This window comes from Mesocricetus auratus, unplaced genomic scaffold (genome assembly GCF_017639785.1).
Source record: "Mesocricetus auratus isolate SY011 unplaced genomic scaffold, BCM_Maur_2.0 Super-Scaffold_100010, whole genome shotgun sequence".
In the NCBI taxonomy this organism is placed as follows: domain Eukaryota; kingdom Metazoa; phylum Chordata; class Mammalia; order Rodentia; family Cricetidae; genus Mesocricetus; species Mesocricetus auratus.
In genome coordinates this window covers 46,853,663-46,997,841 of record NW_024429194.1, presented here as the reverse complement: position 1 = coordinate 46,997,841, position 144,179 = coordinate 46,853,663, and the positions used below count along the sequence as shown (strand labels likewise).

General features: G+C 40.7%; 1 protein-coding gene and 1 pseudogene across 1 annotated transcript; both read left to right on the top strand.

Annotated features, from left to right (window-relative positions):
• Window positions 1-45,429: 45,429 nt before the first annotated feature.
• Window positions 45,430-74,595, top strand: Cd28 (CD28 molecule). Its single transcript, XM_013113684.3, has 4 exons — window positions 45,430-45,570; window positions 63,712-64,068; window positions 66,093-66,208; window positions 70,959-74,595. The coding sequence occupies exons 1-4, from the start codon at window positions 45,504-45,506 to the stop codon at window positions 71,085-71,087; spliced, it is 669 nt and encodes a 222-aa protein (XP_012969138.2). The 5' UTR covers window positions 45,430-45,503; the 3' UTR covers window positions 71,088-74,595.
• A 12,249-nt stretch (window positions 74,596-86,844) lies between these two features.
• LOC101841883 lies at window positions 86,845-87,815 on the top strand (annotated as a pseudogene).
• Window positions 87,816-144,179: the final 56,364 nt, after the last annotated feature.

Sequence of the window (144,179 nt, the reverse complement as noted above, 5' to 3'; positions counted from 1 at the left end):
TTTGTATATGTGCATATATATGTATATAATTTAAAATTTTAAATTATTTTTTACTGTTTTAATTTTTTATTTCTTTTTATGGTGTTCTGTCTGCATGTATATCTGTGTGATGGTGTCAGATCCTCTGGAGCTGGAGTCACAGACAGTTGTGAGCTGCCATGTGGGTGCTGGGAATTGAACCTGGGTCCTTTGGGAAAGTAGCAGTGCTCTTAACCACTGAGCCATCTCTCCAGCTCCTTGTGTATGTAATTTTAGTGCAGATAGTGTCATACTTTCTTTTTTGTAATATTGCCTTTTCACTCAGCAATGGAAACTTTCTTTAGTAGGTATCAAGTTCTATTTAACAATTACAGAGCAGCCCACTGGGTACATACAAAATAGGGATTTAATTAATCTTCACCTAGTAGATATTACATTGTTTTTAGTTTGGTACTTTAAAAGCAAGGCTTGACTTAACATTCTTGTAGGTTTCTTTTTTCCTCAGGAGCTCATCAATAAAGTGGACAAATTGTAGAGGTCTGATTCATGTCCCTGGTTTCCTTTCAAAAACCAGAACAAAGCAAAAGAAACGCATCAGTTTTCACCGCTCCTGATGTGTGAGGGTATACAAGCAGATTTTTCAGCACGCTGACTGGAAAGTCTTCACATATCCAGAATCAGTGTAATAGTACCTTAATTTTGGCAAACACATGTGGGTGCTGGGAATTAAACCTGCGTTCTCTGGAAGAGCAGTCAGTGCTGCTCTTGACTGCTGGCCCTGGACTTCCCTTCTTAGATGTCTTTTCAACTAGACTATTAGCTTCCTGAGGGCAAGAACTGTACAGCAATCTTGAAGGATCTCCTGGAGTGTTTGGCCTTTAATAACCTGCGGGATTTCCCATTTGCTTTGCTCCTAGCAGCTCCCACCTCCCTTTCTCCTTAGCCTTTGAAACATAAGCATAATATTTGCCCAGGGCAAACAAACTTGGAGTTTGGGAGGAGCGCTGTGAAATGAATGTTAAGTTATCCCGATTTAACTATGGTTTCTCTAGGACCCAGGACAAACCCTTTACTTCTTCTGAGTCCTAACTCCCTCCACTATCAGGTGGAGAAAATGGATTCTACTTCAGAAAGTGTTGTTGAGATCGAAGGAGCCATCAGCATGATACCCACACTAAGGCTTGATACGTGATAGTTACAAGCTAACAGTTTTTCAAAGGTACTAGATATCTGTATTTATATATGCATATGTCACTGGTCATTTCTTACTTTCTGCTCTAGTGAGCATAATAACTTCTATATTAAAAGCAGCAAGAACTAAAAGGCAATAGAGATTAAGAGCTGAGACTCTCAATAAAATCAATTTGAAACACAGGTTGATGGATGGAAATTAGGTTTTTATGTTTTCAAACCTGAAAGAGGTATCTGGAGTATTGAAATGGGGAAAACAGGATTGGATTAGGTAATTGGAGCCTTAAGAGCATTTTATTAGGGTAGAAAAATAGCTCCAGGTAGTCTGTAGTATAAATCATCTCTTTATGCAATTCCAAGGAATAAAAACAAAAGCTAAAAGTGTAAAAGGTGAATGACAGTAACCTTTGCTCTTTTGCAAGTAACAACCAACCCTTCAGAATGACAGCCTGAGTGAGGCTTTTGTACCAGGCTTCACTTTGTGGGGCCAGCTAATGTGCCTGAGTTATTTTCCACCCTTAAAGACACAGGAGTGCCTTGTGGTCCTGGTCTCTAAGTTTGGATGAGGTTCCTGCATTAATTTGCTACTGGGGATGGTACAAGTAAACATATTGTTACCCTTGGAGTTTACTTCCAATGTTCACTTCCCTCTACCTGAGTTTCTGCAATAGCAAGCCCCTTATACACAGGGAGTGCCCTTCTGAAAACTAGTAGAACAAAAGACAGCCTCACAGAGTAAGAACTTTCAATTTCTAGTCAAAGATAATTTCCTTTGAAAGGCAGAATTTAAAAAAATAGATGGGAAAATGTATGCTCTGTGGGACCAAGGAAATCTCATTCAAGAAAGCAAACTCCAACTCATCCCTCGCCTGCAAGGAAGCCAGATCCTGACTTATTTTTTATAGACGACTCAGCAGAAACACAATGCTCCATTTCATAGAGGCTTATTACCACACAATAACAGCACTATAATTTCCGTCTCCAAGAAGGGCTTCCCTTGGCTGTAGGCCGGCTGACCTCACTGTCCGCTAGTAAGTCTGCTGCTTCAGACTCGGGCAAATACCTCCATCTTCATGCATTCTGTGTTCTTTTAACGAGCATTTTATAAGTGGGTTAGCAGCTGTTATTAGCTTCGGGGGTTGGAGTTTGTATGTAATCAGATTTCTTATGCTTGATGGGGACATTCAGGTAGACAGTCCATAAGCCACCATGAGGGAAGAAGGTACCACTCACTTCTGAGGCCAAGGCTGTTGTAAACTCCGTTTAGTGCTGCACAGAGGGCCATTGGGTTCCTTTGTCCCAGGAAACCTATAATTGTCAAATTCCTTCTTGATGTTATCATTCTCACGGACCATTCACACAGACCTAAAGGATGTTTTCCTCTCTCTCTCTCTCTCTCTCTCTCTCTCTCTCTCTCTCTCTCTCTCTCTCTCTCTCTCTGTGTGTGTATGTGTAGAACTTGGCCATTCATGATGTTTGCAAGTTATAGTCAGTTAAGTAAATGTTTTCTGGAAATGGCTATGAGCTAAAACTAGGAATACTGCTTATTTTTGTCTATTTTAAAAAGGTTTTCCCCCCAGGAGTCTTTGGGCTCCTCCACCCCCACCCCTCCATGGCTATCTCTCGTTATCACCAGGGACCTTTGCTCCATATAAATGCTTTGCAATCCTTGCTTCCTGAAGGGCAACAACCTGAACGCTCACACGTCATCCTCCCCTCCCATGTGGACAGGCTTGGCTGCAGTGTACTGGGGTATTGTGGTCCCGAAGGGATGTGCTAGAAGGAGAGATGGGATGACTCTCCGTGCTAGCCAGAGCTGGCAACTGCCTTCTAACCAACTACAGAGTCAGGTCTAGCAGCCAGTCCTCTCGTTCTCCCTTGGAAGTCTGATCTGAGAAACATGTAGCCACTGCTTCCAAATACTTTCCTCTTTTTTCCTGGGAACTGGGAGACTGAGGGACAGACAAGTGTCTTTGTACTGACTATAAGTACAAACATTCAGAGAGTGCCTTCTGTGGACCAGAGATGGTAGAAACCTCCTTAGTATCATCTTTCTTTATTCTTACACTATTTCTCAAGAAGATGAGTTTCCATCTCTATCTAAAATCAGGTCTTTAGGGAGGTTTGGAAACTTGCCTTGGATTGCATTCTAGCAAAAGGCAAAGATGGGACCCTGCTGTCATGCCAAACCTGCACTTATTTTTTTATTAATTCTTTGAAGATTCATCCAGTATATTTTGAACATATTCATTCACCTCCTCTATCTCCTCTCAGGTCCACCCCTAACTCCCTATGCACCTAACTTTGCATTCTCTCTTTTTTAAAAATCCATCAAATCCAATTTGTGTTGTTCAAAAATTCTTGGGTGTTGGGCCAGCCCTAGATCTAGTTGATCAATCAGTGGTTACACGCTTGAAGAAAACTTCCTCCTTCCAGTCACAATCAAAGGCTAATAGCTCAATGGGACTCCAAGTCTGCACATTAACCACTGTGCTATACTGCCTCCCTGTGTTAATGCATCTTTTATCTTTATCCCCAGCACTGTGAAATAGAAGAAACTGCGGATGTGGGCAGATAATATGTTATATAGTAGTATCATCCATGCCTGCCATTTTAGTTATCATATATAGTTATACTAATTACTGTGTTACAAATAAAATAACCGGGAAACCTAACTAGGCTCAAGCAAATTCAAGCATCTTGATCTCTAAACTACAGTTATAACTACCTCTTCCTGCTGGCTTCTCTAAGTCTGTTCCTGGTTTTCTTAAGTGATCTTTTGTTTTGTATGAACAATTGTTAGGGAGAAATATCAGCTGCAGGAGACAATTCCAAACAGTACCTTCTTCCCCACAACCTCCGGTCCTGGCAAGAGCTGTTATTTTGAATGAATTTGATTGAAAGAGACAGGAAACCCACATTTATTTCTTTTAAATTCATGAAGCAAAATATCTTTAAGGAACCTTGGCATTATTTTTTGGTTCTGACAGAAACCTTCAGAGGCAAGAGAATAGTGCTGCCATAGCTGAAAGAGTAGAGGGCTCAGGGACACTTAGAAATCCCAAGCATTGATGCCATTGTCTTCTGTATGGGGCATTGTAAGGGATCCAACACACCAACCAAGGGGGATTTCCAAGGTTATATAGTTCTCTAACGGAGATGTTTGGGTTAGGAGTGTTCTAAGTTTTTTTGATTACTCATCTTTGAAAATTGCCTCTGGGATGCAGGACCCAACCTTAGGCTAAGTTTTCCTGTTACATCCTCTGCATGAAGACTTCTCTGTACCCTCAGACATTTCTATTTACTCCCCAGGTCTTCCATTAGAGCACACAGCTTCCTGTTGGGGGCTGTCAATCATCTCTGTTCACAGCACTCTCTTTAGTTCTATAATGACTGGTGACACAAATAAAGGGCTTAAAGAAAGCAAAATGACACCATCATCTATGTTGTGGTGAATCATCTCATGGTATTGGCAGAAGTAATTCCAGTAAGGAGGTAGCATGTTCCTGTCTTTCAGAGCCAAGTCTGATGTCTAATATATTCATGGAATGAAGTGTTCACATGTTCCAGATAATATGTAGTAGTTCTTTGTTGTTGACTTGCTGTTTTGTTTGTTGCAAGGTGAATCGATAGTCTTTCTTGTAACAGTATATAGACTCATTTTATTTTGTTAACAAATGCCATGACATACTGTTTAGGGTGTAGTAACATACTGTTTGAAAACCATTGACTCATATATGAATATAAACCACAATAAAAAGAAGAGCAGAATGGTTTAAATACATCTAAACATGCTTGTCCAACCTAAGGACTTATAGTGGCATTTGGAAGATAATTTTGCCCTTCTTGTTGTGGGGTGATAATGCTAGGTTGCTCTACTAGTGAGTGACGCCCAGACTTGGCCAAGAGCTCCAGTTGATCCTTGTAGTTTGATGACTTAGAAGATATGCAGAAAACAGTGTTAGATACATATGCTTACAAGCTGGTACCTGTTTGGTGTTGAGAGATCAGATGGTGTGTGCTTCCTTATACTTAGAGAAGTATGTGGCATTATCACTAGACACTTAGACATATGCAAATGAATCCAGTGAGGATAGGCAAATTCATCTTTTCCTCATGCACATTAATTCAGGAACCAGGCTGGAAATGTTCTTGCTTTTAATCTTTAACAGCAAATATCTAAAACTGATCTCTTTACAATACTACTGAATCCACCCTCACTCCACAAGATGCTTAATATCATAGGCAGATGTAAATCCCAAGTAGCTTTGAGGAATGAACTAGAGAGAAAAGGAATGAATAAAACCCACATGTTTTATCAAGTGAGCCTGTGCTAATGCTTCCATGCAAGTATGACTAGGCCATAGCTACCTGATTCAAGTGTTAACTGTATATTGTTGTGTAACGAGTAAGTCTATTCTAGCCTCTGAGAATAAAACCGCAAGACAGATAAATTCCTGTTGTCATCCACTTAGAATTCAGTAGGAGGGACAGGTGATAAGTTCACAAGTTAATATATAAGATATCAGAGAGGAAGGAAACATAGTGATGAGATAGGGAAATAGTGTTAGTTCATAATGAGTAGAGGACTTCTGATGAGATGTCATTTGACCAGAAATCTCTCTCTCTTCTCTCTCTCTCTCTCTCTCTCTCTCTCTCTCTCTCTCTCTCTCTCTCTCTCTCTCTCTCTCGTGTGTGTGTGTGTGAGAGAGAGAGAGAGAGAGAGAGAGAGAGGGAGAGAGAGGGAGAGAAAGAGAGAGAGAGAGAGAGAGAGAGAGAGAGAGAGAGAGAGAGAGAGAGAGAGAGAGAGAGAAGTATATTCTAGTCAGAAGGGCATCAAAGGTAAGGAACCAAGGGGGCAGCACAATGTTCAAGAGCAATGAGAGGATCATTGTGTCCGCATCAAAGGGAACCGGGAAGGTGCTAGTAGGTGATGGTTATGGGGTGGGTTGTGTTGGTCCTTGTAGTACTCTAAGAACTTGGCTTCTGACATGAGCAAGAGGAATCCACTGGGGAATCTGAGCAGGTTTCTGATAGTTAGGTTTGTATGTGGGCTACAGTGGAGAAGACACGATGGAGGAGAGTGTGTAGGAAGCGACTCTCATAGTGCAAGTGCAAGACAATGCCGGTCTGGAGTAGGGCGCTAACAGCGGCAAGGGGGAGAAACGTTCGGGTTCTAGTGGGTTTTGGTATGAAATTGACATGAATTGCTGCTGGAAAAAACGTGGGTAAAAAGGGGACTCCTTTTCTAGACAGACCACCTCCCTGCGTGGGTTTCTAGGTGAGAAGCCTGTGTGGAATGAGAGCGCGAGGAGAAAGGATACATGCAGAATGGAGATTCAGGCGGTGTGGTTCACAGTGTGCAGTGACAAGATGTCTTGGTGCCTGGGTCTGTCATGACGTTTAGGACGCTTTAACCCAGACCAAAGCATTTTCCCTGAGATCCCAAGGTCAGCTCTGATTGCTCCTCCTCAGGTGAGGAGTGTACAGAGGAGAGGATAGACAAGACATCAGACATATTTGAAATCCCCATTCAGGGAGAAACAAGGGCCAGTTTGAAATGTGTAAAATTTTGTGGGAGAAAATTATTTTTCTATATTCCTTTGAACATGAGAATTAACTTGGCGGACTCAAAGAAGGGGCGTTTAGGCAGTGAGTAAGAAATACTATTTGCACAGCAGATACTAAACGTGTAGAAATGTATGTTTAGAAATATATAGAAATACATCTGTTTTCTACTGCACAAAATAATATTTCTTACACTTAAACATAATAAATAATATTTATTATGCTTAGGATCTGCTGTGCAAAATATATTTCTGTATGTTTAGCATATGAGCATACTTGGAAAGGATTTAGAAAATGCAGAGTTTCTGTACATATAGTGAATTATTGTATACTGTATAATATACATATCATTTATAAATGAGGGATTTAGAGATATGTTATAAAATTTGCTAGTGTCTATTTTTTGGCTAATGGCTGTAGGGGATATATATGGTAGTAATAAAATACAATTACTCTGCTCTAAAGTTTATAATCAGTAACAGTGGCAGCACGTGGCCAGGCGTGATAGTTGGTGCATGCATATAATTCCAGAACCTGGGGGGGGGGTGCATCCAAGAGGATCAAGAATTCAAGGCCAGTTCCAACTACACAGCAAGTTTGAGTATAGACTATGTCTCAGGGATCTGATTTTCATTTTCAGTCTTCTAAGGCCAACAACAACAGTAATAAAAAAAGGATGATGATGTGTGTAAATACAAAAATTCAAGCATCCTTTAGAATATTATGCAGCCGATTGTATTAGTGATCTTCCTTTGTTGCTATGGCCTCTGGGCCGCACCTCCTGTGCAGACTCAGCTCATTTCTTCCACACACAGTTCAAGCATGATGCAGGCAGGGGCTTGAAAAGCACATGTATTTCCTTAGCCCACTTGCTTAACTGATTGAGTCCTTTTTTGTTTTGTCTTTCATTTATTTCTTGTCATGAAACATGCTGCGGTTAACTTTCTGCAGATGTGTGGCAGACATGTAGAGAAGATCCAAGGCCATATTAAATCCCGGACAGTCGGCTGACCTCTGAACATGTGAGAAGCACACAAAGCCAACATCAGCAGCAGTGACACCAGGAAGAACAGTGTTCTCAGGGGTCACTTTGGAAACATGACTCATGGTTTGCTGGAGGTCAGGAAGGAAGGAGACAGACTGTGAAATATCATTACTTGACTTTTTGGAAGATGTTATACTGGGAATGTACAAGAACATATAGGGCACTTTACACATTGCAGGAGTTGGGGAAGAGGAGGTAACTGAAGATGAATTCTGGATTTTTTCTCCTGGTGTCCAGGATGATAAGCCCACTGGTAGACCAAGGCATAGTATCTTAGCTATTAGGACAAGAAAGGGAAACGGAACCTTCAAGAAGGACCATGAGAAAAGGGGACACCAGAGTCAGATAGGAGGCAGGAAACGGTACAAAGAAAGAACCCCAGAATAAGATGAGGTTCGAGACAGGAAGGCAGGATGCTGGGATTGAGTACTAGAAGAGCCTGTTGAGTCTGATTGTTCAGATGTTAGTGTCTTTGAGAAAACAATGTTTTAGTCTGTATACAGTTATAGAGTTTGAAGCCTAATTTTAAGGTCTAAATTATGTGGTGATATTTTGTTTATGATCTAACAAATAAAACTTGCCTGAAGATCTGAGGCCACGTGGTAGTGGTACACACCTTTAATACCAGCACTCAGGAAACAGAGGTGAATGGATCTCTGTGAGTTCAAGGCCATCCTGGGCTGCATGAGAGTGAATCAGTCTAAGAAAGAGAAACAGAGCTCACACAAGGGTGATCTCAGCACTTGGGATCTCATGCCTTTAATACCAGCACTAGAAAAGAATATAAGGCAGAGGAGACAGAGATCAGTGCAATCTGAGTGAGACTGAGGAGTAGTGCAGTCAGGAGCTCAGTGCAGTCTGAGGTTCAGTGGATCTCTCCTTTTAGTCTGAGCATTGGTAGAGGTGAGAACTCTCTAGTAGCTGGCTGCTTTGCTTCACTGGTCTCCAGCTTTAACTCCAATAAATGTCTCTGGGATTTTATTATTTGTGCTACAAAACTGTGATTAATGAAGTAGAGGGAGAGGTGGTAGACTCCCAAGAGATTCCAAAGAAAAGAAAGAGATGAACAGCTTATAGCTAAGAGAAAACATTTATGTGATTTGAGCATCTGTGTAGACTATGGGTAAGGGTGGAATAAGAAATGTTCCCAGGAGAGGATGGAGAATGTGAAATTGAGAGTATATAACATAGGGCTTGTTCTGGGGTTGGGAGGAGATGCAAAGCTTCTGATATGGGAGGTAGAGGATCCTGAACCATGAACCTGAACCATGATGGGACACATCCAGGTCTCCTCTGTGCCTACAGAAGTGATTTTTGTGTTGTTCTAGGTTTTCTGTGGGGGCATGTGTCTCTGTGTGTATATGTATTTCTCACACTTTTTGTTTGTTTATTTGCCTGTCTGTTTGAGAGAGGGAGAGAGAGAGAGAGAGAGAGAGAGAGAGAGAGAGAGAGAGAGAGAGAGAGAGAGAAGGCATAGAGCTGGATGAACAAGGGAGGTAAGGAGGATCTGGGAGGAGATAAGTGTAGGGAAATCATAAAGGAATATATTGTATAGAAATCAATTTTCAATAGAAAATAATTAAAACATGCTAACTAAGAAATAATTTTCAATTTTTTAATAAAGGATTTTCAATTTCTCAGTTTTTGTTTTTAAGAAGGTAGTGCCAGTCTGCACTGTCACTGACAGAGAGTCTGGGAAACAGGAAAGAACCTAAGAGAGATATGCATGGTACCCCAGAGAAGAGGAATGAGGCAAGATCTCCTGAACAGATTGGGAACACAGCAAGAGGTGGGAGGGGGAGTGGGATATGGGAAGAAGAGATGGGGAGAAGAAGAAGAGAGAGCAGGTCATGGGGGAACAGGAAGGTTGAGTGGGGAGTAGAATAGGGGGAGAACAGGATGAGAAATACCATAATAGAGGCAATCATAGGTTAGAAGAGAGATCTGGCACCAGTGAGACCTCTAATGATATAAAGGGATGACACCAACTGGCAAGCTAAGCATTAGTGGAGAGACCACCTTAAATGCCTATTCCTGATAATGAACTTGACGTCTACCCTATATACCATCCTAGAACCTTCATCCAGTGACTGATAGAATCAGAGACAAACACCCACAGTTAAACACTGAACTGAGCCCATGGAACCCAGTGACAGAGAGAGGAGCAATGAGCAAATTGGCAAAGAATGGGCTGGTGAAACCAGTAGAGACAGCTGATCTGAACAAGGGGGAGCTCTTGGACCCCAGACCAACAGCTGGGAGGCCAGCATGGGACTGATCCAGACCCCTTGAGTGTGAGAGTCAGTGAGGAGGCCTGGGCAACCTATGGGGCCCTGGGCAGTAGATCAGTGTTTATCCCTGGCATACACAAAGAGGGATAGCTTTGTGCTATGTGTTCATAGCACAAAGAGGGATGCTTTCTTAGCCTGGACTTTTAGGGGAGTGCCTGGACCCTGCCCTGAGTGAAATAACAGACTCTGGATATCCCCTATATGGAAGGAAGTGAGGATAGGGTGGGAGGCTGGGGGGGATGATGGGGTGTGCAGGAGGAGGGGAGGGAGAGGGAAGTGGGATTGATATGTGAAGCAAGCTATTTAAAATTAAAATAAAAAAAGTTTAATAAAAGAACCATTGAGGGAAAAAAAAGGTAGGTTTCTAATTCCTCTGTGGATTTTGTTAAAGGTAGTTCCAACACTCTTGAGTTTGCTTTTGAAAAATGCTTTACCAAAACATCTAAGTAATATATTATTATTTTGTGATTGGAGATGCTAAATGCAGATGAAAAGCCTCAGGACAAACAGGCTCTTGAACATTCTTGAGTTGCTTTCATGTCTCCTTGGCAGGAAGTGAGTGGCCACCCCCAACCCTGCCCACTCCTGGCCTCTTTTCCCTCTGCCCTGGCACAGAAAGCTGTTGTTTGGAAGGACAGACTGAGGAATTGAGGGCCCTGAAGGAGGGCAGCTTTGATCTTCACTCAACTGACCGGTGACCCCAGCCATTTGGGTCACATCCCGTGCAGGATCCTCAGTCCAAGATGGCATCCAGACAGGGAAGAAATGCTGGTCTCTGGACTTCCAACCAAGGGATGCAGGTTCCATTCCACTTAGAGATTCTAGACCATCTTATTGATAAAGAAGACCTCCGCGTCTGAACTGGGTTCAGAGTGAAATCAGTTTTCTTTGGAACCTTTTGATCTTTTCAAAATACTTGAAGAAAAACACCTTTAATATGGGGATCCTGATAAGGACTTAAGAGCTCTGGGGGGGATGGTTGAAAGGGTTCACTTGACAAGAGTGTTTGCCAAGCAAGAGTGCCTGCCTTTGAGCCCCAGAACACATTTTGAAAAAAAAATCTGAGTGTGGTCTCTTGTAATCCCAGCAGAGGAGGGGGAGACCAGTGGATTCCTCGGGCTTGCTGACCAGTGGATCCCTAGCCTACAAGGCAAGTTTCAGGTGAGAGACCCTCCCTCAAAAACAAACAGATAGATGATACTTGAGGAACAACACCAGAAGCTGTCTTCCACTTGCATACTTACTCAAGTGTGTGTGCACATGAACACACACACATACACACACACACACACACACACACACACACACAAACAAATAAACACAAGAAGTTGATGAAACAACTTCATGATTTAAAGACATGACACAGCTGAGTGTTGGTGCACGCCTTTAATCTCATCACTGGGAGGCAAGAGCAGGCAGATCTCCGTGAGTTCAAGACCAGGCTGGTCTACAGAGCAAGTACCAGGACAGGCTCTAAAAGCTACACAGAGAAACCCTGTCTCGAAAACCAAAACAAAACAAGAAAGAGATGATACAGGTAACTAATTCTGTCTTCCTAAACACCGTCACTTCATCATTTATTTACTAAATTCTAGATTTTTTTGAGAAGCAAAATACAGGCCACAGGGACAGAAAGGACAAATTGAATCTACCTTTTGTGTATGTAGATGTGGAAGATGTTCTGGGAAATTTATAATTATTCATAAAAATTCCAAGGAAATCTCCAGCTCTCACCGGCATACATGAAGCTAATGGGAGAAGGAATTCCTTACTTCCATACTTTATGAGGAATTCTTAATATTAGACATGGGGGGGTCACCTACGTGTCAGAAAGACAATCTGTGTCATTTGAATTTAGCCCTTCCACCCCTATTTTCTATGACTTTTTGAAGAGTTGGTTCTGAAGCTGAGGGAGGATCTTGAATGAAGGTTCTCCATGTCTTCTGGCTCTTTTGAGTTCCCTTGCCATTGGCGAGGCAGCTATTATCAGTTCTGTGTCTCCATTCCCTATGAAAGGGACGAAAGACCTCAGTTACAGCCCAGCCCTGGGAATACTCACCAGGATGTACTTGAAAGATATCCAGATCTGAATGGTTTGTATTTGAAGCCCTGATGCTTTGGGGACTAGTCTCAATTTCTTCATTATTTGTATATATCCGTTACACATGCTCATACATACCCACTTGAGTCTGTGGCCCTCCGTTGGATACTCTAGTGAATATTCATCCTCACATGATGTCCTTGTTCTTCAGGATGTCTAGAACCATCTTTTTCTTTTGATGGGTTTAGCTCAGTGTTCATATGCAAAGGGAACATCTGAGTATGTAAGCAGACTTTTTATTTCTGCTCCCGTATAACTGAGCATATTATAGTAAAATCATTCACTTACTCATTGGTTCAGAAAACAGTTGTGGCATACCTCTGTTTATTAACCTTGCACCTAAGCTTCAACAGGGCAGAACTGTCATAAAATAGAACTCTATAAATGGTTTTTCACCTAAAACATATGCATATGTTACTCTTAGGGAAAGGCTTAATTGGCTACTATGAATGAATTGTTGTTAGAGAGGCTGTATTATGTGGGGGGAAATTGCTGTAATCACAATCAGAATTACTTGTTGTAGATAGATGGTGGCTAAGAGTCTGCATTTCAGATTTAAACCGAGTCCATTGCTGGCTTTCCTGTTGGCTGACTTTGTGACATTTTGTCAACTGACTACCTTCCTTGTGTCTTATGGGTAAGATGGACTTTACTACCAGATTTGACCTACAAAGTTATTGAGAGGATTAAATAAGGAAGTGTGGCAAAGCTCAGTTGGTAAAGTGCCTGAGAGCAAACATGAAGACATGATTTCAGATCCCCAGTACCCATGTAAAAGCCAGGTGTGTTACCATGTGTCTATAACTCTAATACTGTGGGAGTAGAAACAGGCGGATACCTAGAAATCATTGGCCCTCTAGCCAGTCAGTGAGTTATGAGCTCTGGGTTCAGTGAGAAACCCTGCTTCAAAACAAAATGAAAACCAACCAAACAAAAAATGTAGATAGCCATTGAGGAAGACAACAGACAGTTGACATTGACCTCTGACCTCCATATACATGTACATACAAATACACATAGATACATAGGTGTACACACACACACACACACACACACACACACACACTAAGGAAGGCACAAGAGAGTGCTATATTAGTTTAATTATTCAGATTTACTTCCTCTATTTCATCCTTGAGGGTATTTTCTAAATGTTAATGTTTGTACAGATCACCCAGGGATTGCTACAGTGGAGTTTCTGGTTCCAGAGTTCTGGGCTAGAGCCTGAAAATTCGCTAAGATCCTGGGGGATTTGAATGCCCTGGTTCACAGACCACACCTAGCTGTGATTGTCAAACCTTAAATTCGTTAGAATTCCTGGGAGGGCTTGTTCCAACAGGCTTTCTGGGCCCTGCACCTGGAACTCCTGCTTCAGCAGGTGGAGGGTGTGGCACATAATCTACATTTCTAAGTAGCTCCTAGGTAATAATGGGGCTTCTGGGTTAGCAACCTCATATTTGAAGAACCACTGATTTAGAAAAACAGATGATTATTTTAAGTTGAGAATAAATTACTTTGCTCTGCTACAGAAAACAGAGGTTGGGAACTCGCTAGAGTCCAGCTTTGAGATTTTCCTTCAGGTATCTAAACACATTTAGCATTACCTTTAAGGACAAGCTCTAGCATGTCCCTGTAGGCTTTGCACTGGCTAAAGCATGCCATACCTGAAGTAAGGATCTGACCTTCACTGGGGCTTTTGGGCAGGATTTCTCAGACCAGTGAAATCATGGTTCAAATGAAGGTGAAAATTGTCATAGGTTCTCATGAGGCACAGTGAATGTTGATTCATGATTTGGCAGATATTTTTGTGTGCATATATGGATGGTGTATTTCTGTGCATGCACATATGAATGCAAGATGTGCTTTCTGTGCCTGTGACTGTGAGGGTCAGATGCCAATGCTGGAGTTTCTCACTGAACCTGGGCTCCCTGTTTCCACTAGACTGGCTGACCAGAAAGCTCCCTGGATCCCCCTGGGTCTGTCCACCCCACCCGTGACTGGGGTTCTAGGTGTGCTGCTATACCTGCCTTCTTATGTAGACTCTGGGGATCTGAAGCCAAGTTCTCACGCTTGTGTAGCAAGTACTTTACCATCTGAGCCATCTCCCCAGCGTCCATAGGGTTTTTATTGCTGCGATTAAACACTGTGACCAAAAAGCAAGCTGGGGAGGAAAGGGTTTATCTGGCTTACACTTCTACATCGCTGTTCATCATCAAAGGAAGTCAGGACAGGAACTCAAGCAGGGCAGGAGCCTGAAGGCAGGAGCTGGTGCAGAGGCCATGGAGGGGCGCTGCTTACTGATTTGCTACCCCTGACTTGCTTAGCCTGCTTTCTTATAGAACTCAGGATCATCAGCCCAAGGAAGCCACCACCCACAATGGGCTGGGCCTTCCCCCATCAATCTCTAGTTAAGAAAATGTCTTATAGCTGAATGTTATAGAGGCATTTATCTCAAATTTGAGGTTCCCTCCTTTCAGATAACTCTGGTTTGTGTGTCAAGATGGCGCAGACTAGTCAACACACCAGACCTACTTCGATAATTCTTTTCAAGGACTTAATGTTGATAAATGTATGGGTTGATCTACAAATACTTGGAGGATAACATGGGTTACATGACTCCTTAAGGGTTTAACTCACAGCAACTTACATTAAAAGTTGTGTATGTGTGTGTATGTCTGCCTGTCTGTCTTTAATTTATCTGTAAGTAAAGAAAATGTTAGAAGAGGCAATATCAAAATATATGCAAGGACATCTTCTTAGGTTTATGAGTAGTAAGTTGTAAGTAGTATGTTCTGGAAGATGTGTTGTCCTCTTTTGTCAGTACAGTCAAGCAGTCTCTCCAGTCTAGAGGAGAAATGTAAGTACCCACGCAACCAGGACTGGCTTATCCTGGAAATGGACCTACATTTGCCATTTATTACTGTGGTGATTTGAATGAGAATGGTCCTCATAGGCTCAAATACTTGAATTCTTAGTTCCCAGTTGGTTGAACCATTTGGGACAGGGTTAGGAGGCATGGCCTTGTTGGAGGAAGTGTGCCACTGTGGGTAGCTTTGAAGTTGACTTGAGACATTTCCACCGTGCTCTTTGCTTCCTGCTTGATGATCCAGGCGTGAGCTCTCACCTGCTGTCACCGCTTTGCTCTGCCATCATGGAATCTGGCCCTCTGAAACCACAAGTCCAAATTGAACACTTTCTTTTAAATTTGCCTCAGTCATGGTGTCTTATTACAGTAACAGAAAAGTAACTGATCCATTTATGCCCTTTTGTAAACAGGACAACATGCAGTGTCCTGGGAGTGAGTTCAAGAATAACCCTTAGTCTGACAATGTTTATAATTTTAAGAAAGAAAAGGGTTTATGTGGGGGAAGTAGCTTTTGCTCAGCTACATGCTCTCCACTCTGATGTGTTTCATTGTGGGTCCAGAAGTGATGGAGTCAAATGACCACGGACTAAAACCACTGAAGTCATGAGTCAAAATGAACTTTTCCTTCTTCAAATTTATTTTCTCAGATTTTTTTTTGCCACAGCAACAGGAAACTGACACACACACCCATCAAAGTATTTAGAGCCATATATTTATTGTCCTGAACCTAGAATTAAGTTTCCATTTAATGTGCTTTCTGAACATTTTAAGGATTGTCTTCCCTCAAAACAACTGTGGGTAATTCCGAACAATGGAAGTGAAGCTTATCAAAGAAACGTGTGTTCTGCCTGGTGTCGTGAAAGGTCAATGGTATTGTATTAGATTCTTTTCCTATTGATGTGACAAGGAAGGAGTTACTTTGGCTCACGGTCTGAAGGTGAGAGATCCAGCTGGCAGGAGTGTGAGACAGCTACTGCACTGTCTGTAATAAGGACGTAGAGGGTGAATCAATGGATCTCAACTCACTTTGTCTTTTTATCTGCCCATAGAGTGATGCTGCCCACATTTGGGGGAGTCTTTCCACCTCATTAGCCCATATTAGAATTCCCTCTGAGACATGTCCACAGGTGTTTCCTAGGAGAGTCTAGATAAGCTAATAGCCAATATCAACCACCAGATACTAAGTTGTGTTTCAGATTTCTCTGCCTGGTTTCACCCAAGAGCCAAAACAATTGTTTGGTTTTGACTGGATGGCTACCTTTACTACTGAATCCATCTGCACATTTCTAAGGTAGAATTCAAGACTCACTATAGTTTGGCTTGAAACTTCCAAAGGCTTCAACTCTATAGATACCACTGTGAATTATTTCTCTATAGCTTGTAGAAACCTATAGATTACTTACAGTAAAGAATGTTGATTCAGATCGTCATTAACAAAGAGAATTCAGACTTCAATCTTATTCCTTTTCTTAGTTTATTTTCTCATATATCTTCTGTTGTGACATCATTCAAATGTCTAGATTCAAGTACATTGTTTTATAAAGTACAAAATTTATGCTTCTGAATATTATCACCATATTTGAAATGTCAGGAGATGTATTTTTGGCATTTCTTCTTTTCTGTTTGGTTTACTGTTAACCCTTGTGAAAAAAAAAACAACACACAATTAAGCTGCTGAATTTTCTAGGCTTATGACCTCCAGAGAGCTTAGATAGCTGCAGGGAGGAGGCTGCTGGGTGATGTGTTTAGGCAGACACTTGGCCTGGTGCTACCCAAGTTGTTTTCAAGCTGCAGTTTGTGTATTAGTCACTTCTTAAATTGCTTTGAAAAAACACCATGGTCATGGTCAAAGAGTTTATTTTGGCATATAGTCTACAGGGTTAGAGTCCATACTAGTAGAATGGGGGCAGCTAGTAGCAGGCATGGCAGCAGAAACAGGAAGTTGAGGGCTCAGATCTTGGACTGCAAGCATGAAGCTGAGTGAACTGCAAGTAATATTAGTCTTTAAATTCTCAAAGCCATCCACAGTGATATACTTCATCCAAAAAATCCATACCACCTATGTCTCCTCAACCAGTGCTGTCACTTATAGGTATCCTATGGGAGACATTATCATTGGAACCACTAAAGGTGGGATATTGGTAGAAAGAGGAATCTTTGGAGCTGGGAAGGGATGACTCAGTTGGTAAAGTGGGAATCACACAAGCATGAAGACTTAGAATCCCAGCACTGGGAGGTAGAGTGGGCCAAGAGAGGGGAGAAATAGTAAGACAGAAAGATTTCTGCGGCTTGCTGCCCAGTCCTATGCTACCCAATCAGTGAGCTCCAGGTTTAGTGAAAGACTCTGTCTAAGAAAGGTGGAGAAGCAACTGAGGGAAACTCTGCACTGCTGTCAATCTCTGACCTGCACACCCCTGCACCAACAGACATGTACACATACAGGAACATGGACACGGACACACACACACACATACACACACACACACCACAAGAATCTTAGCAATTTTAATTTGATCTCTAATCAGCAAATAAAATTGCACATATTTGAAGTACAAAACTGATGATTTGGTAAATCTATTGTACATCGCAGACATAGCTATATCAGTTTTCTGTTTTGTAGGGCTTGTTTTTTTCCAAGTGAACAGAATGTGTCAGAGCTGATGTTAAAATCTGGGTCATTTAGAAACATCCAACTGCTGCTGTCAGCTCAAGAACTAGCATTTCTCCCTTAAACTTGAAATATTTCAATGTAAAGAAACTAAGATGTTTTTGTGTGGCATCTCCTAGGCAGTTAGTCACATCAAGATGAAGCTGAGTGTTTCTCTCCTAGCCACCAGCTGTCAGAGGCTCATGGAGATGGACAATGAATGCAAACTCTGTGCTTTCTATGAAAAGCACATGACAACAGCAGCAGCTGATGATGCTCTCAGTGAGGAGTGGATGGGTTGTGTGGCCTGAATCAGTGGTGGGAATGACAAACAAGGTTTCCCCAGGAAGCAAGGTGTCGACCCCTGGCAGAGTGTGCCTGCTGTTAAGTAAGGGGCATTTATTTTAATATACCAAGGAGAACTGGAGAGACGAAGAACAAGTCTGCTCAAGGATGCCTTGTAGATGCCAATCTGAGTGTTCTCAATTTGGTTATTATAAAAAAGAAAGAAAAAAAGAGAGAGAAGGATGTTCCTGAACTGACAGAATATGACTGGTTGTGCCTCAGAGCTTAGACCCAGAAGAGCTTGCAGAATCTGAAAGCTTTCCAGTCTCTCTGAAGAAGATGATGCCCACCAATATGTTGTCAGAAAAGCTCTTAAATAAGAAGGTAAGAAGCCCAGGACCAAAGCAGCCAAGATCCAGGGTCTTCTTACTCCATGTGTCCTGCAACACACATGCTGGTTGCTCTGAAGAAACAGTGCATTAAGAAAACCAAGGGGGAGGTCGCAGAATGTGCTAAACTTGTGGCCAAGAGAATGAAAGAAGCCAAAGCCAAACGTCAGGAACAGATTGTGAAGAGATGCGGGCTGTCCTCATGGAGAGCTTTTGTTTCTAAGCTGAGTCCAGTTGAAAATAAGCCTTAAGAGGAACAAAGAAATGGCCGGACCCTGGAAAAAAGAAAGAAATTAAGAGTAATTCTTATTGTAAGTTGGAATAAGAATTGACATGAAAGTTTAGGCTATCCCAGTTCCATTAGTTGTTATAATTGGTATAATACTATAGCATTTTATATATTGTAACTGTAATAGAAAATGGATATCTAATACTTAAGAAAAATCACTATACTTTCTTTTGTAGTCATTTTACTCATGCCTCCCCCCAAATAGGGTCTTACTGTGTAGCCCAGGCTCTCCTTAAAGACATTATACTGTCCAGGCTGTCCTCAGAGTCACAGCAATCCTCCCTCCTCAGTCCCCTGAGTGTCAGGATTACAAACATTTGCCACCCCATCTACTCATTCTGTGTGTTAAACATTAAGCTAGTAAGAGAAACTTGAAACTCTTCTTCTAATTCTTTGTCTACTTTAGCTAATACATGTAATAACCAACATCATTCTTCCTCAGTAACTATTTTCTTGTTTCCTTCAAGGGTCATGTGAAAGACTGTGTATAATTCAAAACAAGTTATTTCTACAGTGAAAAAAAACTTCACATTTAAATCAATCCAAGTCTTTTCCTGACATCTAGGCCAAATGTAGGACACATCTGGACAGCTGGAAACATCCAAGTTTGATTGACTTTTCCAGTGTCTAGAACATTTAGTACATAAAAGACTAAATCACTTGTCCTAATCACTATGATTTTATGGAGTCAACAGCGTTTCTGTGTGGCTGGCGAGCCCATAGCACAGTCCTTGTTTCCTGCCCCCTGTCCCTGTCAGACATGCCCCATGCTGGCGGGCAAGGTTAACTTTCAAAGGGTGTGGTTTCTGAGGTTGCCACATGCCTTGCCATGACTTAAAATAACCCTCTCTGAATGCCAGACGGCCCAAGGAGGCACAAAACTCAGGATCCACTGGCTGTAGAGACTTCTGGGTGCCTAGGACTAGACCTCTTAAAGGGGTCCTTCCTATGTTTCTATTTTTAAGCATCTGAACCACTTTAAGCCTCAAGTCAGGACATTATTCTCACCCCCCTCCACCCTGTGCTAGTGAAAGCAGGGGTGGGTGAGAATGAATTTTGGGTACAGAAAGGGAATGTTGCCATTCCCCTGAGACCGTTGCTTTAACTACTCTCCAAAAGAAACTCTTGCTTTTTCAGCTTAAATTCTTTGGATTCTGTGTATATAGGAGGCAAGAGAAACCCCATGGGGGAACAATTCTAGGAGCCTACAAATAGAGCTGCTTCTTGTGGCCACCTGGCAAGAGTAGAGGAGGCAGCCGTAGACATACTCCTCAGGGTCAATTCTTCCCTGGGTATGGGCACACAAAGCACAATTCATTCCCAGTTATTGAATGACACTGCCTGGGGCAATTAGAGAAAAAAATCTTGAAAGAAAAGGCAAATCATATTATAAAGAGAGAGAAATAATTTTCTATTAATTTGAATGGAAGAATGAGATAAATGGGTTTAAAAAGAGAAAAATAAATATACTGTAAGGGACTTTTTCATCAAATATTTCCTGTGCACTTGCTATGCATGAAAAACAGTTTCAAGCTCTGGAAATATAATTATCAAGAGACTAGGGGCATTCTTTGGCCTCATGGGCTTCCTAGTCTCATGGAAGGGCTCCGCTAGTGCTCTCTCTCTCTCTCTCTCTCTCTCTCTCTCTCTCTCTCTCTCTCTCTCTCTCTCTGTGTGTGTGTGTGTGTGTGTATCTGTGTGTCTGTGTGTCTGTGTGTGAGTACAATAGAATCAGTGGGGATACTTCTGAGTGTTGCTTGAGTCAAGACCTTAAAGGAATTAGATGAACAAAGCTGGAGTTGTTCGGCTTTGTTTTTGTTAGGGTTACTATTGCTATGATGAAACACCATGACTAAAAGACAGACGGGGAAGAAATGGTTTATTTGACTTAAAATTCTACCCTGTAATCCATCATTGAAAAAAGCCAGGACAGGAACTCAAGCTGGAACCTGGAGGCAGGAGCTGGTACAGAGACCATGGAGGGGTGCAGCTTACTGGCTTGCTCCTCAAGGCTTGCTCAGCCTACTTTCCTATAGAACCCAGGACCCTCAGATGAGGGATGGCACCACCCACATGGGTTGCGTCTTTCCTCATTAATCACTAGTTAAGAAAATGCCCCACAGACTTGCCTATAGTCCTATGTTATGGAGGTATTTCTCTAATTGAGGCTCCCTCCTCTCACATGACTTCAGTTTGTGTTAAGTTGGCATAAAACTATACAGCCCTGGCTTCATTTTCAGTGAAATGATTAAAAAATGAAAATTCAATTCTGCAAATATATTTCCTCTCATCCTTAGAAGCTTGCGTGCCAAAGCACAATTCAAATTTCTGCAGGACACAGTTGGATTGCTGCCCCTTTCCCTTTACATAGACATGTTTCTCACATGCCGCTGTATGGCGATTCCTTGGTTTGAGTTTGTCTCCTCCAGCAGTAAGTCACACAGGTTGGGGACCATGCCTTGGTAAACTCCACTGAGCACAACGTAGCTCTGGGATGAGGTTAAAGACAAATCAAGATAGATGAGGAAAAATTAAAAGATATTTTCACAGTATCTCTGCATTGGGAAAAGCATTATGTCAAAACATCTTTGCTTCCACCGGATTTATTGAATTCTCCTAGGTAAGTACCTTGGGCATCTAATATGTACGGGTCCTGTGTTTGCCTTGGGTTATGGTGATGAAAGGATTCCACAAGGTTCTGCTTTTTATGGAGTATACAGTACCAAACAGGAAGATAATTTTGTATATTAACTTATAAGTACACAAATTCCAATTCTACCTGAAGAAGAAGTGTAGGTACAGATACCAAAATAAAAGGTTTTAGATGAGAATGGCTGGGGAAGCAAAGGTTTTGCTGCATATTTTGAATGCCTGTAAGAACTGCATTTTGTATTGCTATCAATATTCCCTCTTATTCTCCTACAATAGTTTATGTTTTATACTCAACATGCAGACTTTCTATTGGGGAAGGGACATGAGACAATTACTTATTTTAGATATTTTAGCTTCCTGGCCCAGCTCAATTTCTAATAGCAAGACCCACTTTTTGGGTAAATAAATACCAGTTAATCATAATCGGTATTCAGATTCCCTCTAGAACTGTTTCCCAGCTGTCCTGATATTATCTAGTGTCCAGTTGTCCCAATATTATTTAGTGCATCAAGCCGTTCTTTTCATGGATATTTTGGAGCTCTGATACTGCTAACACTTGTGCAGGGGTAGTGTGTTATTCCTGCACACTGAGGACTGAGAAGGACAAGGCAAAGTAGAAAAAATGAGCATCAGGAATTCTCTCTGCGCTCCAACATAGATTACTGCTGGACGCTTACTAGGTATACACAGAATACCATTTTTTTCTGGCTATATATCCAAGAAAATAACTTGAAATAGCTTCTCAGTATTAGATACGAACACTAGAGGAGCAAGCTGACCTTTCTAATACAAAAGAACAATATTCTACTATGACATTGGCATTTCATGGTGCCCCTTGGAATTTTGGGATATAAGACAGAAGCTGTGTCTCCTCATCTCCCCCTTCCTCCCTTTCTTTGTTTCTTCTTTCCTTTCTTTGTTCCTGCATTTCATATTTCTCCTGAATGGTGTCATTTGGACATCTGAATCACAGTGTTAATGTTAATAGCACATATGCTATCCACAGTAAAATAGGATGGAGGCAAGATGGTGCAAGAAAATGGTACAACAATCCTAGATAATACTATTCAGAGGTACTTTCATTTCTCAGGTTAAAGAAACTGTTTATTAGAAAAATGAAAGATTGCTTGCTATAATGGTTTAATATCACACTTTACAATTCAAAACCATGATCTCTTTGGTCCTAGTCTGGTATTGGGGCACACACCATTTAAATGAAAAAACGTGAACTCGGTTGTTACAGATAAAGATAGCAAGGCAAGAAAGACATAGTAAAAGAAATGAAATGAAGTCTCAAGAGAAGAGATTGACTAAGTAAAGCAGATGATTCCCCGAAGGAGTGCCCCATCTGCGCCTACCTCATCAGCCACAGCCAGTAGCCATCTGCAGGATGTATCACCTCCAATGCTCTTTCTAAATCATGCTTCTCAACAGAGGAGAAATCACCCCCAAGGGTGAAAGCTGATGGTGTGCGTAAATTACTTTTAATACATAAAGCATGGATGTATGTACAATGGATTATCAAGTATATAGCATAACTATGGTATTAAAAGCCCAGAGGGCGTCAATTAGGAAAATAAAGTCTAAAAAGATTTTTTTACTGGGAGAGTAATGATCAAAACAAGCCGTTGAGAAATGCTGTCTTAGTGGTAAGCTCATGCTGTGTAGAGAAGATAACTCAATTCTGGAGAAGCTATTTAATCTTAAGGAACTTGATATTTATACAACAACATCAACTAGGAAATGACATTATGGGACAAGCCAAAATGGTAGAGTGACTAAAGAATGGGGCTTATGGCAAATAGATAGGTTCATCAACAGACTTACTACAAACTCAAGAAATGTAGGCTAGACTTGGAGAATTGGAAACAGAAGCAGTAGGAGGTAGAGCCCCTTGTACCTTCACAGAATCTACAGCTTCTTTGTGTACATGACCAGCAGATGTTCTCTCAGCTTCCCTTATTTAACTGTCTGACTAAGTCAACAGAGGTTATTTATACCTGTGGTATACCTAGTCTGGGGCACATGGCACTTTGAACACTCTGTTGGTGGGTGACTCATGCTACACGCTACATTTCTGATCTCTTCAGTTGACCTATTTGTTCACCAAGAGTCAATGTATTTGTCCCTGAGCTGTATATATCATTTTCATTTACTGGGATACTACTTATTTTTTAATGAGACAACAGATCAACCAGTAAACAGAAAAAGAAATAGGATTGTAGTTTCTATAAAAGCAAGTTGAAAGCTTTATAGTCAGTATAGAGACAGTCAAGTACGCTTGTTCTTAGCCATATTCAAACACAGGCTTGGAACAGTTTGATTATATTTAGATATGCTTGGAGTCTTATCAGAGGATTATAAAAGAAGCAGAGAAAATACAGGGAATTAAAGATACCATACACATATATGGTAGCGAGTATAGGGATGGTTATTGGACCTTAAATAAAAAGGAAACTATGAAGGATGTAAGAAACTGAAAATATTGGCTTAGTTAACCAAAGGCACTGGGGGGTAACACAGTCATCTGAGATATTGGAGGTTGTGACTGCAGAATGGAATGCTTGAAATTAAGATTATGAAGGGGGACACTTAACGAGTTGCTTGTTGCTCTGGAGAGGCCAACTCAAGAGGGTTGACTAAAGGAACACAAGATATCAGACTATTGAAAGTATATTAAAGTCACCAAGAACTGTCCCAGCGAAAGTGTGCTGGCTAGTTTTATGTCAACGTCCCACTAGCTAGTGTCACCTGAGAGGAGAGAACAAGCCTGTATGGCATTTTCTTAATTAGTGACTGACAGGGGAGGGTCCAGCCAATTGTGAGTGGTACTTCCCCTGAGATGGTAGTCCTAGGTTCTGTAAGAGAGCAGGCTGGGCAAGCCATTAGAGCAAGGCAGTAAGCAGCATCCTCCATGGCCTCAGCATCATCTGCTGCCTGCAGGTTCCTGCCCTGTTTGAATTTCTGCCCTGGCTGTTTTCCATGAGGATGAACTATGATTTGGAAGAGTAAGCAAAACAAACCCTTTCCTTCCCAACTTGCTTTTAGTCATGGTGTTTCGTCACAGCAGTAGAAGCGCTAAGACAAAAAGGTTGGAGGATGACAGCAGAATGGTTCAAAAAATTCAATTTACTGAGTGACAAGGCAGCGAGTGACACCAGTGCTCAGAGACACAATGCTCATTACATAATGCCATGATTCAAAAGTGTTGTGGTGGCTTCTTCTACTTCAATAAAATGCCAAATGGCAGATGATGTTGGTGCAGCCAAAGGGTTGAGAGGCCTGGGGGACCAGGATTAGGAGACCTTGGTGGCTTTCACCAAGGATTCAGTAGCGGTCTTAGGGGCTGCGCTCATGGTAGAGGTCATGACTGTGGTCGAGGCTGCGGGTCACGGAGGTAAAGCCAAAAATTAAAATGAGTGAATCCCTGTGTTACCAAGCTGGGCCACCTGGTTAAGGACATAGGGATCAAGTCCCTGGAGGAGATGTGCCTGTTCTCCCTGAGATTGAGTTTTTCCTGGTGACATCACTTAAGGATGAAGTTTAAAGATCACACCAGTGCAGAAGCAGACTCTGGCTAGCCAGTGGACCAGGTTCAAGGCTTTTGTCGCTATTGGGGACTACAATGGTCATATTGGTCTTGGTTAAATGCTCCAAGGAGGTAGCCACTGCCATCCAAGGGGCCATCATCTTGGCCAAGCTTTCTATTGTCCCTGTGCAGAGAGGCTACTGGGGGAACAAGATTGGCAAGCCCCACACTGTTCTGTGCAAAGTGACGGGCCGCTGTCGCTGTGTTGGTCGGTCTCATCCCTGCCCCCAGAGGCACTGGCATCATCTCTGCTCCTGTGCTCAAGAAGCTGCTGCTGCTGGTGGGTATTGATGACTGCTGCACATCAGCCAGGGGCCGCACTGCCACCCTGGACAACTTTGCCAAGGCCACCTTTGTTGCCATCTCTAAGACCCATTGCTATCTGACCCCTGACCTCTGGAAAGAGACTGTGTTCACCAAGTGTCCTTATCAGGAATTCACTGACCATCTTGCGAAAACCCACACCAGTGTCTCTGTTCAAAGGACCCAGACTCCAGCTGTGGTCACCACATAAGGGTTTTTATACAAGAAAAACAAAGTGAATTAAGTCTGTTTAAAAAGAAAAGAGACGTGTTGAGGGAGCTGCACCTGAGAGTGTGGGTTACAAAAAAAGCGAGTCTGTCTGTGTTCCCTTAGAGACGAGAGTCTCAGAAGCTTGCTTGCATCCTGCAAACTTCAGATGTTATCTTTGTGTGTCGACCTGAGTGCTTGTGACATTAGAATGTCACTTCTTCAAATCTGTGATCTCCTCCCCATTGAACTAAAAGTAAACAGTTAATTCTGTCATTTCTACTTCCTTTTGACTTTCCACTTACTATTATGCATTGAATTGAGGAGAGATATAGAACTGACACAAGGAACTGAGTGTCAGGTGGTTTGATGAGAGTCCATCTCTTTAAGCAGAACAATGCTGTAAGTCAAGCCATGAGAAAAGTGCTGGAGCAAGGTGTAGTGAGGCTAAGGATCATTCTGTTTTGCATGAAACACCAGACTGGGAAGGGGCAATGTTTCCCTCTCCAGTAGTCTTCTTGTCGTATTTGGTCACTTATTTCAGTGAGGGCTCTGGTAGTCAATAGAGGAGTTTTCCATGAAAAGACTTTATTTTTAACTTCACATTTTTTCCTTTTCTGTGACTTGATAGAGATATATAACCCTGGCTGGCTTGAAACTTATTATATAGATCAGGTTGACCTTAAATTTACAGTGATCCTCCTGCCTCCTGTTTGTGTACCATTAGTATTGGCTTGAGCCACCATGTTCAACGTCCTTAAAAAGATTTTAACAAAGGGACATTTTTCCAGAAGTGTGGAAAGGGTTAATAGGAACAAAAAGGGTATCAGAGGACCAGGGAGACCAGCAAGGTTGGGAAGCTATAACTGTTCTTAGATTTGAGGGACCAAGAGAGTGAACGGAGAGAACTCAGCAAGAGCTGTTTCTATATAGAGGGTCATGCAACCAGAATGAGGGCTATGAAGAGGGTTGCCAAAATCTCCAAACCTAGTCAGTCAGGGAAAGAGTAGACAGGACAAATGCTTAGATCTCTCTGTTCCTACCCACAGAGTCTCATGTAATTGATGGAATCCAGGTGGAAGCCAGAAGTTCAAGAGGCCAGGTCATAGCATCCAAAGTGGTCAGAGCAAGTCAAACCTCATCCCTTCAACTCTTCAGTCCTTCACAAGTCTGCCTTTCAGTTACTCCCAAGAAGAACATTTCATTAAATTCTGAAAGTTTTGAAATATGAATTTAATTTTTCAAGACCCGGGTCTTGATACGCAGTTTAGGTAGGCTTCAAACTTGTGGTGCTCTTGCCTCAGCACCCCCTACTGCTGGGATTACAGGTTGTGCTACCCTCTGGATGCAAAACTTCTTGTTTTTAAGAGCCACAGTTTGAGTTTTAGAGAAGGTTCAGTGAATAGAATGCATTGGAAAATGACACACTGAATGAGAGCTGCAAGCCAAACTATACTGCTTATGATTGATCAGTTCAGGTTTCAGGGAAGGGCTTAGCATGAGGGTCTGTGAATCTGTAAGCAAGACCCAGAATTTCCTATCTTTCCCACCTGGACCTGGAGATAGCATGAAAGCACATGGGGAAGTCAGCTCCTGATGCAAAATAGAGAATGTTTGTTTTCTGTTGGAGAGGAAATATGTGGGTCTGCCGGATAGGACAAAGCTGCGAGTGTAGAGTTTGAGATGTACCCTGTAAGGGCATCTCTTGTCTAGGAGGAAAATTCCTGGAGCTGGGCCATGTGTGCTTAGGTGTTCTTCTTGAAAGGACTCAGCAAAGAAGTCCTAGGAGTACATTGTAGCAGACAAGTAGGGCATTGAAGACATTTGTCCTACAAGTACACTGTAGCAGACAAGCGAGGACATTGAAGATATCTGTCCTTTCCCCCACTTTCTCATGCTTTCAGGAGCTAGGCACACCATGGATGAGATGCACAAAGAGTGGTTTCTCCCTACGTGAGAACACGAACCATCACTGGAGATCTTCTTTAAGGAATGGAGTGTTTTCATCCATTTGTCATGAGATTTTTTCATAGCTGACAGTCTAATGACCCTTTATTAACTTGGCTTTGCTGATAGTAAAACAGAAGCTTGGCAAAGTTAAAGGGACTTGCTCAGGGTCATGGAAACTAGTTAATGGCAGAGCTAGGATTCAAATTCAAACAGTTTGGCTCCTAAGCTAGTGTTCTCAACTCCTTCCCATGTCACAGGCCTTCACAGGAGACAGGCCTGTGAACAAATAATTACATGTAATGAATGAGGTAAGTGCTAATGGAGGGCTGTATGGAACAGGGGAAGGAGTGACTAAACAGATCTGAGAGTCAGCCATTCGTACAAATTCCCTTGCCCACTGCCAAAAATGAGCACAGCAGAGTCTTTTTAGGATGTGATATTATTACTTTAAGAATAGCTTCAGATATGGAGGTCAACTCGTGTTGCCCTGCTACCCCTCTCATACATAACAACACTTAAAATAATTTCTTCCTCACACCCTGGATCCCCTCCAAGAGTTTTGTTCCAGCTTTTGGACAAGGCAGAAACAGGAAAAGGATGTGCTAATGTTTCCTGACTAGAGACCTAAGTTGGAACTTGGAATAGTTTTGTAATTAAAATATCGTTAAGGTTCTATGGCATGTATATACATTATCCGTATTTATATGTCATAATGAATGTGCTGTATAAAATCACAAACATCAGGCGTATGACTGGTTAAACCTTCACATTTCTGTGGTTTATAGGTCTAGGTTGAGCAAATGTTGTTTATCAATATTTCTTACCTCAAATACTTTCTCTCTCTCTCTCTCTCTCTCTCTCTCTCTCTCTCTCTCTCTCTCTCTCTCTCTCTCTCTCTCTCTGCCACAACAGTAATAATTTAGTAGCAGTATCACATGATTTCTGCTAACAGCACAAAATAAATTGACTTCTCTGTCTCATTCCTCTAGGAAGAACTTGTTTCATTGTGGTTCCAATTACTGGTTTGTCTCTCAGTCTATCTTTGAAATATAGAGTATGCTTGTATTTGGTTCTTATATTACTTGATATAAGAGTGTCATTAAATTTATTTGGCCAGAGTGGACACTGTAAGCAGGTGCTGTTCAATGCCGCCAAGTGATGGCCTATTCATGCCAGGATATTAAACACATCCTGTAGTTTGGTGTAAACACCAGGTGGGATTGTAATCCACTCAGCACAGAGCCTTCTTTCATTCCTCCTTCGTGAATGAAAATCTGTAGGAAGTCACTATGAGGAATTCTCTAACCCTTTAGAGGTCAGCCAGTTTCACTCCAAGACAACACAAGCAGAGAACTGACCCAGGCACTCCCAAGCCTCCTCTCTACATAAACTCTTTCTTGGACCTGACCCAGAAGCTCTCAGAGAAGTCCCGAGTGGAACACGTAGGTCCTTTCTTGTACTAATTTACCTTCTTTGGGGGCTTGGAGACATTCTCTTTCCTTTCCAAAGTTGAAATTGTCTGGGAGTCAAGTCCCAGACTCATTATTATGGATAGGGGAAGACAAAATGAAACCAGGTGACCCTCACAAGCATGGGAGCAATAACTGGGTTGTAGCGCTCAAGGTAGAGTCTTTGTTCTACAGGGTCAGAGGTGGGAGGGAGAACCTGCTTACACATCTGGCCAGCTGTTATCACACAATTATTCACAGGGGCTGCAGCTATGTTCTTTCACTCCTTAGCATGCCAGTGCAGCAAACTAGCACTGAGCGTCTGATGTGTAGAGTAGTTTGGGAGGCATGGGCACCACAATAGCCTTGTACGACAAGAGGTTGCATCTTCTGACAACTCACCCGCCATGAAATGAAGGCATCTGACAAGTATGGCAGACTCCTGTCTGTCTCCTATATTGATTTTGTCTTTGCTCACAGTCACAGAATTCTGAGTATGCAAATAGGAACCACTGTGAAGCTATGCTGGCCATGTGACTAATATTTGGTCGATGGGAAATAGGCAGAAATGCTGCAATTTATGGGGCGTGGCCTGAAAGAGAAGGGTGTAGCTACTTGATGAAAGGTAACAGAGTTCTGACACTTTGAGCCCTGAGCTGCTCAGTTGCAGACTGTTGAACAAGGTAGGAAAACACATTCATTGTCTTTAGCTCCTTTCAGGTTGGGTGTCTTGTCAGGTTGTCCTGACAGGCTTTTATCTAAAGGTAGTAACTTGTGAGTTCAGTATAATGGTGTCGACTACAGTTGGGAACATGGCCTTATGGTTCCAACTCTTGTGTAGCCTGACTTCTCTCACAGACTTGTTGCTTGGACTCTTCATGACTTCCCTTTAGATTGCTGCCTCCTGGGGATCCTGCAGTAAAAGGAAGGGCCATGATAGCTGGCCCCCATAGAATGGGGAGCTTGACTTTTCACTTAGACTCAAAAACTCTACTCCAAACGGTCACTCTTTTAAACGTTGCTGCATTTCTGTGACACGCCCTAGGATGGATGTCTGCAAGAGCAGTGCTGATTTCTCAGCCTTGACTACAGTGTTTGAATTTGTTGCTAGGACATCTGTTGAATTTCCAAATTCTATCTTAGGAAAGAAATATAATTTTTCTTTGATGCTACATTCTTCTTTAGGCAGAAATACAAGGAAACCACTGTCTGTGGTAGCATTTTGGCAGAACTCTCAAGTGCAGCATGAGTTTGGGAACCCACAATCCAAGAATAAGGAACCATTTACGTACAAAATTGTTGGATTTGGAAGGATACTAGGTTTGGTATGCCCATGAAGCCACTGACTTACAGGGTCAAAGAGCTTATTTTTCAAGCAAGTATATTTCACTGTTTATGGGAGACTACCAAAATAATTATTTCCTGTGTGGGTCAGCAGGAATGAGGTAATCTCAAGGAAAATGTTCCATTGTGCTTATTGGACTGGGCGGGGCAGTGACTCCAGACATCCCTTAAAGGAACAGTCATTGTATTAAATGATGAAGTCTGCTTTGCATATCTGTGGGAGAGAGGTTCGTTTTTCTTTTTTATACTTTATGATCTCATGAGAGACAACAAATATGGCTGAACACATGAATTTGCACAGTCTCATTCATTCTCCAGTGTGTGCACTTGTAAAGTGGGTCATTTACATAGTGTGTGGATGTTTTAGAAAGATAATTCTATATGAGCCAGAATACAACATGTTCTGTTTCCCTTAATTTTGAGAAATTTGTCTTGAAATTGTCTGCCTTGAGCCACTTGAGATGCTTTATTTGGCTTTATCTGCCCAGCTATACTAAAGGGCCTATAGTAATCTTAATGACCACTTTTACATGAATGAATGGCTTGTTGAAGAAGTAAATTCCAGGGGGGATATTTCTACCTCCATTCTGACCTGTCCTGGTACTGTAACTCTGACTGAAAGTTTACCTTGCTAGCCAGGACTAGAATTTGCCTCAGGCAACAAACTTCATCATTCCAGAGATTAAGTAACTCAATGCTTCATATAGCCATCCTTCTAAGAATCAAAGAAGTAGTCATAGGATAACTCACACATTGTCAGATATTGGCACAGCATGTTGAGTGACTATGACAGTTGGATTGACAGGTGACAGACCATCAAACCAAATCAGGTAGGATTCCACTTCTAGTCCTTATACTAGAGGACTTTGGTATACGCTGACTGATAAACTTCATTCTGCTCAACTTTCTCAACTGCTTTGCTACAGGAGCTTAGAATATGCATTACAGCTCACAGAAATTCATATTATAATATGGAATGTTCAGTAATTTCCTATTTTTTTTTTGTTGAGTGCCTGTTAGATGCAGACATGTGTTGGTGCTGGAACACAGAAGTAAACAAATCAGGCATGGTTCCTGACTATAAGAAATTTGCCCTTTAGCAGAGGAAATAAGCAGAAACAAAAATATACATGAAATAATTATAAATTGTATTCATTTATGGAAAACAAACTACATGTTGAGATAGGGAATAGGTGGAAATTCATTATATGGTTAAAAATGACTGTCAGGGCAAGATCTGCCCACTGGTGCCATAGTGGCATGAATGTCATAGTAATAACTAGCTGTTTTCTAGTTGGATTTGAGGCTTATTCCACAGGAGGGAATGAATGCCTTGTGCTGTAAACTTGTTTAAAAGCCCATGGATGGGAGGAGGCCTAGGGGTAACCTACAGCTATTAAATGGATGATGGTGTTGAATTGCCTCTAAATATCTGTGTTTATACCTATAGATTGGTACTGTTTTCAGCCTTGGTCACAGAAGCTTCTCTTTTCAGTGAGCAATGATTAATGCGGAGACTCAAAATTGGTTCCTGCATAGACAGAAAGTGGCTTTTGAGTGCTTGTCTCTAAATGGGATGTCTAGATCACTCTCTCCAAGGATAAAAGAACATTGCAGCAGTCGACAGAGGTTGGGGAAGCTAGAAAGAATGATATGCTGTCTGGTTCACATCACATGGCCACCATACTCACAAACTGGCTACTTGGCACAAGACCTGAACAAGATGAAGGCTCATTGTATTATATCATGAAGCTACCGCCCCTTCCTGAGGAGTTATTGGCAGTCAGTGGTCGTCAGGAGAGGGCTATTCATAGTCTTCAGGGGTGTAGCTACTGTTCAGTTAGTAAAACTCCAGAAAATATACCTGCCCTGTGCTCATGAAAGCAATCCTAATTAGACTCAGTGAGTCACACCCCTACCTCTAACAAACAAGGAAAATACACGAAAACAAGGGGACCTACCGAGAAGACAACATCCAGCAGAAATGGGCAGGAGGCAAGAGAGGGTGTCATGGGTGAATGGGAATGCCCTGGCTTGCTTTCAATTGCTGTAATACGCACCACAACCCAAAGCAGCTTTTGGAAGAAAGGGTTCCTTTCATCTTGTAGCTTATAGTCATCATGAAGGAGGTCAGAGCAGGACCTCAAGACAGGGACCAGGGACAGAATCTGCAGCAGAACCATAGTGGAATGCTGTTTACTGGCTTGTTGCTCATGGCTTGTTCAGCCTGTTTTTCTACAGAACTTTGATCACTTGCCTAGGGGTGACACCACCCACAGGGACCTGGGCTCTCCCACATCCATTATTAATGAAGAAAATACCCCGTAAACTTTCTTTCCTACAGGCAATCCAACAGAAGCATTTTTGCAAGTGAGGGTGTCTTTCCCCAGAAAGACCCTAGCTAGTGTCAAATCGACAGAAAAACTAACTGGCACAATGAAGGGGAACAAAGGCATTGTATGCATGTATGAAATTGTCAAAGATAATACATAAGCGAAGGAAGACAAATTAAAAGAAGAAAAAAATAAGAACCCCAAAACAAACAAGGAAAAAATCCAACAACAACAGCGAAACTGCCAGGAGAAGACACAAGCCTGGTGGAGAGTGAAAGGAGAAGAACATAACACAGAGCAGAAGGAGCTCATGTTTTTTTCTTCCTTTTTTAAAATTTAAGTTAGAAACAAGCTTGTTTCACATGTCAATCCCAGCTCCCTCTCCCTCTCCTCCTTCCCTGCCCTCCCCACCAAGCTGCCCAGTCCCCCACCCAATCTCCACTCTGATCCCCAGGAGCTCATATTAATATCCCAACGGCTAAAAAGAATTGTTTTAGAGGACAAAACAAAAGGAGACACAATGTCAGGGGTCTCCTCTGGTGTGAGGGGGCTGTGTGTCCTACCTGGCAGATGTCCTCCAAGGATGTTAGATCCACAGGACGCAATATGCAAAGGTATGTGCTGAATGTGTGCAAGAAGTTGGGGGCTTTGTTTCAACATCTAGAACAAGAATTCTTAGGGATGGAGAGATGGTTCAGTGTAATGTGTTGTCTTCCTGCCAGCTGCTTGGGCCCTGCCACAGTTAGCTGCTTGGGTCCCGCTGCTGTCTCAGCCCCCAAATAGCACACAGGACACTATATGAATTATAAACTGTTGGCTGTTTGCTTGGTTTCTTACTGGCTAGCCCTGACTTAAGCATTTAACCCGTAATTGCTAATCTGAGTATTTCCATGCGGCCTTGTCTTACCTGGAGGAAGGGTCCTGGCATGTTACTTCTCCTGCATCCTACATCGTGACTCCTGTGCCTCTGTTTCCCAGAATCCTCCTAGACTCCTAGTCCCACCTATTTTGCTTCTGTATTGGCTAACAGTGCTTTATTCAACAACCAATAAGATAAGCACATATACACAGAAGGACTTCCCCCATCAGTTCTGTGCTTAAGAGTACTTACCATTCTTATGGAGGATCTGAATTTGATTTAAGTACCCACATTGGGGGCCTCATAGGTGCCTGTAAGCCTAGTCCTAGGTGATCCAACACTCTCTTCTGGCCTCCATGGACACTTCCCACATACATGGTGTACACACATACACATATAAAAATAAAAAATAATCAGAGATGAACAACAATAAAAAAATCTTGAGTGAGGTCCATGGATTTAAGTTCTCACTTCAGCTGAGTAACAGTGGTCAGAAGAGAAAGTTGCACTTTATCTAAAATGCAAGAAAAAACAAGTCCTAGACAAGGAACTGGTGGAGCTTGAGATTCTTCCCCAGGCACCAAGACCATGGTGGGAGCTGCCATCCACACTCAGCCAGCATTTGGAAATGGAGGATTATCAGTCTACTGAGGCTGAAGTGCATAACATTATTTACATTGTCTGTTTTGTGATCTTTTGCTATAAAACCCATCTGGGAAACATCAGCACTCAAGGATGTCGTTAGGATGCCTGCAGATTCCAGTTCTCCAATGATACAGTGCTTGGTGTGTGTGAGTTGAGTGTGTGCTTTTTATCCATATGTAGGTAGATGACATGCTGATGGCTGTCAGATGTTCTGATTACCCAGGGCTTAGCTCAGGGTCTATATAAACTTGGTTGGGAGGAAAATGACATCTTCATTTTCACTATCCTCTCTAGCTGAAATTTAACACTGCAATGATATATTTAGGCAAGGAACCACAGTAATTTTAGCTTAACTTGTGACTTTGTCATCAGTAGAAATCGCAGATATTTTCTTTCCACAGTACTTTGGTGCAAAATGTTCCTTTGAAAAAAAAATTGAAGACAGGTGTTGGGGTGCACACCTTTAGTCCCAGATCTTAGGGCCTGAGACAGGATCCAATCTGGACTGAGATATACAGTGAAACCCTGTATCAGAAAACTAAAAGGGGGTCTGGACTTATAGCTCAATGTTAAAGTACTTTCTCATGCTCAAGACCTGAAGTTTGATCTCCAGAAATACACCCACTCACACCCACCCACCCACATGCCACACCCACACCCATTCACACCCACCCACCCACCCACCCACCCACATACCCACCAAACCAACCTCATACATTGACCCTTCCCTCATATATTTGAAATTTGTTTTTGTTTGTTTGCTTTTTTTTTTCCAAGATAGGGTTTCTCTGTGTAGCCCTGGCTGTCCTGAAGCTCACTTTGTAGAACAGGTTGGCCTCAAGCTCAGAGATCTGTCTGTCTCTGCCTTCCTAGTGCTGGGACTAAAGGCATGTGTTACCATTCAAAGTTGCTGATAACTTGTGTTCTTAATAATTTAGGTGGGTGTTTGATTTCACAGCCATGTGTGTTTTATTTTATACATTTTAGAAAACATTGAGATAAGGCTTTCAGACGAGTACAGGGGCCCTGGGCACAAAGGTTAAGAACAGTCAGGCTTAATTGCCAGGATGTAATAGGAGTGTTGCATTTTCATATCCACTTCCATATGATATATTACTTCAGTTTGGGCAGCAAAAAAAGGACCAGTCCAGAAGGACTTGTGAGTCCCTCGTCTGCACGGATCCTTCATACACATTTGTCAGGCTTGTAGACCAGGTCAGACACTGGATTCCCAAGAATTAGAAAAAGCAATAGATTTAGAGCTTAGACAGAGTCGAGAAACTGAGCCCATAATCTTGGGTACAAATTGTACATTTCCACAACTGTTCTTTAAATAGTGATCTGACAAAAGAATAGGCTTTTTCTTTAATCTACGACCTCCAGGACCTGGACACAGTCCAGCAGCCAGCCAGAGCCCTACTAGTCCCCTTGGGCTGTAGTCTCAGATTCCTCAGGGACCACACCTGAAGGCATAGTGCAAATTGTTATTCAGTCTACCACTTCCCACTGCTCAGCCACCTTATAGACGCTATTTTTAGGAAGTCTGACTCTCTCATCAGAGACAGCAGCAATAACAAGCCTGAGAGCTTAGCCGAATATCTGAGGTGGCACCCCGAATTAATCACTGTATTCTTATTCTCTCCGATGAAACAAAAAATGCTTCTATAGCTGCATTTTGGAGGGAGGGATAAGGGAGAGAAGAAATGTTTGATCGTGCCTCCAAAGACTTTAAAAACTGAATGTAAAAATTAACAGACTATTCACCCATCATTCACCAGAGTATGTGCTAGCCAACTTCCTTCCTTCCCTCCCTCCTTCCCTCCCCCTTCCCTCCCCTCCCTCCCTCCCTCCCTCCCTCCCTCCCTCTCTCCCCTCCCCTCCCCTCCCCTCTTCTCCCCTCTCTCCCTTTCTTCTTACTACCAGATCTCAAGCACCCCAGGCTGACTTTGATCCACCGGAGTATAGGGATTCTAAATGTGTGCCCCATCATCTGACACCCAGGTGTTGGTTTGAGATGCTGTTTCTCCTGTCAATTCACACAGTCTATTGCAAGCTTATTATGGAGCTGTGATTTAATGACAAAGAGTAAGAAGTCCAGGCATTCACCAACTTTGCCTAGATCGCAGTTTCAGAACCGGGAGCAGTGTGCCTGAGTTCTTAGTGGTAGTTTCCTAGGTCTTCTCATCAATAAAATGGACTAAAAGCTCCCACACTGGAACTGGAAAAGTGCCTGATCAGTGTTTTGTCAATCTGTAGTTTCTGTTTTCCTAGACAGCGAATACTAAGAAATTGACTTACGTTCTGGGTCACTTCCTTTCCTCTTTGTTCCCTCACCCCCACCTGAGACCATCTCCTTCTCAGGCCTCCAGTTTTTCTCTCCCTGATGTATCTTTTGTTGATTTGAAATCTTGCTGCTTTCTCTCTCAATGTAAACAATCCCCCTGGCTCTCCTGTATCTCATCTCCACTGTTGGCATCAACTTTTCTCTGCTTAGCGGTAAGGACTCTCTCCCTGGAGGCAGTGCCTGCAGTTTCCCGAAATGCCAATGGCAGACAGAGAGATGTGTTGAATTCTGGGATGTGTGTGGTGACCACAGGTCTTAGCTGCGGTCTCCAGTAGTTTTTCTTGGTGATAGTTTTCTACCTAGTAACCTGGCTCCTTTGCCTTTTTTGGTCTTTCTTACTTGATTTGAAACTGAATTAACAAGTGGAAGGCAGTAATTTATTATCCTTTCCAAACCCCCCTTCCCCAGTCAAAAATTGCCAAGATTTAAGGGACAGGTGGGGAGGAACAGTTTGCAATCTGACTCCTTGCTGTGGTCCTGAACTGGGAGTCACAGCCTAAGGCCTGCCTTCCATTTCCTGTGCTAGGGGCACTCAGAAATCAGGTTGGACACAGAGCTTAAGGCAGTTGGTATCAATCTTAAGAAGCTGATGTTCAAGACTGGCTCTACGGCGCCGATGCCGTCTAAGTCCGTGACAGAGAAGCAGGTGTGTGTACTGTGCTCCAGGCTTCTTCACGGAGCTCAGTTCAGAGAGCCGACTCTCTATGTGACTCGCCTCCCACAGCTTAGGCCTTCCTTGGTGTCTTTTCATTGCTGTCCCACTGAACTCTTTGTGGGTTTACAAGCTGACCAAGCAGATTTGGGCTTTTATTGATACTGAAAAGCAGGCTCACCTCTGACAGTGGTCTGGATAGTTCTGCTTATTCACTACATCATGATGACCCCGCCCACACAAGCCTGTTCTGGTAGTTTAGGGCTTTCTTCCTCGATGTTTTTTCAAGGCTTAAATTCTTCGGGGATAAGGGGATTCCCTTTATCCTGTATGCCCTCTGAACCAGTCTGTTGGACGAATGAATGTGTTTTCAAAGAGACTTGTGTAATATATAGATGTTTCTAGTCTTATTTTTCTGTTCAGAAGTCAGCTACACGACTGTGGTTTTCTCAGAAGAGACCTGTAACAATTCTCTGCAGCGAACATGAGTAAATGTCACATTATGAGAAATACCAGGAGAAATCAACACAGAGTCAACTCCCAAGGGGATGAGATGTCCCCATATTTCTAGTCTCCATCCTGTGTCTGCAATGAGCAGAGTGATGAGCCAGGCTCTCCAGATCTGAGCAGCCTGAGCCGTAGGGGCATCTGCATTCTGTGAGCACAAAAGTCGTCTGGAGTTGTTCTCCTGGCAACGTGTAGAATACACCATATCTACTGACTGTTATGGATGCTTCTAGACAAACTAGATTCACCCAGACCTTGCCTTGGTTCTTAATAGTGTTCTCCTATTCTTCCTTGGGCCTCCTTTAAGAGACAGGTCTCATCATGTAGCTCAGGCTGGCCGTAAACATTGTATAGACCAGGCTGGTACTCAAGCTCTTGATCTACCTGCCTTTGCTTCCCGATGGCTTCTTCATTCTCTCATGTCACTGTTCAGTTCCTTCTCTCCTTCCCAAGTACCTCCTTCCTATTTCCAGAAGGAAGCACTTAATTTCAATTTCATGATGTGTGCCTGTGGGAAATTAGTAAAGACCCCCCTCTCTCTGTCTCTGTCTCTGTGTGTATGTGTCTCTCTCTCTCATGTGCACACGTGCATGCATGCGTGTGTGCGTGTGTGTGTGTGTGTGTGTGTGTGTGTGTAAAGTTAATTAAGCATGGTCACTTAGGAAGAAAAGAATACTGCATCTAGCTTTGTCGTACATCGGACACATAGCAAATGCTTAGTAAACTTTAGCTGTAAATATAATAATTAATTATTAGCAATAAGATTCAGTTCTTGAAAGCAGGTTGCATTTATGCCACAACCAAAGCACTGGGGAGTGTAGCATGCTGGCCCTACATTCCCCTAGGAAGTAGAGGTTGTATATACTAGCTGGAGTTCATCCAAGCTGCCTTTGAGACAAACAGGATAATGTGTTCGGAACAGAGGTCAACAGCTGTTACTCTTCTGTGACATTCTGGAAAGTGGACAGATGTGTTCCGATTGACCCTCCTTATTCAGTGAGTGTGGGAACTTGTGGGAAAGGGTAGGAGACGAGGAGCCATGGCGAGGGGAGGAAGAACAGATTCCCATGGGGGTTAGTAACATGAGCAGTCACAGAGATTGAAGTTAGCAGCTTTATTTCCTGGGGGTGCTGCTTTAAGAGGATGAAGGGCCGTAAAAATTGTAGCAGTAGAGGAGGAAGCCAAGCATGACAGCTTTCCCAAGAATAGGACAGGGTTGCAGTTCCTGAAGAGGTCAGAGGTGGCCTGCTTACCCTCCCACTGATTGCACGGTCAGGAAGAGAGGAGGGTCAAGTCAGGTTCAACACAAGAAGCAGAGTGAAATACGTTCCTTACCTTTTTTCTCCCACTGCCAGTCATGTTTAATTACCACTCTGGGCTTCAGAAAATATCCAAATATCCCAATAGTTGTTGTTGTTTGTTTTGTTTTGTTTTAAATGGCAAATCAGCTAGACACAGGATGCCTGCTGCCTGTCATGCCAGCCTGGAGGTAGGCGGTTATCTTTAGAGGGACCTCAGTGCCATCAGTGTTGGCATTTCGTTCGGATCCGGATGGGTCAGGTATTCTGGCACTAGGGAGTCACAGAATACTGAGTGTTAACACAGCTCAGGTGGAAAGGTATCCTGGAACTCGGGAGCCACAGAATACTGAGTGTTAACACAGCTCAGATGGAAAGGTATCCTGGAGCTCAGGAGCCAAGGACCACCACAGCCTTGCCTTAGGGAAAGGCTTCCCCAGTGTATTGGCTCAGCTCCGACAGGGTCTTCCAGCTGGGGATGTTTGCCCTGTGTAGCAGTTTTGCTGGCAGGAGGTTTCTTCAGCGGGCAAAGTTGCTACAGTTCAGCTCTGCTCCCAAGCGGAGAGCCGGGAGTGGGGAAGGTTTCCCCAGCAAAAGTGTTACAGCCCAGCTTTCTCTGCTCTGCCCAGGGTCGCCTCTGCTCCGTTGCTGCAGCTGCAAAAGATCTTCACCCAAAGCTCATTGAAGGGGTTTATTGGAAGGAAAGAATCCAGGAGAGTAGCTGCCCTCTGCCAGAGTGGCAGGGGACAGCCTGGTAGCGTGAATAGAGACAAGCTGAACAGACACAGGGTTTATATAGGGCTTCCAGAGTGGGGATTGGTCAGATTTTAGTGCTGAGCTCACATTGGCTAGAGCTCTGCTCGAGGTTGGTTAGTTTTCTGCACAGCATTAGGGTCAGATTTGGCTCTGGTTTCAGGGCCAATGTGTGTTTCTTTCTCTGGTCCTTTTTAGCCTTTTGACTCCAATTTTAGGGCCAGGGTGCATTTCTTTCACTGACTCTGATTCCAGGGACAAAGTGTGTTCTTTTGGCTCTGCTCAGGGTGTGTTTCTTTGACTGGTCCCTTTTCCCTACAATCAGAGTTTCAGAAATACAGAATTTTGGGACTAGTCGGCCACTTCACTGATAACCACCTTCTTAGCAAACAATGTCAGATATTTAAGTCTATCTAGTGAGAGTCCGGGGCCAGCACACTTTCTCCACGCTCATGATGCCACGCCCCCTTTGCTTTCCTCAGACTGACAAGAGCATGTTGCCTGGGCTCATGATATATCCGAGTTGCTGACAGCATGTGAATTCTTTGTCTGGTCAGGACAACTTCCTTTAAGATATTATCGAGACTGTATGGGCTTTGCTTCCTCAGTTGATGGGGTCCGCATGAACAGAAGGTCTGCATGGAAGTGCTGAAAACCACACCTTCCTGACTGAAGATTTTAGAGCAGCAAGAGCAGCGGTTCTCAGCCTGTGAATCGAGACCCTTTGGGCATCGCACATCAGATATCCTGCACGCCAGATATTTACATGACGATTCATAACAGTAGCGAAATTACAGCTATGAGGTAGCAACGAAATAATTTTATGGTTGGGGGGTCAACACCACGTGAGGAATTGTATGAAAGGGTTGCAGCATTTGGAAGGCTGAGAACCACTGCTGTAGTCAACATTTAGCAGAATGAAATAAACTAAGACAGCTGCTTAGAGTTGCATTGTGGGCACATTACTTAACCACCCAGAGCTTTTGTTTCCTTAACCACATAATGGAGATAATGATGGTTCCGACCTCCTGGGGTTGTAGAGAGGATTAAGCAGATGAAGCATGCATCTTGCTTAGCATCTTGCTTAGCACGATGGAGCTGGAAGCCTCTAATACATTTCAGCTACAGCTTTTATGGGAGTGATAAGCCTACCTCGCTAAGTGGTCAAAGTTTAGATAAGAATTTTTTTCCAACATTGTTTCATGTAATTCTTGATAAAAGCCTCATAAGTTGTTCTCGCAAAGGTTTTTCAATGCTAGCTCACTCATGGGATCAGACGATCAGTGGAGCAGCATTTTCCTGCTTTTCATTTCTTCTGAGTTTAGCAGGCTCTCTTTGTGAGACTTTGGTTCTGCTGGTTTGTGATAATGCCCACACCGTTCTTAACTTCGCCATTGTCTGTCATTTCCAATAAGTTCTTTAAAAAAATACCAGTAGCTGGTGCAATAGTATAAAGCAGAGTCTCCGACTTCCTTATTTTCATACAATCACCACAGGAGCATTTGCTCTGCAAGGAGGAGCTGTGGGGAGAATTAGAAAGGAAAAGTGTCCAGCTGGAATCTGGATCTGGCTTGGCTTGTTCCCTGTGCCAGTAGCTAGCTACAGGTCCTCCTCCTCTGCCTCTGTCTCCTCTTCTTCTTCTTTTAGTTTTTTGAGAAAGGGTTACTCTGAGTAACTGCCGTGGGTGTCCTGGAACTCACTCTGTAGACCAGGCTGTCCTCGAACTCATGGAGATCCGCCTGCCTCTGCAACTTGACAACTGTAACTCTTGGAAGTTTTCAAAGCTACTTTGTAGTTTATACCTATTTGTGATAAAACTGCATGAGTGTCCAAGGAGAAACACAATGCTAATTTCCAAAGCAGAGTTCTGGAGGAATCCACCCTGTGTGGTAGAGTAGATTCATCTAAACAGATCATACATACACTCAGTGAACTGTTCTGATTGATCCAACTAACATTTATTCAGCTTGTACAAGCAGTATGATATGGAGACTAAATCTATCTTTATCTTGAGGGTGGAGGAAATTCACATACTACGTGGACTATGAGCAACATATTGAGTGAGATATTTTTATCTCTATTTTATATAAGAGAGACTGAGGTTGTAGCATATAGCCCCTAATTCTGTGCAGTTTCAAATTCTGTGCTTTTGGTTAATAGAATCCTCAAGCTCACCATCTTTCCCTTTCTATATCCAAATTGGCAAAGTCTTGAGTGTGTGTCCTGTATAGGAAACATCCAATTTCCCCCAAATTACCAGGTAACCACAGAGGGTCCCAGAGAGAGGAGAGAGGGATGCTGAGTGGCTAGAGGTAACTCTGGCTTTGACTGCAAGACGAATGACTTATGAGATCAGTGTTCTCTTCTGCAAATGGGCATGGTAGTTAGTTACATCTTCCTGTTGACTACCAAATGGCAGCAGGAATGTAAATTGGTGCATAGATGTTGGTGTTGTTCTAGTGCTCAGCTATTTGCAGACATATAGCAGGGTAGCTTTGTGCATTGACAGGGTTATAATTCCTTATTTCATTTCTGTCAGTTCTACTTCTTAGGATTACACGAGTGCTATTGAATCTCAAGAGCAAATGTGAATTGACAAATAAAATACCTTGCTTTAAAAAAAAAGAGGAGAGCCCATGAGTTCAGGGTGATATGGCCATAGAGTGTTTTTCAGTGTTATACATAGTTTTGAAAGGGGAAGGAACAAATGTCAGCTTGTGTCTCTTTTTATTCTAAAGAAAGAAAGCAAAAATCTATCAGTCCATTGATCACAGCTGGTGCACAGAGGGCTGGGGAAATGGTTCAGCAATGAAGAGCTCTTGCTTCTCTTTCAAAGGACGGGAATTTAATGTCATCACCTAGGTCAGGAAGCTCATGACTGCCTGGAACTCCAGTTCCAGGAGAGTATGACACCCTCTCTTGGCCTCTCAGGGTACCTGCACACATGGGGCATACACATGCTTATACTCGCATACATAAATAAATCAAATCAAATCTTTTTTAAAGAATAGAATACACACCAGACAGTGGTGGTGCATACCTTTAATCCCAGGACTGGGGAGGCAGAGGTAGGTAAATCTCTGTGAGTTCCAGGCCAGCCTGGTCTATAGGGTGAGTTGTCTGACAGGCTCCAAAGCTACACAGAGAAATCCTGTCTTGAAAAACAAAACAAAATAAAATAAAACAACAACAACAAAAAGAATTGAGTACACTTATTGCTGTTTTATTTTAATCTGTGTAGGTCACTTTACCCAGAGATTCATCTTATCTCCCTGTCCAATAAAGGAACCAAGCCTTGTCAATCGCACCATTTCATTTCTATGTAAGCTTGAGTCATTTAAGCATCACCATATGTGTAAGATGAACTAGATGTTATTTCACTGTCTTTAATATGCTTGAGAACAACATTTACCTTTTTGTTATAAACCACAAAGAACTGAGGAATATATATATTTGTTATAAACTGTAGAGAACTGTGGAACATACACTGGCTTTAACATTCTAAAATATAAAACAAAGAACTACAGGGGACAGAATTAAAATGATGGATCAATTAAAATGTTGTTTATAAAGAATAAGCTTCAGGACATTGGGGCATTGGAGAAGGCTTCAAAAGCATAAAAACAAAAGCAAAAACAGGTGAATGTCACTATATTAAACTTAAAAGTCACTAAAAATAACAAAGCGAAGAAGTGATCTATCAAATGCAAGAAAACATTAGCAAAATATGTATCTGATAAAGGATTGGTATCTAGAATATATAAAGAACTCCAAAAATTGATGGAGAAAAATGTAAATAGCTCAATTAAGAATGAGTTTTTAATTTTGATAGACATTTCTCAAAAGAAGACATCATAAAGGGACAGCAAACATAAGAAAGATGTTCAACATCATTAATTATCACACAAATCAAAGCCACAGAGAGGTACCTCCTCAGTACAGTCAGAATAGCTATTGCTGAAAAGAAGAATGGCAAATGTTGGTAAGGATGTACGGGTAAAGGGACCACCATGTGATTTTGTCATCCTACTAATAGGTGTGTATCCAAGGAAACTAAATCAGTAGTAGAAGAAATAAGGACACATCAAAGTACACTGTACCACTATTCGCTATAGACAAGATGTGGGAATAACCTAAATGTCTCTTAATGAATGGTGAAGAGCATGTGGTTCATATAGACCCAGCAATGAAAAAGAATGGAATGCTGTTGTGTGGGCAGCAATAGAGATCACTACTACATTAAGAGAAGTTAAGGGGTGGGAGAGATGGTTCAGTGGTTAAGAACACTTGCTTCTTTGGCAGAGAACCTGAGTTCAATTCCCAGCACTCACAATTTACAACTCCAGCTCCAAAGGATCTGACATTCTCTTCTCAATTCTTTGGGCATTTGCACTCACACCAGTGCTGTGTGGTGGGAGTCGATACAGGTGGATTCTGGGTTCAGTGAGTGACTCTGTCTCAACAAACAAGGTGGAGGGTGACTTTAGAAGACACCTAACGTCAGCCTCTGATCTCCATACACAAAAGCACAACCACCTGTATGCACACACACACACACACGTGCGCACGCACGCACACACACTCACACACATACAGAGAGAGACAGAGAGAGAGAGAGGCAGAGAAAGAAGAAATACTTGAAGAGATAATGCTTAACCCAACATTTAAAAATGTGTACTTGTATTAAAACATCATATGGTACTCCATTAATATGTTTAATGTTTTATGTACTAGCTAAAATTAATAAAAATACCCATATCACATAGAGATGCATTTGAGATTAACAAGTAATAACATGCATTTGTTGAAATTAATACATAAAACTACATGAAAAATAATGGCTCAGAATATTATGTACTTTTTATTATTGTGATAAGAATATAGGTAAACCTTGGTTTAATGTTTATATTTTTTTTCCAAAATTTCTATATGCAACATAACTCATACTTTCATAGACAGAATAAAAATAACTCTTACAAATACACACAAAATCACAAATGAGGCTGGTTACATAAAGTCAGATTATCAGGAAAGCAAAAAAACTAATTATCAGGAACGTTTTGAAAAAGCTAATGAGAATAAAATACGCAAACTAGGGTGCTTATAAAAGGCCAGACTATCAGGAAAGCTATTGACATGGATGCTGGTCAGGGGCATGAAGAGGAATACGGAGTTAGCCGTGCTGGTGCACTAGCCCTGTCTAAGAAGGCAGGATCTGGTGTGAGGTGTAGGGAAGCTACCGAGGCCCTGGAATACTTCTGTGGAGCATCTTTCCATGGTCTTCTTTTAGAATGGTTCTTTGAAGGACACAGAGAGCATGACATCAAGGGTTTTAAGGTTTCCATCCCGCTTCCCTAAGAAACTGTGGCATTTTATGACTTCCTCTTTGCTTTGGAAACTTCTGTGGACACTCAGATGCCTGGGTGCATTTTGCAAAATTCATAGAAGTGAGTCATACATACATTCCATAGTAGTACCTTATGACTATCACAAACATCGGTTCTGTAACATTTACGTGGAATTTGAACACTTAGGTAGAAATCTCCCAGCTCCCCAAACAACCTTGTAGTTTGGATAAACTGTCACTCCTGTGAGAACGTCTCTTCTGTGAGGTCCTCTCTCTCCTTTAGAATGCCTTGCTTATCTGCTCTTGTCATTGCTGGACCCTAAGCACCCACCTTTCACAGCACTGATACTCATCAGCGGATAACACTTCTGAGCACATTATCCTGTGATTGACACTCTTCAGTGACAAAAAAAGACTTGTCACTAAAAGAAGTAAAAGTCTAGTCATCAAAAACAATGTGATATCCTGTGTGAAAGTCACGAAGCCTTGTGGTTGGAGTCCCTTGATCATGTGCCCGGTAAAGCGGCCTTGGATGACAGAGACTCAAAGGTGTTGGCAGGTACCACTTCAGTTCACATCATCCTCTGCCCTGCTCAAGGAGGAGGGGCTGCAGCCCTGACCCTCATGAGGACAATGTCACTCATGCTGCTGTTCTTGGCTCTCAACTTCTTCTCCTCAGTTCACGTAACAGGTAAACAATTTTGACTTCATTTCTTTTGTAAGTTTTTTATTTGCGTCCTTGTGATCAGCCTGGTTCATTTTAAAACTGCAGTGACCTGTGGAATTTGAACACATTTAAAGTGTTTTGTTCTAATATGACAAACTACTATTGAGAAACTGACTAATTCTCACAATACAGTATATAGTACTTTATCAAAAGTCTTTTGGAAAGAGATAGCATTTGATTTAACAACTAGTTGATAATGTTCCAAGAACTTTTATGTTATATTCGGAATTTATTTTTTAAATCCTAGGAGACTTCAATAAGTAGGGAAGTTCTGAAGGCTTTAGATTAGTTTGCTTTGGTTCGTAACTCAGAGTCAAGTCTCCCTAGCTGAGTTTGAGCAAGTTTTCAAACTATCCACATCTCTGTAAAATAGGGCCCTTTAGTAACTATCACCTCTATTCCACTGTGGGATAAAATGAAATGATCAATGGGAAATGCTTAGGTACTTAGTGTTTGGATAGTGAGCCTGGGGTTCATTTAAATACTGCCTGAATTTAGTGAGTGCCAAGAAGGTTCCAGTAGTAAATGCAGACACAGGTACAAATGCTAGTAAGTTTCATTTTACTGTTGGTTGAAACATGTTTATTTAGGTTAAAATGCTTCACACTTCCAATAGCAATGGCGAGGAGGCTCTCACTCTGAACAGCATTCAATTCCCACAACTATGAGGTGCTTATTGTCATAGATGAAAAGACCATCTGATGGAAGCCATCCATTGAAGAGATTGTTTAATAATTTCCTCAGAGGATGCAGGTCCCAGCTGTTGGCTGCGGATTTCAAGCCACTTTAGTCTGACTTGAGAGCCTGTGCTCTCCACCATAACGCTCTTCCAGCTAGCAAGATAAGATTGCTATTTTTATAGCCTCAGATAAATTCAGGGCTACATTATCTCTAGAAATCATAGTCTCTAACAGAAAGAGATGGATAGATATGTTAGTTGCTGGAATAGAACAGGGTACCACATAGTCTGAAACTGGAATGCAAGGAGCCCATGGATGTACTTAGATAGGGACATTTCTCTGGGAAAAATTAATCATGAAGCCAATGTCTTCAGTTTTATTACACATTTTGGCAGTGCAGACTGCATTGTTGGTAGCTGGTATTCTTAAGTACCATGAATGTTCTCTCTGAGGAGTATCGCTTCTAAATTTGCAGAAACACAAAGTTCCCCGTAGATGTGCACCTACTTTTGTTGTTTTATGTGTCAGTGACTGAGAATTGTATGTAGTTAGAAAAAGTGCTGCTAGAATGAAAAACATGACCTGGTGAAGTACTAGGTCATGTCGTGTCTGACCACACACTTTTAGAGCTAAAGAATCTTTAGAGCCTATTTTGAAAAAAGTTTCTGAGTCTCATGTTTAAGAGATCTTAAGTTTCTTTTAAAGGAATAGCTATGACATCTTAATTTATAAAATAGTAAAGCCTTACCCTGTTTGAAAGCTATTCAATATTGGTACTAGGACTCAAAATGCTTTTTGAATGGTCTCTGTGGACAACCATCTGTCACAAACTCATTGATTTTCTTTGAAAACTCTTTTGGTTAGACTCAAAGCTTTGTATGTTTTCCTTTAGAAACTTTATTAGGGAATAGCTAAAAGAGAGGTTGGGATTCTCACACCTGCAGACCATTGGTTTTATATACCTTAAGATATGCTTACTTCTTAGACACCAATTCATTTCCTCCTAACTCTTAGGATTTGATGCTGAGTGGTCATTAATGAAGTAGAACAAGGTAGAGGGAGCATTTTTGAAATTCCTTTTCCAGTAAGGAAGCTTAAGAGAAGGAAGATAAGAGAAAAGGAAGATAGTTGCAACATGCAAAAAAGGAATGACCCATGCAAAATGGTGCAAAGCCTTTGTGTGCGTTTTATTTCTCTCTTCATGTTCACTTCACCCCCTCCCACAAAGAAGTTATACATAAGGAACTTCTCTGGTCAAATGTTATTGTCCCAGCCAGGCGAGGGATGTAGCACAGTTGTCAGAGTGCTTGTCTAGCATACACGAAACCTGAGTTTGATCCCAGCACAGCATAAACCAGGTGTGGTACCACATTCCTGTAATCTAGTGGAGGCAGAAGGATCAGAATGAACAAGGCTATGTAACAAATCAGAGCTACATAAAACTCTGTCCTTTTTAAACAAAAAACAAAAAACACTTGTCCTTGACCTTCCTAGAAGTCTAAGAAACTGCTATGATATCTTCATTAAAGTGTGCATATGTGTGTGCATGTGCATACACGTGCACACACACATGTGTGTGTGGGGGGGGGACAAGTCTTTATTTTCATTAATTTAATAATTTTGATTCATTGGCTTACTTACTTGATGATAGTTAAGCCAAGCCTGATTCTTACATTTTGGGTGTTGCTGCAGAGAGATCTCTAAGGCTCAACTGAAGAAGCAGGATACGGGAAGAGTTAGGAAAGGGTACCTTAGACACTTTCTCTGATAAAGTTATGTGTTTTGTATGAATATTGAATAATGGTGCTACTGAGATATGAAGACAGGATTTTGTTGAACTTCAGAGTGTGAGTCTAGCTTATAGCTTCAGGCTCCTGAGAACAAGGTCATATGTGTTCCACGGTGGGAGTTCCATGGTGGGAGTGTGTAGATAATATACAGCATTGGAGATATATATTCTAACCAATATTTGTTATTTTTTTCAGTACACTGACCACATAGTATGGAGACTAAAATCAGGAAACACGTTTGTTTCTCTGTGAGAGCATTTCTTTTCACTTTTCTCCGAATCTTAGCTGATAAACTATGTCAGAGTGGCCAGTTGGAACAGAATGATTTCTCCATTGATGATTGATGTAGTCTGATCATCACTTCTTTCCTTGAAGGACACAGAAAATGATTGGCATTTGATAAAAAGCCATTACCTACAAAGCAAAGTAATTAAAAGCTTTATCTTTGCTCAGTCTTTGACAAACAATTTCCTCTATGGTAGAGGCACCAAGAAGTCATTGACTCTCACTGTTAAGTGTTGCTCTGAGATTGGGCTTGGGAAAGTAAGACAAAAAAGAATAGCAGTGAAGACTGCAATGTAACCAGCAGACTTCTGCAGTCACACAATTTCTAATGTATTGTAGCCAGATTTTCTGACTGTTAAAAACTGACCATGTGTTTTGTCACTTGCAGTAAATATGACAGCTATTTCCAAAATGTGGAGTTTGCGAAGAATTTGGTTCACTACCATGCCCTTCATTAATTCACAATGTTTTTAGTTCTCTTCCCCCTTTTAAAGGCAACCCATCTAGCAAAGTCTTTAATAGCAAGGACTGTTAAAATTAATATCGATTTATCAGTTCCCAGAAGTAGAATGAGTCATCGCCACAGACAGATCAGAAGAAATGAATCTGTGATTATAACTGTGAAAAGCACACATGCAAAGTTTTGCTATGGGGGAAGGGATCTCACTGTCTCCCTTCCTTAGACAGAGACCCTTATTTTCAATGACTTTTTTTTTCTGTCTTTGCCAATGAAGAAATTCCCTGTGATTACCATTTGAAGTTTGTCATGTGTGGATATCTTCCTTCAAATATTTCCTGTACAAAGTGCGCTGACCTTTACAAAGTGAAAAAAAATTATGCTTCCTGTATCCCAGAAGAAAATTTCATCTGTGGGTTATCATCTAAAGCCATAGTTCTTTTTGTTCACTAGCACAGATGGTGGTGGGGGCACGGGGTTCACTTGTCTAGAGATTAGAAGGCTGGTGGCCCCTGTAAAGGACTATTATTTCACAGAAGGCAGTTGCCAGGGACAAATCTCTTTCTTCTTTCATCTCAGTTAAATTGTAGTTTGTCTTTTTCTTTAAGAAATTTATTCACAGAGGTGGGGACTTTTCTGTTGAGAGCTTACTCAAACTTGGGCACGTTTGACACCTGGGCGCTTTTGTGATTCACTGGAGGGGTCTCCGGCTTTCTAAGTCATGTGAGGCTTTCTTTGGACCTTTTGGTCAGTAATGTGGTCACCATCCCCCACCCACCCAATCATTCAATCAAGCAACCAAAACAGAGGACCAAAATAACACAAGCGCAAACATACCCAGCATTTTTAGCAGGAGTCTTGGTGAGTGGCAATCAGACCCTGACATTGGGACTAGGAGTGAAGGACATTCAAGTCTCAGGAGAAAAAAAAATCACAAAGTGGTTTTCATGTTTTTGCTTGTGACTCTCAGTTTGATGACCCTGAATTCTAGAAGAGAGGTTTGCTGGGTGGGATCAAGAAGTTCCCAGTTTCTCGGCAGAGACTTGTGAAACCAGTGTTCTTTGGCCTAAGTGATTCAGTACTAATGTCATAGGTACCATAGTTTTGTCTTTGTATCATTATGCAAATTGTATTTGTGTTCTTCATGCGTAGGAGACAGCCCACAGTGGTGGAGATTTTTTTTTTTTGCTTAAATTTGAGCTCCTTTATCTCCATATCCATCATGATTACCGTCATCTCTTTGTCACCATCTTCATTATCTTGGGGATGCTGGTTGACAAGGCAACCAGGTTAATGGTGTTATTCAGAATTACTTACAGTTCACATTAGTCTTTTATCTAATCATGAGATCATTTCCACAGCTTCTGAATCACTTTGTTGGGTCATAATCTACCACACAATGTATAATCACAACATTTAGGTCTTCTCAGCATTCTCTAATTCATTTAGACATTTGAATTAGTAGACATGTCCTTCATAGGTTTTCCAATTGAGAACTTTGGTGGGTGTTTGAACTTTTACCTTTGGTGTTAGTGCTTTGTTGTGTGTATGTTTGTGTATTTATAGGTGTGTGTGCACACATGTGCATGTGTGTGGAAGTCAGAGAGCAGCCTCAGATTGCATTTCTCAGGTGCTGACCACCATTCTTTTTGTTTTTGATGCAGGAGTTTCTCACTGGCCCAAATTTGCCAAGTAGGCTTCCCTGTCAGGCCAGTAAGAACTAGGGATATGCCTGTCTCTGTCTCCCTAGCCCTGGGATTGCAAGTGTATGGTCCATCATACCTAGTTTTTTTAAATGTGAGTTCTGGTCATTGAACTTGGGTCCCCATGCTTGTAAGGCAAATACTTTACCATCTGAGATATGTCTCCAGACTCAAAACTTTAATTTTGAAATCAGCAATCAACTAGAAGATTATGATTTTCATTGCTTGGGGTGAAGGGTTAGAACATACACTTAGCTATATTTGCAACCTGATGACTGTCTTTGATAGTGAGTATTACTAATATATAATTTGAGATCAGCAAAGATCTACCTGAAACACACAGATTCTATCTTTGTATAGCATGGGTGTGAAAGGCTGCATAGGAAGAGAATGTTTTCTTCTACTGTGACACTCCTGGGACCCCAAAACAGGGAGCTAGTAAGTTTCTCTTCTTTAAGCGACTGCTCCTTTGTGTGCTTTGGCAAGACAGGTTCTCATTCACGCATTCCTCCTACCAGTATTTATTTAATGTCTTCTGTATGCATGACACTTTCCTGTGAAAGATTTTTAAACAGGAATACTTTAAGATGTGATAAAGTAAAATGAGAATTATAACATTCTTGTTTTTTTCTTTTAGTCTTAGGTCAATTATAAATAGTATTCTATCCACACTAATTTAATACTGTGGGAAAAATTATAAACCACAGATGTTTAGAGGTGGGAGAAAACAGATATTTCTCAATTTGCGGAGACGAAACCTGTGTAGATGGTCCCTAGAAGATGTTAGAGAAAGATTACATAGTCAAGTTTCTTGGCAGTTTTGGATGCCTTTAGGGGCTCTTGTCTTACTTTATCCAAGCTAATTTCTTTTGTGCCCTAATAAAAGGCTCTTACCGCCAACATCCTTCGCTGTGTCACACACCTGCACGCCCCTTTAGGAGCTCACTGAGGCTGTACTCCTTGGGATTCCTCCTTCCAAGTTCTGCTGTTCCAAATCTAGTGTCAGTCACACTAGTTTTTGGTGCAAGATTCACCTCCTTGAGGAAACTTCTGCCTTTACTGTGGGTCTGTAAGAGACGGCCCAGTGGCAGTGTAGCTCAGCTTAACACATGTTTATTAGACCTCTTGTATTTCAATTCCTTGTGGCTTCTGAGGAAACAGGAGGGAAGGACAAATAGTCCAAAGGCAGAGCACACAGGATCTGCTCGTATCATTAGTTCTCTCTGTTTTCATGGGCTCAGCAATATAGCTGAGAAACTGTATGATAGGTTACACCATCTGGAAACAGATGGATGATGACATTTGGGATTCCTCTACTTTACCTCATGGCGATATATGATGCTTGTTGCATGTACTGTCCTCATTGTCTGGAATACCCCTTCTATCTGTCACCTGGAGGGTTTCTTTTCTTTTCTTTTTTGTCTTTTGTTTGTTTCTTTGTGTAGCTTTGTAGACCAGGCTGACCTCGAGCTCACAGAGATCCACCTGTCCCTACCTCCCAAGTGCTGGGATTAAAGGCATGTGCCATCACTGCCTGGCCACTTGGAGGTTTTCTTTGAGAGACCAATATAAAAATAAGTGACTTCTTTTCTCTTTAGAGTTCCTAAAATTGTTATTGTGGATTGATTACATCTCTTTTGCTTACCATACTGTAAGCTCCTGGGCAACAGGCTCTTTGTCTCATTCACTCATGTACCTTGTACAATACTGGAAGCATGTAGGAACTAATCAAGTCTTTGTTGAGCTTGCAAGTATAAAAAGGGAGAAGCATGCAGCACTCTGTCAAGTTTAAGGTAGGAGCTGGGAGTGGTAGTTCATGCCTGTAGTCCCAAATCCCAGTACTCAGGAATCTGAGGCAGGAGGATTACCATGAGTTTTGGGCTAGTATGGGTTACACCTTGTTTTAACCCCACCCCCAACAACAAATTAATGTAGTATGGTAAGTCCTTACGAAAAGTTGGGAATCGATGCTGTTGGCAGGTAGGGTTTTAATGGATGATGCTATTGATGAATATTGCTAGCTAACATTTAGTTTGCACTTAGGTTTGTAGATATTGTTCTGCTTGGTTTTCCATTATTTAAGTCCTTCAATCTCCACCCAAATCCTATGAACTAATTATCATAATTACTGAAATGCCAAGTAGCTTGCCATCACACAGCTAGGAAATAAGTAAAAATCCCAGGGCATTGTTTCAGGGTTTATGTTTTTACCAAGGTTATGATGCCTGAGAAAGAAGGACTATTAATAAGGAAACAAAAATCAGGAATATGATTCCATGTTCTTGTAATTCAGCCCTGAAGGTGTAGGGACGTAGGGTACAACCAGGTTAAACAAAGGGCTGTTTAAATTACTGATAAAAATGTAGAAACTTGACTTTTAAGATATTTTGAAGCAGTTGAAGTGAGTCAGAAGAAAACAGTTAGAAATGCTTGACTGTGGAACCAAGCAGAAGGCACAGGCATGGCAGGCTATTTAAAAGGGGCAGGAAAAGTGGATTGCATAGACTGCAGGAATCCCATTGGTTAAGAGGCAGCTAGAGTTATCACTGGAGACAGAGCACTGGCTTCAGAGGGAGGAGGGGAGGCAGCTAAGGGAGCATCATTGAAATCAAAGGGAAGGGGGCTCCAGAACAGCCTGGAGGATGGAGGAGGAATGAATAATGCTGAGGAGGGAGGCCAGCCAGACTTCTGAGTTTAGGCAGAGCTTTGGGGAAAGGAGATAACACTTCACAAGAGTAAGAGAAAGCTGAGCGGGACAAAGCAGCTAGCAAAGAGAAGAGGGAATTGGTAGACAAGGCAAGACAGTCAGGAACTTAGATCACCTCATGTATTTTGTACATAGCAGCAGTGTGATAAGTGGTGCAATTCAGTGACTTAATTGTGTTTGATATGTGATGGGAGCCAAGAGCTGGACTTAAGTATGTATGACTGTGAGGATATGTGTGTGGTTCTGCAGGGCTAGAGGGGAGAAAATACTGTTAGGAAAGAAAGGAGGAGGGAAAAGAGAAAAAGAGAGACAGGAAAACTAGAGGGGCAAATCTCTAAGTGCACAGTGTAGCTGAGAACAGAGTCACAAGGTTCAAACCAACATCATGGGTTGACTTCCAGGTTCCAGTTTAGGGATGTTAATCTTAGCATCTTTCTGTCTTTTTTTTAACTTTCTATTCCAACTCAAAATGTAAAGTAAGGATTCTCAAGGTAGGGAGATGTGATCAGAAGTTTTATTTCGTCACATCATGATATACTTTATCTAGGTACCAGTTTCCTCATTGATACATGAAGGGATTGGATTAGTGAAAACATACACACACACACACACACACACACACACACACACACATATCTCTGAACTCTCTTAGATGTGTTATTTAGGATCTTAAGTGCTAATGTGCTTAGACATGACTGCAAGGTTTGGGGGAGCAATATTGCCTTTCTGACTCCAATTTTCCACTGTCAAGTTAAAGACTAAAACAGTAATTATTTCCAAACTTCCAGGCTATGCCACCTACCCAGAAGAGTCTGTGTATGCCACAGCAGCCCTGAGCAGAGTCTTTAGAGGTGTGATATTTACAGAGAACAGAACAGATAAGACAAATGTTCTGCTGTCTTCTTTACACAGTTGTTTTGAATGAGAACTAAGAATGGTGATGGCTCAGGACTCCCAAGATCTGGCCATTAGATCAAAGTACACATGCAGAAAACAATATATGAAGGTAGTCAAATTAAGTTAGTCAATCTAACTTTATCCGTGTAATCTCATTTGTGAACTTACATGATAAAGTGGCTAAAAATATTATATTGATGTAAGTAATCCCTTTATATCTGTTTTTTCTTTGATTCAAAAACTGAATTATTGTTAAAATGTTTGTATTGAAAGTGAATAAAGGTTATATTTGAGTCCTAGGATACTACAGTTTGACTTTTGTGAATGATTCAGTGATATTTGGTCATGATACCACTTCCATTTAATTAAATTGCTTTGCTATGATGTCCTTCTTGCTCCAGGGAATGAGAGGACAATGGTTGACTTCTGAATGGCAGGTGGCATTGTTCTCAGGTTTATGAGTTTGTGTGTTTAGTAGTTTCAGTTCTATGGTGGTAGCCCTGAGAGGAGGTGATGGATTACTCAGGACCAGGCAATGCCTTTCTAGACATCTTAAAATGACCATTCACTCCATACAGGTGACCTAAGTACATTTCAGTCCCTGACCAGCTTCCTTAAACTCTAGTCCTATCCTTTTTCCTTCCTGATCTTCCTTCCATGAGGTTTTATCCACCCTTTAAGTCTAGCATTTCTGAAACAATCCATCGGTTTCTTTTCTCTAAATAGATTTCATTCATTCACTTACCCATGTTAATGGTGCCACTATTCTTTTTCTTAGTTGGTACTTGAACTCATGTCAGTTTCCACTATCTGTTGAGTCCAGCACCAATGCTTCGCTCATCCCTTTCATCCCAGCTTCCACTTTGTAACTCAGGCCCTGCCAGCTCTCACCTATGTTAGGACAACAGTCTCTCACTGGTCTCTGAATTGTCCTTAACCTAACTGAACCAAAGCCTCCCTGACTGCTAGGGTAACTCTCCCCAGGAGGTTCCCTTCTCACCTTAGATGTGGAGAATCTCTGTTTTCCTTCCTGGTAAAATCCATGTGCCTATTCTTGTCATCAAAGACTACTCATGATTGGTGTAGACATCTCACCTACTTCTTCCTTAAATAATTAAAATTCTTTGCTACTTCTTAACAAACACTTACAGGAGATCATTTTCTTAGTCTTACCCTATCTAAATTTGCTGTAGACTTCATGGTCCAGATGAAGGCTGTTCTGTATAGAAGCCTCCAGAGTCATTCCATCTTTGACCAAAGCTTTTTTCTTATGACTGTCAATGACTACAGGGTTCATGCACCATCCATGTATTTGGAGTATTACTGTGTACCTAACAGGATTTCTTCTACATCTTTCCATTTCCAAAGAACCAAACACATTACTGCCCATTACTTACGATTTTGTTATGTAAGAATTCAGATATCTGACCAATCAAAATTTGTTTCAGAGCGTATACATTAGTTAGTCTGCTGTTGTTTCATGTTTCAGGACTCAGATGGGACTTTTTAGTACCAAACTATTTGACCCCGAGTTACTTTCTGATAATTGCTTATAGGACAACAGTATTTTAAAGACAAATGTCCCCTATATTATTGTGTTTGCCTGTATAAGAACATAGGTCAGAGTTAAGGGTATGGCTTAAACCAGTGATGGTCTAAAGTAACTCACTTAGTAAATGTATTCATCAGTCTTCTGTTTTTATTTTCACTGTCACTTATAATCATTTGTTATTGTTTGAGTTGAGTGATATTTACATTTTGCTTAAAAATATTACGTTCTATTGACCAGAATTAGGTTGCTTCATAGAGTTGATAGGTGTGCCATACACAGTCTTGGACATGGATAGTTGGTTGGCTTGTTTATATCAACAGAACTACACTTCTGTTTCCTTCTGGCTCTGGTAAACCCTCTCTTCAGATCTAAGAGTGGTTATAGCCACACGGCTACACGCCATAAGTGTTCCTTGTTCCCATTGGCTTCTGCTTTCTCACAACTTGAATGCTGCAGCTTTTATAAACAAGTCCACCTACTGGTGCCCATGACTGAGTAGACCACTGTTTCCTGCTGGAATCCTGAGGGAGATAATATACACACCTGTATATCATACTGTTCAAATTCTTTTTTTTTTTTTTGGTTTGGGGATACTTTACTTATATCATGATATTTCTTATTTTAAAAAATGAAGAAAATTTCAAGAAAATAATCAATGGAAAATGAGAGAAAGTGACTACAGTTATTTTGAAATTTAAAAAGTTTTAAAGATGAATTTCAGAGTCGTGGGTCATCCAAAGCTCTGGAGGTAATTAGCAGCTTTCTTTTACCATAGATCAAGGAGTATGACGAAAGGTTTTATAGTCTCGTGGCCATTTGTGCTTCCTTTCTTGATATTTGAATAAAGTTAAGCTTCGAGTTTGAGTTATCTGAGCCACAGACTGTTGAGTCCGAATTGATTTACAGATTCCAGAGCAAGCTCTGGATTGCTCATCAGAGACCCTGTGCCATACAGAGTCTGAAAGGAAGCATGTGGTCAGGGGGTTAGAAGTTGAAGGACAGCCTAGTCTCAAACAGAAAATAATCTCGGAGAAAAGTTACAGTAACTTAATTGGCTCTGTGGTCAGGACAGAGTTCCTTGCTAGGACAGTCAATGATACCGTCACAAATGGCTCATAAACTCTAGAGTGCAATATGGTTCAATGTAGGAAACCTTTTTTAGTCCCTGTATAGCACGTTGTTAACACATTATACTCTGCTCAATTAGAATCTTTTTTAAAAATCATAACAAGGAAGCTGTAACTTCATTTTTCAAATGTAATAGCAATGTTGTGGTGGGAATAAGTGGAATCCCTTAAAATTCCTGGAAGAAAAGTCAGTTTCTAACTGTGTGCACTATATCTTTCTAATATCTTCTTTAGCTTCCCAGGTGCATCCTTCAATCTTGAGTCCACCAGCCTATTATTTCACTATGATGCTTATGATATAAAAAGGAAAGATAGAACATTATTAAATTAAACATGATTAAAACTGTAATTTTTAGTTAGGAATTTACCCATTAAAATATGGACCGAGAAGTGACTTTATGAGCTAACTGACATCCCTTTTGTACAAGGAGTCAGACTGAAATAGAAGAGCTACAATGGACATCCACTACTTGTGAAATGGAAATTACTTATGAGAGACATTTTGTGTTATAATATTGTCTGTAGGTCTCATCTGGGATTCACCTATGACCTTTGGGCAGTCTCTCAAATTGTGAGCAAACCCTTTGTGTGTAGTTACCCTCATTATCCATGGAGAACTTGTTCCAAGACCATCAGTAGACACCTGAAACCACAGATAGCACAAACTCTGTAAATGAATCTTTCCGATCTTCACCAAGCCTGCCAGGTACTGTGACTGCAACTTCTGCTGTTGGATGTATAGCAGCAAACTAGCATGGCTTTCCCTCAGCATATATCCTCAGTACCTCAGCATTCGATTTTTTTCTTTCTTTATTAAGTATAGAAGTTTCGCCAGAATCACTATTTTTACACTGGAAGTCATTATTAAATAAAACGATGGTTGATTAAACAAAAGTAGCGAGTTACCTCCATCGCTGATATGATAATGACTGCATGACTAGCTGGTGGGGGTGGTAGCACAGGAACTAAAGAGTCACCGAGTAAAGGGATAACCACCCTACTCAGAACGATGCAAATTCAACATTATAAATGGCTTATATCTGAACTTTCCCATTTAATATTTTGGGTTTGTAGTTGATGGTGGGTAACTGAGACTACAGAAAATAAAGCCATAGAGAAGTAAGAACTAGTTGGAAACATACTTCCTTGGAATATGAACACAAAATCAATTCAGTCTTGTTGAATGAACAAAGTTGTCTTTTTTCCTGTTCATTCATGATTGAATACACCAATCTTTATAACTATGCAAGTAAAGTTACACATCAGTTTTAAAGTCATTTATTGCCTTTGTTTACAGTAGCTTCTTCTATATAAAATAAGGGGTTGGCTTTAGATAATCTTCAAGTTCTTTCCAGCTGAGTACTTTTTATGTATAGTACTGGAATGGTGGAGAAAATGAAATTTGTTTTGGTCCTGGCCTCTTCCCATTCAATTTAGTCTTTTGGCTCTCACTTAAAACTCCAATATACTGACTTCTGCATCAAGTCTAGCTTCGAGAGGATGTTAGACCCAAGCACTGAAATTGTGTTAGAATTTGATGCAGTGTGGCAGAGGGAAAAGAACAAAATATCAAGATCTGTTGGAAGGCTTGAGCTCAAGTCTGAGAGCTTACTTATTTATCCTGAACCTTGGACTCTTTGAAATCCTTTTGCAGCCTCATGAATTCTAAGTCAATATGTTCCCTACATTGTAATTTATGCTTCATATTCTTGTAAAAACAAGAGTGAGCTTAGCCGGAAGGTAGGTAGGTAGGTAGGTGTGTGTGTGTGTGTGTGTGTGTGTGTGTGTGTGTGTGTGTGTGTGCTCACAACCTTTTAAGGCCTGGGTTCTTTGAAGTTAGGAGCTACACCTTAGAGATTGTTCTCTACAGCACCTGTACAGAGAGGTTAGCTTGCTTCCTAAATACAGTAATTGACCCACTTAGAACTGATGAGAAGGAAAGACGTTGCTTCTGTAAGCACCCCATTCTCTTGGAAACACAAACAATTTTCAACCTTCCAGAAGCCAGTTCTACCACAAATTTCACAGACTATCAGTGGGAAATCTGGCTCTCACAGCTTTGCCCATGGGCTGCAGATAAGTGCCTTCTCATCTCTGATCTTACTCTTCATGTCGCCTGTTGTTGAGCAGGAGTTGCGAGGGAAAGAGTTTTGAGGTTACTGCTTCCTGTCTCCACACCTTAAGCTCGTTTAGCTGCTAGGTAGGCTTTGAAAAGCAAAGCACTAAATTCATCATCAAAACAACCTGCCGATTTTCAGAAACACACCAGCCAAGGCAATCTTATTTTTTTTCTTTTAGGCATCTTTTACTTCATTAGGTAAATGCAGTTGGGAGGCTATTAGTGTTTCTAGTAGGTGTACCCTAGGTAAACTACTCACAAGAAGGAAAATAGAATCAAGTATTTGCAGTGGGAAAGAAAGGTCATTCCTAGCATGATCTGGAAAACAGAAAAACTTCAAACAGAAGCCAGTATAGGAAAGCTGAATGCATCTCTTAGTTTCTTCTAAGTCAGTGGTCCTCAATCTTCCTAAGGCTGTGACTCTTCAATGCAGTTCCTCAGGTTCTCGGGATCCCCACCATAAAATTATTTTCATTGCTATTTCATGATGTAATTCTGCTGCGTTTATGAATTGTAATGTAAATATCTGATATGCAGGATATCTGGTATTCAATCCCAAATGGGTCTTGACCCAAAGATTGAGAACTGCTGTTCTAAGCCTAGGAATGTCCTTGAATTTTATAGTATTCCTTTAAATTATTTGAAATACCACAGATTCCCTGACAAATAAACAAACAACAACAACAACAAACAAACAAAATACCAAAGTACATAGCCAAGTTGACCACTGTCACTTGGTTTGATTTATCTGTATATTTGTACTCTGCTGCCATAGAGTGAGGGTTGTATCTTCTCACATGTGCTCAGTTTTAAGGGACATTTAAAGAAGATACAAGTATCATATGTTCTAGAAACCACAATGATCACACATTTAGAATAACTGTATATCAATATCATTTAAGATAACTTTAATCTTTCTCTAATACCAGACATAAACTTATCTCATTTAGTGTGTTTCCTGAGCAGATGTAGCTTTTGAAGTCCTGTCAGACAGCGCTTCTTAGTGGACTTTTTTGAATCCTTGGAATAAATTAAAGTGGGAACAAATCCTAGAAAGGGTATTAACATTTATAAAAAAGAGGTTTTATCAGCTTGAATTTTAAGCTAGGAAGCTGTTAGCCACATATTTGTACAAAATAAGAAACTACCTCAAATATAGCATCTCTCTTTAATCATCAGCTAATTTAAAAATTATCTGTTGACACAGAAGAGTAAACATCTACAGATAAATTGTCCATCTTTTCATAGTTGTTTTCAAACTCTTTCCCAAAAATATTCTGGTACAGTCAGAAAATGAAGAATTTTCCCTTTCTTTGCTCAGTGGCAGCTGTGTCACCAGAACGGTGACATGTGACAGTCTTACATAGGGCCGTTGAGTTTTTGGTGAGAACATTCTCAGTCTGTAACCTGAGGTCAAATGGGCTCAGAATAAATCGGACAAAGCCAACCATGCTGAGGCTTGAACTCAGAGGCCCCGTGATGGGAAGAAGAAAGAGCTACCGTCTAGTTTTTATATTACTGCTTGTGAAGACAAACCGTTTCAGAGTATGACTGCTGCCTCTTCCTTCTGAAAGTTTCCATCCTGTGTCTTGACTCCCACCACCACCCCCAGGCTGCAAACCTGTCTTGTTTGTAGCCCAGATGTTCGAACTTGACTTTGGCTTTGGATCTGTCTATTCTGGTAATGCAGTGGAGTAGAAATGAGTGAAGAGAGGTGTGGGCAAACAGAAAACTAGCTACTTGTTCCTTGGTCTGCGTGGCTGAGGAAGTCACTTGAAACTCTTCCTTTTCTCTTCAACCACACCTCAATCACTGTCAAGTTGGGTAAGCGCTGGCCTATAAACATTGCTCACTTCACCTCTGGCCCAGCAGGCCGCTGAATCTTGCCTACTCTCCACGCCTTCACTGTGGTACACTCCAAAGTACCACTTCCGCTTTTGCTAAAGTGACCTACATAAATGAAAAAGTTGTGCACATCTACTTCTCTGCTTAAAGCCCTCACTAGTTCTCCATCACTGGCAGGCGAGGGGCCAAGGTCTCTTACATGGTGAGCAGTGCTTGCTTCTCCAATCTTGTCTTTCCTAGCCCTTGGTCAGAAAGAATGGAGGTAGCTGTAATTCCCTCCAGAGTGTCACACTCACTCTCAATTCCTGTTTCCTTGGCTGTTTTTTCTTTTCTCCTCCCCATGTCACCAACTTACTTTTAGTATCAATATGCACACACTTACCTCATCCCCCCAACTTAAGGACACGTCTTAGCTGGGCTAACTTTTTCACCTGATAAACATTTGTCAAGCAGTGAGGGATCATTTTTTACCTCTCAGACCAGCAGTATTCATGTGTAGGGAATCTGATTGGTTCTTCAATTGATCCCAGAACCTGCAGGTTACTATCTACTATCTTAAAATTAGCTGCTTGTTTATACATTTTTTTATTCCCTACTAGACTGTGACCTGCCCAATGAATTCATGTTAGGAAATCCGTTTCCTCTGATGTGTTAGTCTTGGGAGGATGTCTCCTGCTGAATCAGACAGGAATCACCAAATGAACATCGGAGTCTGGATGCTGCAGCCTCTCCTTTCCCTTTTAGCTCCTCCCTCTCAACTGCTATACAGATGTTCATAGCAGCATTGTTGAGTGGAAAAACAAAATGTACTATACTTACACAATAGAATATTATCTAACCATAGAACAAAACTTTATTGGAACATGGAAGAAACTTGAAAATTGTGATATGAAAGAAGCCAGATACTAAATAATACACACACACTATGTTTCCATTCATGTGAAATGTCTTGAATGGGCAAATAGAGACAAGAAGTAGGTAAGTGGTTGCCAGAGGCTGGAGAGAGAATGATGGGAAGTGACAGCTAGTAAGCATGGAGTTTCCTTTTCATGTAATGAAAATATTTTACAAACAGATAGTATGGAATACTCGCAACTTCCAGAGTATTACTCTTTAAAAGGAGAACCTTATGGTGTGTGAATTACACTTCAGTAAGATTATTTCAAACCCCAGTATCAATACTAACTCCATCTTAACTTATACCAAATATATCACAATTTCTGGAAGAGGTGTGGATGTGGGTTTTCTTTTATATTGATAACTATATAAAAGACAAAACAGATTTAATTATGTGTAGCTACCTTCTACCCCAAAACAACAAATAATCAAATAACAAAAAACACAAAACAACAACAAAAGAACCCACCTGTGTCTATGAATTCAATCCCAAATTAAATGACAAATCTTTTTTAACAACTTCAGATTCTAGCTGGCTTTGGGGTACAAATAACTTTTTAAAAATTATAAATGGGGTTGAAGAGATTGCTCGGCTGTTAAGGCTAGGCTCACAATCAAAAAATCATAAATAGGTAATTATTAGCATGCCCCCCAGCAAAAATTATTTTATTTGTATTAAATGTCCTTCACAGACAAACAGCAATTTGTTTACTTCTAAAATATTGAGGTTATGTTTCAAAAAAAGGTGTAGGGTCTTTGATCTGTGAGGTTGATTCTCCATGCTTAAGCGGTCAGATATTTATATGGTGTGGCATTTGGTTTCAGTTCTGATTTTATTCATCATTTCTTCAATGACTGTAGATTAACCATTCATGTTTCTAGACCTCATTCAGTCATCCCCCACACCCCAGGATATATAGACATGGTGGCCCACACTGTTAATTACAATTCTCAGGAGGCAGAGTTAGATGAGTCTGTGATTTCTAGGCCAGTCTGGTCTATATAGGAGTTCTAAGTCAGCCAAGGCTATAAAGTAAGACCAAGTTTTTTTGGTTTTTGTTTTGTTGTTGGTTTGCTTGCTTCTTTAGAAAAAGAATATAGATCTAAAGACAAGGTAGGCACTTGTTGCCATACCTGCTCCCTGGGTAGATGAGAGAACCAACTCCTGCAAGTTACCTTCTGATCTCCACTTGTGTACTGTGGTACATACACACACACACACACACACACACACACACTTAAACTGTAATAGATTTTTAAAAAAGGAATATAGTTTTGTATTCTGGGGACTATATTTTGTGAAATTGGAACACACACAGTGGAAAATATCAGAGTGGTCTCCTCCCTAATGGAGTTAATAATGTGGTTTCACTTTGTTCGATTTTGAAGTGAGAAATTGAATTAGACCATATCCAGATCTTTGATTGTTTATTGCATAAAGATAGAACTCTTGTTGACTTAAGAGAACAAACATGCAAGTTTCTTGGGAGACCATTCTCTGAATCTGCTATGGAAGAGAAATTAAAGCCAACACTTGCACTACAGGTTTCCTCACTTCTTTATCCTACTCTTGGTTTGGTCAATAAGCAAAGTCAAATGTTCTGAAACTTTTAAATCCTTTTTATAGAAACCTGTCACACAGTCGAAAACAAACTCATCTGGGTACCATGTTGGGCTTTTGGGCTGTTTCCAAGTATATCACTTAATCAGGAAATCAACCCAATGCCTGATTAACATCTTAGGAATCTCAGATTGATTCAAAAATTCCTAGTGCGTAGCTGTGGTGCTCAGTGCTGACAAAAGGTCACATTTTGCCTTCCAGGTGGAAACACGCTCCATTTTCCCATTCAAAAGAGGATGCCAACATTACTGAAATATAAACTTTAAAACTTTTGATATAGTTATCCCTCCAAGAAGAGCTATTATATCTTTATCTGCCAAGAGACTAACTTTGTTGGAGATCTGTTCAATTGGATAATTAATTTATTTTGATTTCAGGACAACAGAATTATTATTCTTATATCCTAACTAAAATTTTCCCCTCAGAAAACAAGATTTTGGTGAAGCAGTCACCCATGCTTGTGGTGGATAACAATGACGTCACCCTCAGCTGCAGGTATTCTCACAACCTCCTTTCAAAGGAGTTCCGGGCATCCCTGTACAAGGGAGTGAACAGTGATGTGGAAGTCTGTGTTGTGAATGGGAATTTCTCCTATCAGCTTCAGTTTCACTCAAATGTGGGCTTCAACTGTGACGGGAATCTGGACAATGAAACGGTGACATTCTACCTCCGGAATCTGCACGTTAATCAAACAGACATTTACTTCTGCAGAATTGAGGTCATGTATCCTCCTCCTTACCTAGACAATGAGAAGAGCAATGGAACTATTATTCACGTGAAAGGTAACATGTGACTGTACTTGTGTTTGGCAATGGTGAAGTTGAGGTTGGGGTAGGTGGGGAGGCTGGAACACTCACCAATGATCTGAGACTTAAAGGCACATCATGCTTAAACGTGTTTTCATTTTACTTTAGAAATGAGGCCAGCTTATATTTTTGAATGCCTATACCTTTCCTCACTGACATGTGGAAGAGTGAGGGAAGAAGTTACAGGCCATGGGAATAGACCCTATAAGATTACTCTTGATTCAAGTAGGTCATGTCGCCATTAAAATGCAAGTTGATTGTTTTTTATTTTTATGCCTTTTGGCTACGATCAGGTATAAAATTGAGCATAGAATCCTCTAAGATGAAGCATAACCTGGTGGATCAGGACTCAGGAAGAATGGGTTGGACATCAAATTAATTCTCTTTTTCAGGGATCCATGTTATTCCTCCATTAATTTTCTTTCCATTTTCCAAAACATAGAAAGGATGCTGAAATAGAAAGTTAGGGAACATGAAATTTGTGACCTTGGGTAAGTTACCCAACTTTTAATAGTCCCAAACTCAATATGATTAAGCAGTAGTCATGAATCAGTAACAATAAGTGTACTGTGTTTATGTTGAAATTATGTTCTGTCTAAACATTGGGAAGAAAAATAATAGGATTCTCAAACTCAGGATTTTGCTGTTGGCATTAACATATAAAACTGAGAGAGACCAGGTAGATTTTTGTGTTTATGCCAATATTATAGCTTTTCCTTCCCACAGAGTGATAAATAAGAAAACATATGCTCCATTTTATATTCAGTTCTAGCACAATTGCAATGAATGCATTTTCTTTTTATGCCAAAACAAAGCTGTCCTTGAGAAAAATCAAATACTAAACAAGGAAATAATTATTATCTTAATATGGCAGAGTAGCTTTTGTATTCTGGCAAAGAGAGAGGCAATTTATGTGAGAATTCAGATTTCTAATATCAATAATGCTCAGACAAAAATATTTTGATTAGATTAAGACAAAGGATAAAAAAGATGCTATTTTGGAAGCCAAGAACAAACCATTTCTTCCATATGAATGATATATTATTTAGGCTAGTATTATATGTGTATGTATACACATATGTACATTTGGGAGAACTAGAAAAGACACCCATGATTCTGTACTCAACAGCTTTCAACTTCTGCTATTTCTGTATATTATAAACCTAAGCAGGTAAACCAAAAAATGCTTGCCCTCAACTTTGAGCTTCTGACTTAATCAATGTAGCTTGAGAAAGGAGAACTAGATATTGCTTTCAGATCTTGTCAGAAAATTCTAATGTGAAGCCTGGATTAAAACTTCATGGACTAGAGACTTGTTGGTATTCTTTTCATTTATGTACTTTTATTACAACTTAATTATAAAGAACTTGCAAATAGAAAATGTCATGCATCAAAAATAATCAAACCCAAAGTCTATACATTTCAATGAGCTGTAAAGTTTTCTTTCTAGTTATAATTTTCAATAGAGCTGAATGGTTTTTTCCATCCCCTTTTTGATACCAAGGACATAATATGACTCATTCAGCATCAGATAAGCTGTTGGAATTGGAGTCAGATATTTATCTTTTTAATTTTTCCAGGTTAGTTTTCTGACTGCCATATAAGCTGGTGACTTTTCTTAGGGTTTGAAAACATTTTATATCATTTTTTAATTTCAAAGATAGAGTTTAGTGTCTAGATCAGTTAGCTTCTGGTTGGGGTAAGGAGGTGGGGTAAAGTCATTGAAAGTCGCCATTTTGAATTGTACAATGTTCAACAAGATCCAGCGACTGCAATGCCACCATTGTGCCACTCTAAAGCAATGGTTTTCAGCCTTGGTCTTGTATGCTGACAAGGTTGTGGGTCAGTGGTGGGCTTGAATAGGTCCCAAAGAGCAAGAGGAGATCATCTAAGATGGTAGTGTTTCGCATATTCTAGTACTTTTAAATTTTCTTATGTTCAGGACAGAAATGCATTCAGCTGCTGCTGTGTCCTTTAATCCACTCTGTCATGTTTTTCAGAGAAACATCTTTGTCCTGATCAGGCAACTCCTACGCTGTTGTGGGCATTGGTCGGGGCTGCTGGAGTCCTGCTTCTTTATGGCTTGGTAGTGACAGTGGCTCTTTGCGTTATCTGGGTAAGAGGAGCAGCGTTGCTCTTATGTAACTTCTCGCACACTTACTCTGACTATATTAAGACTCTGGCCTGCATCTTTTATACTGCAATGTTGAAATAGGTTATTTTTTTTTAGTTTGTTCAACTTCATATGAAGTAATGTCTGCTGTGAATTCTGTTTTCTAGGCACTAAGTGGCCAGGAAAAATGAGAAACTAAATGGGGGAGATTAGGGTGCAAAATTAGAGGCAGCTAGCTTTCTTATCCTTGTTTTTGCAACATGATAATTGCATACAAAAGCATATAAATGCATGCATAAAGTACAGAAAATCTAAGCCCCATCAGGAAGCTAGGCAACTGAAGCCAATGAAGAGCTTTGGCTCAGGGTCAAAAATCAGGAGACAGTAGGCTGCTGAAAATGTGCATTCAAACCAGAAGAAAACAGGTCTGCTTGTGTCAGTCCTATTTTCTGTCTCTTCTGAAGCAGTTGCATTATGTGAGGCTGTCATTATAAAAGCATAAAGGGAGGGAGACTGTTCAGAGCTCTCCCACTGAACAGAACTTACTAGCTTCTGCAGATGATTCTGCAATAAACTTGGTATACATATATTCACCTTTCTCAATGTTAAATGTTTTGATCTAAGCTTCAACATTTTTGTTTGTTTGATTTTTCTGAGACAATGTCTCACTAGTGGCCCAGATTGGTCCAGAACTTCCTATACAATTCAGACTGGCCTTGACTCATAGTGATCCTCCTGTCTTAGTCTCTCAAGTGCTGGAATTATAGGTGTGTGCCACCCTGTTTGGCTTTTGAACACATATAAAATTTTATTTCATGTGTATGAGTGTTTTGCCTGCATTTATATCTATGCACCATTTGTATATTTGGTGCCTATGGAAGCCAAAAGAGTGCATCAGATTTCTTGACATTGGAGTTGCACAGAAACAGTTGACCTGAACAAGGGGGAGCTCCTGGACCCCAGATTGATGTCTGTGTGGAAAGCATGGGACTGACCCAGACCCCCTGAATGTGGGTGTCAGTGAGGAGGCCTAGGTAATCTATGGGGCCTTGGGTAGTATTTATCCTTGGCGTACAAATAGACTTTGAGTGCCCATCCCACAATGAGGGATGCTCTCTGCCTGGACTCTTGGGGGGAGGGCCTAGGCCCTGCCCTGGATGACATGACAGACTCTGGAGATCCACCATGGAGGGCCTCACTCTACCTGGGGATCAGAGTGGAGATTGGCTGGGGCCTGGGGGGCCTGGGGGGGGAGGGATGGGGAGGAGGGGAGGGAGAGGGAGCTGGGATTGAAATGTGAAACAAGCTTGTTTCTAATTTAAATTTTTTAAAAAAGGGAAAAAAAGAAATTGGAGTTGCACATATTTCTGAGCCACCATGTTGGTGTTGGGAACTGAAACTGAGTTCTATGAAAGAGAGGCCAGGACTCTTAACCTCTGAGCCATCCTTCCCACCCTTGTTTGAACACATTTTGATGAATATGCTCACTGTTAAGAAGGGACCACCTTAGCAAGGACCCTTTCTTTAGAAACCTCTTTGTGCACAAGGAATAGAACAGCTTGTGCAATGATTTCACATGCCTATGAATTTTTCCCAGAAGTTGGGTGAATGTGCAAGTAAGTAATTTCTTCAATGAGAAATGTGTGCTGTGTGCAAGGGGAAAAGAGCATTTCTTTTCTATTCTCTGCCCATTTGCTAATAAGTGGGTGTTTATTGGATTACCAAATAGGTAAATCTTATAGAAACCAAACAAAGACCTAACTAAGCCTCCTTGAGATATGATGCCCATTCCAAGGCACAGTCCATACATTTAAGTGAGCAATGTACAGTCAGGGACTTCTGGAAGTCAGGCCATGTGATGTCACCTTACTTTTACTGTATAGTGTTGGCAGGGGGACAGAGCAGCCTTAGTTTTGAAGTTCTATCATCCAGCCTTAGATTTAAATTGTTTATTTTCTTATCCAAAGTTGCCTCTCTACTATTCTCCAATATTCAGGTAGTTCACAAGACCATAGTGGGCAGGTGGACATTTGTCAGGCTACCTTTTGACTAATCTATAACTTCTACACAGAAGGGAAGATAGTGTTTGCTTTTTCCTGGGAATTCTTTCTATCATCTTGGGAATCTTCCTAACTTGGCTTCTACAAGATGTCCAATCATGATATGGTGGCAGGAAACTTTAGAGTAGGAAAATAGTGCCCAGGTTCTACAGCTGTTACTAGTTGAGAGCTTTCTTCCTTCTGGACTTCAGAGTGTGCATTCTTGCTATCTTGTTGCTCTATGGTGGTTGCTTGTTTTCTTGCTTGCTATGTGGCTTACTCTATGGCGGTTACTGGTTTTCTTGCTTGCTATGTGGCTTCCTAAGTCTCTGAGAAGTTCAATTTCCTAATCTAAAGGCCAGGTGCCATGGCCTTATTCCAGGAGAGGGGCTCCCTTGTCATATGTTGACCTAGGTCAAAGGAGTTTACTAGCTTCGTGGAAAGTAGTTTTGGAAACTGCTTTAGCTTTCAATGGTCCCACAGGAACCACTTTAAAACTTATGGTAAATACGCATTATGAAGCCAGCTTCTAAAATTAGACAGTAATTTGCTAAGTGACTGGAATCACCCAAAATGACAAAGTTTCTCACTTTCAGTGAGTTAAAACAGCTATCAGAGATGTTCTGAGCTTTTCATTGGCAGCCCCATAATTCCTGGTAAGAGTCATTTTTGCCTTGAGAGAGCTGTTTTTGGCTTATCTCACAAGGTCATTGTGACTCGGACAGTCTTAGCGCTTGATGTGTCTTGTCATCTATCGCTTTTGGGAGTCAAACCATCTTATTTAGCAAAAAAAATCACTTATTTGGGCCTCAAACCCAGGTCTTTGTGCTCTGACAAAATGCAGCACACAAAAATAATTTGCATTTCACAGAACGATATAACAGTTTTACCTTGGGCTCATGTTTTCCTCTTTCTGCTATTTGACCAATAAGCAACTTGGTGAACGAGGCATCTAGGGACCCCTAGATCACTTTCTGGGATCCTATTTTTGGCTGGTCAGCAGTGTGCCTTGATAGAAGTCAACTGTTTTCCAGAGCTTCCTGCTAACCCACTTCTAGGCTGGGTTCCTAGGAACAGCTATCGATTTCATGTCTGTGCTTGACCTGTTGTTGGCATTTGAGCACAGAAAAATGCTTCTTAGGTTGCCTCAGGCTGCTACCTGTCACTCTCAATTCTTTATTTACTCAGATAAGCTGTTAAACTGCTTTCTTTTTTCAGCTTAGAGGAGGGTTTTGTTTGTTTGGTTTGTTTTTAATGTGCTTGTTGCCAATGTGTACCACAAAGAGTGGATAATATGTGTTGAGGTAGCATCTGCCCTGGAATCTTGACCATTTAAGCACATTGTTTCTGTATGCCCTGTAGTAGGAAACAAGTGGGCAAGGCAGAGATAGGAGGAAGGGCAGAGGTAGAGTGGCCCTGATGTCATAAATGACACAGATACACAGACATGGGAGGTGGGTACACTATGCATACATAGATGAATATTGTTGGTGCACATGAGCACTGTGGGCTCTAGATTGGGTTCCCAGCCATTTCTGTCTTACTAGTTTAGAGTCAGGATGATGCAAGCTAAACCCTCTATCTGATAATAGCGTTGGGGTAAGCATGGGAGCTGATTGTAACAGCAGATTTTCTTTATCTTTGTGTGTAATTTGGAGAACCCCAGAGTCATGACATTTTTTTCAATTATTATTATTGAGGCCTTTCTTTAAGCTATAGTTTCAGTGGAGTATCCACAGGCAAGGGTTAGAGTTTTGAGGCTATAAGGGTAACCCTCAAGGTTAGCAACAGTGCGGAAAATGCCTACCTGGGCAGCATCAGCAGCATTCTTTGCTTGCCAGAGGCCTCTGGATGTAGAAAGGAGGCTAAGGCTACAGTCACTCTCATTTATCAATTTGGGAAAGCTTGTTACTCATGTCCAGTGCATTGGGCCTATGTGCTTAGAAATAGGCATTGTCTTTTTCATAGTAGAAAATCCATAATAGAATTCTGTAATAGACAGTCCACATGGTTTTCTGCTTTTGACAGCTTTATGAGTCTTTTGTCAAAATGAAAACGTTACCATCACATTGATCAGCAATGATGCTCCTAATCCGCAGTCAAAAACTTGGCCAAGATTCAAAGTGTTAACTCTAGCTCCAGGTTCAGTGTCATTCCTCTTTCTCTGCTCCTGGTAGAATTTCATCCAGATGTTACTAAGCCTAGGGAACAGTGGTGGGTGACTTTATTGCCTTTGCAGAAATATGCACACATAGGGAATAGGAATGTAGTATTCAGAACCGGAACTAGAGACCCTTATTTATTTGGCCTCTACTGACATAAATTTATAATTATTATTTCAGATCCTGAAAGAACTGACAGCGTTTTTTTTTGTTAATTGTGGAAAATAATTTACTTAGTGAATACTTAACTTTTCCAAAAAGGAAGGGCTTTCAAATGTGTTTAAATATCAATGATGAATATGTTCTTAAGTTTGCTCTTGGGCTTGGGATTGGATGACAACTTTGAGAGTAATGGACCCATTTCTATAAAACAGCTTCCTGTAGATTTTTAGTAGACTGGTATCCAGGCTCTGCTTAGTCATTATCACAGTCCAAAGCATGAACATGGGTCATTTGACAGCTGATGTTCTAATAACTAACCTCAAAGTCTTAGGACCCCTCCCATAATATCTTCTGTAAGTCCTTTCATATTGACATTTTCTCCCCCTGCAGAAAAATAGCAAAAGGAACAGACTCCTTCAGAGTGACTACATGAACATGACACCTCGGAGACTCGGGCCCACGCGCAAGCATTACCAGCCCTACGCTCCTGCGAGAGACTTTGCAGCCTACAGCCCCTGACAGGGACCCCTATCCAGAAGCCAGCCGGCTGGTGCCCCTCTACCTGCTCAACACCAGTGCTCTGGATAGGAAAGGACAGTCTCGTTTTCAGCCGGCCACTTGGGACCTCTACTGGGCCACCTTTGTTAATAGTTTCAGAGCATCTTGATCTGACATCACGATCTTCTTGAGACTCTGGAATGAATTTAAAGAAACTTCCACGACAGGTTAAATTCTGCATGCCTTGACCCAAACTCAAGCTTAGTATATTTATCGACTTGATTGAGAAGTTAGAGTAGAGAAAACAAGAAGCTAGAGGATTCATTCTGCCTTGGAAGCCAATTTCCAGGATGTCCCTGGTTGCTTTCTCACTTACTGGCATGTGTGTGACTTTCAGTCGTGTGAAGTGTGGTAGCTAAAGATGTTTAGATGGAGTAGAAGGCTAGAACAGCCTTCTCTTTGGCTAAGTTGGTGTTTAGAGTGGGTATAGGTTAGAGTTACAGAGTACAGTACTTACATATTTGAAAAGAATTAAAACACTGTTTCCCACTCATGAAATGAGCCACTTAGTTCCTGTTTAGTGTTTTCTTGTTAGTTTAGAAAGCTGTGGACATGTTTTTAATGAACTGTGATCATTTTAAATCACTTTGACCCATGGAATGCCCTCAAAGCACCCCCAGGACTTGCTTTCCTCATTTCCTGTCTTGGGAATTCAGTATTATTAATAGTCACAACATGATTTCAGAACTAAATAGCCCCCACCCCAGGAAGAATGTGAGAGGAAATAAGGTCAATATATATACAAATATATCTGAATGCTATGAAGGATTACTTGTTTAGTAGCTTGTTATAGGCAAATCATTTTAAGTTTCAACTTCCCAGAGTTGGTTTCCTTGTTGTCCTTATGGGTATCTGCAGTGGAATACTGAAATTGCATCTATATAGCACTAGTCATGATACTGTGAAAAAGAGGGTGTTAGCATTGAGTAGGTGACCAGGATGAGTTCCTGGGAGCTTTCTCTGAAGAAGGGGATGAGGCAACTCTTGACATATACTAAAGAGGTGGATATTTTCCAGACAGCATCTTAGGGAGCCCCAGTGTAAGTTCTTTTAGACTCTAAGGTTTAGAGGGACTGTTTTTAGCTCTAGGGCTCAGAGTTTCAGGATTTTGTGAGCTCAGCTGCTTTGTACCCTGTGGATTCACTGGCATGAAAAATCATTTTGTAGTGTGTCTTTAGGAACAACATTGAAGTTCTCAAGAGATCCTGCAAGGCCTGATACTGGAATGAATATGAACCTTTTTTTCTTTGCTTCCAGTTTGGGCCAATTGGAATAGATCTGGGAACCTTAAAGAATGAGTCTACAGAAATCTTTGCCATTTTTTTAGTGCTTTGAACTATTCAGAGGTTTTAGAGGCAGGAGGACCTGCCATTACTAGTTGAATGACCATAGGCAAGTCACTGTTTATCTAAGGCTATGATTTCTCAACTGTAAAATGAAGATAAAGAAACTTGCTGTGATCCCCCTGCCTCTGACTCCCAAGTGCTGGGATTACATGAGTGCACAATCATGCCCAGCTTGTAACAAATTTGAATTCATGAGGATCTCTCAGCTTCAATAATTTTCTAAACAATTGCAATAGTTTATCTTGTAATCAAACATAAGGCATTTGCCCCTACTGTTGTTTTTGTGTATAAAGAGGTCTTTAAACTTTTTTTTAATATGAGAAGGAGGAAGGGATGGGACTCTTTTAATTCTAGACAGACGATATCATTCTCAGATAGTTTTTTTTAATTGGCTTACACTCTGTGCCTTTAATTAAACCAGTGAAGGCCAAGATCAGTCCAACTTGTGTGTTGAAAGATGGCTGATCCTGGCACTTGTGATTGCAGCCAGCCTTTTGACATGTATAGTTCTTGAATTGCAGTTGTAAAATTACATTTGAAAAATGATGTCACTGGAGAGTTTTTAGAAAGGGCAATAGCAAATAACAAACACTTTTTTTTTAATGGAAAGATTTGATCTTTGGTAATCAATAACTTTATTTTCTAACTGGAAAAGGAGGGTTACTGAAGATGAATCACATCTGAGATTTTTCATATCTACTCTGAACAGAACCAATGCATAGGAGTCATGGGTGTTTCACTATTGGTATGATCCAACAAATGCTTTAAAAAACACTGGTTTAGAGTAATGTTTTTGCCCTTTCAGATGTAATATGTATGAAGAAAACTGTGTCACTTGCTGCTATTATTGTAAGAGTCTTGGAGTTAAAGGTGTGCCTGAAGGTTTTAATTGTGAGCGCACCTATTTGGGACTGAGCATGCCAATTTAAAGAGACCGAGTGTATCTTATATCTGCATCCAATGATAAAATTACTACACTAACATGTGCCTGTTTTAAACTTGTGCTTTAATGTTGTCCTCAGGATGGTTGGCAAGGAATCCGAAGATATTTTGCTATTTGAAAGAGTGTATCATGAGTCTTTTTACATCTCTGTATTCTCTCTCTCTCTTGTGTGTGTCTCCCCGCTCCACTGACTCTCTCTCTCTCTCTCTCTCTCTCTCTCTCTCTCTCTCTCTCTCTCTCTCTCTCTCATTTGTATGCCTCCCCATCCCCTGACTCTGCCTCTATTTCTCTCTCCAGATTTTCAAACATTGGTTTCTCTTGAAAGAAATACAACTAGTGGTTTCTTTGCTTGGCTTCAGTAGCAGTTTATCAATCGGCCAATGTTTCCCATCCCTTGAGATATCAGGCTGACTTTATCCATGTGCCCTGTCTGATATGTCTGCTATGGGACAGCTATAGCTCAACTGAGCCTTCCATCATTTAGTTCTTCAATCATTTAGTCAACTAACTGAGCCACTAATTTGCATGGCTATTCTAATAGGCTTACTGATGGTCAGATGGTTGTCTGATCCCTCACCCCAGTCTCTGTACTGCCATGTGGGAACTCCAGTGGACTTACATTATCTCCTATAAATGTTAAGTTCAACTACATGAGATGGGCCTGAAAGCACAGTACTCACTTCCAATTAGTCACCATGAACCCAGGTAAAACACAATGGCATGGATTCTTTCAGGACTTAGCTGACTGAGTTTGTGCTATTTGCAAGACCAGATGAAGCTTAAATCAATCTCTCACTGATATGTTAATGCAAATATCAAAGGCTTGTTCCCTTATCAGGGACTTTACACATACTCTTTTCTCTGTCTAGAATGTTATTTCCTAGATATCTACTTAGTTTGCTCTTACTTCCTTGACACATTGGCTTAAATGTTACTTTCAGCTGTAGTTAATTACCTTTATAACTTGTCTTCTCACCTTGTTTATTTTCTCTATAACATGTTACCATCTCATATACTAGATATTTTCCTTATTTATTGGTTTACTGATTATTTTTCTAATCTAGACTGGATCTCCATAGGGAAAGAACTCCATTTGCTTTTTTTTCTGTATTTCCAGTGCCTAGAATAATGTGTAGCATGCAATAAGTATTTATTGGCTGAATAAATGGATTTCACATGGGCTTATGAATTGATGGTGAGTCTGAATGATCTAAGCACACTCTGAGAAGGAAAGAATCTCTTCTGTCTTCCACTTCTTATTATAGACACAAGAGGTAAAGCGTACACAAAGAAATTTGGTCAAAGAACATCTAATTTAATAAGTTCATTTACAGTTTACAAATTTTTGTGCAATCTGAAAAATAAATACAGTTAGAAGCATTCTAAAAAAGTTATTATAAACAAAACTATCAGGATTAAGTTGATTTTCCATTTAAAGTTCCCACATTTTTTCTTAATAGAGTGTTGGTAATGTTTTATTTTATTTTGTTTTTATTTTTGGATAACTTTATTTGTTAATGGGGAGATGGCTCAGTGGTTAAGAGCATGAGGTGCTCTTCCAGAGGCCCTGAGTTTTATTCCCAGGAACTATATCTGATATGCTCTTCTGGCCTCCATGGACACCAGGAACTCTCGTGGTGCAGCTAACATACATTTAGACAAAACATCCATACACATAAAGTCAATAAATAAAAATAACTTATTTGTTGACAATTGTACATATGTATATGATGTGTCTTGATAGTACCAATACTAACTCCTCCCCACCATGTCCCCCCCCGGATAGTCTCTAATGCATCCCCCTCTCATTTTCATGTCCTCCCCTTTTTCAGTCTTTTCTTTTAGGTACTCCACTGAATCCAGTTAGTTGCCACTCGTTGGAATTCTTGACAATCTTGTTGGATCTTGTGCAGTTAACCATAGCTTCTGTCAGTTTATGAGTTCAATGGGTATGCCGTGTCTAGAATACAACATTTCACAGAACCCCTCTACACTCTTTGGCTCTTAAATTCTTTTAGTTCCCTCTTCTGTGATGTTCCCTGAGCTTTGGGGGAAAGGCTGATATAAATGTCTTCCATTTGGGTTTGAACATTCAATAGTCTCTTGCTCTCACCAATAAGAACAGTTATGAGTCTCTGCATTGCTACCCAGGGCAGAAAAGAGGCTGAGAGCAGCACTAATCTATGGGTAAAAATGGAAATATTCAGAAGGCAGTCTGACATGCCCATTCAAAAAAACAATAGTAGTAGTTTCCCTATCACGACATATGAGCCACGAGTCATTGACTTTTGCCTAGGTTTACAGTATCAGTTCTCAATTCCCTCCTATGGAGTAGGGCTCAAATATTATCAGAAAAGTAGCTGGTTGCTCCCATAACCTTTGTGTCACTATTGCATCTGTGGGCATTTCTTGTCTGGCAGGTTGATATTGTAATCTTCAGGGTCCAGGTCTAGGTAAGACTATTTATATGCCCTCCCCACCCCACAGTGGTCTGAACACCTCTCAACCACTATGAAAGTTAGACAGCCAGAAAGAAGGTCTCAGTTCAGTTCTACCTTGATTTCTCTGCCCTGTAATCAAAGCACATTGTATCTTCAGCAATAGAGCTTTACCATGTAGTTAAAGTAGGCAACTAAGAGCCTGTGTTGCTTTGTGGACCTCTGTAGGTTCCTTGACTAATACTTTGTAGGAACAGATCCCATGCCTGCCACTGAGACTTTAAACTTAAAATCCTTGTTTTCTGGGAAAGGATTTTGTCAATGCTTTAAACCTTTCTTTAGCTTATGATTTCTGAAAATATGGCTTTTGTAGTTAAAAATTCACCCTGCCTCTGAATTTTATGGAGTGATATTTATCCCAATGAAGTCTATAAATGCCTTCTTTGTCTCTGATCCTAAAAGATCTCAAACAATGGTGAGGACAGAAAATGTTAATTTCTTCACCTGTCATGTTCATGGCGTAACTGGGTGCTTGAAAGGCTTGCAGCAGCTTCAGCTCAAGAGAACAATAAACAAATAAAACTTAGAACAAGCTGAAAATGTATACAGACCGGAGAGAAGGCCTTAGGGTGAGGAAGAGAATCGTGTGTGGAGCAGGCCCTTGAATCACAGACACAAGAGCTTGTTTGGCTTCAAGTTTTACTTTGAAGATGACCTGGAGTAAAAAAGGTACGTTAATTAATTCATCTTTAAACACACTCTTTCTTTTGTTGCAACCAGACTTATTGAACTTAGTAAATGTAAGAAAGCATGAAAAAGATGAGTTACTACTATTCAAGAAAGACTGGAATGAGCTAGCCTCATAGATGTTTCAGCAGGGAAATCAGATCAACTGGAAAGGTACTAGACTGATATATGTGAAAATTCAACAACTACAAAAATCTCAGTAAGGATGTCTTTATTGTACTAATGACAATTGTAGATCCCATTTCTGTTTAAAAAAGGAAGTTCAAGTACCTTCAAACTCCTCTTCAAGGTGGAACACAATGCAGATTTCATAACATCACCAGACTGACCCCTTTGCCATGCCTTAACCACACAGATGTGCGAATTTACAGTTGACAACAACCCCAAATGCACTTTTTTCCTTTGTTGGGGATTGAGTGCAGGGCTTCATGTAGGCAAGTACACAGTCAACTGAGCTGCATCCCCAGCCCAGATCAATTTCCTTTTTTAGGGGGGAGAGTAACATGTGTATACATCTCTGTGTACTTGTGTGTGTGTGTGTGTGTGTGTGTGTGTGTCTGTGAGTGCGTAAGTACACGTGTGTACATATACATGTTGATGTTGGATATCTTCCTCTATGATTCTGCACTTTACATTTTGAGACAGACTCTCACTCAGTTTGGAATTCACACCGGTGAGTTCCAGTAAGCTCCTGCCTCCACCTTCCCACCCTACTATGACAGGTAAGCACCAGTCCCTCACTCTTTATGTGAGTGCTCGGGTTACAAACTTAGGTCCTTGTGCTTGTGCAGAAGCACTGACTGAGCTACATCTCTAAACCCACATTTCTATTTAAGCAGTATCTTTCGTCTTCTCTCACTGTATCTGGAACACAGATAATGGATAGGTAAGACAAATAGAAGACATTTTTTTGGGTTCATTGCAATAGAGGTCTGACCACCACAGTATGAAGCAACACACAGATGGTCCGGGGATCATCTCAGAAACTTGCTGGGAGTGTGCTTCTTCTAGGCTCTGTGAGTTCTCCACTGAGGCTCCATTGACATGCTGGCAGTGGTACACAGGAGCTTGGTTCTTCAGGAACACACTTCCCCTTCATCTGGCATCCTGATAGGAAGGTTTTGTTTTGTTTTGTTTGTTTGTTTGTTTTAAGATTCACAGGCTTCTGGCTCTTAAAACTCCTGGTTTCTGTCCAGAGAAGGATGTAGAACACTAGCTTAAGTGCCTTTTGCTCATTTCAGGGTTGACATAGGGCAAAATGCTTGAAATCACTTGCGTTGAAAGTTGGGGGGAGGGCAAGAATATGCCAGATTTCATGAGCTGACCTCATTCTTAGTGTCAAATCAAAGATCAGAATCCGGGCTTCACACAGGACATGCCTTTTTCATGAAAGGATTCAATGGGATACAAACTCAAGGGGACAAAAAGTTGTAGAAAGGGCAGCTTGCATTTCATTTGTACTTCATTATGCAACGGTATATCAATGACAGATAATCTCCTTCGTCTCCAAAGGGCAAACTGTGAGCTGGGTGGAAATGTCAGTTGAGACAGAAGAGCAGCAAACAGCTTTGTTTTCCTATAGTTGTGGTTTTACATGGTGACAGTGACACACGAAGATGAAAATGTGCAGCATGAACTCCAGTTATTATCTGAGTGAGCATCTCTGCCAAAGCTGAAGGAGATGTGTGGGTGTCACCTGCAAGCAGAGAGGGGGAGGGAGGAGGAGAGAGAGAAGAGGGAGGGGGAGAGAGGGAGAGAGAGTGGGTTTGAATTAGCATTGGCGAAGTTAACTGGAGTCATAAAGACATTTTTTTTTCATCTCTTGAGCACACACACAGTGAGCATTTTTGGTATGTTGGCTTCCAAAGTGGGGATTTTTGCTAACTTCTGGGAACCAGTGATGTATGTTACACAAAGTAGACTAACTGGAGTTTAGTCATGGGGATGCACTTTCATTCCCAATCGTGTGCAACTCATGTTTCATTTGCTTTATGCTTCTCTCTTTTGTCTTCCTCTTCATTCATTCAACGACTTTTTGACTTCCCAGTTCTGAAAAGTGAGCTGGGTCAAGGAGACATGACAGAGAGTAACACTGTTTTTGTTTTGTTTAATCTCCTCATGTACCAAACAAAATCTCTCTCTCTCTCTCTCTCTCTCTCTCTCTCTCTCTCTCTCTCTCTCTCTCTCTCTCTCTCTCTCTCTCTCTCTCTCTCTCTCTCTCTCTCTCTCTCTCTCTCTCTCTCTCTCTCTCTCTCTCTCCGTCTCTCTATTTGTTTAGTTAGAAACAATCTTGTTTCACATGTCAATCCCAGTTCCCTCTTCCTCCCCTCCTCCCCTGCCCTCCCCACCAGGTTCCCTAGTCCCCCACCCAATCTCCACTCTGATCTCCAGAGAGGGTAAGGCCCTCCATGGTGGATCTCCAGAGTCTGTCACTTCATCCAGGGCAGGGCCTAGGCCCTCCCCCAAGAGTCCTGGCTGAGAGAGCCTCCCATGTTGTGGCGTGGGCACTCAAAGTCTATTTGTACACCAGGGATAAATACTACCCAAGGCCCCATAGATGACCTAGGCCTTCACCTCCTACCCCTATACTCTGCTCCTTAAGGCAGCTGCCTTGTCTTGACTATAGGACTTAGATCCTTTGCTTTCTTGGTTTGCTTGAAATTTATTTCTCTGATATGTTGTTGCTTAATATTTCTAATATTCTCATGTGCTTAGACCAGGAATTGAAATTTGTTTTATAAAGGGACAGGTAGTACATATATTAAGGTTGGTGATTGCACAATTTCTTGTAGCTACTTTAGTCTGTCATTGTAGTATGAAAATAGACATAAATAAGCAGAATTAGCTACATTCCAGCAAATCTTTATTTGTGGATATTGATATTTGATTTTCATATAATTTTCTTGTCAGATATTATGATTCCCTGGATTCTTCCACCCTCATCCTACCCATATGCACATGTAAAATCTCTCTCATGTTCATGAACTGTACAAAGTCAGACAGCAGCTAGACTTGGCCTGTGGGCTGCAGTTTGCTGGCCTCTGAGACAGAACCAAGCTACCATTTTTAAGCTTATCTCTGAATGCCAGCCACCATCTAGAAAGGAACCGGTCTGGATTCCTATAAAGACCTTTGGGAGTGGTGAGTGTCCAAGTGACTGTTTAGAAAGGAGAACCTTCACCTAAGGGAAAGCTGTCCTGGGGAGAGGAAACAGGAAGTTACAGGTAAAGGGAATGAGAATGTCTCTCAAGATGAAAGAGACCTCTGGAAATTAGTGCTAAAAGCCTAAACATTCCAGAAATTATGGTTACATTTCCTTTGCTCTTTTCCCTCTTGTCTAGCCATCAAATCCTTGTAATTGCCAAGGAAACAAAGTAAATTTTTATTCACAGTCAGCTGGGGGAAGAATATGGCCTGTGTCCAAAGTAATGAAAAAGATTGATCGCTCTGCGAATCCTTCCACGAGGAGCACACTCCACTCCAGTGTAGAGTGGGTGGGGCGGGAACAGAAGCAGCTGCCTCAGGACTAGCCTCCCCCTCCTTTCCATGACTTTTTCAATCTAAATTTAGCTATTATTTATAGGTGACCAGGAGTAGCACCCTGCCCTACTCCCCACCCCCAAATCCAAACTAAGTCTTAGCGTTTTACAGGTAACTGGTAAAATCAGCTTTACACAAATCAAAAAGGCACTGGTCTGACCCCCACCATCCCTTATCACTACCCCACCCTGCTTGTCTACAGCTGCTGGTTACACCCAAGGTACACATAGTTCTTTCTGGAAACAGTGTAGCCTATAGGGGCATTCTGAGCCACACACCCATTCATACCATCTGGACGTTTTAAAAATAGGGTCAAATGTAAGATCCAGCTTCCTTTGTGCAGCCAGGAATAGGAAATTGCCACCAAAAGGTCAGAACCCTGAGATTTATTACGCCAACAGTCTAGAATATCAGGCGTGGGCGCGCCTCTGTCAGAACAGAACGGAATATTCCTGGCTTTGCACACTCATCCAAGTTAAAGCCCAGGTGAACAGCCTCAGGAACTCCAAGCCTTTTCTTATGCAGAGTGTAGGCTTATTATGTATGTTCCCTGCACAAGGGCCTCTAAAGAAGGGGTAAGAAACACTGAGATCCATTCAGACCCCTCTTAGGAAGCCATTACTTCCAAGTCTTACAGAGTGAGACACACTCTCATCCTCAGATGAAAATGACCTAGGATGAAAACCACTGGAAACAAGACAGAAAAGGAGGGTCCTGATGACTGGAAACACTTCTCTCCTGGGTTTTACTTATTTATTTATCTTCCCTGCCCCTCAACTCTTCTCTCTTTCCATGGGTTGTTTTTTGTCACCCTCTGGTAAGGTTAGAAATGCAAGGATAGACTTCCTAGTTTAGATTTCGGGGAAAATAAGAGTTATTGTGTCCTGTAGAATACTAACTTTGGGGTTAATTCTTGGGTTAGCCCTTGAACCTTATTGTTCACAATAAGGTTTTTTTTTTGCCACAATGACAGATCTCTAGTTTTTTCTTACTTATATATGAAAGGGTTAGACAAAGTGACTTCTGTGCCTAATACTTTTCATATTCCACATTGCAACTGTTTTATTATTTTCATATTATGACTCATATACACACATATATTTTTGAGATCTGTAGTTGGTATTATTTGAAAAAGACTAAAATTTCTTGTATACATTACATTCTCTAAAAATTGAGTCACTTTTTCTTTAAGAAATAGTCAATTCTAATTCTTTGTAGGTTTAGACTAGAATTATTTGTGACATTTGTGGGTTTTCTGGTGTGGACTTAGTTCAAAAATGACCTTCACAAAATAGCATGAAAAACTATTTCATTTTTTAAAAAGTTCAACATTTCCCTAACAATAAGCTACTTGATAGTGCAATCCTAGTGATTACTGAATTCTTCACAGTTGATTATGTCTTGAGTATAATATATAGGTACTCAAAACTTCTTAACTGTGAGCAAACAGTTAAAAACAAACAGGAGAATAAAAGAATGGACTACCTTTCATTTGAAAATGCACACAAGCTGTTTTGTATTTTGGTAAATTAGATAAACTAGGTATTATGAAAAGTCTTGGGAAATTTGAAAACTACTGATAAAATTTACAATTTCTTAAAATATCAAAATGTATCTTAATACTATGTATCTTCGGACATTGCTCAGGCACTCAAAATAGAAAACTGTGTCCTTTAACTTGGCAACAAACAGAACTCTGATTATATTATTTTCCCTCTGTATACTTTCCAGGATTCCAAAGAGAAGATAATGGTAGGTCTAAGCTAGAGCAATAGTAAAGCTCTCATCCATGATTGGTTGACACATGTGTAGACACATGGTACAATTCTAACCAATAAGACAGAGGGTGTGCCCCAATGACTGGGAATGTTTTTCCTTGTTCTTAAAAGAGATATTTGGAAATAAAGAATGCCTTTTTTATTTTATACTGTTATGTCTTCAAGGGGTATCTGGATTTTGAGAGGTTGGGGCATGTAGAGAAGAGCAAAGATGGTAGCTGAGCCTTGAAGATTTTTAGCTGAAAGGTTGAACCAACCCCAGAAGTATCTTTCTTCAGCTTCTTGACATGGCTGGCAACAAATAGCTTTGTTATTTAAGCCATTTGGGTTGGATTTTCTTATTACATGAAGAAGCGTAAATCCTAATTAATAACTTTTTCATGTTGATTGGCATATGTATGTACATATATATGTATATATATTCATAGATGACACATTATTTGGAGAAATAAAGGACTGAATAGTACCTTACCCTCTTGACATGCTCAGTTATTAGTATCTAACAACCTGAAGAACTGGATGTTATCAGTATAATTGTGAGTGTCCTTATCTCAGAACAGTTGAAATTCAGGCTACAGGCTTCTTTGAAACATTGTCTATTGAGGCTACTATAAGTTGGAGAAAAGCAGAAGATTCAAGCAATCATTCAGGTTTTCTCCTCTTAAAAAACCTACCACTATCACTACTTTACTAAACCAACACAATCCTTAATTGTCTTCTAATATATTTGGAATACATACCTCTCATCAAGGAACCTTCTCTTTGCCACAGAAAACCACAGCCAATTCAAAGGGCTGAGTTGTGAAGCTCAGCACCGACTGATACATCTACAACACAACTCCTGCACCTAAGGCTCAGGGATCATTGTGAGAGAGGGGCTGAAAAGATTTAAGAGTCAAAGGAACATCGAGTTTGTGAGATTATGTCTCCTAAGAATGTCAGAATCTATGTCCATAATGTCTCATCAACATGACTGCCTAAATATGAGCTGAACAAGGACAAGACCAAAAGACATCCTAATGTGGATGGGGCTGGGGGCAGGGGGGAAGGGGGACAGATACCGTTGGACAATGATGACTCACTAGGCTTCAATCCTACCCAAAGAACTACAGACAAGTAAAGAATGCTGAGAGCAGTTTCCCTAATTTCTTTCTCAGCCCATTTATCATTTGTATATAGGAGGGCTACTGATTTTTTTAAGTTTACTTTGTATCCAGCCACTTTGATGAAGGTGTTTATTGGTTGTAGGAATTCCCTGGTAGAATATACATATTATCATAACATCTGCAAATAGTGATACTTTGGCTTCCTCCTTTCCCATCTGTATCCCCTTTATCTCCTTCAGTTGTTTTATTGCTCTTGCTAAAGCTAGAGTATTATATTGAATAGATATGGAGAGAGTGGACAGCCTTGTCTTGTTCCTGATTTTAGTTGAATTGCTTTGAGTTTCTCTCCATTTAATTTTATGTTGGCTGTTGGCTTGCTGTATATTGCCTTTATTATGTTTAGGCATGTTCCTTATAGCCCTGATCTCTCCAAGACTTTTGCCTATAAGATATGATGGGACAAAAGCGCAGAAATTATGGGAGTGGCCAACCAATGACTGATCCAGCTTGAGACCCCTACTATGAGAGGGAGCCCACCCTTGACAATGCCTGGAGGGTCAGGACCCAGAGGCTGGGCAGCCCAGAGACCTAGGATAGAACCAAACATGACTGGCAAGAAAGAAAAAAGAGTCAATGAAATGATTCCTAATGATACTCTGTTATACTCTTAGATTTTTGCCTAGCCAGTTGTCATCAGAGTGGCTTCATCTAACAACTGATGGAAACAGATTCAGAGACTCACAGTCAAACATTAGGGGGACTGTCTGGTCCATCCCACTTATCGTGTCTATCCTTGAAAGGAGGAATGTGTATTGAGGAAAGAATTAAACAACAGACAAGAGATAGAGTCCTGAGGGCACCTAGTGAGTATTAGGACCAGTCCCAAGTTTATTATTCAAAGCTGTTATATATTGCAATGAGAAGGTGGGAAGGCAAAAGACTTCCTTATCAAGATATAAAGAACAAGCAAGTTTAATTGCTTTCTCAATAACTAAAACATCTGGTAACCACACCCTAAGCCAAGTATCCTGTTGTCAAGGTAAGACATTCATTAGTTACTCCTTAGGCCAAATATCCTGTTGTCAAGGCAAGACATACAATAGCCACACCTTAGGTTAAACATTCTGTTGCTTAACTTTAGAAAAGCAATAGTGAGTTTGAGCTCTCTGACATTATGTCAAGATGGAATGAGCTACTTCTATGGGCCCCAACAGAGGACCTTAGGGAATCCTGCAGAAGAAGGGGAGGAAGTATTATGGGATGCAGAGGGACAAAAGACACCATAGGAAGACACACAGTCAACTAACATGGGTTCATGGGGCTCACAGAGCTGAACCGCCAACCAGAGAACTTGCATGAGACTGGCCTGGGCCCTCCGAACATGTGTTGCAGTTGTGTGTCTTGGTCTTCTTGTGGGACTCCTGGTAGAGGGAGTGGGTGCCGTCTCTGACTCTGTGACTTGTTCTTGGGACCTTTTCTTCCTGATGGGTTGCCTCATCAGCCTTAATAGGAGAGAATGTACCTAGTCTTGCTGCACCTTGATATTACATAGCTGGCTGATATATATGGAAGGCCTGCACTTTTTTGAAGGGAAGAGATAGGGAGTGGATAGGGAAGAGGGAGGTGGTTGAGAGGAAGGACTAGGAGGAGATGGGGAAATGGAAAAATGTGGTCAGGCAGGGAAAAATTAATTAATTGATTATTAATTTTAAAATAAGTTTAAAAAATAATGCTGAGAGAAAGAGAAATAGTCTTCCTCAGGGAAAAGCATGTTAATTGGTTATTCAATATCAAATGTCCAGCCCTGAAAACATATACATATGAATAATACTACAGAATGAGCCAGTTGTATTTATGTATTTAGGAACACCACACACACACACACACACACACACACACACACACACACACACACACACACACATACATACACACCCCAATAATTAATGAAGAAGTAGACCACAAATTTGAAAGAGAGTGAGGTGTATATGTGAAGATTTGGATAGAGGAAGGGGAAGGGGGAGTGATGTAAATATACTATAAGCTCAGAAAATTGAAGAAATGAAAAATACTCTTTTTCCTTTTATATGAATTGATGATGAGAATGTTCTAGAAGGAGCCTGGGAGAAGTAGAGTTTTGTTTTGACATACACAGGGGATTTGGAAAGTAGGAATATTACCTAACTTCTCACAGTCCTTTCAAAACACAACATCAGGTTAAAATTCTTCTATGCTGGTGGTCTCCTTTTCCCACTGTGTTCCTTAATTTAAAATATCTTAATATATTAAATTTAAAAATTCAAAATATACTTACATTTAAAAAAATGTAAATGCTATTAATGTTTCGATCAATAGCTTACTTCTTCATGAGTAGCACCATACCTTGTTCTATTTTTAGAATTTTATTTATTGTTATTGTGTAAGGGGTACACACATATCATGGTATATATGTAGATGTCAGAAGTCAACTCTGTGGGACTGGTTCTCTTTTTCCACTTTTACACAGGTCTCAGGTTTTGAACTCAGGTCAGATGCTTTAACCCAAGCACTGAACCATCTCTTTGGTGCTCTGTTTTTCTCCTAATGAAGTCCAGATGGAAAATTAACTAGTCTTAAAGGCAGTATAAGTTACATTTAAGGCAGAAGTTCTCAACTTATGGGTCATGACCCCTTTTGGAGGCTTTGAATGACCCTTTCACGGGGATCTCATGTCAGATATCCTGTACATCAGATATTTACATTACGATTCATAATAGTAACAAAATTACAATTATGATGTAGCAATGAAATAATTTTATGGTTGGGGGTCATCACAACATGAATACCTGTACTAAAGGGTTGCAGTAGTAGGAAGGTTGAGAACCACTGATTTAAGAGATACTTAGTTAAAAGACAGACGTAAAAGACTGTTGTGGTCGGTGCTGAAGTGGAATTAATATTTTTATATGTTCATCTTTTCAAACCTGTGATGTTGCTTAGGGGAGAAAGTGCTTTCATTTCTCATCTCCAGTTATCACCATTTACTTTCCATAGAGGTTCTAGTGCTAGATATTCTCACCAGTCCCAGTGTGTCTCCTACCCCACTTTCCCTGCTGACACAGCTAGCAACATGTTTGCAAATTTGGTAGTTTAAAATGGTATTTCATAATCAAGATCATTTTCAATTCACATTTTAATCTTTTCATCTGATTAAACCATTTATATTTCTTTTTATGTGACCTGTCCACACATTCATGAACCCCCCTTTTTTCAGCCTAATTGTTGTTTTGTTAAAGTATGACATACTTAAGAAAATTATTCCTTTGCCTGTAAAGTACTTATTCTATATTTGTGCTAAGTTTGACCTAGGGGTATGTGTGGGTCCCTGTCCTTAGGAAGGTCCCAAGCAAATAGGATATATTCCTTACTTGGTTTTCTAGTCTGTGATAGAACTAGGCATAGAGGGATGGGAAAGGCTTAGGGAAGTATCCATGAAGTAGTGACACCAGCTGAATCCTGAAAAAAACAGGGATCCATAACTAAGTGAAGAATGAGGGGAACTGCATTTAGATATAGGGGTCATCTCTGCAAAACCATAAGCATGGTGCCTCCGAGTTATCCCACATGTGAAGTATGAGAGATTGTAGATGAGAATCTATATAAAGACTGATACGCTAGTACAAACTCTTTGTGGGAAAGAATTCAGAGTTTATCCCAAGAGCAGTGGAAAGGTACTGGAACCACTGTTGTAGGGCCTGGATCCTGCAGCTGTGTACTGGGTGTGCCCATTGTGCACTTGTGTCATTTTTGTTTCCAAAGTCCTGGCTGATGAGGGCTTGGTGCTGTTGGCATGACATGTGCCATAAGTATCTTAATGAAGGACTTGGCAGATGAACTTGATATCTTGTTGATGTCATGGAAGCAAAACTGTAGGGAGAGATGATGGATCTCTAACACCGCAGCCTTTCCCTTAGAACACCAAAAAGTGTCCCTGGAAAAGACTGTAGTGTGCCTGAGAACTCTAAGCTGGTCATTATCATAACTGGAGACCAGCAGCAAGAGGGAGAGAGTCAGCTTTGTGTGGTCCAACACAACATGATCTCCTTTAAGATCATCATTACCAATGTTGTGAAGTCTAAACTGCAACTTGCTTGTTGTTTCAAACTCATTGGATATCTTGACCTACACAGTTTGAAATACAAGTGGCTTTCCCCAAAGCTAAGCTATCAGAAATGGTTGTGTTGCACTCTGGATTCTGCTCAGTTCGGTTACTTGATGGGAGAAAGGCTGGGCGTCCACCTGCTAAACTGTCATGGATGGGTCCTTAGGGAGTATGAAGGCTAGTGTGCTCATGTGGAGGGCCATGGATGCTACTGGCATCTCCCTGAATAATCCGACCCAGAACTAGGCACCGGCACAACTGAGGAGCAGTAGAAAGGTTCACAAACAGGGAGTTGACAGTGCCTGTGAGGTGATCAAATACAAAGGTTGCATGTGTGGGCCTCTGGTCTCTCTATGGCAGATTTGGTTGAGGGCAAGATGAAGAATCCTAGGTAGATGCATAATTTTCAGCATGATTAAGGGTCTTTATGGGATAAATGATGACTTCTTCATCTGTGAACCCTGAGTCCTGGAACAGAATGGAATCTTGGATGTTGTGGAGTGACTCTGACGCCTGAAGAGGAGGCGAACTTGAAGAAGAGCATATATGGGCTTTGGAGGGATCAGAAAGAGATACACTTCTATATCTTCACTGTCCAGGCTGCCCCAGGGTTTCTAATGGATACCACACACTGTCTCCTTTTCATCTGAGCTGTGATTAATGCATGTGTGTTAAGGTGGCTTTGGGAAAACCTCAATTCCCCACAGCTATGCTCTGATGCTAGTGGCACTTGTGTACTGGTGACCTGGTTAGCATGACAGTACCCTGTCTCTGAAACATACTACCAATTGTGTGCAGACTCCAGTTGCCCTGTGAGCCCTGTGCTGCAAACTATCACTAAACGTGCCTAGAACAATGAGTTCCCAATTAGTCACACCCCAGCTCCTGAGTAAAAATCCATTTCGCATGTCTTATGCATAGCTGTTCTAAAGGATATTATTTTGTGTACTATATGTATAGTATACATTGCAATATAATTTAAATAATAAAATTTGCATATAGATAATGCAACCAACTACCCAAGTGTCATGTCAACCACAACACCAAGACAAACAGAGAGAATAAGAATGCTATAAAGCTAACAAAGTGTTTTTATATCTGCATTTAAAATATTTATAGAGTTTAATCAATAGTTTAGTAGTATCTGAAGCTATAAAATAAAAACTAAGTATCTTAGTTTTTCATGTCCTTATCTCTCCAATTTTATCCTTTACAAGCTACCATTTTTTAAATAGCTCCTATTCCTCTGTTATTCTCAGTATGCCTCCATCCCTAGTTCTTGATTTGTTAAGGTTAACAAAGGGGATTGATTCTCTACTACAGAAGACTTCTACAAACCCTCACACAGCTAGTTTCTGGAAGAGTTTTAAGCACAGAGGGACCTGGTCAGATCTATGTTCTGAAAGGATTGTTCAGCTGGCATGTCTGAGAAGGTTTGGCGGGGCTGCGGAAGACAGGCAAGGATACAAGTTGGAGGACTGAGTGGATGGGAAGGCGGGTAGTTGAGGGAAAGGTGAGAACTGGCTCACTCAAAGCTAAAAGGAAGAAGGTCACTCCTGAGCTCTGACTGCTGTGCTGGTAGGGGTTGCTTCACACTGCAAATTAGGGATGCACAAGGAGGAAGCTGGTGTTAGATGGGGGAAAGATGATGGATTTCACTTGGCTATTGATATGCTTATGGGAAGAACTACAGATGCCTTGCGGGTCAGTGGGACACAGAATTGGAGCACACAGGATAAGAAGAGACTAGGGAGACATTGATCCATGAGTCAGTCACCAATGTATAGTTTATTCATGTATCCTCCCCTCCTTCCTCCTTCCCATCCTCTTTCCTTGAACACCCACTGAATGCCTTGGTTGAGCTCCCTTCTGGGTAGAAAATGGCAAGAGAATGGATGACTTTCTTCACCTCATGGCTCTTTGAAGCTGACGAAGATGATCAGTATGCACATATAAACTCATGAATACATATGTAATTATAGACTGTGGTAGGTGTTACCAAAGAAAAGTAGGTTTATGTGAGAGAGTAACAGTAGGAAACAAATTTAGACCAGGGGGGTGGGTGGGAAACATATGGACAGCACAGCTTCTCTAAGCCTAAGTCTGTGGGATGCAGAGGAGCTAGGGAGGCTGTGAGCAGGGGGCATCAGCAAGAGAAGATGATGGGCAGACTCAGCTCTAGACTTTATGAAAACTAAAGAATAATAGATGATAATCAATGGAGACCCACTAAATAGACAAACATAAGACAACAAACTATCAACATATTCTCCTACATGGACATTGTATGTTCATAGTGTCAAAATATGTGCAAAATAAGACTACTGGCAAAATATTAAAGATATATAGATACCACACATAACCAGGCCATCTGTTATTGGTCTGAGCTAATTGGAAGAGCAATACAAATAAGAAAGGTACAATGCTTGGCTTCTTGAATTCAGTGTTGGTTACTACATATTTTCTGAGCTATATATATTTGGCTTATGTACTTTTCTGCATGGCTAGCAAATGTTTAAGAGGTTTAAGATATACTTATGCCATAATGTTATACTCCATGGATATGTCCTAATGAAACTCCTTTGTACAAGTGATAGATACTAGGAAAAAGAATGTTCACAAGTAGACAGAAGAGTTTGGAAAAAAGACTTTAAACAATTTGTGTATCAGTGACTGTAACATTGACCATGGCTCTTGGTCTCAATGGGGATTTTTGTCTTCCTCTCAGATAGCCAGAAAATTGTCTCTAGAGAAAGAAGTTTTATATTATTCAAAGGGGAACACGCACCTTCATGTCCATGCAAACATTTTTTCATTCTAATTCTCTGTGTCCATTGAAAGGCCATTTTATTAACATGTTTTTTCCACATGTAGTTTCTTTTCATGGAAAACGTATTTACTCTAAATAAAAGGGTACTTATATTTTTTAAATATATCACATCCAGATCTGCTTCTTCTTATAATAACTTACAAGTTCATATCAAATAACTACAGTTGGACCTAACATAGAGGTCGCTTCATTTTTTGTCAACTTTGCCATTTGCTCCCAGAGACCCCTCTTGTTTCATTTAACCCTTTAAAGAAATCCTACACCTATCTAAGTCACATCTAATTGCCTTGACAGTATTTAGTTAGATTCTGTTTCTAGTTTACCCCACAAAGACAAATTACCTTGAACAGACATCTATTTCTCCTTCTTTTGCAAGCTGGAAAGTCCAAGATGCAGTGTTCACTAGGCTCACTTTCTGGATTGTAGATGGACACCTTCTTGCTGTGTCTTCATGGGGCAAAAGACAGAGAGAGAGAGACAGAGAGAGACAGAGAGAGAGAGAGAGAGAGAGAGAGAGAGAGAGAGAGAGAGAGAGAGAGAGAGAGAGAGAGAGAGAGAGAGAGAAAGCACAGTGACAGTGTTCGGAGCTTCTTCTCATGAAGGTTTGAATCCCATCCCAAAGGCCCTAGTCTTATGAGCAAGTGACTCCCCAAAGCTCCTCTTTCCTCTTGCTGATACTATCACATCAATGGGGAGGGTTCAACAAAGAAATTTCTGATGAAACACAAAGATGCAGTAATAGCGCAATCGTGCACTCAGAGAAGTCGCAAGGCCATCTTTGAAGTGTGTTCCATCAGTGTTTCTCTCTTTTGCTAGATCTGTAAAATACTGTTTATAGTCACTGAATAGTTTCATTCAATAGCATCACTACCTGCATATTTGATGTCATGTCTCCTAGTACCTAGTAGAATTAAAATCATCTACAGCTTCTGTGTTTGGGGCCAAAATTCCATCTTGTATGTATCTCTTTCCAACTATGAAAGTGCCATTCTCGCAGAACTTCCTTTGACAAAAAAATAACGTAAAACTGAAATTATTTTGATTGAAGTAAATTATATTGATAGTCTTATAAAAATGAAAATACTATCATTTGGTGGCTTAGGTGCTGATGTAGATGTGGTTGCACTGAGATGTGGCATTGAGATCCCCTGTAGACTAAGGCTGTGGTGTCTGCAGCTGCCAACGCATTTGCTTATGAAGGCTCACAAATGAGTCCCTCTGTGGGGACTGTCCTCTATGGAAGGCAGCTGCCTCACTTATGGTCAGACCTTCTTCCTGAAACAGTGTCTGTCCAATAGCTGGGGAATTTGGAGGTGCCTCCAGGGCGGCAGTTAAGAAGAGCCATCCTATCTCTGCTTCAGAACTTCTATTGAGTATTTGCCAGTGAATTAGTGTTAGTGGCCACGCCCCTTTGGGTGTGGCCTCAGATACCGAGGATTGTGACAGTAACCTGAAGGTAGAGAAGCTCAGGGCAGGGCGGCTCTCTCTCCTGGGTCTTGGATTGCAGAGACTGCATCTTCTGGAGCAGGAATGCATGGTGGTTCTTTACTATTATCTGTGTGAGTTGTTCCCCAATAAAACACTCATTTATCATTTATCTTGGGTCTTGTGAACTCATTAATACCCGCCTTCAAGTATTGACTAAGGCTTCTATTTGAACTAGAACTGCATCAGAGTTCAAGTTCTTCTGCTCACTTCTGCTTCCCCTCTACCCCTAGATGCTGAGCATGTTCTTCTGTAAAAACTCTCAACAAATTTCAGAATCTCATAGTGTGTTCTTCAGCTAATATAACCACACATTTGCGTGGACTTAGCAGCATGCATTTGTGTATGAGCGTGTGTGCATGTGCGTGTTCTCCTTTCTCAACAGGAGTCACCATGCTTGGTAGGTACACAACATGTTGACTCATGTTCTTTCAGGAGGATGATCAAAGAGGAACAAAGAGGAATCCAGTAATTCTGCTGAATTCAGCCAGAAGCATCTTGGGAATTATTCTGAGTTTCTCCCCTTGGATGACTGCCAGTGGGAGGAAAGCTTGCTGGAAGGAGAGCCGAGCATGGGTGTGGTTGCTGGAGATGTCAGATTGAATGAGCTGCCATCTTTTGCTTGCCCAACAAAAGGTCTAGGAAATGCTTGTTATAAGAAAACAGAATATTTGGGCTATAACATTGCCTTACTCACTGGGAAAGTTTTAAGAGTGCCACTTAATAATTTTCATATAATCTATATAGTGAGCTTGTTGATATTTTATAACTGTGTTAACACCAGATTCAAGTATTCATAGTTTTTGAGCCCAGACCCTTTGGAATCTTAAAAGTCATGAAATTTCTTGCCAGAAAAAAGCACATGTGCATACAATCTTTTCTATTTCTTTATATTATTTATTATAATTCATAGACATGTGTAGAAGTACCCTTGAGTAAACCGATGCAGAGGACTCATTTTAAGAAAGAAACTTAGATGCTTGTGTGGTGTGAATTTGGATATATTAACATGTCAAGGGACCTTCTGTACTTGCTGTAGGAATGTGTGTTTTTAAAAAGCAGTCTTCATATTGAATCAAACTGTGGAAAGATACACAAGCCTGAGCCACTTTTGTTCAAACAATTTTTTTGGTTGATTGCTTTGTACTTCTACATACTGTAAGTTAGACATACTGCAGATAAAATACCTGGGTATTTGACTGTGGAATTGGTTTTAACCTTGAAATCCTCGGAGTGGAAGACAGATGAGTCCCATTTTAGACTGAAATAGAAGAATACAGAATGCGGGGCAATGACTTGAATGGCAGGACTAATTTAAGATTGTTGAATGTCTGTTTCTTTTCATTCCAGAACAGCAAGAGTTGTATATTTAAGACACGAATGATATGCTTTGGTTGTGTTTGGGAGTGTGACTTGTTTAAACTATGGAACCAGGGTGCCCTGCTCTCCAACTCTTTACCCTAGGTCAATATGAGGAAGGGAGACTTGTCCTCTTGAGTGTACATGGCTAAAGGTATCTGCCCATCAGACACCACCAACTTGGCTTACAACTTATTTCTTCTACAAGGGACTCAGGATTCCTTACTTCCACTTCCAAGATTCTTAATAACAGTAGAGGGCTGGTGAGACGACTCAATGGGTAAAAGTGCTTGTCGTGAAAGACTGATGACCTCAGTTCTGCACCAGAATCCACAGTGGGAGGACAGAACTGACTCCCCAAATTGTTCTCTGACATTCACAGGAATGCTGTGGAATGTGTGTGTGAGTACTACTAATAAAATAAGATGGCTGTGTAGACAGTGTTGGTTCCTTGCCTTGGTTCACATGATTTCTCTTTTATTTACACAGGAAAAATACAGACACTATACCTGAAGCTTCCTTCATAAATACCGTGATGAAGTAATTATCCTTGCCATGCTGTAAAACTCTAATTGGAATCATAGTTAACTATATACCCCATATATCTCTTACATACCACTTCAGATCTTCTCATCTCTGCCTATCACCTTTTCTTTTCTTTGTTGAAGTAAACATGTAGCTTCAACCTGACAGAACCTCCTCATGAGGTCCTTGAGTGTCTCTCATCTGTTATAGGGCTTCTGTGTAAATGCCTCACAAACACATTTGATACTTATTCTTGTTAGATTAGATTGTGGCTCTCTGTCTTCACTCTCTAGAGTACTCATTGTCAAGTACTTTTATTTTTAGTGCCTCCTAGCTTAGATGGTGGTTTTTATCTCTGCCTCCTTGACTTTAGTTTTATAACTCGTTGTGTCTCATGGAATTTGAGCATATGCCATGAAGAGAGGGGCGTTAAACGTGTTTCTGTGATTCGAATTGGCCTAAAGTTTCCCTAGTCATCACTAGAAGCATGTTCCAGGTACATTTTAGTCCAAAGATAGACCTGCAGACTAGAAATGAACCTAACCCCTCACAGAGCCTGAAGCAGAGCAGGGCCATCTGATCCTTACACAAGACCCTTGAGTGAAAGAAGGAGTGCTTTGTAAGCCAGTGAAACTTTAGAGTTAGCTATACATCATTTCAGCAGTAGTTGGCCAACACACACCTACAGTGTATAAGTGTGAAGCATTAGTGTCCTGAGGGAATGGGAGACAGTGGGTAAGTGTTTCCCTCTTTTAATTCCTGAATTTCACATCCCACATGGTTCTAAAGGATTGAGCAACACAGCATCTACACTGATGGCCAGCTTAACAAGTCTTCCTTGAGTTGGTTCTCCCCTTACTAGTTTTGCATTTCCAGACCACTGCTATTGCTTCTTGAACTCCATTTCCCAATAAAATATCCGCATTGAAGCCCTTGTTTCACACTTTGCTCTCTAAGTGAAGACATTCTACATTTAGCTGGTGACATTCTAATTTTCATTGACTATAGATTTACATACATTGTTCAGATACCAGAGGTTTCAACATGTTTATTGGTTCTGACCCATCGCACTTTTGCTAGCAACTGGACAGTAGTCAAATTCATCCACTCTTTTTGAGTGTTTCTACTGAGGGGCGGGCGGTGGCAGGGGGAATGAAAGGAATGTTATACATGTTCAGGAGGCTGAGGGGCAGATGGTGACTTGACTAAGCATGGAGTTTTGTTTTCCCTCACTGCTCATCTGACTCTATGGTCTCCTCTGTTGGCATAAATACAGCTCTTGCAATAGCCCACCTCCATGCAGCCTCTTCCTCCTTGAACAGTCGGCAAACATGATATTGAATATGGACTTTGTAGCTTGGAAGGTTTTCCAAGGAGTGACTCAGGAAGCAGTGACAGGTTAAATTGCTGAATGATCATTATCAAATGTGTAGGAATTAGTTGGGCTAATAAACACATCACATTTCCCATTACTTGGTGTTAGGCATAGCATCTTAACTATACTACCTCATCATTAAGATAACCACACATACTATCTTTTTCTTTGTTTTTCAGATGAGGAAATAGAGGATTAGGCAAACAAAGCAAATTGTTTAAAGCTGCGTGTATAGGAAGTAACAAAGGCAACTTAGTTTGTCCTACTTCAAAGTGCATTCTCTTTTCAGGAATACACATGCCACTTTATGAGCTAGATGCCGTCTTAGAGTTTCTATTGCTGTAACAAGACACCATGACCAAAAAGCAAGTTGGGGAGGAAAGGTTTTTTCAGCTTACACTTCTATATTGCTGTTTATCAGGACATGCACTCAAGCAAGACAGGAACCTGAAGGCATGTGCTGATGCAGAGGCCATAGAGGGGTACTTGCTCTCCATGACTTGCTTATCATGCTTTCTTATAGAACCCAGGACCACCAGTCTAGGGATGGTACCACTCACCATGGGCTGGGCTCTCTCCCACTGATCACTAAGAAAATACCTTACAGGAGGCTTTTTCTCAGTTTAGGCTCCTTTCTGATTACTCTAGCTTGTGTCAAGTTGACATAAAATCAGCCAGTATAACTGATCCATTGTCAGCTTGACACACAAACACATTAAAGACATAACCCTTTCTTTCTTATTCATTCCCAATTTGATATTAAAAACACAAAGAAGTTTAAAAGTCCCACAGTCTTTACAATTCAAACACATTAAAGTTTCAGTCTCTTTAAAATAGTCTTTTAAAATCCAAGGTCTTTTAAAATTCAAAGTCTTTCAACTGTAGGTGCCAGCAAAATAAAAAGATAAATAAAACATTTTATTACTTCAAGAGGGAAAAAATCAGGGCATAGTCCCAATCAAATCAAAGCAAAACCAAACTCTAACTGTCCAATGTCTGGGATCCACTCATAATCTTCTGAACTCCTCCGAAGGGCTTGAATCACTTCTCTGACTCTGCCCTCTGCAGCACACACAGCTTCTAGGCCCTGGATGGCTCCGCTCTACTGCTATTGCTCTTCTTGGTGGTCATCACATGGTACTGGCATCTCCAAACAACGGAGTCTTCTGCTGCAATGTTGCTGAACTTTCACCAATAGCTTCTCATAACTCTCTTCATGGCATCAAACCTCAGCTTCTCAGTGTGACCCCTTCAATCCTAGGTCTTCAACTTCCAATGGGGCTGCACCTTCACCAATAACTTCTCCTGGCCTCTCACAGTGCCAAGTCTCAATTGCTCTCCATGATCCCTTCACACCTTCAAAACCAGTACCACCTGGGTGACTCTTATACATTACCAAGTTCAGCGGCCAACACAAGGTACAGCTTTGACTGCCCCTGGAACACAGTCTTTCTGTGCTCTCAAGAAACACTTCCCAGAAGATTTCACCTCGGTGATGCTGATCTCTTCTTAATTTCCCTAATTTCTTAGTTCCAGATAACTAGCATCAATTGTCCCAGTAACAAAAAGGTTTCAATTTGATGATCTCTTGTTAATCTTGGCTGAATCTTGAGCTCCAGATGACCAGAATGACAGAATCTTAATTCAAAGTTTCAAACAGCCCTGATAGTCTTTAAATGTCCCCCATGAAAAACTACCCCAGAGAGGAGAAGGTTTATCTGGCTTACACTTCCGTATCACTGTTCATCACCAAAGGAAATCAGGACAGGAACTCAAGCAGGACAGGAACTTGGAGGCATGAACTGATACAGAGACCGTGGAGGGATGCTGCATACTGGCTTGCTTCATAAGTCCTGCTCAACTTGCTGTCTTATAGAACCCAGAACCACCAGTTTAGGAATGACTCCACCCATCCTGGGTTGAGCCCTCCCCATCAATCACTAATTAAGAAAATGCCCTACAGCTTGATCTTATGGAGGTATTTTCTCAACTGAGGTTCCCTCCTTTCTGATGACTCTAGCTTGTGTCAAGTTGACATAAAGGCAGCCAGTATGGATGCTAAGCCAACCTGACAGCGAGATCTCAGAACTCAGACATTCTTTAAGTCTTTAAAATTTTTAACAAGGCATGGCTGCAAAGGGAATGAACTAATACTGTAGGAGATTTCCTTCCCACCTGTTTTTCTTTTCTTCATGTTTTTAGGGCAGAGGGGTCTAGAAACTGAAAAGAGTAAAACACGGTAACTGTTTTAGCAAACGAAGGAACATAGTGGTTTTCACATTCAAACCAAGCCCGAGGTTGTTTTTCTGACTCCAGCTAGGCCTCTGTAGAAGGTAGTCGTTTACAAATTGCATAAAGCTTGTGTTTGGAGCCCTGGCTGGAGTGGAGAAAATGAACCACTAAAGTTTGTAGGAGTAAGGGGGTCACACTGGGAAAGGTGTAGGTGATATTTAGAGAGACAACCATTGTAAGTCAGAGGTGTCCTGTACCTGGCACTGTACTCAGAGTGTTTGAGAAAGAGTCTAAGTGCTAAGTATGACACAAGAAGGAAAGAGAAGGGCAAGGGAGTTGGGTTTGGCCCAAGAACTTGCGATCTGAGTCATAGAGACGAGAAAACCTTTGACGGAAGGGAAGAGGGTGTGTATTTTAGGAAGATATGAGTGCACAAACAGAAGACAGCAAGCCTGTGACTTTGAGAGAGTGCTGGGAACTGTTCATACCCCAAGTAAGGAAATGAATGACAGGTAGACTGCTCTGAGGCCTGAAATGTGCCAAGTGAAAAGCTGTCCTCTGCTTTTACCTCGTTATGCACACCAGCAATTGCCGAGTCCTATGACACATAGACAGCCTACTCTTAAAGATGCTGTATGATGTGAAAATATGCTATGGACAAACTGTTTTAAAGAGTCTACAGTAGCAGGATTGGTGGCACATGCCTGTAAGGATTATCCTAGTAATCAGGAAGCTGAGGGGAGTATATTATGAGCTGAAGCCTCCTTACCAGCCAACCAACCAAGAAACACAAATAAAAGGAGAAAAATAATCTATGGTAAAGAAAATTGTAGTTAAGATACTTCATGACACAAATGGAGTTGACTGTTGAATTATTTTATGCAAATCTGACCTATAGTTTGGAAAGGGGACAGGCAGATACAGTGTAGTTTATATTTCTATTGCTTTGGATTCTTATAGTTTCTTTCCCATTTTTACACACTAATATATATATGATGGGGCCAGTTGTGTTCCTTTGCTTCAATAAAACATTTTTGAGACATTTGCTATTTTGTTTGTTAACAGAAATCCAATGTAATCAAAATTATAGACTATGTTTAAATTCATGAATTTGGAATAGAGAAATTAAAAAGGAAAGATCAGGAGATAGGGTATATTTGTTAAAATGCTATTTTGGAAAAAAAAGAAAAGATGGGGTGAAAAAAATTGATGTTTCTGTCAGATTGTCACATCAGCATATTGAAATTCCTGAGAAGTGTGGAGTGATAAAAAGCTGATTTAACTGTGTAAGACCATTGTTCTCCAGTTTGTTCTGCTACTCTCTATCCTGAGCCATAAATGCCAACTTGGTGTAGCCTAGAGTCATCAGAGAGCAGAAGCCTCAACTGAGGACCTGCCTAGCTCAGACTGACCTATGGCTTGTCTCTGGGAGATTTGTCTTGATTAGTAACTGATGCGAGAAGGCTCAGCCCACCGTGGGTGGTGCTATACCTAGGTATGTAGTCTGGGACTGTCATGTGAATCTTCGGATCCTGAGCCAGAGAGGGGTCAGCAAGCCACTTGCGTGGGTTTTACCTAGCATTTCTGTTTAAATTCTTTCCCTCTATGATGTATTGTGATCTGGAAGTATAAGCCAAATAAGCCCCCAAGTAGCTTTTGGTTAGAGTGTTTTGTCATTGCAACAGAAGAGTAATGAAAATACTCCCCCCACAATTATTAATTTTTCATAACATCTACTAAGAACCCATGGAACTCATGTCTTATGACTTGTTTTGGAATGTTGGTCCGAACTCTCTTGGCTCCAACACTGGTCTCCTACTCAAGGTTACTAACACTTGCATCCAACTGAAGCTGTGAATCAAATAATAATAATAATAACTTTAAATTGAATGGAGCTTTTTAGTTTAAGAAATGCTGTTACATGGCCTTTCTGTGTCCATCTCCATGGCGGGGCTCAGAGGTAGATGTTTGTTCCCATTCACAGATGTGGTTACCCAGGCAGGAGAGTTTAACTGGTTGTTATGACAACACAGTGGAGGGAAGAGATTTAAATTCTTCTCTTGTGTTTCCAAATGGCCAGCCTGTATTGGGAATACTTTTGAATGGTTTTGTGTGGCACTATATACTTGAGTGGATGTGTACACCTGACTTGGACAAGACAGAGAAAGAAGGACTCAGGCTGTGATGAGAATCTGCCTGTTCTTTTCAGGCCAGGATCTAAGTCCATAGAACTCCCATCCTTTAGACTAAAATGGGAATCCCAGACACTGTGGATGATTAGACTTTGGGTAACAGAACATATTTTAGTGTCTGCAATTGATACTGGGAAAATAGCTTATTTTGCTTAGTGACTCCATCTTTATCTTTGCATATATTATTCAGAAAAAAATCAAAACCCCCAAAACCAAAAAACATTTTTTGTCATTGGGATGAAAGGCAACCTAAAATGCACTACTGAAAGGCAGAGTGTTTCAGGTATGTGGCTGCTAATCAGATCACAGGCAGAAAAGGGACAAGGATTTCCAAATATCTAAGACCAAAAGGCTTAAACGGAAGAGGTCTTGCATAGGAATTAAATACTTCACCAGAATAAAAGGCTTGATTTTTAAAAATGTGTGTGTGTGTGTGTGTGTGTGTGTGTGTGTATGTACCTGCATAGGAGAGGGAGGAGAGGAAGAGAGAGAGAGAGAGAGAGAATAAGCATGATTGATATAGACCATAAGACCTTGATAACTCAAGACACATAGTTTTAGCCCAAGTAGAGATTTTCATATTGTGAATAAAGAGACAACCATATAAAGGGAAACTTATGAATAATATAGAAGAAAGATTCAGGTTATATTACACCCAGAAATGATACTTCTTTCCTGCCTCAAGTAAGAAGGTCTTAATTTTTTTTCACAGACACATAACATTTTTTATAGCAGCATTTTGTAGGAGACATTTGCAGGCACCATTCTATCCCATATCTCCCTGTAGGAAATTTGTGCTTCCTGCATTTTCAAAAATACTGAAAACACAGGAAGCACAAATCTAGGGGTGTGTGCCCAGATTGGGGTAATAAGGTATAAGAGTAATAGATGACCGGTCCACAAAGTGAGTGACTGAGTTCGAAAGTATATTTAAATCAGAGCTCCTAGCATTAGAGACACTCTAGAGTGCTTTGGGGTGATCTCTTATTATCAGGTCCAATACAAGAAGAAGATATGGACAAGTAGGGAATACTGATATGAACGTGGTCAGCTGTTCCAAGCAGGAGACTATAAAGGACTGGAATCTTCAGGCTTCAATTATACTCCATTCCCTTAAAATTTGTATTTAGCTGAGAGTAAAATACTTCTATTTTAGTAAGAATTGCAACGGAAACCTAGATGACTACCCAGGCTTCTTCTGTCTTCCTATGTCACCATCTTTAACCAATCACCCTCAAAATTCTAAGCAGTGCTTCATTTCTAGGTATAGTATCTACATAGAAAACATACCAGAGGGAAGCTGAAGGGCCAAAGGCTTCTTTTTTTTTCTCAAATTGTTTTTCCTTATAAATGTGTCATACACATTGAAGTAGCACAAATCATGTATGTATAATTTATATATGTGTATGTGGTTCAAAGTAAAATAGTGCCATGTATATCAGTGCATACCTGTCCTAACATAAGAAATAGAATTTAACTAGTAGTCTTGAATCTTCATCTATTCCATTTCTCTTCTTCTTTACCAGAGAAAAATATTGGTTTGTGCTGTCCTTGTTTTCTTGCTTTCCTGTGTGTTATTGTGTATATGATTCTTTAGGCAATGTTTTAGCTTTACATATTTTAACTTTTATTTAAAGAGTCATCATATGCTTTCTTTGACAATTTGATTTCTCTTTCAGTAGAAGTGGTGAGAATAGGTCTTCCCATCTTGGTCTTGATATAAAAATGAATGATTTGGCATTTAGCTTTAAGTGGGAGATTAACTCTAGCTTTAACCAAGGTCTTGTATTCAGCATGCATCTACAGTAAAGGGTGTTCACTGGTAGTCCTATTTGCTGAAGACTCTTTAAAAGACTGTAAGCAAGAATTAAGCTAAAAAAATATTTTCCCTTCACCTTTTAGAGCTCATCTCAAGGCTTTTCTAATTTTAAACTCTGAATTCCATTTTGATAGGTATGACAATGTGTCCCTCAGTTCTCTGTAGGTAGAATAGTTGACTGATGACCCCTACTGCTACTTTACTAGATCTGAGTGCTAGGTTCACAGTAAAGTCAACCTTTTCATGAGCTATTCCTAGTCAATGACTAAACAGAGTGAGATGACAGTTGCAGGGCTATTTCTACAAGTGATGGACAAGCCAAGAACTCAATGTTGACATGTTTAGTATGCCATTATTTGCTTTCAAATATACATTGAATATTGCTTGCAAATGGCACCTCTGGGCTTTCACGGGAAATTTCAGTTTCCTAAAAATTTGATGTTTCCTTTTTCAAACACGATTTACTGATGGCATAAGCCTTTCAAATATGGAGGATAAAAGAAAATGACCCTAGTAATGGAATAACTGATTATCAATGAAGAAATATCTCATTGAAAGTGAAGCTAATATGGGGAGGGTGGCATCTTCCATTTTAAAGCTTAAAATGAATGATTTTTTGGTGTGCACATACTGAGCCCAATAACTCACTTTCTCAATGGCCCATGATATGTTGTATCTATATAATATAACTGTGATAAATATTTAATAGTTGGGAATACAATGTAAGTGGATTCCTGAATATATTCTGTATCCCTTGACCTTTATAACTTTTATGGATTCGTTTACAGGCTGGAACTTGATCCCAGGGCTTTATGTATTTGAAGCAAACACTCTACCCCTGACCTATGTCTTTAGTCTGATCCTCTGGACTTTCATTTTTCAATAACCTTTGTTTAATCATGTTGTTTGTGTTATATTGTATATGTATGAGTATGTGTGTGTATGTATGTGTGTGCATGTATTTATGTATGTGAGTATATATAAGTATACATGACGTATGTATTTGTGTGCATGTTTGAATACGTGTGTGATTATGTGTGTGTATCAGTTAAAATGAATGATTTAATGAGTACAATATTGGGCTTATTTAAAAATGTTTTGATGGATACTCAAAGTTTCCAAAAGAGAGATAATGCAAAGTGAGTGGGTTTTTAAAACATCTACTATCATCTATCTATCTGTCTGTCTGTCTATCTATTTATCTATCTAATGTGTGTCTGTGTAAATATATATGTGTAGGAACATTTAGTGCTACACACACACTTGTCTTGGAGGTCAGAGGATAAGTGGGTTCTCTCCTTCCACTATGTGACTTCTGGGGGTTGAACTCAGGTCATCAGGCTTTGGCAGTGAGCACCTAAACCCAGTGAGCCATCAACTGGGCTTTTCTTAAAATGAGGTAGAGATTCTTGTAAATGATTGTAGTAAGGAAGAAATGGAAATAGCAGAGTCAGAGGGGAAGGGGTTGGTGATGGGTCTGAGTTTATAAAGCTGCATCCAAAGATGGAAGATAAAAATTTGCTCCAATATTATCAGATCATATTTTAAGATATCATTTCCTACACCCTTCCATCCCCCTCCATTCAACTTTTCCAAGTGGGTTTAGTTGATGAGAGACATCAGTAGGATTATAGAATAATGGAGTGAGGTTGGGGTACTTATTCCTCTGTCTCCCCATCTTTCTAATACCTGACTATGTTGGATTGGCTGTACCTTTTGACAGTCTGGATTCTAGAAATAACTTCCTCTGCTTCATTCAGGCTCAGGGGATAGTCCCTTCCTCCACTCTTATTCACACCAAGGGACCATACTCAGTTTGCTCTCGTTTACTGTAAACATTGTCTACAGCTTTCTAATATGAAAAAGACACAACAGAAGACCAGAGATGAATAAGTGACTGGCAAAAAAGTTCTGAAAAGAAAGAGTTTTAAAAAATAAAAAACACTTCATGTTAAACAAACAACAACAACAACAAAAAAAAAACAAACCAAAAAACACCACCACCACCAACAAAAGGCTTCTAGCCGAATTCCAGAATGTACTTTTAAGTGATGTATTCTGATAGCTTAGAAGAAGTGATCCCCATTAAGAATCCAATGTAGATTTCATTCAGAGAAAGCAGGAATTTTTTTCACATTTTAAAAAGATATAGATACTTGTTGGATCGCGACCTCTATGGAGTGCAAGAACACACCCCAACAAAAATATTGTGATGTTCTGATAGAGAAATGAATGCTGGCTGGGATTTATTTAGGTTTCTCAAGTGAAGATTTGCATTCTTGCATGGGAGGAGTGTTGCAAATTAATGGTGAGTGTCAGCTTGGAAGTCAGTCTCCTGGGCATTCTCCAATGCTTTGTTTTTAGTCTTGTTTTAAAATGTCTCCTAGACACTGATTTGAAGTACATGGGATGAATATTTACCATCTAAAAATTTGATAAATTGCTGAAGAAAAGATAATATTCTGAGTTATAAAGTCATAATTTCAAATTACCTCAACCAGTTGGAATTTTTTACTTAGAAAGGAAAGATAAAATGCAATAGAGAAAGGCATAATGGTTGGAAGGAAAGAAACAAAGTGACATTATTCATAGATAAGATGACTGCATATGTAGAAAGTCCAGAAGAATCTACAAACTATATTGGTATGTGGAGTAGATAGGCTCTCTAGATAATTGTCTTATGTATAAAATTAGTCATTTTTACATACTAGTAACAAATAGAGGATAAAATAAAAGACGTCATTTGTAATAGCATAAAACCATTACATATCTAGGAATAAATGTAACAAAATGCTTTTATGGGTTTTGTCCTAAACAGTATAAAACATTATTGGGAGAATTAAACAATACCTAAACAAGTGTAACAAGGAACCAGGTGTATGGATTCAACAAAATTCTCATCAAGACACCTGGGATAATTTTGTGGAGTGTGCCAATATAATTCTACAATGCGTGTGGGAATACAAACAACCGAGAGTTATAAAGGATACGCAAGCTGACCAAAAGAACAGCATGTGATATAGAAACAAAACCCACACCCTCCCTGGAGAAATGAGGGGATAACGGGGGGGGGGGGAGGGCACGGGAGGAAGGGAGGGAATGGGAGAGGGACCTGGAACTGACTTGTGAAGCAACCTTGTTTCTTATCTAAATTTAAACTGGAAAATAAAATTAAAAAAAAACCCACAGGTGCATTTTCCCTGATTAATGATAAAGAAACCACTCAACCTAATATAGAAATGAAAAGATTTTCAATAAATGGTATAAAGTCTACTGGATACCCAAACACAAAAACAAACAAAGAACAAACAAAAGCATATCTTGGTCCTTGGCTCATGCTCCCAACTGTAACCTGAAATGAGTCACCAATCTCAGTTTGGAAAATAAAACATGAAGGTTATGGTAATAAGAAACTACTTTCTGATTGAATCTAAGGGCTGCTCCAACAGGGAGAATTAATATCTGGCACAGTAAGTTTGTCAAAAGCTCAAGGCAGGCTGAGTGTGGTGATGCATGCTTCTAGCCCCAGAATTTTGGGGGCAAAGGCAGGAGGATCTCTGTGAACTGAAGGCCAACCTGGTCTACACAGTGAGTTCTAGGACAGCTGGAGCTGCATGGAGAGATCCTATCTGAAAACCAAACCAAACCAAACAACAACAAACATCTCATGGCTTGGGAAATGATATGCCTGATAGAGAGCATGCCACTGTTGTTTTGCTAAATGGTCATGTTGTCAAATTGCCTTTTAAATGTTTATGTTTATGTTCATGTTTTAATGTTATTCTCAGCCTTTGCCAGAGGAGCAAGTGACAGGAGGGGTGCTGTGCCACGCTGTCTTCTGAATGGACAGGACATGCTATTGCACTCAGGAAGTCAATGCACAAGATCACCCCCATAAACCAACATTCCAGCAGGCAACACTAATTAGACCCAGTGGGTATAAAGAAAACAGAGAGGATATGGAATTAAGAGTGGGATGTACTGCCAAGTGTGTGGAGAATGGGAGAGAATGCTGGGTGTGGTGTATACAATTGATGTACACACATATGAAACTGTTAAACATGAAATAGAAGATAAAAAAGTAAAACAAAGTCTTTAAGACATAATATAGTCATTGTCTTAGATACAGTTTCTATTAGTGTAAAGAGACCCTATGACCATGGTGCCTCGTAAAGAAAAACATTCTATTTGGGTGGCTTACACTTCAGAGGTTTAGTCTGTTACTATCATGTCGGGACATGGCAGCATATAGGCAGACATGGTACTGGAGAAGGAGCCTAGAGACCTATATATATCTTGATCTATAGGCAGCAGGAAATGAACTGAGAGTCACACTGAGTGTAGTTTGAGCAAAAGGAACCTCCAAGTCCACCCCCACAGTGACACACTTCCTCCAACAAGGCCACACCCACTCCAGCAAAGCCACACCTCCTAATAGTTCTATTCTCTATGAACTTATGGGAGTCAACTACATTCAAACTACCACAATAGGATAATCTCATAATTTGGAGTAGACAAATATTTGCTAAAAGATCTTAATATGTGGTATTATAAAGAAAAATTTAGATAGTTGGACTATGTTAAAATTGATATGTACTCAGACTGAAGTAGCAGTCTGAGTACATAACAAAGTATCACTTATCAATGAGAATGACCTCCCTGTAGCTATTATGAAAATGTGCATGAACACCAGAGCTATCATTAGGCGAAAAGAGCACATACTATCATTCCATTTATGTAAAACACAAAACCTTAGAAATCAGTTTTTTAAATAATAGAAGCCAGATGCCGTAGTGGTTGCTTTTCTCTACTATGACTAAGCTGGCTTAAAGGAGGAAGGCTTAGTTTGGCTCTCAGTTTGAGGGTACAGATCATCATGGAGGGGAAAGCATGCCTGGTGGAGTGAGAGGAAGCTGGAAATGCTGAGTCCACTCAGGAAGTGGAGGGAGAGATGATTTCTGGTGTCCAGCATGCTTTTACCTTTTCATTTTATGCAGGACCTGGGGAAAAGGGACATCCCTCAGTTTCAGGGTAGGTCTTCTCCCTCCGTTAGGCCTTTCTAGAAGTACCCTCATAGACACACAGAGCTGTATTTCCACAGTGACTCCAAATCCGGTCAAGTTGAAGATCAAGACTAATTATAACACCAAGGTAATGTTTATTCTTGAGCAAACTCTAGTTACTTGGAGGGTGGGGATCAAGGGATTTCTGAGGCACTGGTCCTACTCTCCTTTAGTTTAGTTATAAATGTGTATGAACAATCCGTTGAGTTATGAACTGACGTTTACACTTTCCTGTAGGTGTATAACTCACCAATGAAAACTTTGACAATAAGCACAAATATGAAGCTTTGAGTGGAAGTGCAAAAGAGTGACTTGCATAGATACAAGTACATGTCACATGGTTACTAAGCATAAGGCATCTTTGGAAAGCATTTCTAAAAAAAAAAAGGGTAGTCAAGGAGAAGGAAAGACAAAAGAAGAAAGTGTTTCGGTGCATTAATCTTTTCTCACTGCATCAACAAAACATCTGAAACGAAACACTTCATTTGAAAAGATGGTTTATTTAGTTCTCAGATTTTGAGGGTAAAATACCAAGATTGGGTATCCCTGTCTGTTTGACTTGTGGTGGAGACCCCTGGACTGCATCACATCGTGGAAAAAGCACATGGAAAACAGAGATCCTGTAGCCTGACAGGAAGCCGGGATGTGATTGACGGGTCAGGCTGCTCTTTCATCCTACCAGATTTCTGTATTCTGTTCTGAAGCCAATGTCCCCAATGATCTAATGACCTCAGCCCTACCCCTAAAGGTCCCTTTTAACAAGCTTCTAACACATGGCTCTCCGGAAAGACACTCTCAAACTGTATTCAATCTGCACTATCTAGTTTTGTTTTCTCAGGGTCAGGACACATTTGGAAACTTTGTTCAGTTCTAGATATCACGTTGTAAGAATGGCCACTGAAAAGTTGGCATATGTCCAGTAAAAGCAATCACAACGATGCATGGGTGGGTGGGTTCATCAATAAGCCCCGAGTCTTACTTGTTAATGTAACTAAGTATGACTTCTCACTCAGGTCACAGTTCAGTAAGTGTGACAATTAGAGTTCTAAGTGGCCCTTCATGGATTTGAACTTCTTTCCTTCTTTAGCTTCTGTCCCTGCTGGGCTCTCCTTAGCCATCTCCTGAACCTTCCATGCTAACAGTCTAGTGAAAGGGAGCAACAAGGATCTCATGGGACACATATACCTCTACCCTCCAGAGGATCTCACGCAGCCCTAATCTAGAGCTCCTAGGTAAAGCCTATATGCCTGAGAAGTGCGATGGGAAAGAGCTAGCTAGCTCAGCCTCCAAAAATGATGGATTCAAAGTCACGTGGGAAATAAGAGAAACAACAAGACACAGTCAAATAGGAAAAGTAGTAGTTGACCTCAGAAATATGAAAGGGGCCTCTGAGGGCTTCTTTAAATATTTAGGTGCCACTGTGTGGAAGAAGGCTTCTACTTACTCTGGGTAGGTCTTAATGCAGAGCTAAGAGAACAAATGATGTTATTTTGAGACAAAATCCAGTCTGCTTAGCCTAATAAAGACTTTGCTGTCAGTAGAGCTGATTATCACTGGTGAAGTATTGAGCACTTACTTTGTCATAAATCCTTAAGGCCTTTCACTGTAACAGCCACACTTGATGTAGTGTTATCATCGATGCCCCTGCTTTTCAGCAGGGGAAACTAAGTCTTAGAGAGGTTATGTGACATGTCCAATGACATACAGAAGTTAAAAGACAGAGACAGGATGTGAACCCTGGGTTCCCTGACATATCACAAGAATTTTCTGCCCTTAAGCCAGCGCTGTATTGTTCTCAGGGGTTCTGTACCAGGGTTAGCACGGATATTGAACTGGTCTGAGATGCAAGCTGTTTCATGACAGGCATATGTAAAGAAACTTCTGGCAATGTTGAGAGGCCCTACTACGTGACTAGTGCTTTTGTGTTGGAGGACGCAAAGGAAAGCAAATATATCATAGGTGGAAACAGCACTGGGCCCTAAATCTGCCCTGAGTGTACAGCTGCTGTCACGTGAACATGGTCAAAGCATATGATATGCTTGAATCTGATGTCTTTATGGACCCTCCCCCAAAGCTTTTAGGGGAACAAAATGGCCTATGGTGCTATTTCATGTGCATAAGGCTTGGCTTCTGTTAGCAAACCTTAGTTGAGTCACTGCCTCCTGGGATGTTGCAAGGTGTTGGTGGGGTGCTCAACATCTCCCCCTGCAGGGTTTGAAGATGCAATGCCTCCCTGAGCTGCCTGTAGTAGTAATCTTTTTAGTTCACACTCAGTTGCAGAGAAGCAGGCTCTGGAAGCCATGGTAATTTTGTCAGGTAACCATGGAGACACTGTGTTACTCTTGCAATCATAGCCTACACAGGGAGACTGGATACTGAAGTCATTGGAAGCCCATCATAATTCTCTGTCTGGCTCGCATTTGTGAAACTAGATGCGCAATACAATTACCAAGGCATGTGAATAACCAGATCAACGAAGAGACTCAACTGGACAGAATACAATACTAGATGCCCTGCTTCTGAAAGAAGCCATGTTTTTCTCTTGATTAGAGTAGCCTCTCAGGAACTGCTCCATGCCAAGAATTAAACACAGCTTGATTATAGCCTGTCTAAGGTGGTTCAGGGGTCACCAGACCACAGCAGTAACAATATGTTATTTCAATGTAAAACAAAACAGAGTTTACCTAAAAAGAGGAGAAAAAAGTAAGTATGTTCAGACCACAGACGTGAACAGATTGCCACAAGTGGGCCAGAAAATTGCTCTCTGATTTGTGGTTGTTGAAGCCACGAGAGGTGGTGATGCAGTTTTCTTTTCTGACTGCATGAAGCAAATGAACTCATCAGCAGCGAGATTTCCCCCTGAAAGTAAATGAAACCAGGAATGGGTTCCTTATAAAATACAAACATTTGTGAGTAAACAGTCTTACCAGATTTGAAAGACACTGAAATGAAGCCCCAGGTGGCTCTCAGACCAGCCACCATTCAAGGCAGAAGGGATAATTTTAACAAGTAAAACAATGAAGTTATTTGTGCAAGAGACTCTGCTGACAGGGTGCAAAGTTCTCCTCCAAGGCCTTAAGTTAATGGTTGGAGTAGAAGCGGAGAGCCGTGTCAGGCTTTAGTGATTTCTCTGGGCTGTTCTCCAAAAGGTGGGTTCCTAGGCTCCCCTAGATTCAGTAGGTCTTAAAAAGGGCCTAGAAATCTGCATGTAGTTATCATCCCAACAATGTTTGAGATAGATATATGCATACATATAGCATATATATAAAATTTGAGGAAAACAGGAGCAGCAGGCAGGATATTTTCAGTGTTTTCAATTAAGTGCCCTATTTAAAGAATCTGACGAGGCAGTGGTTCTCAACTTTCTAATGCTGTAACCCTTTAGTACGGTTCCTCATGTTGTGGTGACCCCCAACCATAAAGTTATTTTTGTTGTTACTCCATAACTGTAATTTTGCTACGGTTATGAATTGTAATGCAAATGCTTTTGGAGATAGAGGTTTTGGAGATTGATGTCAATGGGGTGGTGACCCACCCGTTGAGAACCATTTGCTTAGAGCAAAAAGTCTCCCACTCCAGCCGCAGTTACATGAGCATCATGGTATGTCCAGAGTCCCAAGAATGCTAAGTGTATCCTTAAATGGTTTCATTGTTTTTTCTTCGCAGTTATGAAACACAGAGTTTTAAGCCCATGTCCCCATGAAGAATTCATGCTTTGAAGTTCTTTCCACATCTGAGAAATCTAAACACACCAGTGGCCATCATAAACTAACCCGGTTATCCTGGGGAGGGCACATGGGTGACGGGCAGGGAAGTGTGGGGCAAGATCAGAGACCTCCTCCTGCTTTTCTCATTGCCATCACCACAGGTTGCATCCAGTCTTCACAACAGGAATAAAACAAACAAGCAGAAACCCACCTGGCTCTTTGGGTCAAAGAGCAGTTGACTTTGGGGCTAACCACTGTGCTTCCCTATTGTGATCGCCAGGAATGGGAAAAATCCACGAATGTACCTGAATCTAATTCAAGGACATACCCCAATAAGGGTCATAAGCATAAGGCCTGGGAAAGTCCATGGACAAGATCTCCAAGTTGTGGAGAACTTGTTTATTTATCTTTACATTTTTTTTAAACCTTGGTACAGGATATCTATTTTGGGGCAATTTTATAGAAAGTAAGAAAAGATCTATTTTTCTGGATTCAGACCAACAAAAGACTGGAAAATGGCAAACAATATACAAGACTTCCTTCCCACCAGATTGGAAAGTTAAAACTCTTATCAGACATTTGTTTTGTCTTCATAACGAAAAACAATTGGAACAATTTTTTGTGTGTATGTGTGTGTGGTTGATTAAAACAGCTGTTTTAAGTCAACACTCTTATTTTGATTATTTGTTGATTAATGTTTGGCCAGGATAAGTTCTAAGTGCGAAGAAGAAGTTTGAATCAACTAAAATATTTTGGTTATGTTTTACTCAGGAGCTTTTTCTCTGCTTGTCTTTTAATCTCCTAAAAGCAAGCAGCCAAATTATTAGCTCATCCATTTTGGCAGAATAAAACGATGAATGGTTTAAAACGCTTGGCACATGTAAAACCTCTGAGACCTCACTACACTGCCAGCTCACGACATTGTTTATGTACTTTCTATAGGATGTGTAGTTTTGTCCTGTGGAAGGATTTCCTTCATCTGGAATCCCCAAAGGCCTCTGGCCGATTTCCCTTCTCCTTTAGGACTGTTTGTGTTTAAGAAATGATGCCGGAGAGAAAGATAACCATCTTTCCGTTGCTTTGTGGCCACATGTGTTCTCTGGTGACTCTGGTGATGAGATGGGGTCCCTCCATTGCATCTTTAGAACTGCACAGTGAGGGGCCAGGAGTCTTAAAATGGCATCAAGAGGGGTTGAGTCACCAGTGAGGAAAGCGCAGCTGGAAGCTGGTTATTGCATCATCTGGCCTTCCTCCACTGAACAAAGAGAATTATTTTCTCAAAGTATCTGCAGATACTCTGATTCCAAGTGACTTAATGCGTTTGTTGCAATGGAGGGCTTCAATCTGTTTTGGGATATAGTGGAGAGAAATTAGATGAATCTTAAGAGACAAATTAGCAATTTGGATCCACTCAGAGGACTATTTTTTCCTGGGACATTTCCATTTTATATTACAACACAGGTTCAGCTTTTATGTCAAAGGAAACATCTAGGGCCATTAAACTATGCTGTGAGGTTTTAAACCAGTATTGAAGACTATGGCATGAGTGTTGAAACTGATACTTCTAGGGGTTATGAATTTTATTCTTTAGGAAAACAAATATCAAAATGTATTTCCAAAATGGAAGCAATTATTGCCATTTGTTTATGACTAACATGTTAAAACTTCCTTCAAAAATCTGGTTTCATGCAGGGCAACTAGTACAGATGACAAACATATGGATATTGTCATGTTTAATCTAAAAATAGTGGCAAGTATACATTGTTGAGTATTTTATGGCCATGGATTAATTGCTCAGAACATAACCCTCAGATTCAATGCTGGGAAAGTGGAGGTTCTGGAACCCATGAGCTTGCTATACCATGGATATATATCCTAACCTTCTCCACCATCCAACAGAAAAGTACCTTGGTGAATGGAGAAACATACAGTGTCCAAGTATGCCAAGGGACTGAAGAGAGTGAACAGGAGGTCGTCCAGAGGGAAATCTCATTCTGATTCAGAATCTTGGGGGAATTTTGTTGTGTGTCTCTTATCCTTTGCTTAACAGACCAAGATAAACATGGATGCCAGGAAGAGCTGGTTCAGATGTTTACTTTTACTTACAGTTTCTCAGAATTCAAGGCCAACATTATTCCTTCCACATGTTACTGATCTATTGCCCCTCCCACTTCCACTCCTCTTCAGCTTCACTTCCAACTAGAGCAAATCCTTGAAAACACATACATTACATTGCAATTGGGGACTCAATGAATCAACCTGGATTCATTTATTAACTGCTCATAAAACATTCTGTGTCAGACAGTACAAAGATCACCTATGATCCCTTTCAGTACAGAACCTGGACTTTATACTCTTCAACAAAGTTCTGCTCTAGTCAAGCAGATTCCCTTGCTATTTCCATGTGGAGAATGAGAATTCCTACATGGAATTCTGGAATTCCAGGAATATCTGGAATATCTTCTCCATACTTCTCTGGCAGTCCCCATCCTTCAAGCACAGCTCAAAATTCTGTTCTTAAAAACAAAAAACCCTTATAGGTGTTTTAGGGTTTCTGTTGTGATAAAAACTATTACCAAACCAGCTTGGAGAGGAGAAGGTTTATTTTACCTCACAACTTGGGAAGTCAGGTTAGGAACTTAAGGCAGGAACCTGCAGGTAGGAACTGATGCAGAGGCCATGCAGGGGTGCTGCTTACTGGCTTGCATTTCATGGCTTTTTCAGCCTGCTTTCTTATAGCACTCAGGACCGCCAGCCAGGGATGGCACTGCCCTCTATGAACTTGACCCTCCCCCCTCAGTCATCAAGAAAAATGCAACACAGGCTTATCTATGGACCAATCCAGTAGGGGAATTTTCTCAGTTGGGGTTTCCTCTTCCCAAATAACTCTAGCTTGTATCAAGTTGACATAAAACTAGGTAGAATAACTGACCCTTTGTCAACTTTACACATAAGCGCATTACTATTAAACTATAACTTTTCCTTTTTTGTTGGTCCCAAGATGTCATTTAATATTGACAATAAAAATATAATCTTTAAAAGACCCACAATCTTTAAAAATGCAAACACTTTAAAAGTTATTCAGTCTTTGTAAAAAAAATCCCCAAATCTTTGTAAAGTCCCAAAGTTTCTCTAAAATCCCAAAGTCTCTTTAAAAGCACAAAATCTCTTAACTGTGGGCTTCTGCTAAATAAAAAGAAATGAGCTAAATACTTTCTTACTCCAGGAAGAAAGAACTCAGACATCCAAATCAAAGCAAAACCAATGTCCAACAGTGTCAGACCACTAGGACTCACAGTCTTCCAGGCTTCAACATTTTACTTCTGAGTAAGTCCCAATGTTGAAGTTTGCCAATGCAAAATTAATTCTGTAAGGAGAAAGTGTGGATGCATTTCTTATGACCTAGTTTAAGCTGAGAAAAAGCTTTCAGTGTTTCCAGGGCAATGAAAAAGCATTGCACCAACACTGCTTCCTAAATAGCGGCAACGCCTAAGCTGTACCTTTGGATAATGAAGGCGTTTTATGCTAATTGCTGTCTTTCATGCTATGAGGAGCCTGAGAAGCACATGTAAGATCTATATCTAAACACACAGACACCCCTCTTCTCTCCTCAAGCTATAAGAGAATACCAGTCACTGGAGGGGAAGCTTCTAGATGTCCTAATAAAACAATGTGGAGTTGACTCTTAAATGAGAAACCCAGATTTCTACAGAAAGGAAAGAAAACAATATCTCAAATTCATTGGTCCAGTCTTGATGAAAATGAATGTGAGATCAGAATTGAAAATACCTATTAATTACCACCCTGAAATAATAAGAAACTGTTGAGGGACTGGTGAGTTGGCTCTGCAGGGAAGCGTGCTTGCTGTACAAGCTTGAAGTTCTGAGTTCAGTTCCTGAAACCCACACACAAAAAATGCTGCACGAGGTGGTGTGAGCTCAGCTCTCCTGTGGTGAGATGGGAGGAAGAGACATGAGAATCATTTGTAACCTCAAGGGCCAGCAAGACCGGAGGAGTATGAAGCAAAGCAGAAGCAAGAAGAGAGATGCCACCTCAGCAAGGCAGAAAGAGACAGTCCACTGCTAAATGTTGTCCTCTGACCTCTGTAAGTATGGTGTGACATAGGTGCATATGTATTCACACACACACACACACACACACACACGCACGCACGCACCCACGCACACACACACACTCACACACACACACACACACACACACACGGGCGCCGGGGGAGATTTTCTTAAAAATAAAATAAAATAAAAGACTGTTGAAGTGATCTTGAGGCTTCAAATGTTTGTGTTCAAAGAGTACATTAGTGAACTGTTTATGAGAAAAGCTGACGGAATAAGACATTGTAGAAACTTCCATAGGAAGCTGATTTTAATCAATTACGACAAAATTGTGTTGTGCCAATAGTATCCCATGCCTTTCTTCACAATAGCAGGCTGTTATCTGGTACAGACAGAGCAGTTGGAATACAAGCAGTGAGGGATACCCGTGTTACTAAATGGTGGCCAGCAGGATGTAGGCAGAGGTCACTTGTAAACTTTGGAAAGTTATTCAAAAGGAGAGGATGCACATTACTTCTTCCTGCCTCCCTTTCTGAGATGGTGGAATGGTTGCTTTGTTAATCCTACTGGTGGAGAATAAGACCATTACCACAGTTTAAAGCCAAATTCAAAGCAACCTTTATTAAATACTGGCCAGGTGGATGGGTTCTGGCCAGATCCATACCCATTTTCCTAGTCACTTTTTGCATGGTTTTAAGAAGGCCAAATTCACATTCACATTTCCCATCAGGTCCAATCAGAGGCAAGCATACATCCTCATGTATTTCCTACCTACCTATCTTGGCTTACATCCAATCAGGGACAGGGGTACACACTGACATATTTCATGCCTGTGAACCTTCTGTTCACATGAGATCAAGCACATCAGGTCTAGCTGGGTCTAACAAACTTGTTGAGGGTAGTGAAAACATATGGCTTGTTATCTCCTATAAACAATATGCCTTCAGCATCCTAGGGACTATCTATCCTGTGCAAGGGACTTGAGAATCAGAGGCTAGTAGAACTCCTTCTGTATATATGTTTGTCTTATTGGTTGATAAATAAAGCATTATTGGCCAATAGGGAAGCAAGATAGGTGGGACTAGGAGTTGAGGAGAAGGCTGGGAAATGTAGTCAAGAGTACAGAGTTGCCATGTGAACCCAGAAAGAGAGGATGCATGAGGCTGGCGTCCTTGGTATGATAAGACCTTATAGAAATATATATTAGCAGTTATAAATTAATAATTAAGTCAGAGCTAGACAACAAGAAACTATAGCAAACGGCCAGCAGCTTCATAATTAGTATAGCATCCTGTATGTAAATTGGGACTGAGTTGGGAAACCACGGTGACTTAAGAGGGACTCTGGGGGCACCGAAATGCACAGGGCTGTAGGCCACACACCCCAGATATCGTTGAAATATTAAGCTACAACAGGTTGGTATGTCATATGATATTTTATTGAGGGAGAAGTCACTTACATGAGAAACCAAGAAAGCTGAGAACCAAAGGTCTGCTGGCTACTCTCACAGCTACCCATACTCAGTTAAGTAGAGAGAGATCACTTGCGTATGACATGGGATTTTCTTTTCAGTGTTCAAATCTGTTGTATTTATTTTATTTTGTTTATTTTTTCCTTTTATTGAACAAAGTTTTTTCTCTCACACACTACATCCTGATTGCAGTTTACCCTCCCTCTACTCCTTCCAGTTCCTCCAGATCTCCACCTATGCTCCCATCCAGACCCACCCCTTTCTGTCTCTCATTAGGAAATGAATAGGCTTCTAAGGGATGATAATAATATGATAAAGCAAAAACTAATTCATCAGAATAGGATAAAAGAAACAACCAAAAGGAAAAGATCCCAAGAAAAGGCACAAGAAACAGATGTAGAAACAGAGATTCACTCATTCAAGCACTCAAGAATCCCATAAAAACACTAAACTGGAAGCCATGATATAATCACAAAAGACCTGTAGCATAAAAGAGAGAAAGAAAAATATATACATAAAATTAAGTTAAAAATAATATTAAAGCTGGGCGTTGGTGGTGCATGCCTTTAATCCCAGCACTTGGGAGGCAGAGGCAGGCAGATCTCTGAGTTCGAGGCCAGCCTGGTCTACAGAGCAAGTGCCAGGATAGGCACCAAAGCTATACAGAAAAACCCTGTCTCAAAAACCAAAAATGACAATGATAATAATAATAATGATAAATAAACAAAACAAAAATGAAAGGTCCTGATATACAAAGAACTTCCAAAGATGCCATTGAGTTTCCTTTATGTTGACCATCTATATCTGGACATGTGGCCTACCCTTCAGAGTGGTTTGATTCCTCAGTACAATTCCCTAGAAGGAAACTTAATTTTCTTTTGTAAGTGGTTATCAAGTGGAGAAAGCTCTGGTTAGGGGTGAGGCATGTGTTCACGTCTCTTTATCAGTTCTAGGACCCCATCTGATACAGACCCATGGAAGCCCTGTGTGTGTTACCTTAGTCTCTGTGAGTTTGTATTTACGTTGGTCCTGTTGATTTAAAGGGTCTCCTTATTTTCATGGTGTCTTCAGTATCCCCTGGCTCTTTTTGCCTCCTCTTCCATAGAGTTCCTGAGACGTGAGGGGCAAGATTTGATGGAAACATCCCACTTAGGGCTGAGTGTTCCAAAGTCTTCCTGCACAGTGCCTGACCGTGGCTCTCTGTATTTGTTCCCATCTATTGCAGGGGGAAGCTTCTCTCATGATGGCTGAATAAGGGATTCATCTGAGTATAGAAGATGGTAATTAGGAATCATTTTATTGCTACTTAAAAATATTTTTTAGTACAGTAGTATTGGGTTTCACCATAGGTCTCTGGGCTATCTAGTCTTAGCTTCTTGGTCACCCTAGTAGTGTTGATTACGGGTTCTATCATGTCAAAACGGACATAGGTTAGTTACTCCCACAAGTTTTGTGCTGCCACTGCAGTAATATTTCTTGTAGGCAGGACACCATTGTAGATCAAAGGGTTTGTGGCTGGGATTGGTATTTACCTTTCTCCTTTGGTAATGTTCAGAGTATCTTCTAGTACCATGAACACTGCTAGTCTGTACAGGTGAAGACTCTACATAAGCAATTGCTTGATTTCTCCACGTTCATTGAGTTGTGTAGGTGTTGTCTTCAGCAATAGGACCTTACCATCAGTTTGTGGAGAGCAATCTATGAGTTGTTTGGGGGTTCCATGGAATCCCTTTGGCTAACAGCTCAATTAAATACAACTCAATCCTGGTACTGGAAACTTTATTTGGTGACAAGAGATGTCCATTTGGGGCTCCATCTTTTCTGTTATTTGGCAATGTCAATAGCCTTCATATATGTGTATATTTGTGGGTGTACATCCATACATACATTTGCTCCTCCTGTTACAGTACCCCCATCCATAACTATCTATTCTAGTTCCCTTTTCTAGATAGATCTGTCTGACCCCCACCCTCAGTTCCTTGCTCTATACCTGAACTCTGTGGATCAACTTGGATTCTTTTCCATGCAGCTGTATCCAGTTTGACCAGCATCATTTGTTGAAAATGCTGTCTTTTTTTTCCAGTGTGTATTTCTGGTGTCTTTATAAAAATTCAGGTGATTGTAGGTATATGAACTTATGTCTGGGTCTTCAGTTTAATTCCATTAATCAATGTGTCTGTTTCTATGCCAATACTATGCTGCTTTTATTACTATAGCTCTGTAGTACAATTTGAGATTGGGGATAGTGATATCTCCAGTAATTCTTTCATTATTCAGGATTGTTCTAGCTTTCCTATGTTTTTTGTGTTTCCATATGAAGTCAAAAATTGTCATTTCAAGGTCTGTGAAGAATTGTGTTGGGATTTTGATGGGGATTACATTAAATTTGTAGATTATTTTTGTAGGACAGACATTTTTGCTATATTAATCTTACTGATCCATAAGCGTGGACAATCTTCCCATTTTCTGGTATCATCTTCAATGTCTTAAAGTTTTTATCATACAAGTTTTTCACATGCTTGGTTAGCATTATTCCAAGATATTTTATACTATTTGAGGCTATCATGAAAGGTGTTGTTTCCCTGATTTCTTTCTCAGTCTGTTAATAGTTTGTATATGGGAAGGCTACTGATTTTTGAGTTAATTTTGTATCCAGCTAGTTGGCTAAAAATGTATCTGCTCTAAGTGTTTCCCAGTGGAAAATTTAGGGTTACTTATGTATATTATCATGTCTTCTGCAAATAAGGATACTTCTTCCTTTCCAATTCATACTCCCTTGATCTCCTTCAGTTACTGCTCTAGCTAAAACTTCAGTTGCTTTATTGAATAGATATGGAGAGAGTGGATAACCTTGTTTTGTTCCTGATTTTATGGAATTACTTTGTGTCTCTCAATTTAATTTGATGTTGTCTATAGGCTTGCTATAAATTGCCTTTATTATGTTGAGTAATATTCCTTGTAAACCTAGTCTCCCCAGGACCTTTATCATGAAAGGGTGTTGGGTTTTGCCAAAGACCTTTTCTACATCTAATGAGATGATCATGTTTTTTTTTCTTTTTTCAGTTTACTTATATGATGAATTACATTTCTTGATTAACATATGCTAAACTATCCCTACATCTCTGGGATGAAGCCTACTTGATCATAGTATATGATCTTTTTGATATACTCTTGGATTTGGTCTGCAAGTATTTTGTTGAGAGTTTTTGCATCTATATTCATGAGGGACATTGTTCTATAATTCTCTTTCTTTGTTAGGTCTTTATGTGGTTCAGGTATCAGGGTACCTGATCTCATAAAATGAGATGGACAATGTCCCTTATGTTTCTATCTTGTGAAATAATTTGAGGAGTATTGGCATTAATTCATCCTTGAAAGTCTGGCAGAATTCTGCACTAAAACCATCGGAACTCTAAATGACAGGTTATAGGCCTGTTTAAATAGCTAATCTCATCTTGATTTAACTTTGGTAAGTTATATGTATTGAGAAAATTATCCATTTCTTTTAGATTTCCCAATTTGGTGGAGTATATGTTTTTAAAGTATATCCCTATGATTTTCTGGATTTCATCAGGGTCTACTATAATGTCTAATTTTGTTAATTTGTATATTCTCTGTCTTTTAGTTAGTTGAATAAAAGTTTGTAAATTTTATTGATTTTTTCTAATAGAACTAATTTTATTTCATTGATTCTTTGTATTGTTTTTGTTGTTTCTGTTTTACTGATTTCAGCCCTGAGTTGGATTATTTCTTGCAATATGCTCCTTTTGGATGTGTTTTCTTCTTTGCGTTCTAGATATTTTATATGTTCTGTTAAGTTACTAATATGAGATATCTCCATTTTTTTAGTGTAGGCTCTTAGTGCTATGAATTTACTTCAGACAAGCCTTCTTTGTGTCCTATAAGATTGGGTATATTGCTAATCATTTTCACTCAACTCTAGGTAGTCCTTAATTTCTTTCTTGGCACTTTTCTCATTAATTAGTGAGATGCGCAGCTTCCATAAATTTGAAAGCTTTTTGTTGTTTCTGTTGTTTTTGATATCCATCTTTAACTCATGATGGTTTGATAGGACAAAGGGTGTTACTTCAGTTTTCTTATATCTGCTGAGACTTGCTCTGTGTCCAGGTATGTGGTCAATTTTGTAAAAAGTTCCATGAGGCACAGAGAAGAAAATATATTCTTTTGTGTTTGGGTGAAATATTCTGTAAATATCTGTGAAGTCCATTTGGTTTACAATGTCATTTAGCTCCAGCATTTCTCTGTTTAGTTTTGTCAGGATAATCTGTTTATTGGCAAGAGTGGGGTATTGGGATCCTTCATTATCAGTGTGTGAGGGTCAATATTTGATTTAAGCTGTCATAGTGTTTCTTACATGAAGTTGGGTGCCCTTGTGTTTAATGCGTAGATGTTATGAATTTCCATGTTCTCTTGTTGGAGTTTTCCTTTGAGTATGTAGTCTCCTTCCCTGTCTCTTTTGATTAGTTTTGGTTTGAAGTTTACTTTGTTAAAAATGGCTGCACTGGTTTACTTTTTAGGTCCATTTGCTTGGAATTTCTTTTTCCATGAATTTACCTTGAAGTGATATCTATACTTGATACTAAGGTGAGCTTCTTAGAAGCAGCAGAAAAATGAATCCTGTTTTCTCATCCATTCTGTAAGTTTGAGTCTTTTTTATTAAGGAATTGAGACCATTGATATTGAAAGATATTAATGAGCAGTGTTTGTTAGTTCCTGTTATTTTGCTGTTATTTTGTGTGTGTGTGTGTGTGTGTGTGTGTGTGTGTGTGTGTGTGTGTGTGTGTGTGTGTGTGTGTTTCTGATTGGTATTATTTATTTCTTGTGTGTGGTTAACCTCTTTGGGTTGGAGTTTTTCTTCTAGCACCTTCTATAGGGCTGAGTTTGTGGGCAGATACTACTTAAATTTAGCTTTATCATTTTCTCCATCTATTGTCATGGAAAGTTTTGGTGGGTCTAGTAATCTGGGCTGGCATATGTGTTCTCTTAAGAATCTGCAGAACTTCTTTAAAGACTGGTCTGATTTTTAGAGTCTCCACTGTGAGGTCAGGTATTATTCTAGTAGGTATGCCTTTATGCTACTTGGTCTTTTTCCCTGGTATCATAGTTTTTTAATGTCTTTCGTTGCTCTGTATGTTTAGTGTTTTTATTTTTAAGTGATGAGTGGAATTTCTTTTCTGGTCCAGTTTATTTGGTATTTCTCCATGTTTCTTGTACCTTTATGGGCATCTCCTTCTTTAGGTTAGGGAAATTTTCTCCTATGATTTTGTTGAAAATATTTTCTGAGCCTTTGACTTATATTTCTTATCCTTTTTCTCTTCCTTTTATTGTTAGATTTGGTCTTTTCATAGTGTTCCAGATTTCTTGGATGTTTTGTATCAGGAGTTTTTTAGATTTAACATTTTCTTTGACTGAGGTATCCTTTTATTCTATTGTGTTGTTAATACCTGAGACTCTTCTCTTCCATTAGTATTCTATTAGTTAGGCTTGTCTCTGTTTCCTATTCAAGTTCCTAAATTTTTCATTTCTAGATTTCCCTCAGTTCAGGTTTTCTTTATTGTTTCTATTTCCTCTTTAAGGTCTTGAATTGCTTTATTCATTTTCTTCCATTGTTTGTGTTTTTATAGGTTTCTTGAGGGGATTTATTCATTTCTTCTTTAAGGACCGCTGTCTTACTCATAAAGGTTATTTTAAGGTCTTTTTTTTGTGCTTTAGCTATGTTATGATTCTTAGAGCTTACTGTGGTAGAGTTGCTGGGTTCTAGTGGAGACATAGTGTCCTGGCTGTTATTGATTGTGTTGTTATGATGGTTTCTAGGCATCTGGGTTTGGAAAGGTTGTAATTCTAAGTGCTGATATCTGGCCTTGTCTTTGCTGGGTGAGTTTTGGTCCTTGGTTTCTGTTGTCTTCTCTGGTTCTTAGAAGAGTGTGGTGACTGTGTATTGCCTGGTAGTGAATGCTTCTGGGGTCCTGATAGATGTGGCCACTGGTGCCTCCAGTTAAAATGTGTTTCTAGATATTGGGAGCTGACACTTAGAAATGCTGATTGGCTGAGGGCAAGCAAGGGATTCCACCCAGGATCTGCTTAGTCCCTGGGAATGGAAGCAGAGAGTGAGAAGCCACAACAGGTTGTCTGCTACAGAGCTGGGATGAGACTAGGGGATTGGAGATAGAGGAGAGAGGGAAGCCCTGAAGCTTGCTTACCTGTTTCCTGGTTTATCTGCCTTTCAGGGAGCTTTGACCCCAGCAGATTCCAAGCCTGCTGGAGTTAGGGACTGGGATAAAGGGATGAGCTGGGGAAAGGAAAGTTGGATGAGGAAGTCTTTGTGATCCACTGGAGGTGGGGGAGGGGAAGGGGAGGCCACAGCAGGTGGTCTGCTACACAGCTGGGATGACTGGTGGATTGGATTTGCAAGAGAGGAGAAAGGTGAAGATCTGCAGCTAACTTCTCTGCTTTTCTAGCTGGGGTGCAAGTAAGATACTTTTGAATTAGTCTAGTTAATATTAGCTCTACCTTGGAACATCAATTAGAAGCAGTACCAATGATTGACTGAATACATTCCTAGTTATGACAAGGAAGCTGAGTAATCGAGTAAAGGAAAATGTTTGCTTTCTCTTCATGCATGGCTTTAGCTCAGCCAGAAGTGAGACATCTATACATAATTGTCCAAAGCACGGTTGAAATCAGACCAGCAGTCATTTCTAGTGCAACAAGCCAACCGTGTAACCTAGTTGCTGATTTTCAATGTCAGTTGGTTGTTGATAACAATAACTAGTAATAGATTTGTGAGGTTCATATGAAGTAATTTGCATTAACCATCTGGTACAGGACCAGGGTCAGAGTAAACACCTGAGCCTTATAGGAAGATAGGCTACAATCTAGCTCCAGAGCCAAGAATGAAAGTGAAAGAAGATAAATAAGGACAGATACACTAAACATGAAAGACTTGGCCACCATCGGGACTTTAATGTTCTTGCAAATGCTTTGGGGGTACTTCTCTGTCAAGGCATAAATCATAAAAGTCAGAAGATTATAAAACAATTAAGGTATGTGTAAGTAGTGTGACTCACTAGGGCGAGTATTCAAAGATCATGCCCACTTTCCCAGAAACAAAATTGGAACTTGAGATTTAATGAGTCAGAAAGATTCAGTGCTATTTCATGAAGTTGACAAAGGCAAAGGTTGGTTATTTTACTCAATTTCTTTATTGCCCCAAAAGTCATATGGATTAAAAGCAACAAAAAATTTATGTGGAAAATTAGATGCTTAATGCCTCTCATAGGCATATAATTAATTATTTTTAATCAAACATTCTGTATATACTAATTAAATTAACCATCTTCAGAAAAAAACACTTATTTTGGTTTGTAATGAGGTGCTAATGGAGGGTAAAATACTTCCTAAGAAATTTGTAGATTGAGTCTCACTTCCCAACACTTTTGGTGCTGAAATACCCGGAGGGTCTATTGGGTCTATTGTTTCCTTATCACAAGTGGATGGGGGAAGAAAACAGAAGTGATTCAGAAGTAAATGAACTTTTCCCCCAGCAAGCACAAAGTCTGACAATCTAATAACCCCTAATAACATCTTCCAGATTACTTTACCCAGTTTCAGCCTGGTGTGTGTGTGTGTGTGTGTGTGTGTGAATAGGTCAGAGGACATCCTCAGTTGTTCCTGAGGTACTTTCTACTTTTCCATTTTTTCTCATTGACTCGAGATTTACAAGTAATCTAGTCTGGCCATCCAGTGAGCCTCAGAAATACACCTATCACTGCTTCCCCAGCCCTTGAATCAGCGTGTACCACCATGCCCAGCTTTTTAAAAAAGAAATGTGGGTCCTGGAGGATCAAATGTAGGACATATGTGTGAGGCAAGAACTTTACTGACTGAGATATCACCTTAGTCCCTCTGCCTGATTTTTAAAATTATCTTAATATTTTGTATAACCTTGCACTAAAGCCAATGATATCCTAAAGGGTTTTACAAAATCATATGACTTTCATCTCAAAATAAAATATGAGCAAAAAGCCCCTGCATCTCAACCTTGGGTTTTCTTACTTTAGAGACCTAATCTGTTTACTTCTCAGGAGAGAGACATTGAATGAAGGTCTCTGGGGTCAAAGTAACTGGAAGACGGAAGCATGCTAGAGCCAGAGTGGGGCTTCATAGAATAGAAATGAAAACTGCTGTTGCTTAGAACGGGCTAAAGCTAAGGCCACATGAGTCACAGGCCTTCCTGAGCTAAGCTAAGGGAGATGATTTGGTTTGAGGTACTCTAACAAGTTCCTAGACTGGGGGAGCCTTTCAGCCATCTTGGATTCATTTGGGGCTCTGGTGGTAAGCATCACAAATCAAACCTTCCTGAAATAAAAGGAACCACCAGGCAGCTCACAATAGAGACAGGTGTAATAAATTGTAAATGTAGTAGTACTTTCTCATTGGGGCCACTAGTTCATAAATAATTACATGGGAACTTACTATCAATTATGAAAGCTCAGCCTTTAGCTTAGGCTTGTTCCCTACTCACTCTTATAAGTTGAATTAATCCATATTTTTTAATCTACACTTTGCCATGTTACCTCATCTCCATACTGCATGTCCTGTTTCCCGTGTCTCACTGGATAATCCACTTTTCCTCTCCCCAGAGTCCTGTCTCTGCCTGGAAGTCCCGCCTATTCTCTCCTGCCTAGCTATTGGCTGTTCAGCTCTTTATTACCTCAATCACAGCAACATATCTTCACACCGTGTACAGCTATCCCACAAATGTAATTAAGGAAAGTCTAGTCGGTGGAAATCTAAACAGTAACTTTGGAAAATAGACAGGAACCAAGGTCATGATGCTGGTTGTTACCAAGAACAATTGCTTTGTCATCCTTAGACACCTAGGTCACTATCACAAGAGTCAAATCCCCATGAAAAAACATCTGTTCTTCATCTGTTGAGGCTGAATTCCAGTTCTTTTGAAGATTAACATGTAATCAGTGAAGGATTATCTCTCAAAGAAAAGGTGCTCCAATAAAAAAAGATAATGGGACTTCTTAGGCTAGGTTCCTCTCCATTGGATTTACTGTTATATCTAAGCAGGAAGAGGTTTTAATTGGGTAGAGAAAGGGAGGGCAATACAGAAGGAGAAGGAGGAGGGAGAGACAAATAACACTAAGGATGTCTGAAAAGTCTTGATGACTCTATTTACCTAAAATTATATTTTCTTTTTTAATTTAAATTAGAAACAATATTGCTTCACATGTCAATCCCAGCTCCCTCTCCCTCCCCTCCTCTCCTGCCCCTCTGACTCCCAACCCCCCATCTAATCCCCACTCTATTTTCTATTTTAGGTGCAATTATGCCACTTGGGTGACAATGCTCCCCATAAGAGCCATAGATTAACACCCCCCCATACCAGACATGAAAAACCTTCCAAGTTATTAGTCAAGAAAGTTCTAGAGTCAGGGAGTCTCTCAGGCTCTCATTATGGGCTATTGCTTTCCTTTGGCCTTAGACACCTACCAGAAGTTGAGGGTTAGTCCCTATGCTGAAGACAGCACACTTTTCTGACTCAGGACCCAGAAGATTCTATCTGATTCTGATCCAAAATCCTCCTTCTTGAGGTCCAGCTTTCATGATTCAAGAACTTGCTGCACAAATGTCCAAGGGAGGATAGCAATCAATAACCTATAAACGACAACCAAGATCTCCCTAAAGGTGCAATATTGGCAATAATATCTTGTCAGTAACCAACGGCTGTCTAGTTGGACCCAAGGTCTGCGCAATAGGGAGTGAAATCATGCCTGAAACTAGAAACTTGGAACTACCCAGAGCTAGTGATGTCATGGACCTTAGAGAAGAACTTGCTACTGCCACTTGACTAGACCAGCACAATTCCTAATCACATTCTCAATACTTATCCTTACACTAAGAGAAAAGTATAGCTTGCACCTCTCATCTAACAAGCTTCTATTTGCAGAAGACAGAAACCATTACAGGAAACCACAACTGGTCAAAATGTAGAGACCAACTGACTATGGTGTGCCTAATTTCAGTGGATGTATCTACAACCCAAGTTCTACATCTGGGTGGGACAGAAAGCTCTTAAGGGCTAGCATATGCAGAAGTCTGACTGAGATGACATCTTCTAGAAATTACAGGGAAGCTACACCCAGGATACTCTACTGCATATCTAATAACTAGAGATTGTCTATGAAACCATATACACACAAGCAACCCTAAATAGACTCAGCTGGTTGCATTTATATACTTATGCCTAGATCTGGAACAATAATAATCAAAGAACATAGGCCATCAGTTTGAGAGGGAATGAGGGGAGATGTAGGAAGAGCTGGAAGGAGGAAATGGAATAGGGGGAATTATGTACAAATATTTTAATTGAAATAAAAAATATTTATTGAAAAATGTTAGGGTGCTGATGCTACATACCTTTAATTCCAGCACTCAGGAGGCACAGGCAGGCAAATCTCTGAGTTTGAGGCCAGCTTGGTCTACAGATTGAGTTCCAGGACAGCCAGAGCTACACAGAGAAACCCTGTCTCAAAAATACAAAAAAAAGATATAAGAGAAAGAAAAATAGGTATAATAAAAACCAGTTCTTTGTAAAGGCTGGTAAAATAGACAAATCCTTTGATAATTTGATAAGACAAAGGAAATCTGGAAAATGTATATAATATTTAGAATGGGAACAGAAACATAACCACAGAAATGTAAGAGATTAAAGAATTATAGAATAATACCACATGTAAGCCAATACTAACAAATTTGAAATTAATTTTTAGCAAAGTTTGATCATTCAAACTAGTCCCAAATTACTTTGAAATGTTGGTTAAAATTAATTACTAATTAAATATCAGTGATTAATAATTAACATATGTTAATGTAGAATATAGTTGATTAATATTTCCCATATTATTGAGCTATGGGAAGAATCACCCATTCTTAGTAAAGCTTCAAATACCAATATCAACGAATCTGAGTCTCCAGGGTAGGAGCCTGATGGTTTTCTATGCTTGCCTAATTACCCCAGTTGCTTCTCATCAGTAACATAGCTGAGAGATGCTGCCCTGTAGTTACAGGCTGGGTGATGACAACACTACCACTTCAGAAAAGGCCTTGGGATCAATGGATACTTTATAGCTAAATTCTGTCTAGCCCTTACTTTCTCTACATATAGCTATTTCAGACTATAGAAAATAAGAGTCATACCTATGAGGCCAGCACATGTTAACAGTAAACTTGATACAGTACAAAGCAAAAACAAAACCTTGCAGAGGAAACTTACTACTGATTATCAATGGAATGGTTTAAAATAGCACTTAGAACTCAGGAATGGGCAATAACAACATATGACCTCATAGGCTTTATTTCATGCTTGGAAGATTAATTTAAATATGAGACTCTATCAACACCATTTATTTATTTAATTAAAATATATGCAAATGTGTTAATAGATGTTAAAAAGTCATTTGACAACACTGAGCTTTCAAGAACTATAATCATGATAGCTGTCTGGTAAGATTATTTAAATATAATAAGGTCTGTTTTCTGAAAGTGAATATCAAATGCATTAGCAATTTGAAATCTGCTGACATTTTCAGTTAAAATAAGACACTACACAGAACACCAGTATGCAACCTTGTTTAATAACACCTGTCTTTGAGCAAACAAACGACACAAGAAAATTGGAGAAGCTTTCCTACATAGCTCAGCAAGTACTTAAAAATAGTTACTCAGAGGTCAGGCGATGGTGGCACATGCATTTAATCCCAGCACTCGGGAGGCAGAGACAGGCAGATTGGAAAATCTGGTCCTGTCTCTGGCTGCACCATGGTGTGGGGACTCAGCGAAGGCTGGGGATGACCAACTCAGCTGCAACCAGGGCTTTGAGTTGACCCTTCCCAACATCTACCCCATCTATGATGTGCTGGAGTGTGTGAAGGGACTAGTTATGCAGAACCAGAGCCTGCATGATCTCCCTGACTTGTGGCAAGAATTTTAGTCAGGGTCCAGTACTGATGGAGGCGTAGCAGAAGCCAGAGGCCTCAAACCAATGACTCATTGCAATGAGCATTTGCAAGTAAAACTGTTTGGGCAAAAGAGTACACTGTGTGTCACACTGTCGTTTCCAATGCCTCTAGATGAATGGAGAGGCAGGAAAGACAGAGGGCAGAGCACTACATGCCTGGTGGAACCCGAGATGTGACAGCTGTGACAGGTTGAGAGAAGCCTGCAGCTGACAGAGGAGCAGGTCATTGCCCAGAGGGGTCGGTGAGATGTTTTTCTTTGCTTTGCTAGTTTAAAATTTTTATTTTCTTTTCTGGAGGAGGTTACAAAGGTGGAGGATGGACATGGGGGGACTGGGAAATGAGTGGGCTTGGGGTGCGTGATGTGAAATTCCCAAAGAATCAATAAAAAAATACTGTGTTGATAAAAAAGGGGGGATGAGAAGAAACAAACAAAAATCTATAAACACCCAGAAATAACTATAACAACAGTGACACAGAAACTCAGATAATAACTACAAAATCTTTTTGACCCCATGGAAAATGAGATCTAAATAAATGAGAATAGATAAATCTTTAATATAAAGCCAAGTTGCCCAAAATAATATGCAAATATGATGCAGCTCCATAAAGCTTTAAATTATGTGAAATACTTCCATATGGAAGACCGAATTCTTTGAAAATACTTCAGAAATGTATGGAAAGCAGTAATTATTATTACTGAACAGCATTCTAAGTACTTTGCATGCATTAACTTACTCTCCATATGAAGTGTGTGTGTGTGTGTGTGTGTGTGTGTGTGTGTATGTGTGTGTGTAGGGTTTGTTCCTATAGACTCCTTCGTGCCACTGTATATGTGTGGAAGTCTGAGGACAACCTTGGCTATTGATCTTTGTCTTTAACCTTCAACCTTGTTTAGACAGGGTCTTTAGATTCTCCTGTCTCCGCCCACCTTGCCAAAGGAGCTCTGGGCTCAATTCTTGTGCTACTATCCAGCTTTGTATGGGTTCCAGGGATCTGAACTTGAGTCCCTGTGTGCATGTGGCAAGCACTTTACCCACGGAGCCCCAGACACCTTTATGTATTTTTGAACTATGTAATCTCACAGGTTGCTCTAAGCATGGGAAAACTGGTGATTTTTGGAGGAAGATCTTGGAATTGGCAGAGATGTAGTGATATGGGCTATCTTTCCTCTTATGTTCAAAGCATCATGCTAAAGTGAATTTAATATAAATAAATCCTTAGTGAGGGAATAAATGCAGGGCTCTTAAGCAAATTCCTTAAGGCTAAGACTACACTTGATGGTCAGAGGCCATGGAGGAGCCCCTGACTCTGAAGTTTACACATATCTCCACATCTTAAACAAACAGCCCTGTGTTTTGAAAATACTTTCCAATGAATGTTACCAAATAGATGTTCTTAACTAAATTTTTTAAACGTTAGACGTAGAAGTTCTTTCTAAGATAATCATGCAGCAAGTATCTTGGAGTGCTGTCATAAACAATGATGTTTTTAAACAGCTACCTGTGATTCCAGCTGTTTGGGAGACTGGGGTAGAAGGAATCGAGAAGCTGAGGCCAACTTGAATAACCCAGTGAGACCACACATCTCAAGGGGAAAAAAAATGATAGGGTAGCCAAATTCTTTCCAAGACCAAAGCATAAGAGCAACAGAATCATAGATATAGTAATTCCCCCAGAGGAAAAAACACAGCAAGGAAAAACAGTGTCTTAGTGTACTTACAACAGTTGTTTTTCAAAGGCGATATCATGTTTATCTATAAAGAAATATTCCCATTATTTTTGGTTCCATCAAACTTTCTAGGGTTATACTGTTTTTATAATGAAAAATGGAACCAATAAACTTGAAGTTCAAGCTTATTTCAAGTTAAAAAACTTGTAACTATTAGAAGATAAGTACAGAAATATACATAGTAGCTTTAGTTGGGTCAAAGATCTCTGTATTAAAACTTTTTTTAAGCCCATACATTGCAAACAAGAATAGTCTGCGTGTTCTAAAATTATAAGTGGTCTAGATCCTCTCTCAGGGAAATACTGGCCTGGTATGCAGTAATAATGAGAGGGCAAACTCAATTAACTATTATTGTGGTGAAAGTAAAATGATTAATTATAGGTCAAATCTAGAACAGTCCAACCTACCCTTCATTTAATCCATTAATTTCATTTGTTCATTATTATTAACTCTTTCATAAAGATATTCATATATTCAACACTAGGTCAGACAATGTGACCTTTCTGAAGGACTAACTCCTCGTCTGTAAAATGGGGACAACAGAGAGCATTGCTCACCTTATGTAAAGGACAAATTTGGGGTAACAGCCGTTGGTGTGAAGCTCTAGGCTTAAAAGACACAAACTGCTTGTGATGTGCTGCCAAGCTCAGCACTGATCCTTGCAGCAGACGGTGAGGAGGGAGGGATTGGCACTACAGCCCGTTCGCAAACATTCAACGGTGGCGTGTTTTATCTGAGACAGTAGACCTAGGAAGCCTGTTCGCCAACAGTCAACGGTGGCGTGTTTTATCTGAGACAGTAGACCTAGGAAGCCTGTTCGCCAACAGTCAACGGTGGCGTGTTTTATCTGAGACAGTAGACCTAGCACTTCTTGCTATGTATGTTTTAGTTTAATTTTTGCCAGATCCTTAGTTGGTCTCTGAGTCGGGGTGGCCAGTTGTACATTCATTAGCTTTGCTGTCAGACAGACCAGAACCTTGTAGAGCAGTAGCCATAAAAGGCTTCTTGCTAGTGATGAGCCACCCCTTACCTGCATGTGAGGCGCTAAGATGAACCCCTCAAACCGGCCCAGGTTTTTTGGTAGAAACAGTGAGGTGAGAGATTTATCAGGAGCACCTGGTGATGGTAACCCACGGTAACTCGTGGCCACCGTGATTTTCCATGCCCCAAGCATCTTTTTCTTTCTTTCTTTTTTAAATTTAAGTTAGAAACAAGCTTGTTTCACATGTCAATCCCAGCTCCCTCTCCCTCCCCTCCTTCCCTGCCCTCCCCACTAAGACCCCCAATCCCCCACCCAGTCTCCACTCTGATATCCAGGGAGGGCGAGGCCATCCATGGAGGGCAAGGCTGTCCATGGAGGATCTCCAGAGTCTGTCATTCATCCAGGGCAGGGCCTAGGTCCTCCCCCATGAGTCCAGGTTGAGAGAGCATCCTATGGCTGCTTAGAATAGCAAGAAGATTCTCCAGACAGAAGGATGCTGCAAATGAGAATTTCTATAAAGAGTACATTTGGGAATTTTCCTTCTACGCATGTGCTTCATGTAAATCTAAATTTAATTTAGACAAACACCATGGACTGCTGGCATCTGATAAGGGACCGAGGCTCAGACACATGTTCTCATCAGGTGGCAAGTCATTAGCTGGAGAACCTCAGTGTGAAAGACTTGTGGAGAGAGCTCTGTGGGCAAATGCATGCAAAATACCCCGCTTGGTTGGTACTCTGTAATGGGGCCTCACTGCTGTTTTTTTGGCCTCCCAATCATCATGCAGCCCTCCCTGTGGGTACCAAAGGGCTTGGCTAAGGAAGAACTTGCCTCATCTCAGTTGATTCCAGACTGAACTCGGTGCACAGGACTCTGATTTTCCAGTTTACAAACTCTGTTTAGGGAGCATAGAGACTGTGGTATACGGAGGTGACCTCTTTAGTTTGGTTTCCACCCAGGTTCATCTGTTGGCAACTGTTTCTCTGTCAAATAAGTCCCAGTGTCTTAGCTCACTGATTAAAAATCCAGCCAATATGGTGAAGCAAAGCTCCACACTAAGTCACCGAGGCCAGAGCTGAATCCTGAATCCAGGTCATTGGGGCAAACAGCCACCTGAGGTTGGGTCCTCTTTGCAGTAGAGCCTAGGGCAAGCATGAAGTTTGTGTGTGAGGTAGTCCTACAAAGCTGTGAGTTTAGTTGGGAGACTGAGACAAGGGAGGAGAAAAAGCTGACTTAGGAGTGTACTTTGGAGGTTTCCATGTTCAACAGCAGGAGTTAGATGTCCCCAGGACCTGCAGAGCTCAGAGGATACTCTTTGACACATCATCCTGGAGGACCGATACCCTCTCTCACTGTTTGTGGCAGCCTGGGTACTTTACAACTCTGAAATCTTAGGCTTCTACATGCCCCATGGTGAGGTGGAATTCAGAGAGGTCATGAGATAAGATAAAAACAAAATGAATAAGGGGTAGGGAGAACTTCTAGAAATAAATACCTTGCAGTTTCTTAAAAGTAGTACAGAAATTCTTCACACACACACACACACACACACACACACACACACGAGACTTGTTGATTTGAGCTGCTTAAGGAAACCTCTGCCCAAATGCTTAATTGACTGCCAAGTTAACATAGTACTGTCCCATGGCTGCATGGGACAGTGAAGACACTATGCAGAATTAATCCAGGAAAGTCACCTAAAAATACAGCAGCAGCGAACACAACAGCAAGGACACAAGACTTCTCTGGGACAGAAGCAGAATATGATTTTTAGAGTTGACACATTATATTATTTAAAATAGTCATCTTTTAAAAAATATAACACATGCTACCAAGCACAAAGGTATGGTCTATAGGAGGCACAGGGGGTGGGGTAGGGTGGGGTGGGGAGACCAACAGAAACTGCCTCAGGAAGTTCAGATGCCACACTTCATAAAGGCTACAAGTTAGTTATAATAAATAAATAGTTAAAGATCTATAGGAAGCCTTGACTGAAATTTAAAATAAAGTATGAAAATAATGGTCAAATCATAGAATATTGATACAGAGTTAGAAATTCTAAGGAAGAACCAGGTAGAAATCAGGATTTGAGAAGTTGCTGCTAAGTAAATATTTTATTGGCACATGTCAATTATATATAATAGTGAGTTTCGCACCTGTATGCCATGCATTTTGGTCATATTTACCCTCTATAACCTTTTCTTGTCCCTCTTCAATTGCCAACCCCCCTCCCCTGTGAGTCTCTAAATTTAATTAAAGTTGTTTGTAAGAGTTGAGGCGAGAGTCTCTCTATAGGTGTCTGGACACCTTACCAGTGGCTTTACTGATGAAGAAAATGTCTCTCTTTACCCTAACTGCCATTAACTGGCCATATCCTTTGGGAAGGTTGGGGTGTATGATCCCTTTCCTGCTCTGTGGAAAACTGTTCCTGGGTTCGGTCTTATGGAGATAGTCACAGCTGCTTGAGAGTTCAGGAGTGCAGCAGCTGTGGCAGGTAGAAGAAACCACTCCATAAGTCACCTTATCCTCCAACTCTGATGCCCTTTCCTTCCCCTTTCCCAGGATGCAATGCGATTTGGATTGGTGGTGTAGATAACCCATTTAGGTAGGGCTCAGATTTCAGCACTTTGACTTGTTTTGAGTCTCTGAAGTAATGGCTACCCATGGCAAAAGATGCCTCTCTGACCAAAGCTAACAGCAGCTCCGGTCAAAGGGCATAAGCAAAATCATCTAGAAGGCAATTTGCTAGTCTCATTGTGTCCAGTTAGTAAAGCAATGGCAATAGCTTTCTATAGGCTATTGACTAGACTTTCACTACCAGACATCAATTGCTTCCTGTTAAGCAGGGCCTCAACTCCAATCAGAAAGTGGTTGGTTATCCTGTAACAGACTTGTCACTGTTGCACAAGTGGGAACCAGACTGAATGTTTATGTACTCCAAAATTCAGACCTAATCTTTTTTTTAAGATTTTTTATTTAAATTAGAAACAAGCTTGCTTCACATGTCAATCCCAGATCCCTTCTCTCCACCCCCAGCCTCCCCAGTCCCCCACTCAATCCCATTGCAGTTTCCAGAACTCTGAGAAATAAATCTGTGTTGTTTATAAGCCACTCAGTTTATAGTATTTGTTATGGCAGCTAAACCACACCAAAACAAAAGGCATCCCTTCCTAAACATAGATGGGATGCTGGAGAGATGGCTCAGTAGGCAAGGACACCAACTACTCTTCTGTGGATTTAGGTTCAATTCCCAGTACTCAATGGTGGCTTATAGCTGCCTATAATTCTAGTAGTCCCAAGAGATCTGACAGCCTCTCCTGGCCTCTACAGGCACCAAACATGCACAAGTTGCATAGACATACATGCAGACAAAACACCCATATACGTAAATAATTTTAGAAAATTATTAAAAAAATCACAAGAGGGAGCTGACAGCATCTTTAAGCTGGCAAGAGGATGTGAATTTGAAATAATGTCATCTGAGATTACTAGTGAGTGGAAAAAGAGTAAGAAAAATGAACAGAGCCTTAGAGATATCTGATAACATCAAACATTCCAGAAGAGTTTGAGAAAAGGAGATGGATAAATAACAGGTTATTTGAAGAAACAATGACTAAAGACTCTCCAAAACTGATGGAAAATGTGAACCTGCACATCCAAGAAGCTTAACACAGTCCAAGCACGATAAACTGAAATATATTGACACCTAGATGCATAGCATACAGCACAGTCTAAAGTCAAAGAGAAAAAGATTCCTGAAAGGAACAGCAGGTAACCCCTCCTCACACACAGAGGAGGCTCGCATCAACAGCATCCACAATAGTCGGGCAGTAGAAACAAATGTCTATGGATGGACACATGGATTTATTTTTAAACATATCTGTATTGATTCTTTTGGAATTTCACACCATGCACCCCAATCCCATTCATTTCCCAGTGCCCCTGTATCTGCCCTTTACCCTTGCAGCATCTCCACAAAGGAAAGTTTTTAAAAGAAATGAAAATTTAAAAAACAAATGAAAATGTTAACTAACAAACACAAAAGGCAAAACAAAAACAAAACCCACTTTACTCCTCTGTCTTTTCCGCCTCTCCATCACTTCTTCATTCATCTTAGTGGCACTGGGGACTGCGGTGGATCATGCAATGGACCCTTTTGTCCAAACCTCTTTACTCGCAAAGGTTCACTGTGTAATGTGTTGCTGATCGGGTTCGAGGCCTCTGGCTTCTGGTACACCCTCAATATTGGGCCCTCACCAAAACTCCTCTTGAATATCTTCTCTTGCTGTTGCCTGAGCCATGGAGATCCTCCAGCTGCAGCTGCACAGGACCAGTCCCTTCACACACTCCAGCAGCTCATAAATGGGGAAGACGTTGGGGTGTGCCAACTCAAAGCCCTGGGTGTGTGCCTGGGTGCCAACTGAGTTGGTCAGTATGGGCCATTGGGATGCGTGAATTTAAAAACTGTGGCATGCCCATATAAAACGATATTGCATATTCATAAAAAGCAACAAAGCTCTGATAGGTGTTACCACATAGGTGAACCTTGGAAACATACTTAAGGAAAAAGATCCAGCCACAAAAGACCACATATCTTATGATTTTGTTTCTACGAAATGTGACTAGGGGAACCCTCAGAGACTGAACGTACAATGGTCACCCAGGGTGGGAAGCTGACAGAAGCTGAAAAATGGTCACTAATACAAATAAGGTGATTAAAAAAGCCCTCTTTGAATGAAATGGTAATGACCACTGTTCAACATTGAAGACACACTAAAAGAGCTAAATTACATACTTAAAAAGTTTAAATACCTGTGAATGTGTAGCTAATTTTAATAAAGCTTTTATTTAAACACAGTCATGCAATCCACTGGGCAGGTGCTTCAGGTAGGATGCTATCATCTGAAGAGGAATCTGAGCCACCAAGAAACTGCAATTGGAGTGGAGTGCTGGGGTATGGTGTCTAGTCCTGAAGAAAATGATTTAAAATAGCCTGCAGATAGCCAAGATGAGCTCTGAGTCAGGTTCCGCTTTTGAAATCATTGAGATTTTTGCTTTGTCCCCCAACCCTCGAAAGTAGAAAGAAAACACCAATGGACAAAAGGTACAGTTTATAGTTTACCAGGAATCCCCATCATTATTTTACAAAAAGTAAAACCCCAATTTTCACACTAAATCTCTAAACTCTAATTATTAAAAACCACTGGCAAATGTTTTATCTCCTTGTAGCAAATTTGGAAACATAGCAACCTGGCCGGTGTGCTGTGGGCTCTATAGAGCTTGTGCCTTGGGGGTCGTCTGTTTTGGTAAATTCCAAGCCTTCACAAACTTAAGACTGGCTTTAGAAGCTATTAAAGTACCAACCCTGGCTCTCTCTGCCTCTTTCTGTTTTCTCCTTTTACCCCCATTAGAGTATGATTAGGTGTGGGCTCAGTTGCTGCCAAAAAGCATCCAAGCAATTGCCCTGTGGTCTAGGTTCCCAGTTGGAGAAACACAGATCTTAGGAAACTCAACAGCTCACTGGCTTGCAATGCAATCATTGAGAACCACGGCAAACGACTTATCTGAGGTCATATGAGAAACGGAGGAGAAATTTCAGTGCAGATCTCATCATCTGCATGACTGTGTTCTTCCTACTTCTCTACAGTCCTTCGCAAAAATTGGGCTAACACAGCTCTGATGCCCTGCGGGAAACAGTGGACTATGAGTCAGTACCACACCTTGTCCTGGCCTGTGGCACAGGCAATCTGAATGTGCCTGTTTTGCACACAAAAAGCACCCTGTTCGGAGAGCAGTGTGGGTAGTGGCCCATGGCCACTGCGGCAGTCAGTGGGCAAGGATGGATTTGAGACTACTTGGAGATCTCAGGAAGTGGAAACCTAAGCAAGGACTCATGAATTAGTCATTTCTTCAACCAGAACTACACAGTACTTAGCATTGAGCTAGTTTTAAACACATGGATCACTGACTTAAGTGTTCGATCTTCTGCTGGCGCCTGACGTCATGTGAAATCCCAACCCACAGAGAGAGGGGTGTAAGAATGGGGAGGGGGCCAGAACTCGGAGAAACCAGGTCAGAGTAAGAGGTGGGAATCCAGAACCCAAAGAGCCTGAGGTGCTATTTTAAAGGAACCTGGACTTCATCTTGTCGACAACAGGACACACCACACCACAGTTCGGGTACAACGAGGAAAGAAGCGCTGTTTTTCAGGATCTCCGAGGCTGCAGCAGGAAGAGAAGTAGGAAGGAGCAGAGACCAGTTAGGAGGGAGCTTGGCCTGAGTGTAATCGTGACCAGTAGCTCTCTCCGAGCCTGAGACCAGCTGCTTTAAGTAACTGTTTCAGAGCGGGGCCTCAGGAGGCGAGGCAGTCAGCACTGTTGTGCCTACTGCCCCTTTACGGACTAGGAGGCATGCCTAGGATCAGATTTGAGACCCAAATTTCAAAGAGACAAGTTTGGATGATGGGTATAAATGTCACAAGAAAAACTGGGGAAGAAAGGGAAAGAAGAGGGGAGAGGAATAAAGAATAGAAATGATGTTAGCCAGGACAAGAGGATCATGAGATCTTTAAAAGCTTGTTTTGGAAGAACTGCTTTAAGAATAGTGCCAGAATTTTCAAGCTGTGTAACTTCTTTAGTGATTATATTTATCTTGAAATGCATTGTAAAGGGCTTAGATATTAAACAAACAAACCATCTCATAGTGAGTTCATGCCAAAGAGGTAAAGGGTTATCGAACCTCAGGAAGAAAGCTGGTCAGCAATCTTGTTTGACACTGTGTCTAGAGCAGGAACCAGTACTAACTTTACATCTCAGAAGACTTCAGATTTCCTGTGAAAAAATATGTACCCCCTGGGGGTGGTGGAGGAGATTAGGGCTAGAGGCCAGTTTACCCAGCCCCTGTCTGGAGCATGTGGGCAGATGTGAACGTGGGGGTGATGCTCAGACCACACATCAGTTTCCTTGTGAAAATGCCAATGCAAATTTGTAACCATGGCAACAAACAGCACTATTAAAACACAAAGTCTCTATGTCATTATGCTTAATTCACACACACACTCCCTAAAAACTAAACCAAACAAACCCAAGTCCCCTGATTTCTTACTAAGAAGTTAGCAGTTATTCTTGTTTATCTGTTTTGTTGGGAATATCTTGTTAAAAGATTCCAGTTCCTCTATAACCCATCCTAGTGCAAAGGAAATCACTTTAGAAATGTGACCTGAATTTGAAGAAGATGATTCCTTAGGACTCAAGAAGGGGAAGATTTAGAGACAATCCAAACAAGAAATGAAGAGACGGATATAGAGGCTCTTATTTTGGCACAAAATGAGAGATGGTGGCCTGGTGTTAGAGCTACCAGGGAACATGGAGAGGGGAGAGAAGGAAGAATTCCCATAGAGCTGTCAGGATTCTTTTCAGAGATCAATGCTAGGCCTGAGGACAGGGAGGCAGTCATGGGGGTATCAGGTTAGATCCTGTCTTCAATCACTTGTTTTTATATTTTGTTACTTAATGGATTTTGATCCATTCACTTGACTTTTAAAAAATCTATCATTTTCTTAATGTGTTTTCTGTGCCCTTTAAAATTGATATCTGATGTTTCACTTTACCCCATGTCCCGCCCCGTTAAGGAGAAAGATTTACGAATAAGGAAAAGATAGAGAAAATACATTAGAAGTCTGGTTGCATTTTGAGCTCTGCTGGAGAAGTGAGGGAATGTTCTCCAGGCTTACAGACCCTAGCACCACATGGCCAGGGGCACGAGGAAGGGGGCCTTTCTCAACCTCAGCAGGACAGAACAACTTGATGCTCTCTTCCTCTGAGAGCTTTGGCAAGCTCCTGGTTGTAAACAATTTGGCTATGTACTTTAGTAAAAATTTATTTTTCCTGTGCTTCAGCTTGAGTGAGTGTTTTAGATCTGTAGGTATATAGCTCTCATCAGATTAAGAAAATAATCTAAGCTATTTATTGAGATGTTTTTCTGCTCTCACCTCCCTCATTTCCCCTCAAGATTTTTGTTTCTTCAATTACGTATGTATTGGACCACTTGGAGCTCGTGGGTGCTCTGTCTGTCTGTTTTGTCCAAATCTGGTTTCTTTTGAGATAGGTTATGTTGCTGTGTCTTCAAGCCCGCTACTTTATTTAGGTCTAACTCACTGTTAACCTTGGATTTCAGGCACTTACTCAAATGAAGTTCTAGTTGGGTCATTTTAAATATATTTCATTAGCATGCTTAATTTTCCCTCTACCTTCTTGAACATATGAAATATAATAATAATATATATGACCCTGTCTACCAATTTTCACATCTCTATTACTTGGCGTTAATGTTTTGTTATATTTTCTTGCTTCTTTAGATACTTAGTGATCTTGAATTAGACACCAGATATCGTAAATTTTTCCTCCTTGTCTGGTTGTTATTTTCAGATTCCCATAAATATTTTTAGTGTTGGTTCTAGTTTGCAGTGTCGTGGAAACAGTTGATTCTTCTGGGCTTCCCTTTGAAGATTTGTGACTTAAAATTAGAACAGTGTTTACTTTAGGGTTAACTTTTCCTCTTGCTCTAGACTCTGTACCCAGTGAGCTGTAAAGTAAGAGGTTTTCCAATCTGGCTGATGGGAACACAAGCCATTTACAATCTGTGTGAGCAAGAAGTATTATTTCCTCTAACCTGTATCAGCCTCAGGTGGATCCACTCTCTTTATCTGTTCAGACACTGGATGAATATTTAGCTAGACTCCTTCATACTTCTCAGTTGTCTGTGCCGCTACATCCTCTCTGATCATCTGCCCTGAGAACTCTGTCCTGGTGTCTGCCCTGAGAACTCTGTCCTGGTGTCTGCCCTGAGAACTCTGTCTTGGTGTCTGCCCTGAGAACTCTGTCCTGGTGTCTCCCCTGAGAACACTGTCCTGGTGTCTGCCCTGAGAACTCTGTCCTGGTGTCTGCCCTGAGAACTCTGTCTTGGTGTCTGCCCTGAGAACTCTGTCCTGGTGTCTGCCCTGAGAACTCTGTCCTGGTGTCTGCCCTGAGAACTCTGTCCTGGTGTCTGCCCTGAGAACTCTGTCTTGGTGTCTGCCCTGAGAACTCTGTCCTGGTGTCTGCCCTGAGAACTCTGTCCTGGTGTCTGCCCTGAGAACTCTGTCCTGGTGTCTGCCCTGAGAACTCTGTCCTGGTGTCTGCCCTGAGAACTCTGTCCTGGTGTCTGCCCTGAGAACTCTGTCTTGGTGTCTGCCCTGAGAACTCTGTCCTGGTGTCTGTCCTGAGAACTCTGTCCTGGTGTCCTGGAATCCTGGTTGCATCTCTTTACCTCAGAGCATTTGTTTCTTTTCTCCCAGAGGTCACTGGTGTCAAATCCTGGTGTCAAATAACCATCATATCTTATCCATTTATTTTTAAGTTTTTCAAGGGAAGCCAGCTAGGTCTTTGCCATGCCTCTTTGTCTGAAGTGAAAATCTGCAGCTGTATGACTTTTGAATGTGGTTGATGAATAATATTTTGGCAAACAGTAAATTATATCTGGACAGACCAATTAAAGCTTTCTGAATATTTTAAGAGGCCCTCATAAAATTTGCATCATTTTCAAGTGTTGAGACAAAATTCTCATAATCTTACACTCACAGCTTACATAAATACTTGAGGGGCAAGTCAAAGCTTCATTTCTCATTAATGAGGTAACTGGAAGGATGCTAAAGTTAGCTATGCAAGTGAGAGAAAAGAAGGCAAATGGCCCATTAGAATGTGGGATAGAGGGAGAAAAAAGGAGAAAGGGGAGGAGGCAATGTAAGGAGGCAATGTATTTCTACCATATCACATTCATTTTCTGCAAGTTAACACCTAGCCCTTTATGGATTGAAATATATCTAATTTTTAAATTGAGGGTGTTAAGTTAAAATAGTAGATACTTTGTCCTAGAGCAGATAGCCCCATGTTTTACTGAGGCATTGAGGAGCTGCCACAAGTCATCTTTTGATTTATTGTCAATTTTTGGAAAACTTAGCCAGGAACTCCTTGTAAACCACTGGGTTGACTATTCTGCATCTGCATTTTATCATTTAATGAAAAGATTTTTTTTGTTGTTGTTGTTTTTTCCCAAGACAGGGTTTCTCTGTTTGACAGCCTTGGCTGTCCTGGAACTTTCTCTGTAAGATTATGCTAAAGGGTGGTGGATTGTAACTGTGGTATTTCTTATGTTAGAATCACCTTGGGATGCTTTTCAAAACTAGGAAAGCCAAGACCTCTTACAGAATCAACTAAATTAGACTCTTGGAGGGTGTAGCCTGGGCATCATTAGCTCTTTAAAAAGACCCATAGTTATTCTAAAGTTCAGTCAGGGCTGAAAGCCACTGGTCTAGACAGGGTGGCTCAGACCCCTCTCAATAATAACGCCCTGTGACTCTCCGGCTCGGAACACAGGCAAATCACTCTTGCACTGAAGAAAGTAGACATAAATACAATCTCTGCTGACTGCAAAACATTCTCAGTGACTTGAAATGATTCAGGGCTGCCAGCATTCATTCCGTGGCGTGGAAGCAGCGGGAAAGGCCAGGGGTGGGAGAGCTGAATGGCTGGCCTTTGTGTTCCAATTATAGTTAGCTCGAGTTGTTAGAAAGAGATAGGAATGTCTGCTGTCAATTTCCCTTAGAAAAAGACAGATCAAAATTCATTTTGGGTCCCTGCCTCTAGCCTGATGAGCTTGGCTCTGCCCCCAGAGTGAAAGTTCTTTCACCCAGTTATTATTGGAGATTGCATATCTGATTCCAGACTGTACATTAATAAATTCAGGCCATGGCTACTAATATTCACCAGAGGAAAACACCTCCGTAAGTACAAGCCTTTTAAATCGCCTCAGACAGTGAAGCTCTATTTTAAACTCCATCCCTTCATGCTTGTTATCGCTGAAAAGCATTTTTTAGCCTTTATTAAAAATGGGAAAAATCATTTTTGAAAGCATGGGCTTTTGAAGCTTCTCTTGTTAATATGTCTATGAAGAACGTGTAAAAACCTGACTAGCTAAGGAAGGCAGACGTGAAGGAAAGTAAAGCTGATATGTTTAAAACATTTTTTGTATGTCTTTTTAATAGAAGAGGTTTTTAAATAAAAAGTCAGTGTTGAATTATTTTCAAATGGCTTTAGGTATCTTTCTTAATTGTATGAATTCCTTGGTGTGTTACCATAGTAAGTAACATTAATAGAAGTCCAAATATTAAACCCTTCACCTGGTTCTTGATTACTATGTCATATGCCTTAGGTATTCTTTTTTAATTCATCCATTTGTTGCTGATACTATTGATGATAATAAGTTCCCCCTCCTATAATGAAACGTCCCTGTGAGCTGGGTAGGACAACATTAACTTGTCCAGCCATTTGACAGGTGAGAAAACTGTGACTCTGAGATAGCAAGTGACCTATTACCCAAGAAAAATGGCAAGCAAAGAACAATATGCACATATTGAGCTCCTGATAGCTGGGTTCCCCTTGTCCCTTTCCTTTAGGACACGTGTGTTTTCCACTAAGAAAATATCCCAATCATTAATTCCTTCGGCTACCTCACAACATTGCACATAAACGAAGAATTATGTTTCAAAAATAGGACTCTCTAGTTCAGTTATGTCATCTCTCAATGCTATTTGCCATCCTAAGTCCAGTGCTCCCTTTTAAATGTTTGCACCGTGGCCATCCTTTTAACTATTATTAAACGTTCATGGGGCTTGGGAGGAAGTGAGAACCGGGAGGTGGGGAGACAGCTGAGCCACTTAGCAGAACTAGAGCAGTGAGCAGCCCTGAGGGTGGGACCTGGCTAGAATGGGCTTCGGGGCGGCCTCGACCTTTAGCTTCAATTTCCAGGTGTGAAATCTACAAGATGGCTGAGAACATAGATCTGGAACTCTGCAGAGGAACTGGGCTAAGTGTGAACGCTTGGTAGTGATTGGCCTGGAGGTGCTGTTAGCTAGATGGATGGGTGAGGAGGTCACCCAGTGAGAGAATGGAGAGCTATAGGACTGGAACAAGAAATGACAACATGCCTGTGGACAGAGAAACAGCTTGGGCAGAAGTCAGCAGGGAGGAGAAAGGCGAGGGAAGGTGGTTTCTCCTTTCACAGCCCTAAGCTCGTCTTGCCCCAGGCTTCCCCGTGCAGTGACTCACCACCTACCAGCTGCTCCGTAGCAATCAGCTGTCTCTGGATACTTCCTACCTCCTCCCATCAGCAAGCCTTCTTATCAGTCCCTAAGGATACTCGAATGCTTTCACTGCTCTTTCGCTTTCTATTGGTGTCTTCCACCTGCCCTCTGCCCTGGATGATGGCAACAGGCTCTTCCGTGGTCCCCCTCACTTGCCTGGACCATTGCCACTGGGAAGATTACTCATGAGAGCACAAAGAAGACCCCACCATTTCTCTGCTTGGCCCTTAGATTGCTTCTGGGGCAGAGCATATGTATGGTTCCCGCCAGGCTCTCAAACTTCACTCTGAACTGTTCCCTCTCGAATTCCCTAAAGCCAGCTTCAGTGACCCTCTCGATCATTTTTTGAATATACCAAATTATTCCCACGACCCTTGCCTTTGCTATTTGTCTATGAAAAGTGGTTTTCCCTAGGCTTACTCTGGCCTGGCATGGTTTTTTCAATGAGTGTTGCCTCCACAGAGCAGCCTGCCCTGGCCACCCCATCAAATGAGCAGACATGTAGTTTATTAGTTGCTTAGTGCCTTTGTTAGTGAAGTATCACCCACTGGGAGGCTTAAACAACAGACACTGAGTATCTGACAGTGAAGAGAATCTGAGACCAAGGCTTGTTTCCTTTAAGGACTGTGCGCAAGAGTCTCTTGCAGGCTACTGATTGTCTTTGGCTTGCACATTGGCTGGCTTCTTCTCCCTTTATTCTGCCCTGTGAGCTCCTGCCCTGTGGGTGCCTCTGTCTGAATGCGTCTCCCTCTTCCCCATAAGGCTATTATGGCTCATACTAGAGTAAGGCTCACTTTGGTGGTCTCACTTTAACTTGATTGCTTCTGTAAGGAGGTTTTGCACACTAGAACTTCAACAAGTGGGGGAGGGACACAACTCAACCCACAAAGGCACAGCCCAGGGCCATTCTATTACATGGCTTCAATTTCTTCATAGCCTTTGTCCCTGTCTGAAATTATATTGCTTACCTTTTATTTTTCACCTCTGAAATTCCATTCCGGGTGGGGTAGGTGGAAAGCCTTGTCTATGGAGCCGAATCTGCTGGTGTCCCTGACATATCCCGTTGCCATAGATACCAAAAATCATCTCACTGCAAGCATCTGCAGTTTCCTGTTGGAGGTTTCCCCTAGCATGCTTGCTGTTACATGAGTAAGGAGGGGATGCTGGGAAGGGTCATGACAGGTGAGACCTGGTAGAGGAATCTTTCTCATCTATTGGAGGCAGCTGAGGTTGTTTTATGCCATCACACAGCTGTTGTTACAGGACTGGGCTAATTTACCCATAGCGTTCTTAAGTGTTCTTATATGTTGGCTCCCTTTTCCATCTATCCATTCTTGAGTTCATATTAGACTCTCCAGAGTTCAAGTCTCCAGTAAAATACACTCCATCTGTGTCCCTGAGAAAACCCACTGTAAGAAGGTCTTTATCTCCATTTACCCCAAGCCTTAAAATTTCATAATACAAAACTTAAGGTAAATTCTCAACACATGATAAGGGATGAATGAGCAGAGGTCATGACTGACACTGTCGAATGCTGCACAAAGGTTTCTGGTAGAAGATACTTTAAAAAAGAGCTATGTGGCAATTATGAGGTCACTGATGGAAGGGGTGAAAGTCTAGTTTTGGTGGACAATCGGAGTAGAATAATAGACAACCAGGAGCAGGAGAATTAGCTTTATTAGGCAGCAGGGTAGGAAATGACTTTTTTAAATGAGAAGTGTTTGCGTATATTTGGTGCTGACTTAATGGCAAAGGAAAGGATGAAGGTAAATGGGGCAGGGTATAGATCAGTCTTACATGCTAAATTACTGGTTGAGTTAGAAATACGGATGGAGGGCTGGGCAGTGGAGGTGCACGCCCTTACTCCCAGCACTCAGGAGGCAGAGGCAGATGGATCTCTGTGAGTTTCGTACAGCTTGATCTACTGTGCAGAGTGAATTC

What these genes read in the sequence shown, in the direction of transcription:
- Cd28 (XM_013113684.3), top strand. Translation starts at nt 45,504, where the DNA reads ATGAGGACAATGTCACTCATGCTGCTGTTCTTGGCTCTCAACTTCTTC. An exon ending in CTCCTCAGTTCACGTAACAG is followed by an intron (nt 45,571 to 63,711) that starts GTAAACAATTTT and finishes TTTTCCCCTCAG; the next exon opens with AAAACAAGATTTTGGTGAAG. An exon ending in AACTATTATTCACGTGAAAG is followed by an intron (nt 64,069 to 66,092) that starts GTAACATGTGAC and finishes CATGTTTTTCAG; the next exon opens with AGAAACATCTTTGTCCTGAT.